We start from the raw sequence: 144,179 nt of genomic DNA, 5'->3' as shown, positions 1-144,179 counted from the left end.
ATGTGAAATTGTGCAAATTGATGCATCTATGCCGCCCAAACAGCGTCAAAGCTTTAATGCAGAGAGACGTAATTTAATCTGCTATATGGCAGTACTGATGGGAGAAGACCTTCCTGCTAAATTCATTATGCTAAACGTTGGAAAAGAGATCTCATTCGATGGTCTGAGTTTTTCAACCTGAGTTCATGTTTGGCACTGTGCACTGAAGGCCTTACAACAGTCAGCACTGACCATATGGTACAGGAAAGCTCCCAAAAAACCATTGCCTCAAAACACCCAGTGTATAAATTAGCCTAATATTTCAGTTGTCTTCCAACAGATACACTGTAGTACTCTGTATCTGGTATATTGGACTAATTCACCCAACAGTGAAACACGTCTACAGAATTGGCCAATGTTGGATGCTAGTTTTTAAGAGATGCTGCCACGCCACCTAGTGATCTTCCTCAATTGGATATGGCTCCAGAAACCATTTTTAAAGTCACCGTCCATTCTCTCTTCAATCGTATGGTAGTTCATTATGTGGTATGCTATCAGTCATATGAAGTAGAACCTATAAAAGATCCCCCAGCCCATATACACCGCTAGCCCCCCTCCCCCAAAATGGCATCCTTCTAATTAAACCGGTTAATTTATGTCTAGCATTTCTGTCTGATAGAAACGGAGCATAAAAATACAGACTGTTTATTCCACAGTGTGACAAGCTTGAATACTTGGGTCCTACAGTATAGTTGTCTGTTCCTCCTCCTCCTCTTCGTCCATCTCCTCCAGTCTTCAGGCAATTCTAGAGTACATTCTTCCTTATTACCTGACCTCCCAGTAGCCCCTCCTCTGTGTCCATAGCTCAGATTCCTCCACCGAGACGTCTAATCATCCGACAATGCTCCTCTCTCTTCCTCCTTACCTTCGCTCCTAATCAAGTGCTCGTTCAAGTTCACTTTAAAAGGCTCGCCTTTATCAGGGTTTTTTCTCTCTCCGTGCTTTCTTTGAACTCTGGAATTTCACGTAACTAATTGAAACAAAGTCAGTTTCAAAGGGTCTGACAGAAAGATGGATTGCTAATTGTATGTCATTCTGTTAATCTTAAGTCATAGCTGGGTTTTCTTGTTGTTACAGGTAGATGCACCGTAAATACATTGACATAAACATGTAATCTTGCTGTTAATTAAATACAGGACATTTTACTGCTAAAAGGACTTTACAACATATTCATACATAGTATGAAATGAATTCACCTGATACGTATCTATTAGAAAATGATGCTTATTGATTTAGTCACTTGTGCTCCAAATCTGATATAATAAAGAAAATAGGGCTCCTCTCCCACGATGTTGAGCTATTACGTATCTGTTTAAACAAAAAGGGGGCACTTTCATGATTGAAGAGATCAGCATCCCCTGAAACACAGGCTGCCAATCACCTCGCCCCTCTGACGGCTCCTGTAGCCACATGTTCTACAGAAGCTGTAAAGAAACCTTGGGAAATTAATGAGCTTCCACCGGTACCCCTCACAACAGAGGGATCTAGAAAGCAACATCATGTTCTTAGGGAAAACTTTCCTTTTCACTAGTTCCCAATCAAGCAGCAGCAGTGTTTTTTTTTTATATCCCCTGTAACTAACATAAGTTGTAAAATTGTGTCTCACTGTGGGGCTACATAAATGTTTACTTTTGATTTTTTGGGAGGGTTTTCTTGTATACATAGATAGCAATATTGAACTACAAAAATAGATATGAAAGTAAAATGGTGTAAAATGAGACAACAGTTGTGTGATCTCAGCCTAAATAGATCAAAACAGGTTTAGATGTAAATATTGTTCTTCAATAAAATTATATAACAAATAAATAATTAAATAATTAAAATAGTCTTCTAAACAAACATTAGAGTCTCTGTATATTAATCTCAGGTCTGTGTAAAACATAGCGCTCATGTTACTTGATCACCAGTGATTTGTACTTTTTACCTGCTTGTACATAATTAAGAGCCCTTAAGAATCAAAGAGACTGGAGGTTTGTGAAGAGGAATTACTAATTTTAACTTTATTTATGCAGATTCCTATGTTCATTTACATAAAACGCAATTCCACAGATGGTTTTATGGCAGTAATGGCTGTTGCAGACTGCAATATAACATCTGCTTAATCACAACAGAGACAGCCAAAGGCTGCAGTAAAAAAACAACAACATGACTTTAATGAGAGATGTCGAAGTGTTCAAAGAAAGGGCTTTTGAAGTGGACAGGTCAAACACTACAGCTAGAGCAAACTTTTTTTTTCTGATGTTTATCGCAATAATAATTTTTATCATGTTCTCTGTGACTTCATGAGTCCTTTGTTTCTTTTTTGTCATGTTGGCAAAAGATTTTAGGAGGAAAAAGAATAGTCAATCCGAGCTTGTGTTGTATTGTGTGCACACCAAAGGTTTTATAGAATAGTACATTTTGCCCACTTTTAATCCAACAAACTCTGTGCCTACACACACACATACACACACACACATACACAGGTGTAATTTTAAACACACACATTCACATGCACTCGCACACACTCAGAAAGCCAGTGTGGCTGCAAGGTCACTCCAAGTATTGATAAATCACCCAGCTGTGATTCCCTCCTGACAGCTCAAACTAACATCAAGCTGGATGGGGGAGAACAAAAGACCATCAAGCGGTCCTTTTCCTGACACTTTTATTCAATCACGGCCAGATTGCTTACGACAGCACCAGCAGCTGTTTCGTCTTCATCTCTCCCCATTTGATAAAGCGTGTCAAGTCATATTTCTGTAAGTACTTCACCTCACCCCATACTGTGCACATCCTCCGCTATTCGGCATATGCACATTCCACATGAGGGGATCGTCAAATGGGTCAGGGAGTCGTAATGACACCCCTCTGAAGGTCGCACCGCATTGGAGAGGGGGGAAAAGGAGGGGGGGGGGGCAGCGACAAAGCAACAAGCTGAAGGTCAAAGATAAGAACAGCCAGCCGCGGAGATATCTAAGATAGCCCCCACACCAGAAAATTAAACAATGAGTGGAAAAATGGCACCAAAGTTTTGATTGTGTGATTGTGTTGTTTAGAACATCGGGTAGGGGTTGGTGTTATTTCTGGAACGCTGAGGGCTCGTCATTCACCTTGCCCAGCCCTCGAGCCCCCTAGCCCCAGGGGACAAGGGTCACTGGCTGATAGGATGGAGAAATACCACAGATGTCTGTTGTTTGTTTATGATCGGACGTCACCCTCTGGAATGGGATTTCCATTTCAACTCAACCTTGTAACGTCTGCATTTAGATTCGATTCACAGCCGTTGTTTTTTCCAAAGAGAAAGAGGATGATCACAATTACAGGTGATGGGTTTTAGTGTGTCTGATGACGAAAATAGGGCTTTGGAAGGGTTTAAGTGGACGTGCCTACTAGACACTTTGGACTGGAAAGGTATAAAACACCAAAGAGTCTGAAAGACTGTACGAAGTCTGTAAAAAGGAAAATCAATTATTTGTCCAATAACTTCACATATTTCCTTGCTGGTGTTAACCTGGGAAATGGGATTGTACAGAACCTATATTTCAGGTTGCTGTCTTTTTGAAACCCAATTATTTATATAGTTTTCTCACCAGAGGGTGGTGCTGGAAGACAGACCCTAAATCTTTTTTAATGGCCCATATTGTCAGCTTTACAGGGGGGCATACGTTTTCTGAACCCAATGGAAACATGGTGAAGGGTTGGTCATTGTTTAAAACTCTCAATGTCACTTGTGGTGAGTCAGTGTGCATTCAACTGCAGATGACGGTGCATGATGGATATGAGACGTTAATGGAGGAAGGTTGTTTTGGATATGGAAATGGTTTTGAAGAGATGGAGGTTCACCACCTGGTTTCCAAATACACTCGTAAACAATGTAGAAGAACCTCCCATTGTTGGTGTAAAGCCTGCACCAAGTCTATCCTGAAAGATGCTCTCGTAACTTAGCATCAAACCACATGGTTGCTACCAAAGGTATAGACTTACATTTCACAGTAGGGTCATTTGTCACAAATGATTCCCAGATGAAGTATCTTGACAGACACATTTGAGAGATAACATTTCTCCATAGAATAACTGATAAGAAATATTAGTCATGTTGGCGTCCTAATTGGATGCGTGGTTGTTATCTCTGTCACAGTTTACCATAGCTAGTGTGAATTCAGCCGGTTCTGTGGAAAACGATTCAATGCCAACGGGGTGGAACATTGAAAGATTGGAAGCTTGTATGAAGATGAGGAGGACAGCTCACTCCACTCTGCTGTTGGCCAAGCTCCCAGTCGGCGAGCTCACAATCACTGCCTATTCAAGGTGGCACAGCTGCTGTGGACATATGCTACCCGGCACAGGAGGAGTACATCAAGCGGCCCACCTTGCACAGGTTAGCAGATGAATGACACTCGCCGCTTTGACGGGCCATCCTCATCTCCTCGGTTTTCGCTTGCTCGACAAATCAGTTTCCCTCAAACTTGTTTGCTTAACTGTGGCTGGAATGAAGACCGGAATGATCCTTAAATACATACAGACAGACATACATACATACAATAGGACATTTCTAGTTCGAAATATATGTACCATGGAACAATCGCAGCAATTTCCATATACAGTATCTTATCATATTCCAATGATTTCAGAAGGACAGCGATTCTTACATTGTTTAGCTGAGCCAACAAAGAATATTCCGTAGTCAATTTCTAGTTTCGAGCTAAGAAAAGAGTGCTTCTACAAAGGGCTGTCTTTCATCAAGGAGCTTAAACCCAAAGTATAAATGTAACCCTAAATGATATGCATATTGGACTGACCTCCACTGCCCCCTTCACAAAGCCAGAGAGGGGGTCCTTCTGCTTCTCATTTAGATGATGTCAGCACTTTGCCTTAAGTAGCCTCCTAAAGTGATCAAGTGAAGTTGTTACTAATGGACAAAAAATCTTCTTCATTTGACCGACACCCAATGTATGATCACATACAGTTAGTAGCAAGTGTGTATTGTGTAAAAAGCTCAATATAAATTTAAGAGGGTTGAATCTAGCACTGTTTACTACCGTGCGAAGCATACAGTACAGCAGCCAGCGTCAAAGTGGTGTGCTGGCAAACCTTAAAGCTTGCTTGATGTACAGTAATGAGTTGATGCTCAATCATTTAAATAAAGCAAATAAAACACAACTTTGTTATTTTTTCATGTCAATGATTTATTGGGGTTATGAGTACTATGTTTAAAGTATCCTGCTCCAAAAAGTATTTATTTGGAATCCTAGCAACACAACAGTAGACAACTTTCTAGTTACCATAGACATGCATTAAATCGATCACATGAATCCATGATCCTGATACTCCTATGAAAAAAACAACAATTAAACCATTTTGGAAGAACCAAAACATTATTAAGAATCATGGTGAGAACGACTCTGTTGCAAAGGATCATGGTCAATATGGTACATTAACCAAAACAGATGTGGTTAAATATGGCCTTCTATAAGATAAATAGATAGTCTGGAAAGTAAATGAGCTGGATGCCTAAGAGGAGATACTGTATCTTTCACATTGCTCTTATTCCGTAAATAAAGCTGTCAAATAAGCACTCCCACTGCAAAATCCTGCCCAAGACCCAACAATCTTACCAGACTCCCAGGTCCCAAAAGACGCTTGACTTTTTGGGGTCGTTCCTCAGTAGTGGAGACACATAACTCTGAGACTTTGGTACCAAACAAAGCAAAGTGGCATCCAAAACGTGATTGATGCAACTGGATCAAATGTGTGTAATTTCTCATGTTTGACCAAATGTTATTTTAGGACAAAGTTAAGCTGAATCCCGCTGTGGAACATGACACGCCATTATACCTCTCATCGCAGTTCTACAACTGTAAACTGTTAAATCTGTTGAAGTGCTCCGGGCCAGCCAGCAGAGTCCTGTGAAGGCTCTTACACAACAGGGCCATTTACAGAGGAGAGGCCCCAGAGCCTGCCTGGCGGTGTTCCCTAATGACTCCATCAGCTGCACTGATGGGAAAAATGTCTCCCAGAGATTTGCACTACATTTCCTCCTTACTAGTCCTTTCATGGTGGTCTAATGGCAGCACTTACTCAGCATACAGTATAATAAGCTGCGTAACGCGCAGAAGTAAAACAGGACAGGATAATTCACTGAACATAAGACATTCTTTTCTTTTCTTACAGAAGCTAAATTCGCTTGGATCCCTAGAGTTTCGAAAACACACAGTCACCAAAAATGAGAGAATTTCACTACTCAAAGCACAATATTACAGGAAATGGTTGTGTGAGATACAGTACAACACTGTAGGTATGTCTCTTTGAGAGAACCGGTCTGAAGTCACAAGAGTATTCATTAAGGACTGCGTATCCTTTATGAAACACAGCTGATGTTTGTTTTTTTTATGCTGTGGGCAACTATCTGGAAAAGATATAATGATCCACCAATTACAGAAGAAGTAATGAAAGCTGTTTGTTACTTTTCATTCATCTCCTCATTGTGCTGAGCATGTCAAATACTATGGGAAGAAAATCAACAATTTGCTCAATATAATTATAGATCTATTAATATTGTTTCAGTGCAATGACAAGCAAAGCTATTCACATAATATTCTACTGTCAAGGACAATACAGTTGACTTGTCAATGTGTTCATTAAGACCTGCATTAATACCAGCTCAATGATGTCTTGCATTTCACAGATGACTTTGAGCCTCTTCAGATAATAACACTTTTTTCATTAGCAGAAATGGTTTAGGCATTATTAATTCTAAATTGATTTTAGACGCTAGTCTACATTTGTAGCTTATCATTGAGCAGCAGGCTTGTTGGCTGTGAAAGCTTTTTGCCATAACAAAAAAGAACTCTCAAATGCATTGTTATAGGTTCCTGTTTCAAGTTAAAATACAGAGCACAATGAGGGTCTGACTGCTTCTGAATGACACACTGATGTGGCCAAAGGACAGAGAGTTCCCAGCCGGAGACATTAACACTTGCAGCTTGAGCTCATTTCTGAGACTTTTTCCGAGCCGAGCTTTTTTCTTTGAGTACAATTGCACACTGCAAACTGATACCACAGCGCAACACATGAGAACATGATGCAGCAGTGTGTTGGAATACTTCGGAGTAAGGGTTAGGGTTTTTTGTTACATAGAGGTTTCACCGCAACCTCATTCTAGCAACCATTCATCTCATAAAAGCGCAATGAACCAGTTGAACACATCTCTCCCAAATGTAGTTAAAAAAGGAATTATGCATGTGTGGTCTAGCTATAGACCCTACCTGCTTTCTATATGGTCTGGGCACTGGCCAAATTTATCTCGGAAAAAGATGACTTAGATCAACTTTAGAAGACAAAACCCCATAAACTGATTACGAACTACGTCCAGAATGACAAGTATTATCAACAAAAATTAATCAGGTGCATCTTTTCATGAACTCAATTAATAACGTGCAACAACGGGGCCTTTTTTTCACCGGGATGAAAATTAATTAGCAGAGGGAAGGTCACTCCGAGATGCTGACATCACTCATCAGGCCACTGTGGCAGTTCTAATTATTTGTCTTCCAGGCTTGGCTGATCAAAAATTATTGCCATACCTGAGCAACATTTAGAAAAAAAGCTTTGTTTAAAGCGGTTTTAATTAGATCTGCTATTTGATTAATGCCGTGTAAGCGTTCAGGATCGGCCTTCCTATCAGCGGTTCTGACAAGTTTGCGGGGTATTGTTGTGTGAAAGACATTTCATTGACGCTAACCGACTGTTTAGTATCTAATTCGTTCACTTTGCTTGCAATTAAAAAGCTATTTAGCACTAGGGCACTTGTTGATAATAATCAAGATGTTGTAAACTTTGACAAAGCGCCCCATATCAATACTTGAGTTAACTGGGATGTATTGAAGTGCGGCGCTAATGACATCAAAATTAACCTGATGCACTTGAATTACCCAAACCTGTACTTGAAGACTTCAGCACACAACAGTTGCTGTGGTGAAAAAAAAACTTTGGATATTGTCAATGATCGACTGGTTGAGGAAACAACACACATTCACACTTGGCTTATTAAAGCTGCCATAGGTGACATTATAAAACCAGTTAAAATATGAGAAACAGTGCCCCCAATTCCTGTCAGAACTTCTGTGCTTTTCTGAAGCTTGAGTTACACTGATAGTGGTTTTACAAAATAAGCCAAGGAGAAAGGACCGCCTAGCAAAGGTGTCTGGAACAGGATTGCTGGAACATAATTGGCTGGAAAGTAGACGACTGCTCCAAAATTTGAAATTGACATTCTACTGGCACTGAACTGCCTGTGTTGCTAAACAACTCTCAGAGGGCCTCATTAGTTTACACAGCATGTTTATAGGGGACAAAAGAATACCTGTTGTACCTTAAACTGTATGCAAAGAGTACTGTACTGTGTAAGTACTGGGAACAAGCTACAGTATCTTTTGAGCTACTGTAGCTTGTAGATTTACTGCCTTGTTGCCAAAAATAATTAATGCTAGAGGACAGAGGTCACCCTAACCCAACATGATTGTCTAACCTCTGCTCCAGATAACGTAGGCCTAGACAAGGATGTAGTCTGGTAGATGAACTACTGTTACTCTGAGTCACCCAAAAAGAAAATATTTCAGCAGGTGTTATATTAGCATCTGTAACACAGCCTAGATGTAGCCTGTACATATCAACAGTGGCCTTTACACAGCTTTTTACATGCTTCCCCCGTCACCTCCAGTAGCCCATCTCCAACCCCTACTGCATCAATTCACATTACCTGCAAATTAGCGAAGTTCTACTTTCAAGCTTGCAGTATATTTGATCCAAATAGAGTCTAAATGCCATTTCTGTTCCTATTAACCTACCGATCGGTGTGGCAGATATTTTCATGAGGTTGCCATGAAAGAAAGAAAAAACACAGGGTAATGGCTGGCTTGTGACAGCGCTATTCACAATGATTTATGATTCTGTGTTTAAGTTGATTACTCCACTGCTGACTCGGAATACTATTTCAATTAGTCCACTGAAGGTCACTCCGCCAAATCCCTCCATAATCTATTCCTATTAACACTAATGCATGGAGTATCCATATCTGTTCACCCTTGTTGATTCAAATCATCCCCACCTCTAACAGCAGACTTGTTTACCAGTTTACTGCTTTGGACGTAGCCTAGATGGTAATTTTTTCTCCTTGATGTTTCATTAATGTCTCCCGTTTTGACACATGCCTAGAAGGGATATCTCAATAGAGCCCAGCTGCATTTCTATGGTTTTTTATTGTTCCTAATTTGTGCAGATCAAGTGATATTTACGCTGAATGAAATTGATCCTGATACTCACCCCCCTGATAGGCAACATCAGAAACATGACCAGGTTGGAAATAGAAACAACCTGTTATGTACTTGTCATCCCATGAACCAAAATAGTCTTGGCGTGATCACATTATCAAAGGTCTAAATTAATTTGGTTCATTCTTTCTCATGCTTCCACTCACCAATATGGATCAGTAGAAACCTTACACTGGAATGAATATCATATCCACACCTTACACTGGCAGGAGATGGACATAGAAGTGTAGGCAAGCAGGATGTTTTTGTCCAATAACCATCACAAAGCAAAGCCTATCTCAGGTTTATAACAAATAAAAAAAGGTCAAAGCAAGAACTTGATGCCTTAACAGGCCAATAGGCCGGCAGAGGAGAGGCATCTTTTTAAAGAGAGGGGTAAAAGTGCTGACATTGTCACCAGAGGATGGGACTCTATCCCAGGGATGAGTGGAAACACTCTGCCACACTGACATCAATTTTCAAGATGATTTAACTCCATGCTTTGGTGTTGAAGAAGAGAAACTTCAGACCTCTGATTTACCTCAGGTGACAGGCGGGCAGCCCCCGAAACAATGTTTCCAAGGCTACTAGCGAATGACGAGTGGTCACGTCTGTACAGCCGGCCCCATTGGTTTGATTTATGTGACCAGGATCCAATAAAAATGGCAATCAAATCAACCCAGCCACTTTACAGGTAGAGGGCTGTCTGATTGAGTTGTCGAAGGCATGGCTGAGGCTCAGAATGATTATGCTGGGAAAACTGAGAGGGGTCCATCTCTCCGCATCCAGCAAGGACACCATACATCTCCTTCGTCCACTCAGTGCATCTCTCTCTCTTTCTGTCTCTGCTCCACTGTGAAATGTATCCAAAATAACTACTGCTTGCCTGCATCCCCCCCCCCCCATTTTGAAGGTTATTTGTCGTTTGAAGGACTCCCCCTGTCAGCCTATGATGAATACCATGTACACAGAACAGAGAGACGCCAGGTCCGGGGTTCGCTGGAAAACTCACTGATCTGTGAATAACCTAAAAAAAAAAAGAGGAGTCGAAGATTAGCAATGATGCTTTTAAGGATGATCCATCAAATTCAACTAGCCCAGTCAGTCAAATGAATCATCGTACTTGATTCTTTAACCTGGGGCGAAGTGAAAGTGACTGCCGCGCCGCTGCAAGGGTCGCCGGGATCATTTCGGGGATGTTTATTAAATCAGAGCTATCCATTTTCTTTCCATCTTTTATCTTGACCGTCCTTGGGGAGGGGAGACGAGCACACAGTAATGTTAAAGGTGGCTGTTTTGGGCGATGGGTTTTGCATTCCGTCACCAGAGCAATTGTGGCTTGGTAGAATTACACCAAGCCACTGACCAGCTGGCATGAAAACACAAATAGATACCTTGAAATGTGTCTTCTCTAATGGTCACTCGGACGTCTGATGGTTAAGCACCGAAACAAACAGAGCACATTTTCATGTGAACTAGGCTACTTGGCTGTGCTTTGAACTAATGACAGCACAGTCAGACCTGTTTACCCCCACATGAGGAAGCACACATACAGGAAGCAAATTGGATCAAAGTACAAGCAGCTGCTTAAGCACTTACTCGCTCCGATTAGCAGAGTGAAATCACCATCATTGTAGCATTAGAGTGACTTGTTTCAGTCACTGACAGGAAAACAGACAGGAAGAGTAGAGCGAAGCTGATAGTGTAGCAGCTCCATGTGTCATAAAGGAGGCTTGGCGCCCAGCCAGGCTTGAAGAGAACAATTGAACACCAGTGTAGAACCTTTTAGTAATGGAAACACAATCACGGTGTGGGAGTTGCAGAATGTACTGCACAACAGGTACAGACACATCCACTTGAGGATCAGCCAAGCATGGGGAATTGAGGAACAATTGTCAGAGCTATCCCATTGTGTTACAATTACAATGGTTTTGTCATTGCTAGTGGATCATTACATGGAAAAAATGTAGACAATTGAAATCCCTAAACCTTTAGCCTTTAATTTATATAATAGTATACAAAAAAAATGTTTTGCACATTGTTTTTAAATTCTAGTTTGCATTCCAATATACTGTACATGTAAGTTAACCTAAGATATTTTGGGGATATTATACTTCCTTGCATTTAATTTGTTGTTGTGCTAGCTGTGTTATGCTAGTTAGTTTAGTTTTGACTGGCAACATACTGATGTTGCTCGTCCACTAACGCATAGAATAATAACGCATAGTTAGCTCCTCTTGCTAGGCGGCCTATTCACCTGGTTGGCGTCGCCAGCTATCCCCTACTGCCCTGCAGGGCCAGTCACGTGACTGGCCCTGCAGGGCCAGTCACGTGACGTCCATTGAAATTGAATGGGAGGCGAATTTCAACTTGATTCCACTGACCGCTTCCCTTTCATTTTCAATAGATGTCACCTGACAGGCCCTGCAGGGGATAGCTGGCGACGCCCATGGTTATCTTCTCTATCTAGAGGTGCAACAATACACAAGAGTAGCTCACTCACAGCCATGTAAAAATATGTATCTATGAAAAGTTACCATAAATACAGGTCGCCTACCAAGAGAAGCAAACCCTATTCTATGCATTTATTAGGCTATTTGTGGATGAGCAACTTCAAAATGTTGCCTGTAAAAACTAAACTACCCTTACAAAAAAGTATATTAAAGTATACTATAAGTGTACTACAATATGGATAGTACACTTTTAGTTCACTTTTGATATACTTTTAAGAAGTATACTTAGAAAATAGTACACTTTTGATATACTTTTAAGAAGTATACTTAGAAAATAGTTCAATTTTGATATACTTTTAAGTCTGCTTTGAAAATAATTCACTTTTGATAAACTTATAAAAAGTATGCTTAGAAACAAAAAATGGTATACATTTCTTCTGGAGTAGGATGTACGTTTTATTTTATTATACAGCAAAAACAGTAAAAATAATTTTTAAGTACGTTACCAGTTAATTTTTTGGGGATCCATCTTGTATATTCTAATTATTCATGTCTAGGAAAATCTATTATGCATTTCACATTGAGGGCCCTATCTTGCACCCAGCGCAATTGACTTTGTCAACGACGCAAGTATCATTCCTAGTTTGCACTTGACGCAAAGCGGACTTTTCCCTCCACAGAAGCACGTCGGTAAATTAGGGAATGACTTTGCCCTACCGGGGGCGGTTCAGCGAAAAAAGGAGGCGTGTTCCGGCGCAAACGTTCCCTGGTGGTATTTTGCAGTTTCAGAAAAACAATTCCGCCACAGACCAGGAAAAACGTAGTCTAAAGTCAATGGCGCGTTATTCAAATGCTATTTTAAGGGCGCAAGCTTGGCCCGTGCGCACTGCTGGCGATGCCAGGGTCTTCTTCATTGTTTTGATTTATTGTATGGCTAGCTGTGTTACATTTTGTTCATGTCAATGATTAAAAAGATGTTAATGAGAAATCTCTATGTATGTGAACTTGATTTGGAACAACTGTGGCAATTTCCTCCCACGCCTGTTTAACCGAAGCTAATTTGGGTAGGTTTTTTTTCCCATGCCCATCAAAATCAGAATCAGAATTCAGTTTATTCGCCATGTAGCCTATGTTACACAAACACGGAATTTACTGTGGCAGAAAGGTGCAAACAATAAACATATTCGAGTCTTAAATTAAGTAAAAAAGTACAATAGTTAAAGTAATTCTAAGAACTAAACAATTAAAAAATATAACAATTAAAAAAATAAAATATAAATTATATAAAAATAAGAATAAGTATTTGAATGAGCAGCATGAGTGGGCAACTTAGTGCGATGAGAAAACTGCTCTGCCTTTCCCATAAAATGTCACATACGTGTCACGTTTTACGGCCCTGACGAGACGTCGGTCTCCTCGGCTGTGAACCGCTCCTGGCGTGCGCCTGGCAAATCCGCCGTTATAATAGCAATCCGCCATGGAACAAGCGTTGCTCTTAAAGGGAATGTGAGATGACACTCTGATGTCTGGTTTATTGCACGTTACGCCCAAACCACACCCATTAGTAATGTAGCTACTTCAGACCAACCCATTTTAGACTTGCGCCAGGCGCAAAGTCATTTATCCTGCGGGCAAAATAACAACCGCACCGGAGTCCCGCCCGCAAAGTTAAGGCCGAAATATGCTTCTGCGTCTCCGTTTACGGATGGGCGGGCGCACGGATACGCACGGATACGGACGGATAGAATTCGTTTATGGTTCTCCGTAGGCTGTGGGTGCGACGTTTTTTTGTAAGTCGTCGTCGAGTGTTTATTTACTTATAGCAATGGCGGTCAAAGGATTCTGTTCGTCCTGTTTATCACGGCTACCCCGCTCCCGCCCCTGACGCAAGCGGTTCTTAATACTGACCAATCACAGCCAAGGGGGTCTCCGTAGCTCTCCGTAGCTCTCCGTAGCTCTCCGAAATTCCGACGGACAGTAAAGGCCGATATATGCTTCTGCGTTTTTCGAAAAACGGACACATGGGAACACCCTCGTCTCCGTGGAACGCCCTCTACGAGCTCTCCGTCAGCCCTCGGACAGCCTTGGACACCTTGACGTGCACCTCCTGAATTTTTTCTAACTGTCCGTCATAATTTCGGAGAGCTACGGAGACCCCCTTGGCTGTGATTGGTCAGTATTAAGAACCGCTTGCGTCAGGGGTGGGGTTGCCGTGATAAACAGGACGAACAGAATCCTTTGACCGCCATTGCTGTAAGTTTTTAGAATTCATATTTCAGCTAAACAGTACATGTAAATCAGCATCTGAATTAAAATGTGACGAGAAATGGGCAGTGTAGTTGTTCAAAATGTGCGTATTTTATTGATGAAACGGCTAATTTGTAAATTTGCTCCGACATCTCGATAACCTAGGTAAATAAACACTCGACGACGACTTACAAAAAACCGTTGCGCCACCTACTCTTCTGGCGGTGAATTGTTTTCAGCACCCACAGCCTACGGAGAACCATAAACGAAGTCTATCCGTCCGTATCCGTGCGTATCCGTGCGCCCGCCCATCCGTAAACGGAGACGCAGAAGCATATTTCGGCCTTTAGAAAATTCAGGAGGTGCACATCAAGGTGTCCAAGGCTGTCCGAGGGCTGACGGAGAGCTCGTAGAGGGCGTTCCACGGAGACGAGGGCGTTCCCATGTGTCCGTTTTTCGAAAAACGCAGAAGCATATATCGGCCTTGCGCTTTGCGTTTTGATACTTGCGTGTCAGATCGTTAAAATAGGGCCCTGAATCTTTTTTGTTACTGAAGCTGTAACTATAACTGCCAAAACATTTTGAAGCCCTATACTCACTAATAATTATCAATTGGAGTATTAATGGAAAACCCGAAAAAAACTAGGCTACTTGAGAAAGAAGCAGACAGAAGGGTTGCATTATGCATTTGAAGGTTATACTGTAAAACTGACTGAAGAACGAAATAACGACGTGGCTGGTGAATTCCCATGATGCATGGCGGTAAATTGTGTAAACATTTGCTCATAAATTTGCCGTTTGTTCGAAATACAAATGTAACTTCATGAATTTCGTTTTTTTTGTGTGTCTGCTTAGAATGTAGTGTTTTGTTGCGTGGTAATTGTCATTGTTGTGCTGGTTTACCATTGTAACCATGAGTTAAATGACGTTTAATAAGAAGAGCTGGTTTATTACAATGTGAACGTGCACACAGTAATTAGCTTATTTCAGCTAATAATGTGCAGTGTTATTTGGTGAACATTGAAATATATAAGAATGTCTTAGTAAATGAATATATTAAGTAGACTTATTGACATTAATTGTAATTCTTCTTACATTAATTGAAAGTGCACTTGAAAGTATTCCAAAGTATACTTTGAAATACTTTAGGAAGTATACTTCATGAACTGAAAGTGCACTACACAAGTTACTTTAGAGTATTCAAAGGTATACTTTGAAGTACTTTAGGAAGTATACTTCATGAACTGAAATTGCACTACACAGGTTACTTTACAGTATTCAAAAGTAAACTTCGAATACACTATAAGTGTACTTTAAAGTGTACTAAATTACCTTTAACGTGGGCCAATTCAGTTTACTTAGTACAAAAATAGTATACAAATAAGTACACTGCTGGTATATAAATAAGTACACTGCTAGTATAAGGCTGTCAGTGGATCGGCACTTTACTGCAATTATGTGTAATCCAAAGGCAAGCAGCAGGCTAGTGATGGGTCGTTCACAAACGATTTGTTCTTTTTGAACGAATCTTTAAAGGGAACGAAATTAACTGAATCTTCCCCCAAAAAGATTTGTTCGTTTGAGTCTTTGACAAAGTTATGCTTTTGGCGAATTGAAGGAACTAAAAGAAAATAGGAAGCAATTTAGAAAGGTTTCCGCCAGTTCTTCAGGCTTGTTCAGTTCACTAATTCGTTCTGGAACGAGAAAAGAGAATCATCAGATGACGAGAACGAGAGAATCAGTGGATCTCGTTCGCGAATTAGTGAACGAATCAGTAAACAGATCTTTTCAGTGAACGGAATCAAAAGATTCGAGTCTCTGAAAGGAATCAACGTCCATCACTACAAGCTAGCTTTGAAAGCATAGAGCCCTCCCTAGCTTCAGAGGTGTCTCCAAAGCCACGCCTCTTCTATCACACATACACCAACATGTCCACAAACTACATGAGCTTAATACTTCATTACATTAACAACATATATAAAAAACTAATCAAACCATGTAATCACCTGTCCAAAAGATAAACCATTGCCTTGGTTTTCAGATCCTTTGATTCCCAACCAACATAGGCTATTAGTCAGTTGTGTTTAAAGATTAGGCTCTGTGTCTATTCCAGTTTTTTCCAATTGCTAACACACTAAAATGACATGCACAGCACAATTATTTAAACTGACATACAGAGAGCAAAACCACTTCTCAAGTCTCCAAAAGTCTAAACACATTTTCAGCTTTACACACATTTTGCAATTCAAAATGGCACTTTTTAAATGCACTGAACCCGGTTCTCTGCATAAGACACAACAATCTGACATAAAGTCACGTTTGCCATTCAAAATGACACTACATGAGCTAATTGGCCAATATATGTGCCACCTGGCCAAACACCTCAATGGTCAATTGTTACCACTTCAATCAGGAATTACGTAAGCACTATGAAAAGACCACCGATGAGCCCTTTTTTTTTACAACAACAATGGAAGACATGGCAGGAAGAGGGTAGTGATGGGTCGTTCGCGAACGATCCGGCTCTAAGAGCCGGCTCTTGAAGGTGAACGTCGGGAGCTGGCTCGCATATCTGAAGAGCCGACTCTATTTTTAATAGATTAATACAGCCTACAAAAACTAAATCATTATGAAATAATGAATTTTAATTGTATTTAAAATAATTGACTAATTCAAAGAACAACGAAATACTTAACTTACTTATGCTTAAAGGCGCACACGATCATCGTCTGTTCCTGTCAACCCTGCATGAGGGAGGGCCGAGCCAACTCCCACAGTCAGAGAGTAGTCAAAACTCGGAGGAGAGCCATGACAAATCAATGCATTTTTAAAGATATGTGGTTACGGTCGAGTATGATTTCATTTCATAATTTAATCGAATTGTTTTCACACCCATCATAGTCAAATTCATAGTTAAAACATGTATTTTTTAAAGAGCCGTTAGGGAGCCAAAAGAGCCGGCTCTTTTTAGTGAGCTGAGCCATACGAGCCGGCTCACGAAAAAGAGCCGGAATGCCCATCACTAGAAGAGGGAGGGTGAGACTGAGAGGGGGAGGAAGAATTAGAGGTAGGGGTAGAGCTGGTAGAGGAGTTCATGGCCAAAGAAGACAACAACTTTCAAATGAAATCAGAGAAACCTTAGTTGATCATGTCAGCAACCATGGGCTGACAATGCGAGAGGCTGAACAGAGAGTGCAGCCCAATTTGAGCCGTTTTACTTTCGCCTCTGTAATCCAGACATTTAGAGTACAGGTATGTAACCAACATTTCTTTCACACTATGTAGTACACCCCATGTCATAGTGTATCAGTTGGGTGACACCTGTTTACTTCATGAATGGCTGATGTCATACACTAACTGTACACATTTCCTGTACAATTTACTCTACTGTGGGGGAAATATCTTTAGGCTGCATTGTCCAAGCCCTATATTTCAGTTTTTTTTTCTTTTTTCTAAAGGACTGAGAGATGCAAACATGGTGGAGGAAGGGGCCAAATGTTCACCGGGGTACAGGATGCTGCCATTGTAAACTTGGTTGTGTAAAATAATGAAATCAGATTACAAGAAATTCAAAGCCACATCATCAAAGACAACACCATATTCAACAACATTCAACGAGTCAGTCTGTCCACATTGGCTCGCATTCTCAAGCGAAACCAAATCAGAATGAAACAACTTCATAAGGTGCGAGAGAAACTCTCAAAGAAACAAAGAGGTCAAGAGGCAATACACTACACGCAACATTGTTTCCCAGTGTACTAGATAACACCCTATTGACTGATTTTTGTTCTTTGTTTTCAGGGAGTACTGGAAATGGATGCTCATGCAATCCCACATGAGTTCATCTTTATAGATGAGGCTGGGTTCAACCTAGCAAAGACCAGAAGAAGGGGGAGAAATGTCATTGGCCACAGAGCCATTATAGACATTCCCTAATTATTTGTATTGCCTCTTTTTTCTATATATTTTTTCTGCAATTTTCTTTTTCATTTTACTGTTTTTTTGTGAGCTATTCTTGTTCAGTCCAAAATATATCTGCTGTGCATATGTTGCACTGACTTGTTTGGTAAAAAATAAAGAAATATTTTTTCAACAGCATGTGTCTATCTGTAAATATTTCTGTGCATGTGAACAATCTGAATAATTTTCTACAATTTGAACTATTTTAGTATTATGGCAAAGCATACTAAAGATGAGAGTGCTTTTCATTATGCCCAAAAGTGTGTAGTTGGTTAAACAAAAATCTGGTAATATGAATGAAGTGTGTGCCATTTCATGCAAAAGTTTGATTTTGATCATGCTATTTGTAATTTTAATTGCAGTGCTTCATTTTGCAGGATATATGAGGTATTTTTCAGTTTGGTTGTGTGGTTTTGAATTGTGTTAAGTATTTTTGATAAAACCAGCCTAGTTTCCAAAATTTTGTTTAGCAATTGGAAAAAACAGTTGTCTATCTTGTTCTGTAACAAAGAACAAGATAGACAAGCTTGTACACGCAGCAGAAGAGACACCAAAACCCTAAACCAGACCTCACACCTCTGAAGGTGCGAGGTCTATATAAGATATAAGATTATAATATATTATTATATATTATAAGTCTATAAGATATTAGCAGCAGATCCTTTTAGTCCTGTAAATTGCGAGGGGGGGGCGTCCATGGATTGGACTTCTTTGTCCAGAAAATCCCACAGGTGATTCATCAGACCAAGCCACCTTCTTCCATTGCTCTGTGGTCCCGTTCGGATGCTCAGGTGCCCATTGTAGGCTCTTTTGGCAGTGGACAGGGGTCAGCATGGGTACCCTGACTGGTCTGCAGCTACGCAGCCCCAAACACAACAAAGTGTGATGCATTGTGTGTTCTGACATATTTTCTATCAGAACCAGCATGAACTTTTTCAGTAATTTGAGCTACAGTAGTTTGTCTGTTGCATTGGACCACAAAAGTCAGCCAACATGGGCTCCCCATGTGCTTCAATGAGGCTTGGCCACCCATGACCCTGGCACCGGTTCACTGCTTTTCCTTCCTTGGACCACTTTTGGTAGGTATGACCATAGATATATATATAAAGGGTAGATGTCTCGTCCACGTTGCCGGACAACGGAGTCGAACGTCCGCACATGGCGGCCATCGTACTACAGTCAACTCGCTCACCCATAACATTGTGTTGATGCTACATGTACTTTTTAAATGACCATAACTTGCTCAATTTTCAACCGATTTTGAAATGGTTTGGTTTGTTATCAACGTCAGAGATGCCGTTATGCCACTGAATACATATGATTTTTTTTTTTAATATAGAATAGAAGTATGCAGTGGCATAACGACATCTCTGACGTTGATAACAAACCAAACCATTTCAAAATCGGTTGAAAATTGAGCAAGTTATGGTCATGGTAGACTCCACTGTAAGACATCTAGTTTTTATATATATCTATGGGTATGACCAATGCAGACACAGGAAACTCCCCACAAGAGCTGTAGTTTTGGAGATGCTCTGACCCAGTCATCTAGCCATCACAATTTGGTCCTGGTCAAAGTTGCTCAAATCCTTTCACTTTTTTCCTGCTTCTAACATATCCATCAACTTTGAGGACAACATTTTCACTTTCATTCATCTATCCCACCCACTGACAGGTTCCATGATAACAAGTCTTATTCACTTCACCTGTCAGTTGTCATCATGTTATGGCTGATCAGTGTTTTTAAGATTGTGTCAACAATTAGCTGAATTTAACCATGTCAGTTAGCCATAGAAAGACAACTATACACCCTTTAGTCAAGTAGGTAGCTAGCTAATATAGACATGAGTAACGTAACCTCATGTTGCCAAGAATCTGAACATTCATGCAAAGGAAACCATTTTAATTTAAATAGATGGCATTTTTCTCTATAAATAGAAATTCCTGATTGACTGGTTGATGATCTTCATTCGAATCGTGGTTTTGGAAAATTATTTAAATTGTTCAGGAATGATGAATGAGCCAATTGGAAGGAGGAGCAGTCCTGCTCGAATGTGCTCCTCCTTCCTCCAGACACCTCCTCCCGACACACCCCTTGCTTGTGACGTCTACTCCAGGGCAAACTTAGTGAAATCGACATAAATGGATCTTAGGTGGCATGAAAAAATGCCTGAAGCGTTACCAATGTGACAGCTACCTAAGACAAGAGCAGGAGCAGGAGCAGGGTTGAGCCCCTAGTTTCTAAGAATCCCAGTGATCTGAAATGACATAATCTAAAGTTTCAGCTGACCTCTAGAGGTTTGTTACAATGACCAGCCACGAGGAGACAGGGAAAGTTCAAAGATTTAGAAAGTCAGTTGAGCTAACACACAACCCACGAAACAGGAAATAACCATCCATTGATTTTGTGTGAGTTCAGAAAGATCAATTTTATTTTTCCTTTGTTTTCAGACTACAATGCACTACAGCTCCTAACAGCAGGATGTGTCCTCTACCACTACTACAGTCCAAATGCAGCTATTAATCAAGAGTTGGAGCAGAAACATAAAGCGTCCTCCCCCGCACACACACACTGCCAAAAGACGACTACTCCCACTTCCCCTGTCATCCACATTCACACTAAAAAACCGGCCTTACAAAGTTCCTCATAGACATGTAGGTGACTATGGACCAACAGGTATCGCTCCAAATTCTTTTACATTTAGTCATGTTTAGAATGTGTGTGTATGTTCAAAGACAGCATGACTGCGAGAAGATCCTGGTTGTATTTGACCTCTTCTCAGGCCAGGTATGTGTACTGTAATACTCCAGTCTGAATCCTGTGGCTATTTAAGTCCTGTTGCTAATGTGTGTTTTTTATGAACCAATATTTGCTTACATTTTATTCCATGCTTCCCTGCTTTATGGTGGCACTGTATAGAGAAGATAGGCAACGAGAATGAACCTTTACCCATCTTTCAATGCAGTTGAATAACACCAGAGGTGCCTTTATGACAATTGCTATCTGGTCCAACATCATTGAGTTGTTACTGCCATGCAATACAGCATGAATGTGGTGTGTTTATCAGGCCAGGCTGACACATTTACTAGTGTTTCTCTGGCACTGGTGGCTCCAGGAGTTAACTTGTAAAAGTGAAGTAACAAGCACATTTTCTCCATCTGCCTGTTTAAGATTCACAGAAAAGACCATCCACCCCAATCAATATTTGCTTGAGATTGAAGTTGCATTACACGTCCCTCCTTTACAGGCATGATTCAAAACATCAGCACAAAGTATTCCTAATTTTATTGCCTGCTGTAAATTAAAATGAATGATGCTGACATCCACAATTAACAATGAAAAATGCAGATTCTTATAATTACTTTAGCAGTAATATTGTTTTCAGCACAAGCTGAAGGTGCTCTGCCTCTGCTCTTCAACGTTCACTAAAACACAGAAAGACAGCTGCATTACATTTTATTTGCTATAGGAAACAAAAAAGTGGTCTAACAAAAATCCACTGCTCATTTGGGAATCTCTGGCCATGCATAATTAACCAAATTTGATTGGAATTAAGCATGACTTCTTTTGGTTGGGTTTTAATGAATGCAAATCTGCCATCTACATCCCTAAGATTAATTTCAGCCAATTAAAAAACAAAGCTTGTTGGAAAGTGTAAAAGTGTTCAAAGCGAGGGTAGCAGGCAGTGTTTTTCTTCCTCTCTCTGACTCTTTCTCTAACACACTCTTTCTCCCTCTATCTTTCTCTTTTTCTCCCTCTCTTTCTCTCTCCTCATCTCATCTTCATAACTTGTACTCAAGAGATTTCCCCTCCTTCAACTTTGATCATTAGCATGAAGTCATGGACTAGCACCATGAATTCAAATGTCACAGAAAGCACTGCTGTTTCTGTCTCTTCAGAATCAAAGTTAAAACCCCATCACTTGCAGTCCAAGGGGGTTTAGGTATATTAACCATGAATATCGGAAAGTCAAAAAACTTGTGTGGGCAAATTAAACAATAATAAATGTTAGCTGTGTTGACGTTTGAGGCACTACTTTTCCACATAATGCGTAAACTGACATCAGGCTTTATCTATGACAAATAACCTTTAATCCATCTGCGTTAAGCAGTCATGAAGGCTCCTGGTGTCATTTTCTAAGCGAAGGCACCACTGCTCGCAAGGCCACAGGAGACAAAAAGCTAATAAGCATTAACAAATGTCAATGTCAGTTGGTGTCTTAGTCATGGTTATGTGTTCTCTTTATGACAACCTCACTCATTTCCTTTCAGATTGACAAAATGTCGACATGTTCCTCAGATTATCAGATAATTCTTCTATTTTTTTTAATGAAATATTGAACTTTCCTGTTTTCTTTTGTAGCCTAAATTCGGAATCCTATCTGAAGTCATGTCTCTCAGTTTTGCAGCTCTGCAGTGACGTTGAGTAAATCCAGATTATTTGGAGAGTCGGATGTAAACGCTAATGAGGGCAGGCGGGCACCTGCAGGCTGATGCTAATGTTCTCCGATTGCCTCGCACATCGATTTGATCTTGCACATCAAAAGACAAACAGCAAGCCAGTCAGCACTTCCTGTCAATGTCATTCCTTGAAGTGATTCCTCCAACCGTGCATCTTTACAGGCCCAGGGAGGGAGGGGGGGGGGGGGGGGGGGGGTGAATCCAGTATTGGGCAATCGTATCTATTGGCATTTCTTTAGAGGAGGTTCACTGTGGGGAACTAAAGAAAACGGAATAAAATGAGTTTTCCCTTCTCACCTGCCAGAGCAGAGACCAGAGAATGCTAGACCCAAGCTGCTGACATCTTGCAGTCTTTAGATTCCGCTAATCTCTCTTTCTCTACCAAAAACTGTAGAAAGAATGGACAATGCCTCAAAACAAATCAAAATGTATTTGTATAGCCCTTTTTACAAGCAATGTCACAGAGGGCTTCACATACGCCCATAGAACTGCCCCTCAACCAACCTAAACCCTCAAGGAAGACAAGGAAATGTCTTCTATGCTTCCTCCCACTGTACAAAAATGAAGCCAAAATATCCCGGATATGAGTGCTGCCATCTTGCGCTGGTGATGTCATTTGGAGCCAGAGTCTGCACAGTAGTGATCAGGTGGTGGAGCCGCGGTATCATGGTCCCACCCATACACTCGCCAGACCCAATCACAAGCACACACTAACCCCTTTATATATTGTCAAATAACTATTTAAAAACAAACTGAAAAATCAAACATCAGCGTGATAAGAACTACCTAAAATGAACCATGTGCACTCGTTTGGCTCATCCGCTAACATGGAGAGGCCGGGACTTATGACCTGTACTGCAGCCAGCAACCATGGGGCGATCAAGATATTTTGGTTTCACTTTTGAGGAGCTGTCATGCCGCCCATTCTCCACCATTGGTCTCTACCAAGCTCCCACCCCTCGCTCCTTGGCTTGAGGCAAAGGCCCCGGTGGATATTGGTGGTATTGCATTTCCGATTAGGTACCCGGCTCGTCCGGTCGATTCTATTTGTGCACAGTGCCCGTGATGCAGTTGGTGATAAATATGTCAGTGAAACACACATATACAGATTCATGGAACTATTGATAATGAATAGTGTGCGTGTAGCAAAAGTAGGCTATGTTGTGAGCGTGCACGAGCCTCGGAGCTAGGAACATGGCGAGCCACTGTTCTGCGCAAGACCAGACGAGCCGGAACTGGAAAGATGGCGTGATCCGTTTCTGGCTCTCGCTCGCTTGCGTCACTGAGCACTTTCCATAGAAATGAACGTGGATAGATATCAATGACGAAACTGACAGAAACTAACCAGTCTTATCTAAGCCCTGAGCTAATCCCCCACCCCCCCATCCCTTTTAGTATATATTTTAATTTTAATTATATTGTATTTATTTTATTTTTTTGTCTCTTCTGTCTCTTCTGTCCTGTGTGTGCACGCACGAGTGTGAGTGCTGGTTTTTTGTTTTCCTTTTTGTGGGTGGGCTATAGAGACCTGAAGACAGGTGGGTGGTAGGTCCAGTATACGTGTTTAAAGTTCCTTTTGTTATCACTTATCTGTACAACACTTTGTTTATGCAAATGTCACTAACTTGGAAAAAACAATAAAGAGATTGGGAATAAAGAAAGAAAAAATAAATGAACGTGGACCCCATCTTTAAAGATCTCCATAGCTTGGTCTGGTTATATAGGTCTATGGTCTCTACCTGGCTGTTACCAAGCCTCCATTAGTGTTTTATTTTAAAATCTCATCTCCTGCAGAGCAGGGAATAAGTTGAGAGGGTGTTCAGAACAGCAGGAAGTTCAAAGCGCCACGAGAAATCCTTTATGTGTTCCCTTAATCATTCAAAAGCCTCCTAGTATGCCAGTCTCGTAGATACACATATGACGATGATCATTCGTATTTGGCCTCTGATGCTTTCTTTTTGAAAGAAGAAGTCATCAGAAGAATTGTAGAAAAAACATTAGGCCTATCTATTTAAAGAGCGTGGGGAATACCCTTTCTCTCTCTTCTGTCTCTCTGTTTGAGGCTAGGATAGCTTGATAGAACTCCGTAAACTCGAATGATGAGTTTGTCACGGCCAGGCAATGCCTCCAGTTATTTCTCGTGTTTCCCTTTCCCCGTTTGTCCCTGGGTGTGTGTGGTGTGTGAGTGGTGTCTTCCTCTGTACTGTTTGGCTACCTCCTGATTGCCGCTGATTGGCCTGGATCCTGCACACCTGCTTTCAATCACATCATCAACTCAACAGTATACTGTGGTTCTCCATCCACTCACCACCAGGGGCCAGTTGCATAAAAATAGACCTAGTCTTAGACTTAAATGTAACTTTAAGTTTGACTTGCCATAGACACTTCAATTTACCTGTTGCATAAAGCTTCACTATGTGACTAACGTAAGACTGACTTAGATAGCCGGTCGCACTTTGCATTATGGGAAAAATAAGATGCTTTGCAAAAAAGAAGACAAAACAGTGACACTTAACGGTGAAAGATCGATACATTTAAACCTGCAGAAAACCTTTATCTGTTGGAGAAATACAATACTGAAAAAGTTTTCTTATTTACTGTTTGTCAACCGTACACAACAAGGCCGTAATCATAATACATATTGGGACACACACACACCCCCCCAATATTCAAATCTGGTCAAAATGTCCCCCCCCCCCCAATATATTGATATAAAAATATAAATGTTCTACGCTACGACAGGCAACCACGCATACTGTCCGAAATTATCATAAAAAATAAAAATAAAACCGTCCCCCCCCGATGTTGACTCCATGGCTACGGCCTTGGTACACAATGTTATTGCCTTTGAATCTTGCTAGCATAACGTTAGCTTTTGGGCTAAGTGTTGGTTCTATGAGCTGAGCAGACTAGAAATATCAGAGTTGGCTGATGTTAAAAAACGTTAGATTTCTATTGCAAAACGCCTGAAAACATAAATTAATGTTTGTAAAAAAAAATCGTTGACAAGTGACCATGGTATAAGCGGGATAATTCCCGACGAGGTGTACAATATCACCTGATAATGGACGATGCAGAGGCATCGATGCGCACCTCAAAGGGCCTTATCCCGTTGATACTATGGTCACTTCCCCACGATTTTTTTCCCACAACCATTAATTTATGTTTTCACAAGTTTTGCAATAAAAATATAACATTTTTGAACGTAAGCCAACTCTGATATTTCTAGTCCGCTCAACTCATAAGACCAGAAACACTGGCCAGAAAGCTAACGTTCTGCTAGCAAGATTCAAAAGCAAGAACATTGCGTACAGTTGACAAACAGTAAATATAATTTGACAGTGTCTAACAATAAGACTAGCTAGCTAACCAGATATGTCATTGTCGCCAAATCAATGTCAAGATTTTCACGACCAAATTATCGGCCATGTGTACTGTCGGCCGCAACCTGAAGTAGCGAGTTGAATAGCGAATGGGATGTGAAATGATCGCTGGTAGTCTAGTCGATATGTTAGTAGCTAGCTTGTCAATACATTGTAAACGAAGGCTTGTAAACAGAACTGGTTGCTATGGTTGCTCATTTCAGACACAGGCTCATTGTGCTATGTATCCAGCGCAATCATTTAGAACTGTGAACAGACAGTTTAAGTGGAACTACTTACTAGGTGTACATTATTACATAATAATGGACACCCCTGCAGCCAATCAAATTGGGTATTCACCCAGACCATGGTATAATTGGAGTTATTTCCTCTTGTCGTTTACTGTGCCTGTACTTACCGTGGTTTCCTGTGCTTCCAGGTTCATTCATCTCTAGTCTGCCTGCCTATCAATACTCGAGTTTACACTCTGCTAACCACCATCCTGCTCATTTCACCTTTGCCATCCTCACTCCCGTGAACTCCTGCAATGAACCCCTTTTCATTACCGACTTCTTGTCTGTGTCTGCGTTTGGGTCCGCCCTTATGGATCAAAAGACTTTGCCAGGCAGGATTTGCTCATACAATTGAGCAGTGTTGGATCTTGGCATTTGAAAAGATTTTGAATGTTTGTATTTTGTTTATAGAATTTGTCTTATTCAATATCTTGATGGTGGTTGAATAAGATTCCATTAAGCACATTGGACAGCCCCCCTAATGATGGACTTACTTTTAACTCCCCATTCTCATGTACTATTTGTGTTTGTGTTGTGTGTGTGTCGGGGGGGGGGGGGGGGATGCTGCTAGTGTTTCTAATTGGCTTGTAGGTGGCATTTAACTCTGTAACTCTGTATCTGACAGCTCTCAACTCGGCAGAAAACTTACCTCTATGTATACCTGCGTCTCGTCCATTAATTGTATATAGTGGGACAATTTATCCCTTAATTTTCAGCGTGAGAAATGCAAGGTGTTCGAGGAACGAGGAAAGCACGAGGAAAAAATGAAAATGCGTGAAACTTATGCACGTCTGGAAGTCACTTTGTGTCCAAGTGTGCAACATCTACGTGCTGGTTTAAAATACATGCATCGTTAGAAAGTCACAGAAAGTCACAGTGCCTTTGCATGCAGTCTTACATTGTATGACCATTGTTATCGGGAAACCAGGCCCTACCTGGTTATTTGAAATCTGGATGCTTATTAGTTTAAATATGGGATGTAGCCTATTAATAATCCTTGAAGTCAGCTAGCTAGCTATAGTATAGCTATGCTTTTAATTAAAATTAATTTATTCAGCAAAATAATATTTGTATTATACTGGCATGTCATTTCTGACTACCCTTATCTGTCTGCTCCTGTCACAGTAAAATTGAGTTTGCATGCATTGGCCTGTAAAAAACTAACGTTAACAACTTGACTGGTTGTTACAAACAAACTACAATGTCTCAAGCTACTTTACTGGTGGGGGAGACTGGGGATGCTTGCAACAGGAGATTGTCCTTCAAGTCTTAATCGACTAATTCAACAATATTTGACGGTTGTCTTCTACGGTGGCATATTGATGCTAATACACGTTTAACTTACATTTAAACGTGCACAAGTCATTGAGAGGTACATAATGAGTGGAGCTAATAACGTAACAATAAGATAATTTCATTATTTCTTATAAATGTTTTTGTAATGGTCCATTAGCAAATAAGCCATTGTTGTTTGTCATATAGTAAACAAATTATCCAATCGATTTGCGGCCCCCGGGGGGGGGGGGTGGGGGGGGGGGTGCTGTTGATACATCTCGCCTAGGGTGCCGAACGTGCTAGAACCGGCACTGAGGTCAGGACAGTCAAGGCAGAGGACTTTGTCATTTCTAATACCAACTTATTAAGATTCCATGAAAAAGAAAAACCGTCTAGCGAGGACCTGATAAGTTACCCATTGCAGGGTACTGGACCATCAGAAAAGTGTTCTTAGAGGAAAGAGAGGAGCCTCAAAGATTATATACAAGGCCAGCTGACTCATACTATGAGTTACAGTAAGTCCCAAAGAGGTCAGGTAAATCTAAGAGAAAAACATTCCATTTTATTTAATGTTTGGAAGTTTGTCTTTCAACTAGACTCAGTACAATTCCACCAAAGTTGAGTGAGACCAATATGACTGGTGTTGACTGATTCACTCTCTCGAAAAGACGTCCCCAAGCCACAAGCCTTTGTAGGGGAACCAGTTTAAAGCGAACAAATGTAACACAATTGAGAAAATGTTTTTTGACAAACACAAAAGTTTCCAATCCAAAATCCAAAAAGGGTTGTGGCAAGACGTGGTGAAAGGCAAGTTAATAAATTCACTCATGAACCATAGCAGGGACAACCAACGCATCTGGGTGGATGATAAAGGCTGATTTCCTCGTTAACTTGATCCACTTCCAGCTTCATACGAAAAGCTCCTCAGAGTCCAAAGTTCTTTAAATTGTCGAGCTGCAAGTTACACCCGCTCAACAGAAGTGTGTGTAGGGCCCTTTAAAGAGTCAACAACTCATGGATGAAAACTCATCCAGGGTTGACAATATCGATTTACGACATCCCAGGCATTCTCAGGGTGTCCCTGTCACAGGCAGCGGTCGCCCACAAATGGGCATCCAGGATTTAGATGCACAGGGATTTAGCATTTATTAGGGAGAAGTCACATCCAAGGATGTGACTTTTCACTGTCTCTGGTCACTGAGCATCCTCTTCCATCTTCCGCTGTGCCTCCTCCAACAAGGCCACTTCCTGCTGTGCCTCCTCCAACAGACCCACCTTCCTTCTTTGCGTCTCACTCAAGACCATGAGCCTTTGAGATGGGTAGAAAATACTTTTCACCAGAAGCTATCCCTCCACATCCCAAACAGCCAGAAAACAATGTGCAGAAAATGGCATTAGAGATATAAAAAATTGCAATTATCCAGAAGAATGCAAGAAAACGAATCAGAGAAAATAAAACTACAAAAAAAAGCATAAAGACAAAAATCTACACAAAAAAGAAAGAATCTAACTATGAAGAAACCAAGAAGAAGAAGACATCAGCAATGTGCGCCCGGAAAGCAACAAATAATCCAGGGAAATCTAGCTGCAGTGTTGAAGTCCTGGGCACATAAAGATAAAGCACAGGTAGAGGTGGTTTTCACACATGCCACAAATGTGACTGAATAAATAAACATCCTTTAAAAAAATTATAATTGTGTCTTTCCGGGAGCCAGCAGACTAGTTGGGGGAAGAGGGGTGTTGTTTGCTCACCTATGAATCTTTGACGGAGGAGGGTTGCTTATTAACAATGCCATTTTTGGATGTCTGTGCACCCAAGGTGACAAAAATATAACAGTTGCATTTTTTTACAATAAATGTTTAATAAAGAATGAGTTGCACTGCAAACTGTTCCATTCTTCCTGCCTAATGCTGAATTATGGAGAAATTCAATGCCATTCAGTTCCAACATCTGACCTCCGATTCAAATAAATGATGTGAATGATATATCATATATAATCTTCTTTAAGTGGTATATAACAATTAACAGACCTAAGTTTAATATATAAAATGTGGTTGGTCACGTCCAAATCTTTGTCTCTGAGTAGAGAGAAATGCAAAAAGTATTGCATCGCCTCCAGTCTTGCTTTGCTTTTAACCTTGACTAACAGCCAATACCCTTACATATACCTGTGGCTGCATTACTGTATTAAACTACATCTACCTGTCTTTGCACTTGTGTATAGTGTTTGTATCATTTTAAACGGTGCTTGCTCTCAAATTAGTTGTTAAGTGTGGCTTCTGAAGACGACAATAAATGGACAGTTGAGAACAGTGGGAGAGAATTTAGCCAGAAGACTCAGCTTGGCCTGATATGCACAGCTTCATCAAACTCACTGGCTGTCATCATTCTTTTGAGCATTAAAAGAAATCAGTAACAAATGATGTACGTTGTGTATGCCATTACTGACCTTGGGGCAAGGTCTGTGCCAAGTCTGGGGGTTGCTCGTGCAAGCAAAGAAAAGAAAGAAAAGAAAACAGGACTCCAAACTGGGACTTTTCCGAGAGCGGGAGATGTTGTAACAGTACCCAGTGAGAGAGTTTTGTAGAGGCAAGCACCCTACTTATGTCATCTGGCTGCCATCGATAAAATAAGGATAGTTTTCTAAACGCACTGCCTTGTGGTTGTGGTATCTTCAATAAAAAGGTTATTGTATGGCCTACAATATAAGTCCACATTCAACATTTTTAAGATTAAATAATCGTTAATTTGGGATTTGTGACATAAACGTTGAATTTGCCTACTCAACATTCGTAGCTGTAGTTTTTATGCTATAAAGCTGTTTTGACATGAGTCTGATGCATTCTATGTATCACGCATTTGTTTAGTTTTTTTCTCCCTCGTACCCTGTATAAATGTATTAGCTTTGACGCCTTAGGCCCTCCATTTTGTTCAGTGAAGGCTCATTGCTAGACAGTTGGCCTTATGCTTACTTTATGCACCAGAGACCACACATTTGAGTTCACCAGAGCAGACCTGTGTGCCTTTTGAAGCATTTGGACCGCGTTATTATGAAAGTATAGTGTTCATACATTTGTAACTGCAATTGCAACTCAGCCATCAGTGTAAAATGTGCTATATGCAGAGTCCCCTGAATGCAATGAGAAAGAAAGCGAACGCATATATCCTTTTATTTCCACACATAATAATACAGCAGATGTTTATTATTGGGAGGGCAGACTCAGTGAAAGGCCATTCAGTTCGTTTGTTCCAGTTCATCTTCGCACAGGCAAAAAAAAAAAAAAATTGAAGGAATAAAAGTCTTTGAGAATCCACACAATCAGCAGCAGCTTTAAAAGCATTTTAATTAATCTTCTTCAAATTGTGTTTGACTAGGAGGCAGTGTGGGGACAGAGAGAGAGAGAGCGAGAGGGAGTGAAAGAGTAGGAGCTAGAGAGAGAGAGAGAGAGAGAGAGAGAGAGAGAGAGATAGAATGAGAGAGAGAGGGAGAGTGAGTGAGTGAGAGAGAAAGGGAGAGTGAGAGTAAGAAAAAGAAAGACCAAGAGAGAGAAAGATTGAGGGCCTATCTGCTGGGTGTTGGGCTACATTGTGGAGAGAGGAGATGTATCTGGTTGATGTGAGCCCAGGGGACAAGTGAGAAGACAATAAGGCCTCTCAGGAGGATTTTATGCTGCTGAACAGAATTTGAATATATAAAGGAGAACTCTGGGAGGGAAAAAAAATGAAAAAAAGGGGCACAACATGTCCTGTGTTCTTTTCATCCACCCTGAAAAAAATTACACAATGTTTGTGTGCATCTGGGTCTCTGGTCTGAATTGGTAACTGATTTTGTATGGTCTCAGGGAAGGCTGTGCTTGACTGGTTTGATTCAAGAACACATACTGTAGCCCAGCATTTCCACAGATACCCTTTTACAGATCCAACAACAATGGCTTAGCTGGAGATTTTCATGGCAATTTACAGAATACAATCCCACTTGCTTACATACAGCACAGCGCAACACAGCAAAACAGTTAGGCAAGACAATCCTACCTTTCCTACACACAGAACAGAACAAAACCTAAATTATTTAATTCCAATTCTTAATTTACATTTTGAATTTCTTCCCCCCACAAGTCATGTGTGTGTGAGTATGTCTTTGGAAAGATGTAATGCATCCACCATCCTAGCGTATTGTATTCAACTATTTGTGTTTTGACACCTGGCCATAGGAAGTGATGTAGTTCAGGGCATGGAGAAAGGACCTCCATGGTTTGCTTTTTGTTTTGAAAAACTGAAATACTAAGATGGCCACCTGTGTCCTAGGGTGCATCACTTCTTGTACTGCCATTTTGTTTTAATTTATATTCTGTGATTGTAATCCCCCCCTCTCAGAATAGGGTATATTTAAGATTATAAACATTGATTCATGATAATACTGTATGTGTGTATAAAACCAAGTCAAACCTATTAAAGACAGAACAAGCTTTCTGTGTTGGCCTTTTCTTCTCTTGGTCTGCTCAGCCATTTAATGGTAACTTGTTTGACAACTGACAACTGGGACAAACAACGCAACACAACACATGCAACGTGAGTATCCACCACAGGCTCTGTGTTTCTGTGTGACGACGCCCCAGCTCCATGGTTTTCCTGTTTGGTCTGGCCCTTATCTTCGTAACGTTCAGTCCTCCTCCCTGATCCTGAGTTTGGCTCTGCCCTGTGAAGCTTGGCACTCGTCCATATTCCTCCTCTTTCCCTCTCCATTTAGGACAGTACTCTTTGTCTTCCTATCCCAACAGAATGGAAGGTGGAGAGAGAGAGAGCTCACTTCAGAGATCTTTAGAGAAGAGAGACAAAGCAACATGTATTAGTTTCTGACATAGATGTACAGGTAAATTAAATGTTTGAAATCTAATATGTCTAACTATTAATTTCTCATCAGTACTGTACTTTGTTGTATTATAACAATATGCCCTGCATATAGTAATATAAATGCATAAAGTAATGTTATTTCCAATTCTCGTATTCTCAATAGTTTAATAATCAAGTTGCAAGTTCTTCATGTTTCAAGTTTATTTGCCATTTGCCACAAATACAGTTAGGAATCTATCAACTGGAGAAGGCAAAAAATTAACTACTCTTATGGGAATCAGAAGATTTCAAGAACAGTAAATCAAGGAAAAGATTCCTCAAAGGTTCCTCAAAGGTTCAAGTGCTATATCTAGGGGGTTTAGGGTTAGAAATGGTTTTAGAATTAGAAATACATGTGGGTTAGGAGTTAAGGATGGTTTTAGGGTTCATAGCTTGTGTTCCAGTTACTAATGTCACAGTCAAGTTGGAACAGGTATGACGGATGCTGTCCATATGCTGGTGCAGCAGTCAGAATGCTGGACTTGGTCCTGCCACCAGTCACACTCAGCTTGAATTTATCTGTATTCCTGTAGAGGTCACTGTTGAGTAATTTTGATGGGTTTTAGTGTATAGAAAGGACATCTACATGCCTGTGTTAGACATCACTGACTGTAAAATATAGAAACACAGTTTACATATTTCAGAGGATGACACGATGTAAGTGCATACAAGGGAGGAAGAGATATACAGAAAAAGAGGCAATCTGAGAGACAGTTTCAGCAGTTTAATAGTGAAGGTTGTGCAGCTACTGTTATTCTGTGAAGACGCACACAACACTTTTCAAGGGGAAAACTCCTTTGTTTGTTAATCTGTCTCAATGAGTAAACACATTGCTAAGTGCTAAGCTTGTTCGACTGTAGCAGTAAGAAGTTAACTCGGACCAAATAAACAATCTTATTTACATATGTCCAAAAACATCTTACATTTGTAAGATCAACTTTTCTCTGGCAGAGGCGCTGTTCAGTTAATCACAAAATCCCCATATTTGTGTATCTGGAAGATTATTGTAGCAAGCAATTACGAGTTGGTTTTATTACACAGTCCATAAATTAAGGATCCTAAATGAGTTGCCCCCATAGCTTTTATATGCTATGTGGGTCTGTGTAACCTGTTTATTGAACTCCAACAGCACAAATGAATTAACGGGTGCATTACAGTAATTGTAAAGTACAAGAGCCCAGATGGTCAAGTCTTAACCAAGCTCGAGTGAATGCGCGAGTTTGAGTCAATGCAGCATAGAAAATCATCCTTCAAGGACCTTTGAAGAATGACAAGAATAATGACTGTTGATGTTGTTGGCAGAACAGTAAGATGACAGTACTGTAATCCCCCCCCAGACCCACACATGGAGAGTTGTCTGGAAAGTGAAAGCAGATATTCTCAACTGGACGTGGTTCTGTTAATCCAAACCACATCTTGGCTTGGTTTGCACTGGAGATAATTAGCAAGGGACGGTAGAGAAGATCATCCACACAACCAAACTTCTCACCTCTCTGAAACAAGTTATCTGCTGCCACTGATACTAGCAACCAACCAGCTAGAAGCACCAGGAAGAAAAGTCTACTCTGTGAAAGCTGTGGACAGCAGCATGTAACGGACATTAAGGAACACTGTCTAAGGGTCGCTGGTTCAGTGATGGGCCTCTCACCAGCCTAGTGTCCTTGAGCAGTACACTTACACAGTCAGTGGCCTTGGTAAATCACCATCTACATAATGGATCCTAGGATATAGCTTTACTGCTTGTGTTGCTTTATATAAAGTTACTGGATGCAAGTTCGACTCAATAATGATGGAATTATAACCTTGTATGAGATGCAGATAGGATTCATGCCTTGTGCCTCTTCTTTGCATGTATTCTTTTATGTCTCTAACTGTCTATCTGTTTCTTACTCTCTGATTGCCTCCCATCATTTCATCTCCTTCCTTCTCCCCACTTTCTGTCTTTCTATTAATTTGATCATTTTTCTGTCTTTCTCTCTCATCATCCCTTTCTGTCTCTCTTGCTCGCGGCCTCTCTCTCTCTCTCTCTCTCTCTCTATCTCTCTCTCTCCTCTCTCTCCTCTTCTCTCTCTCTCTCTCTCTCTCTCTCTCTCTCTCTCTCTCCTCCTCTCTCTCTCTCTCTCTCTCTCTCTCTCCTTTGTCATTCTTACTCCCTCCTATTTTATCTGTCTCTATCTGTCTTCTCTTTCTTTCTCTCTCTCTCTCTCTCTCTCTCTCTCTCTCTCTCTCTCTCTCTCTCTCTCTCTCTCTCTCTCTCTCTCTCTCTCTCTCTCTCTCTCTCTCTCTCTCTCACTCTCTCTCTCTCTCTCTCTCTCTCTCTCTCTCTCTCTGTCTGTCTGTCTGTCTCTCTCTCTTTCTCTCTCTCTTTTTACCCCCCTCCCTTGTTTGCTTTCCTCCAAGTACTGATTTCCTAATTCCAAAGGACATGGCATCTCATTCCTTGTCACTTGTCTCCTTAATTCCTAAAGGTACAATTAGCATTTTGTTTGACGAAACGTTGAAAGGTTCATAGATTGATATTTCCAAAAATGCAGCAAGATGTTTTTTTCAAATGCAAATTCTGACATTTATTAACTTTTTTATTCTGGAAACTATGTTTATGGATTGTAAAACTCAGCATACATTTAATGGGAATAAAGTAAAAATGACAATGTTTAAACACAATCACCGTGGCGAGGCAGCTAGTGTGTAATTTAGTGTTGTGTGGCAGTGAAATGTTTTACTGGTGGTGATTTACCTCCAGTGCATGGCATGTCTAATGAGAGCAGCCCAACACTGCTACACAGCCTTGTTCCAGGAAACTACATTTACAACAGCGTTTTTTTCCTCCGGAGTGTTTTTCCCTTGTGAAATAATGTCAGCACTTTCCCACCTTCAAAGTCCTTTTGTTTCCAGATCTATTAACAATTCTAATTGTACAGGAACACTTGTTAAGTAAGGCTGGTAAATAAAGCAGGAAAGGCATTATTTCCTTTTAGTGCAGATTAAAGGTACAGCTATGCTGTGCTGAAACACATTAATGAGGTTTTAAATAAAAATGCTGGCAGGGAGTTTACAACGCTGACTGCTTTAACAGCAGCAAGGACTTGATTTTCCTTGATGTTAAAAGGAAACATTATTTCTCCCTAGTAATGAAAAATACATATTTTTACGCCCTCCTGTCTGTTAATTAAGGTGTTTGTGTTAAGGAATCTTCAAAAAGGGATACTATCGCTTTATATCTGATTAAAGTCAGTGATATGTAATAGGGAGGTTGTTTTCCCTGGGTCTTTCAGTTAATTGAATAGCTTTGGGTACAGCCAGGAAGGTTTTCCTAGTCACAATAGTGTGTCTGGCCAGGCTTTTTCGGGATGCCATATCTCAATGGTATATCGTTTTCCAAATGCAGTTCAATTTCCTCTACAAGACAGTTTCTGTTAACTGCTATTTTTAAGGCCAATAACAATGTCAAAGCTTTGGATGATTAAAGCAATTAAAGTTTCCCTTTGTTTGTCTGAGCGTCGTGAGATAGGCCTTCATGTTTGTACTGCATTTATTAAACATTTACTAAATGGAATTGAATCTGTCATCGATGAAGTTTTCCCAGGCAATTACCTTTTAGCCTGGCAAACACAGCCTCACCCAGCCACGCTACTCACTGGCTGGGACTGCGATTAGCCTGCTGATTTCATCAAACTGAACTAAAATCCCCCTGCAAAGAGAGAGAGAGAGAGAGAGAGAGAGAGAGAGAGAGAGAGAGAGAGAGAGAGAGAGAGAGAGAGAGAGAGAGAGAGAGAGAGAGAGAGAGAGAGAGAGAGAGAGAGAGAGAGAGAGAGAGAGAGAGAGAGAGAGAGAGAGAGAGGAAGTGGCTTACACATAATTTTACAGACAGAATTTCTCAATTAGCATACCACATTTTCTCCATTAGATAAAGCGCCTTTAGAGAGCAGGGCCGGTTTAATCTGTTTAATGTCCGTGTAAACTATAATCTTCCGATTCTAAAAAGAAATCCCTTAAGGACATCACTCGCATAGACTCTTAACAGTCACTTTTTAAAAGACAAAATCAAGTGTAGCTTTTAAAGAGGGATAGAAGTGGGATATGACGTGGCTATGGTCTTTCTTTTTCAGCAGGATGGATTTGCAAGGCATGGTTGATAACTTTTATTCATCAGAACTACTTTCTTTGTCGTTGCTGGTATCACTTTAGCAAGGGTATAGTAGCTTACGCATTTGCAGTACGCCTCCAAACACCCTACAAAACACACAACACAACAGCAATCTCCATAAAGTATACTCAAAACCTAACTAGGGGGCGCCCTGGTGCATGTCTCTCAGGGGGCCACTCTAAGACAGGTATCTTGTAGGCTACGCCATGCATGGATGGCCTCCCTCCATTTTCAACAGCTGTCAAATTCCACGAGGACAGGACAAGGATAGATACTCTCGACTGTCTCAACACGCTTCATCATCGCCAATCACAATGCCACGTTGGCACAGTAGAAGGTATAGATATACAAATCAGGTTGTCCCACTATCGAATGTCGCGGAATGAGGGTGGAGGGGGGGTGGGTGATTGTGAAAATGTTTACGCGCACATCATTGCCCTCCATCATACACTGCAGGCTGTGTGAATTAGAGTCTCTGAACGCAGCCTCGCACCCCCCCCCCCACACACACACACACACACGCACACACACACCACGCATCTCGTCGAGAGCGACTCCATTGATTACCCTTCCTCCTGCGCCCAGGAAATGCCTCATGCATCTCATGTACATTATAACAAATGTTCTCTTTGCATTACAATTGAATTGTGATTGTTATGTTCAATCAATGGGGAAAGGTCGCGGGATCGCTCCTGCCAGAGCTTTAATGGAGAAGTCGATGGGGATTCATTTTAATCACTGCGGCTGTGGCAGAATGAGCACAACACTGGGAGACTGTCAATGGGCCAGTAATTACTGCTGTTTATACAGGTTTCTGCTATAGCCATTTAGATATCCACAAATCTCCCTCTCTCTCTCTATTTGTTGATCTCTCTCACTTTATTTCCCTTTTCCCCACTGCCTCTTGCTCACGGTCTCTCTCTCAACCTCCTTTCTGTCTCTTTCACCGTGTTCTTTTCTTCCTCCCTTCTTCCTCTCCCTCTGTCTACAGACCTGTGGTGCCGTTTGGATCTGCACGATATCAATGAGAGAGAACTACCGTCAGACCTTCAGCTGAGACTGTCAATCTGTGAGGCCGGCCCTTTTGAAAACAAAATGAGCCTTCTTCTCTTCTCCCCTCTTCAAGAGTGATATTACTAGAGGTGTTATATTTTACATACCGTGGCTGCGTGTGTTTCTGAGTGAGTGTAGGGAGTACCATTACATTCTGTTGGCTCAGCTGAAAAGACTGGACTGTCTCCCAGTCTGTCCCTCTTGAAGCTGTTGTCTCGGGAGATGGGAAGTGTATTCTTGTAGGTGGGTTGCAGAAGATGTAAACACATTTCTGTGATAGTCCGGGACTGGGGCTGACGCCTGACTGAGCGGAACGTGGCTTGGATGCAACACTGTGACAGAACTGATGTAACATGGTCTGGGTTTCTATTTGAAATGCATTCAAATATTGATGTTGTGAATGTAAGACAATAATAATGATGCCAAGAATAGGAATGCTGCTTTCATTGCATGCATATAGTAAAATTACAGTATGAGGTAGAGTTCAGAGTTTGGCATGGCCCTAGTTGTCTCTACCTTACCCTAGCAGTCTTTGCCTGCAGATGAGATAGTATACAATTTATTAACAATGACCAATATGGCTAGTCTTGAGGCAAGGGCAGTTAGCTAAATGAGTTATTATCATCTTGAAAGAACTTAATCAAATTAAAATCTAATCAAATATTTTATTGTACTTTAAGTCAGTCTTTTTCTGTTTGGTCTGTCTGGTTCTCCTGTCAGACAGCACCATGCCAGAGCGTTAGCAGACAAACCCAGCCACTGTCACGCAACCCCCCCCGCCCCCCTCCACCCCACACTCTCCAACCCCCCATCCAACTTTCAACCCCTCCCGCCATGTTTGCGTTGGCCGGTGTCTCAGGAAAGATGGGGGTCAAGGCGTAACCTTGAGAGAAACAAATATTCATGATCAATAAGTGCTGTATTCCGAGCATCCAAATGATTCTTGTGTTTGAAGCCGCCTCTTTCTCTCTCTGTCTCTCTCTGTCTCTCTCTCTCTCTCTCTCTCTCTATGTCTCCCTCATTAGATCGAGTGAAAGAGTGGTTTGATGATTAATGGAGGCTGAAGAAAAGGACATTTTAAAAGACTACACAATATCACTGCTTTCAAATGTCATGTAATCATAGGTTAGGGGAGAGTGGTGGGCCAGGAGAGCTAAGTGATGTTGCCGATAATGAATTGCTTCTGAAATATAATGTATTGTCTATGTGCTTGCTTTGTTCCAGACTCAGTGCACCAACTCTGTACAATTAAAGTTATTTATCTCTCCCGTTTTTAAGTTCATCAATTATATTGTGATACACTTAATGTCCATAAGGGGATGATGTATGATTGCCCTAATTATTTCTTATTCACCATGCTTTCTAAAGCATATCAATTTTGTTAATACCATGTAATTAAAACACGTCAGTGCACTACAAGTTGCTGGCTGTATTAATGACTATGAAAATTATTTTAATTAAATAGCCAATTATAGAAAAATCCTAACCATGAGAATTGACATTTAAATGAATTTAATTTAAATTGCTTCTCAACATTGTTTTATCAAAGCTTTATGGGGTGAATAAATTATTACATCAAACAATATACTGCGTCATCGATCATACAGAAGTCTTGTCCCATATCTATACATTTTAAATACTTTGCTGATGCCATACATCACTGTTTGTGTGACTACATTTAGACAGTAGTCATTTGTCTCGCATACAGTAGCCTACATAGCCTACTGATTAAACACTTGTGAAACTCAGAAGTGTAATGACTTGAAAGTTAACAGGCAGAACTCAATGACGACTGTTGATCACAATGATCACAACAGTTGATCACAATGCTACTTTGCCCAACATTGTAGTGCTTTAAAATAAAGGGGGCACAAAAACCACAGTTGTACATTCCACTTTTTTGTGCGGAATGTACAACTGTGCACCTTCTTACAGTCTTATACAGTTCCCACACAACTTTCTAAGACTTAATCTTGTCAGTTACTGCAGGGACAGCTCATATATACTTGAGTAATTCCTGTACCTGTTTAGAAAGTATTTATTTAAAAAACACCAACACAGCTATTATTATGGTTTATTGTATGAACACTAGAAGTGCACAGTTGCAGTAGAATTAGTGCTGTATTCCCTAGTGTTTTGATAACCCATGTCAGACGCTTGAAGCCCACCCACTTTGTTAAGAGACCTTTGAATGTTAAACATCACACGTATCATGTGGTGCTTTTAAACGTCTTTTACCAGTTTTTCTTTCTCCCTTAAGCATTGTTAATGGCAGTCATATTTCAGATATCTCAGGCCCCACGATTTGCAGTTAACCCATGCAAACATGAAAAATAGTGGGCAAACTATTGTGACATTCATTGTATATAATGAAATCTTAATATGGTGCATATTTAAGTGAAAGGTTAGCAACATAAAGGGCAAATGGATTGGCTGGCTATGAATTTTAAGCAGCTATTGATTTTACACTACAAGCTACCACTTTCCCTGAATGATAATTCTAAAATGGCTCGCTCCTTATCCGAACAGATTTGACAACAGGAGTCAGCCAGGTGCTAAGACAATACATACTGTATAATAAGAAAAACTCATTGTGGATCATAGATTCACATGTTACAATAATTTTGCCATTATTTATTTAAGCACTCTCTTATACAAGGTCACAAGCAGATACAAAACATGTGTTTGGGTCCCAGGAGTTCGAAGAGAAGACTGTCTGGATAACAAGTGCACTATGTCATAGTAACAATTTGTAGCTTGCAGGATCACCCGTGATTTTAAGGTTGGTTGGACATGCAGTGGAGTGCAGACTTGTTGCTCGCAGGCCTACAGAATATAGGAGATAGGGAGGGAATCTGAGCAGCTGTCGATCGAGCTAAGTTATCTTCCGAACTGAAGAGTACCTCAATTTGTTTTCCAGTGAAGTATTTACCTTTTTATCTCTTTGTACCACTCGACTCAGTGATTGTGCAATGCTATTTCGTCTGGAGTTCAAAAGTACAATTAATATCAGTTGCATATTCCCCTCTACCCGTGTCACTGTAAATACAGTAGGCTAAATGTATTATGTTCCCCCATATATTCACCTAAATTTATTTCAATCAAGTCACATTTATCACATTAAGCTTTTGTTGTCAGACTGTGCAGTATTTGACACTTAGGTTTCACACTGTTCTTTCTAATAAACGCTCTCATCAAAGGTGTTTGAAATTTAAGGAAGTGAGTGCACAGGGATCAGTCAGTTTTATCAGTCAATTTCACACTTTAGTTGTCACAGAGCAGTCATCATAGATAAAGAAAGTAACACCTGCAGTCCCTGTGTGAAATTGGATAGCTGATGCATAACAATTGAGATAATTGGTTAAACAATTTGCAAATTACAAACTAGTCCAACACTCACACAAACTGACTCTATTTCTTCCTGTCTAGTTATATTTATCTGGAAGTTGGGTCGTGTAATAGTCGTGAAACTAAACGTGTGCTGTGCCTAATTCTAATAACTATCTAGTTTGAATAAACTTGATTTACCTCAGCATACATAGGCGATCCTACAACACACGCGCACGACTTCACCCACTCCCCAAACCAGTTTAAAAGAGTCGTTAATAATTTAATGCAATCCTGTAACTGTCATTTGATATGCAATAATACATTAATAGATTTGTAATAATTCTGTTGTGTGCCTGTCTGCTCTTCAAAGCCGTTCACTGTCCCCTAGCTCCGCCCTCTCTGTACCTTGTGACAACAACAACTCATCCACAGAGCGGAGCTGCACTTTTCAGCTCATTTTCCTCCTGTCATTCCTGCTTCTATCTTTGATCATTGTCCCGCCGCGCGAACCCAAATCTCACTCAACACGTCTTTTCAGCATCTCTTTCTACTCCCCAACTCGTCAGAGGAGATACACTCCCGTGGATTCTTTCGTTTGATTTTCTCGACAGCGGGACTTTTTTTTGCAGGACTGGGGTTTATACTTTGAACTTCGTCTACTCTTCCCTAGGTGACCATGGCCGTACCGGCTACTCTGATTCCGCCAACCCCGCTAGTCCCACCGCCTCAGATGTCAACTCCGTCAGCGACCACCTCCCCGCCGTCGACAACTTCATCCCCGTCTCCATCTATGGCCCCCTCCGGACAGAACCTGTTCCGATCAGAGCTGCTTGCCACCAGCAGCCCGGGCATCCCTACCCCGACCGGAACTCTGCCCAGCAAGCCCGTATATTCGACTCCGTCGCCTGTTGAAAACACCCCGCAGAACAACGAGTGTAAAATGGTAGAGTTACGGGGTGCTAAAGTGGCGTCTTTCACCGTGGACGGCAGCGAACTCATCTGTCTTCCCCAGGCATTCGACCTTTTTCTGAAGCACCTGGTAGGCGGGCTGCACACGGTCTACACCAAGCTGAAGCGGCTGGAGATCACGCCGGTTGTGTGCAATGTTGAGCAGGTTCGCATCCTCAGAGGGCTCGGCGCCATCCAGCCTGGAGTCAACCGCTGCAAACTCATCTCCAGAAAAGACTTCGAGACTCTCTACAACGACTGCACCAATGCAAGGTGAGTGGAGAGGGAGATATGTTGTAGGGTAAATTGTAGATATCATAATTACGCTCTGTATTTGCGTCAAGGCGCAAGGGGGACGAAGGGGGAGACATTTTTCCTTTTTGTAAGTCTTTCTTAGAAATATCACGAAGGTGTAATTAGGCATGTTTTGCATGATTGTTTAGTTTCAGTTTTGCAAATTTGACTAATGCACATGAAAACACACATGGAGATGTGAGTGGATGCGGGCAAAATAGGTCTATCACACACTGACATGGGAAGTGCGCGTCGCACAAAAAAAAGTTTTTTCAAGTTTATGCCATGTGGATAAGACAACGGTGAAGTGCTTGTGCCTCTGAACTTGCTCAATCGAAACGGACGGTGAACGGTGGTCAGCAAAAAGTACATGTGGCATGCTCTACCAAAACTCATCTCTACTTAATTGTTTAATGACTTTGACAAATAATTAGGCAATGGTTAGATAACCGTCCTTGCCATTGGGACAAAATCTATTTAATGTGGTGACTTTAAATTTAAAAACACTTATTGGGACATTTGATGAAATTAAATAACGATGTATTTTATTTCTGTGGAATTTCAAGCATATTTCAATACTATTTACTTTAAAACCTCTTAAAATATACTTTATACAAAAGTATATTATTTATACATACAACATAGACAATCTAACATAAACATTTAACTGCTTAACTGATTTTTTAAAGTGAGGAATTGTATTAGCATAATGTTCAAAAGTAAACAAATGAATATCAGAAACGTTCCAGTTATCTTCAAGTATAACCCTCATTACAAAGCACAGTATTTTCCAAATAAGGATGGATTTTTAATGCTAAAAGATTTAGTTGGGAATCTAAATGAGATTAAAAGCAATTTTAGTGTCCTTTAGCCATATGCTTTGATGTATTGCTCAGACTGATAGGACGAGTTCAGCCTGGTCAAATATGCCATCTAATCTGTCATTATGATTGATTCAATATTGATCTCCTTTCCTAAAATGAGCTGAAGATGCAAATAGGACTTACACCAGTGGGAACCGATCAAACAGATACATAATTCAGGTATAAGGTTACATTCCAAGTCATTTTTAAAATGTAGCTTACACAAACACATACACACACACATTGTGTTTTTAAGGTTTCTACAAACAAATTACCTAGCCATTTTTGGGGGGGACACATCCACTGCTAACATTTAAGCAGTATGATTCGAGATAATTGGCAGGTGTATATCCTAATATGTACAGTATAATATTAAAATAGTGTAGTATGAATTGAGTATTTCTGTTCATAACATGTAAGGTGTTGAATGAATATTTAAGGCATTAAATACACCAAATTGTTACACCAATTGTTTTCCCTATACACTGCTCACTGTTTGTATCCACCTTTCATCTGTTTGTAGCCGGTACTTGAATTACAATGCTTGGGTGCATCAATTGACTGTAGCAGCATTAACATGGGGGGAGATAAAAAAATCTAAGGATCTAGAGAAAGTAAAACCAAATACAGGCCCCTGTGGTGACTCCTATCCTTTCCTCTTGCGGTACTGCTCAGGTGACAGAGTATGTGTTTGAACTCTGTAGGTTGTCAATGGGGGGATGGCCGGTGCTGGGGTTAAAGGATAATGCAGTGCCTCGCGTCGCTTTAATGATGCTAAAGTGCTGGGCTATTACAGCCACACGGAGAGGACTGTAATTGTCTCTGAAAGCAGCCAGGTTTTCCTGGTGTCGGCCTGAAATCAATCACTCAGACCCGGCCTGCCTCCATAAGCCTTCCCTGCCTCCTCTGCTTCTACTCCTTTGCCTCCCTGCCACCCTATACTGTCTCTACTCCCCTGCATCCTTGTCACCCCAGCCTGCCTCTACACCTATACCCTCCCCATTTGGTGATTTACACCCTGGAACATTCCGGAATCATCTGTCTGCTTATATAGAGGGGTATAGTCATCTTTATACAAGGTGATATTTACTCAACTCCACTTTGCTGTGATGTTTACTAAGTAGGTTGTCAAATTCAGGTGTCTGAAAGTGATTACGAATCTCATTCATCAGATTCTTTTCAAAATTATCTTAACGCAGAGCTGAAAGGTTTATACAAAACTGTTGTTCCGTAGGCTGGCGTAAGTATTTCTACTTTATATTGTGGCTCTCTACAATGACTCCTGGTCTTTTATACACTGGCGTTGTGAAGACAATGAAGGCTATAATTCGGCTGTACAATAGTCCCAGTGTTTCAAAGGCTTCTGCCTACTTTTAGGCCCTATTCGGACATACCAAAAGCACTCTCATTTTACACTCAGTGTGAAAAGCAGTGCTCTGCCTGTCTGGATCCTGCTGGTCTAGTTGTCAAATTGTTGTTTATGAATATAAATTGTATGTGAAGTCAAATAGATGCCTGTTATAATGTTTAAATTGCCTAAAACAAACAACTGATCATTGGAACGAAACCTTAAGATTCCTTCTATGTTGTTATGTAATACTTTTGTCTGTATTATATACCATACACATTTCCTCATATCAAAAGGATCTCATAGGAATTCAACTTATATTAAAGTGGCCATCCTGGCTCTCTTCTCCACTCTCCCCCTCCTCCTACTCCTGCCCTCTCTTCCACTCTCATTGTCCCTTTGCTCCTCTCACGTCCTCTCACTGCTGTCCTGTTGGTGTTCACTCCACCTTTCTCTCCTCCCTCTTTATACTCCTGTTCTCCCTTTCTCTCCTGTTCTCAAGCCAGTTCCTAAGTCCCTCGTCTTTCTGCTCCCTCTGCACCTCTAAATCCCACCGCTGGCTAGTGTGCCCCGACCAGCCCATCCCCAGGCAGGACGGAGAGGGCTCTCGCAACCGTGTGACACTTGAACTCTCTGAGAGGTTATTATAACAAGGGAGGGAGGGTGGGGGGCGGTGCGCTGATATCGCATATCTCTCATTGGCGGGTTTAGTCAAAGCTGGGCTATCCGGTGTAGGGGCAAGAAATGCAGCAGTTAATTGACAATCATTGTCTACCCCTGAAGGTTAACCACACGCCCCAGACAACTCTGCGCCGCTGGGAACTGCTACTCTATTCACTTAACACGCCCTCTTTAAATAGATTTCTCCCTCCTTTCAGTCAAATGCTTCCTTCCATGAACTGTGAAGTGTGAGGGTGTCTATAGTGAAATGGCTTTGAGGTTAAAAGAACGTTTTGTTATTGGAGCAATACTGTATTTGCTCTGCGACATCACCTCCTCCCTTTTTTTTTTTTTTGCCATGTTTACGGCTAAACACACATATTTGCAAATTATGGTAATTGTTTTGTTTAGCTCTCAGTGTGAGCTGCCCCAAAAGGTGCCAGCTTGTCTCTCTCTCTTTTTCTCTTTTTCTTTCTTTTTCTCTCCCTCACTCCATTACTCTCTATCTCTCTCTTCCTCTTTCTCTCTCCTCTCTGCTCAGCTCTCTTCTAATATATTTGTTTTCAACAAGGCATGGCTGTGTTTACAGGTACTCAGGGGAGATTTCTGGATCCCATTCAAATCATTCCCAGTCAGAGTGGGTGCTAAGATACCCGTCACCCGGCAACCACATCCAAGAGGGAGCTAAGGCGATAATAACTTCAAAAACAGAATGACAGATGCCTGATTAGAGAGAAAGAGAGAAAAAGAAGAAAAGAGAGAGACAGAGAGAGAGAGAAAAAGACAGAAAAAAGAGAGAGAGACAAGTAGAAAGAGAAAGGAGAGAGAAAGAATAGAGGATGGCTTGTTAAGAACACAAATTTATTCAGATACTTTTCTGAAAGTCAAATCGACATTTACTGTATGTTTGTCTCTGTGTTTGTACGGGGGATTGGTGTTTTTTTCTGTTCTCTTCACTTAGTAGTCAGACAGAGAGCTGTGTGTAATTAGATTAGATACTATACATGTGCTCAAATCAACTGTGCAAATGGCAGATGGCAGCTAGGTGATCCGCAAACAAATAATCTCCCCCAAAAAATCACAATAGTTTTATTGACTTGAAATTCAGACAACTGGAACAAGTTCAAATAGTTGGAGTTTAACTGTATTTTCCTACGCCTCCAGAACAGTCTTTGAACATTCAGAAATAAATATTTATGATAAAAAATTATTATAAATAAAGTGTTTGTATATTTTCACCTGTCTAATTTTAAATGGAGGGATAGTTTCATGTAGTATTTGGCTAATGGCATTGTAGGATGCAGTGGTTATTTGCATGGCAAAGTGGTCTGGATTGTTAATTTGCCTTGTGGATAAACTGTCCAAACTCCACTTGGATTTGCATACTTTTACTGTGCAAACGTTAGAATAAGGATCCCACGTTCAGTATTTGACACACCGACATACGCTTCAAAACAGGCCTCCAAAAATCAAATTTTTGTAATGGGGCTGAGATTTTACTGACAACCAAATCAAAAATATAAAATTAAATTATAAACTGGATTAAACTAGATCTGTCAACAGTCATAGTACTCATCAAATTCACACCTGGGACTGATCCGTTAGTTGTAGAACGAACGCAGTGCATTATGGATCATTTTGATTCCTTAGATCTGATTGGTTGAGCCAGTGTCTTGCCTCTGTCCCGTCTGTGGGCTCCTTCGTATTACAGGCCGTTTAAAAAGCGTGGCGGAAGTGACTGGTGCCTGGGCCAGGATGTTAACCACTAGTGACAGAAGTTAGAGGCAGAGCAGATGAGATATCCTGATTGGAGAAGGAATCCAGGCCCCTCGTCTGGCTCTGTCTAATATGGTCACGTAGATAAATTGATTTTCCTCCGAAATTAATTAATTTTTCATATAGCCCAAAGCTGGAGTTTAAAAAGAGTGCGCACTTGCTGTTTTCCTATTTTCCCCCTCCTTTTTTAAAGAGTTATTGCCTAATCATATTAATACTTTTGCCCCAAGGATGAAAAGATAATTGTACAAATGCATTTGGAAATATGTATCACTGAGTATTTATGATTAAATTATGCAAATAACTTGGGTCCTATATCCTTGGTGAGCCCAGATTGTCTAATTAGGATTGATATGGCGAAGAGATGTTGGGGAATCTGAATACAAGCATGTCCAAAGAGCAGAAAATTGAAAATGACAAGGCTCGAATCCTTAAAAAGTGTGTAGTCGTTTTTTTCCCCCTTCTTCTTCTTCTCTGTCTAATTCGGCATAGCTGTAGCGAGAGTTAATTCTCCTCCGCTTCATTTCTCGTCTGAGTTGACAGGAAAAAAGAATCCATCAGGGAAGCAATCTCAGATGGGATTCCACAAATTTCCTCCACTTGTTTTTTTCCCCTCTCCCTCACCCTCTCTTCATTTTCATAGAGGCTGGCTATCAGGGATGGATCTTCCCCTGTGTAAACACAGCCATGTTATTCCTGCAGTAGCCATGTTTATGGAGTCAATATAAAGGACTACTCCTCAATAATTGGAGTATAATATGGAAGGAATGTCATAGGACAAAAAGGGCCTTTGTGAGGCTTTGGAATTCCATGAAGTACTGACGTTTAGATAAGTAGGTCTCCCTTATTTTGGTAGAACATGGGCATTTTGTTGTTTAGGTAAAACTTTTCTTGTTGAATTAGATGTGCTGTGGTTTAATTGCCCCCATCCTCCCACATGAGATGACAGGGTGGTGGGGGTCTTTTCATTAAGTTGAAGACTTGACAAGACCCTGCTGTTACCCTCTCATAACACCACTCAACAGCCAACTGTGTAACAGACTGACTGACCAAATGTCCTCCATATTGATAGCTAATAACATGCTAATCCACACTGCTAATCTGGTTGGTTTTACTCGCATCCGTTAATGCAAATTTGGTTTTCCGGTGTTATACCCTGGACAAAACCAACACAATAATGGTTTTAGATTTTAGTTGTCTGTTTTGCAACAGATTTCTGTCTCTCGGGGCCGAGTGGTATAGCAACAGGAGGAGAAACCAGAGAAGAAGTGACAGCAATGACTCCCTCTTCTTCTGTTGTTCGCTTCAGAGCTGGCTCCAGTGCCTCCAACAGTATCTATTAAATGTCTGATTGTTATCTAATCTTTACCTGGCTCTCAATGGAGAAACCCTGGAGCTAATGACACTTGAGACTAACGCCACATTTTATGGCTGTTCAAAGCATCTGCTCGCTCAATACCTTCTGACGAAACGCCCAGGAAAAGTGAAAGAAAGCGTGCCCAAAAGCTATTTTAGTGAAGAAGAAGAAACTGTGCTAACCGCAGAAACAGTTCAGTCCGTCAATTTGGCTGGATTGAATTATAACTAACTCCTTATCTAAATGTTGCTGCGGTTGGTTGGGATGATTTCCTATAGAGACAGCTGGCAGGGGACTTGTCTGCTGTATGTGTCTGGCTCTGGAACTAGAAAGACTCCCTGAGGTTAGATACAGATACACATCAATTAGATCATAACCGCAACGTACAGATAGAAAATTAGACAAATGGCAGAAACAAAAAGCATGTGGAGAGTTGGTACAATGCAAAAACAGCAGTCAAACTACAAGTCCTGCTAGCCATAAGCACTACCCTACATGCAATTAGACCCCCATCCCAAAATGTGTCAAACGCATTTTTTTTAATGATGGAACAGGAATTTAAGGTGATAACTTCCGCAATGAGGGACATATGCCATCCATAATGGAGAGCCACACCCAATAACACGTGGCTGCTTCCTGGCGACCCAGATCACCTGTAACACATCTGAACTGGGTATCCATAACACCGGTTCAACACATTTCTATCGAGCGCTGACATCTCTCTCTGACACCCGTTCCCCCCTCCCTGCAGTTTTAGCTCTGCGAAAGAATCTGTGTGAGCTCAGAGCAGAGACTCTGTTGGGTACAGGGTCCCTCAGCCCCCCCCCCCCCCCCCTGCCACTGCCAGACTCAAATGTCAGCGTTTCTCCCTGATGTTTCGGTGAAAGCGGCCGCGGCGCCCGCCTGTTACTAACCCCCGGCCGTTAGAGAGTGACAGTCAGGTCTACAGAGACAGGGAAGCAGGGACATGTATCGCTGCGTCAAGCCCACCATGCTAGCCAATCAGATAGCAGTCAGCTGAGTAGTTCACACCTGGCGGGGTGTATGGTAAATACCTGGGAACAATGATAGGAGATATTTGGATAGAATTGTGTTTCCGATTTGAGGGGACGCTGGAAACATTTGCAATTTTCTCATGTGTTCAGTGGTGGGGGTCAAGTAAAGAGTAAAGTGTACAGTAAAATAAAAATGAAGTGAACAAAAGGGTAGGGAAATAACAACATGTAATAGTGTTTGAGCATGGTTTAGAGGTTTAGATATAATATACTAATATCTACTGCTGCTTTCCTGTTAGATTCCACAGTAATGCAGACAAAAACTGGTTTAGGATAACAAACTGCTCTTGGCTAAAATGGTCTGTCCAGATACATTAACCCTGTGTGACTTTTACATTATGACTGTGGTGCAGTGTGTTTGTGTGTGTGCGGGGGGGTGTGTGTGTTTGTGTGTGTGGGGGTGTGCGGGTGTGTTTGTGTGTGTGTGTGTCTGGAGAGAGACACACACAGAGAGAGAGAATAAAATGAGAGACTCAAACAACTTCACATATGAATGGTCTTCTTTGAAAAGGACGATGAATTGAGTCAAGCTGACATAGCATGCCAATAAGCTTTGTCTCATTCCCAATGCAGTATTCATTTGTGCCACAGAGAGATTTATTGCATGATTGACAATTATGAGAGGGTGACCTAGTTCTTTGTAATGGAACAAAAAAATGTTTTTCATCAGATGCCATTGGAGTCTGTTTGCATTGTGTGAACTTCCCTGCTAAAGAATAAGGATGGTCTCCGTGCAGTCAAATGTTTTTTGCCCCCACAACTATTCAAACTCATGCATTATTCTAATGGCTTTATATATTTTGCATAGAATCATCATCCAACATGTCTGAAAGAAGACTTTACTTCCCCATTAGGCAATCAGAGCTATCCGAGTGGATAATGCAGTGGTGACATTCTTTATGAATGCCCTTCAGTTACAGAATATTTACGTGCTGAAGAATCATGTTTTTTATTTTTTTTCGCCACTTGATATCCTTTATCTGGATTTAAACTTCTGTCTATCTAAACCTCTCAGTCTCTCTGATCCAAACCATCAACCAGTACTGCTCTATATGATTTTCTGATCAAAGCAAACGACTAGGCGCCCATTTTGTGACATTGTTATTTCCAAAAAGCCTCTTTTAATAGCTACTAATATCTTGTGATTCCTGTATGGTTAATATAAAAGGTCTACTCGTTCTCTATTGCTGCCCCCCCTTTTCTCCGTGCCCAGTGAAGCCTAAATGACTATGAGAGTGAGTAGGAAGACGGCTTCTCTTGGGACTCGTGGTTGACTGGCCCCACAAATGATACAAGCCAGGGTTTAGTTGGGAGTTAATATCCTGCAAAATTGTCCTGCGCGGCCCGGAAGAATGTGGATGATTAAATGACACAAGCATATCAAAAACATTTCTCTCACACTAGTGGGTGTTAAGTGTCGCGCCGGTGCAGGCTGTCTCCCAAGGTTACCATTACAGACGAAAGAGTATTCTGGGGAAGTGGGCGTTATTGAGGTATGTGTGTGTGTGTGTGTGTGTGTGTGTGTGAGAGAGTGAGACATATTGCTCAGCGTCCTGTTTAAGGGGTAATAATATCCCAATAGGTTTTCAGTGTCTCACCCGAAGGCGGAGAAGACATATAGTAATGTTGTCTTAGAACACTCACCTGAGAGCTTGTAGAACAAGTTATATTGTGGTGGTTGCCGGCTATATTGTTTGGGTATCTATATTGCAGGGCTAGAGCACTATAGGTACATGTTTAAGGCTACATAATAGGAGTAGATTTTGTAGTAGAAGTCAGTGGTAGCTTTCTTGTTTCTCTCTTCTTTAAGGCCTAGCCACACGGTAATAACTAGAATAACCTCTTAAATGGCCATTTAAATGAGACGTTCATCTCCACAAACAGCACTCAATTAGTCAAAATGTCTTGAGACAACCAAATGTTTTAGGGGGATATGGCGCTTAGAGGCAGAGTGGTACAATTTTGTTCCAACTCATTTACGTGGAGAAGAGTGTAAGCCTGCACTACAGGTAGCATGTTGATCATATTTAGTTACATTTAGGCAGCATGTAAATAATTGTGTTTGCTGCTGCCTAGCTTCCCCCTGCAGTTCAATTGTTTGTATTTATTGTGTTCAACCAGCTTTATTGACAGAGGAAGTTATGTCGGCAGGTTGAGATCCAACACTCCTGAGACAATTCAACTTTGGAAATCTGTGATGTTAGCTGATCTGTTGTAGCTAATCTAGCTAACTGTTTTACCACAATTTTTTTTTCTATGGATACAATGCACCGTTTTAACTTTGTGAGATGAAAGGGAGGGTTATGAGGCCAAACCTCTTTCTCCTGGCCTTTGAAATGCTTCTGTAGGAATGTGAGACAATAAGAGAAATTCAGATCAAACAACAGTTTGTTCTGCGCTTGAACCCTGAGAAAGAGGAACACACTGTGAATCTCTCAGTTTTAATTGTGCTCAGAAGGACAATTTTTGCGAAAAAGAAAGACCTTTCACTGGTATCTCTGCGATAGTGGCTAGCTCTTCAAATAGGAATGTGTTTGAATGAAGTAGCATTTCATGTATAAATATATCAATTGTATAATTTTCTTTAGCACTTATGTCCTCTTTTAAATGTTGTAGGCTGTGAATATTCTGTGTGGCTATGAGGGACTATATATATGTGTGTGTGTGTTTCTGTGTATGTTTGTGTATTATATATTCTGTCCTTGACAACGAAACCTTTTATGCAGCTGTGTCACTTGCTATTCCGGCGGTGGCATGCCAGATAGGCTAATATTATTTCAATTGATGTTGTGCCCAAGAGGGGCTCTTAAAATGCATGATTAGACAAACCAAACCCCAATGAACTGGACAGAGTTTGTCTACAAGGGACGTAAGACAATCTTACAATGAGAAGGCTTTTGGGAAACCCAACCCAAGTAGAATTGTTATTGGACCAAACCACAATCCAATGCAATAGACCACTCATTATGACTTCTACTACCTGATATTACTCTAAAGTTGATAGTGAATGCCGTATATCAGTATGTATATATATATATACATACTGTATCAGGGTCAGTTCAGGGTCAAGAAAATAGAAGTTTCTAACAAATAGCTGCATCAAAATGACAAGCTTGTTCTTAAACAAAGTACTGAAGATAGAGAGGGCATGCCTATTTGGAGCTTGTCAACTCATCTCAACAAACTAAAGATGTAGAATGACAGTGACCATGGAACATTCCTAAATGATCTTTTTTCACTGAATGTAAATGTTTTGGAATTTCTGGAACTACAACAGTAGCAGCTAGATAAAGTGTGGTTTATCCAAGGTTCTTGCAAAGAGAATAGGGCTATTTATGCCTAAGGCCAGGGAGGCCATGGTTAAAGGAGGTCTAAGGTTACGAGGGGTCTAGGGTTTGGAAGTCTAGTTTTCAGGAAGGAGGCTGAGGGGTAGGAAGGCCTAAGTTTAGGGAAGTTTTAGGGAGGCCTAGGTACAGGTAAGTCTATGTTCAGGAGGTATAGGTCTAAAAAGGCCTAAGGTTTGGGAGGTGCAGGGTTAGGAAGGCCTAGGTTCATGGAGGCTGAGGTTTAGGGAGGTGTAGGGTTTAGGAGGTTCAGGGCTGCGGCCTGACCTGCCTGACTACTTCTGAGCATTGTTGTCTCAGCAGGAAGACATCAGTTGGTTCAACAGAGGGGTGAAGGAGGCCGTCTGGTCAGGATGAATGAAGAAAGGGGGGGGGGGGGAGGATGAGAAGGGGGAGGCAAGAGGCGAAAAAAGGACAAGCAACGCTGATAGAGGAGAAGCTAGATGAGGACAAGAGGGATGGAGGAGAAGGAAGAGGGGGAAGAGGAGGAGAAAAAGATTAGCCGAGCCGAGCCTCACCCGTGGGTCATTGTGTTCACAGGCCGCACCACTTCCACTGGCCCTAGTTGTGTTGCAGTGGAAAGGTCAAGACCAGAGACAGGGCTAAGCCTATTAGACACAGAGTCCTCCACCTTAGCCCCCTGGCCAACAGAACCCCCTCCCTCCTAACACAGGGGAAGATGAGTTCCAGACCACTGCTGTTGTTCAAAGACGACTGTCTTTAAACGACTGTCGATTAAAAAGAAGAAAAACCAAAGTCTCTCAGCTCCGATACGACCTGGCTCTCTCTTTGGCTCCGTAGAAACACTCATCGGAAACACCCCACACAGCCCCGAACAGACACCGTCTGACATTAATGATAACAAAAGTGACTGTTTCATTGAAAGCACTTCGTCTCCTAGTCATTTGTTTAAACTCGTGCTTATTGGTATTTCATTGTATTCCCCTGACCTTATCGCAGCATTGCACTAAGCACGCTACGCGTGTCAGTGCAATCCCGGCCTCCACGTCTATGTCTGCTGATAAATGCTTGTGTACTGTATTCATAAGCTCGTCTCGGTGCGGTGGCATAAGTCTCCCTTAGTCGCAGTGATGTCTTCTGTCAGCTGTGTCAGCTGAGCGGTCGGGGAACACAGGAAGATAGGGCTGATATGTGATGGAGAAGAGTCCACATTGGAGCAGAGGCAGTGATTAATAACCTGGTGTCTGGGTAACCATGATGTCATCCCCCCAGCCAGCCGTCTAATGAAAGCTCTTGAACATTTCGGGTACAGACGATGTGTTGACAGTGGATGATGCAAATGAGGCTAAATGGGAGAGGAAACCTGAAATGAATCAGCGCAATGTCTACGTGTGTGTATTTGTGTGTGTGTGTGTGTGTGTGTGTGTAGCGGTGTGTACGTGCTCGTGCGGCCGGCGAGCAGCCCTCCGTTTTACGGCCCAGCCTTCACAAAGCTCGGTGTGACACTCTCCCTCCTTTGTCTCAAAGTGCTAACTGTATTTAATTTCACATCTTATCGGGCCTCGGCTTTGTCTGTCTCCAAGTCTGGGCACAGTGGAGGCGACCCCTGGAGATAAACTCTGTCAGACCGCGGGGTGATTTATTAAATTCTGATTTCTGTGAAGGACTTTAATGTCGACGGGGGCGGGAGGAGGGGAGTGGATCTGTGGCAGGTGCCTCTGCCAGCTCCGGGCGCTGTTCTCCTTCCATTCCCCAGCCATGGGAAGCCGGGGAGAGCTGGAGAAAAGAGAGAAGTAAGGAATCTATGTTGGATTTCCTGTCTTTGTTGTGGCCCTGGCCTTGTTTTTTTCCCCTTGTTCCAGCTTGAACAGTAGTATCAAACCTTGGCTTGTTTAGATTGGAGATATTGAGGGGGAGCTGTGGGGGGGTTAACGAGGGTTCGGCCCAGTGGAGGACTATATCTTCATGCAAATGGACTTCCAGACACCTGATCAGGCCTCCAGCCCTCTATCCAAATCTATTAGGAAAATCCTACAACCTTATCACCGTAGCTTAACCCCCGCAGCCAATACAATAAACCTTTACTCACTGGATTCTGGATCAGTTGTAAAGACTAGACATGGATTGAACCTTTGTGATTGGTTCAAGGTGAAACTACCGTGGACACATTTTGGAACCCCAAAACTTCAGTCTCTTAAATTCTCTGTCCTCAAAGAGTCAACCACTGTATATTTTTCACACAAATGGAAGCCAGACATGTTCCATTTTTCTCCTCTCTTTGGCCTGCTTTTCAAAGATATGGCTTTTCTTTTTCCGCCAGCGTATTCTAGATTGATCTGCTATCGTAAGTCGATTTTAGAAGAAAGGATCCAATAATGAATGTAGCTAGCTGTGTCTTAAAACGTAGCTTGGCCCTTTACGTAAATGAAACGTGCCGTTCTGTTTCATTGGGGTGTTCATGCAGAGCTCTGCTTTGTGAGAATTCGTCTTGAAACAGAGAATGGGATCCATAAAAGTGAAATGGTACTTCGTCCACTTGTATCCATGAAGAACTTTGATGTTAAACTGATGTTAGGAGTTTATTTTTCACTCTGCTTCATCCTACAATGCTCGTTTTCCCCTATTGTGCTCTCTGAAGTCATGAGATGATCAAGAGGGGTGGATTTCAGATATGTATTTATTGCCTTATTGCCAATGTCGAAGGACTTAAATGGAGGTCTGTGGGACTTCGACTCCTAAACAACTGCCAAAAGCCGGTCTGCTGCTTATCTGGGAGAACTACTACCGAGAGGCAAGCGCACACACCACACACACGCACACACACACATACACGCACAGGCACCTGAACGTAGGACAGACAATAAGGCACAAAGACAGACCTTCATCTACCAGCCTTGACATGTAAATCTTCTCTATGTTTGAAAAGGCTCCTCTCCAACCTACACCTCCAGAAACTGCTAGCAGGTTTGATTGAACCGCGCTCTGCCCCTCCGGTGCCCATGTCTCCCTGCCTCCATTGTTCTCTGCTAGTCAGCATCTTTTGTCTTTGCCACTGATTTGTCTTTTGATTTGTGCGGGTGATTTATCTGCATGGAGTCGTTTTTCTCTTCAACCCCCCCCCCCCCCCCCCCCCCCACACCCCCCAGGATATGTGGAATGAGGCTTCGTGGTCTAACCTTGCCAGGGCCGAACAAAGCCTGTGAGCTGATCTCATGTATTTTGATGCCGTTTGTAGTGCAACACACAAGCAGACGCACACATGCACACACAGACGTTCACTTTCTCTCACTCTGTCTCAGTCACTCACTCTCTTTCACACACACACACACACACACACATAGATACACACATACACACAACTCCTGCCCACACAGACGCACACAGACACACAAACACTGTATAGTTTAATTTCCATCACACAGAATTGACCACTGACACAATCTCCATTACAAAAGCCTGACTTCCTCCGAAACAATAGCCCCTGCGACAACATTACACAGCAGAGCTACAGAGCTCCTGTATGCTTACATATTAGACTAACTAGTCTCACCCTCAGCTCAGAGAAAAAAAAAATCAGTTTATGATGTCCTGCAACGATTTAAGGCTTAAAAGTTTTTTATGGCACAAGCAACATGTTCAAATAGAGCTAAATTCTTCCGACTGCTCCGACAGCTCGACATGACAGTATCCTTAGATTCTAACCCCCCCCCAACAGAAGAACACCCTGAAAAAGTTCCATATCAAATATATTGACAGGTTTATCCTAGGATTTTAAAAGGGTTGTGTGAATTGCATCCAAGTCTTTGAAACCTGAATTGTTGTCAACTGTTATTCCTTGACTACATACTGGCCAAGGACCTTTAAAACGTATTTACTGGTCATCAGTATTGCTAGTTGCCGCACACCTCTTCCTCTAGTGTTTGTGTCTAGACTTCTAAGCACATTTAACTGGTCTCCTTACTCATACTTGCTACAGAAGCAGGGGGGACGGGAGCTATCATCAACCCTGTGTTTTCCTGGTGAGAAAAGCCGGGGGTTGGGGTTTGAGGGCTTGGAACTGACAACCCTGAGGGGATTGAGGCTGTTTGCCTTGTGAGTTTTTTTTCCGCGTGCCCTTGTGTGCAGCTGTTAATACCTCCTCCCTCGTTCCTCCCGCCAGCTGCCTGGGACTGAGCGAAAGGAGAGAGGGAGGAAGGTAGAGGAGGGAGTGAGGAAAGTAAACACAGCTACTCAACACCTGCCGCCCCGGTAGGGAGAAGAGGTGTACGGAGGGAAAGAAAGAGGAAGAGGATGAAGGGGGAGAGGCAGCAGTGGTACTTCAAATGGGTCTGCGAGAAAATGTGTGAGTGTGTGTGTGTGTGTGAAGGGGGTGAGGAAACAGGTGTGTGAAATACAGGTAGGTTATAGTGTTGTAGAATGGGATCTGCAGTGCTCTAAATGTCCCCTCATGGAAATGGATAGCATGTTCAAAACTCTAGTGAGGGAAACAGTTTTTCTTTCTAAAGAAAAGATCTTTTGTTTTCAGATGTTTTAGAGATTGGATAAAGATTGTACCGCGGTAAAGGCTGAGTTTTTATATGAGTTCTTTAGTTCAATGATTTAGCGATAGCTCTCGACTGAGCCTCCTTAAAAGGTTAGTAAATATGAAGAACTAATACTGTTCATGACTTGGCTGATAAGGCAGGACTAAGGGTTAGCAAGCCAATGTATATGATTCCTGCCAAAAATTAAGCTTTTTTTTTCACCAATCATTCTGTCAGCCGGTTTCCTTTATCAGAGTAAAGCAGCTTCTCCTGGGCTGTTTTGCAAGTAAATTGTCAATTTGCTGACATTATCTAACCAAGAAATATTCAGACTCATTAATGAAACGGTCCTTGTTAGATCTTGATAGGGCACTGGTACGTCTCCTTCCGTTAGCAGGACCAGCCATGGGCCTTGGCCACAGCCATGGTTCAGGAAGTTATGAAACTGGAACAAGCCCTATCATTTGCACGAGGAAGTTTCAGCCTGTTCCTTTGACTCTGTTGACAGCCCAGTTCCATAAAACGTCTTTAATAAAAAAATTACTGCGTTTGACTGCGCACGCTATTTACACTGGGACATTTCCTGGGGCTCTGGTCATATATTTCTGTGTACAGTTGCCTGACCCTGATAGCGTACTGTACTTTAGCCCCCCATATACAAGAACACATGTCAGTCCTGTTAGAGCTTATGCAGTTGCACCAATCATGAATTACCATAAACTAGGTAGATTAAGTACCTCTGATGTATGGAAGACACATCTATCACAGCCATATCTCCTGGAACTAACCATCTTTAAATGTGCAATGCTGTTGAACTGAGGCTACATCAGATGTAGAGTTGACAGGTTGTGAGGTTTGAACTTACCAAATCTGTGGGGTTTTTCCTCTGAAATTGATGCAATGTTAGCTCTGCATTTCACAAGCCTGTCACAATGATACAGGTTCCATTCGGTTTGGCAATGTTCAGTTTGGGTTTGTTTCCCAAGCAAGCCACAACACAGCTCCATCTTGATAGCGGGGCCCCAAAGTCTGCCCATTCAACGGAACACAAAGCGCCCAGGTTGAGTGTGTGTGTGTGTGGGGGGGTGTTACGTGTGGGTGTTACACTTGTGCAAGTGAGCATGTGCTGCACATCGACATACAGTGCGTTTGTGTAACACAACACAAGACAACAGAGAATGAGGCACACAAAAGGTTTGTTTGCGGTGCATCTGACAGCGATGACCCCCCCCCCCCCCTCCCTGGACGCCCTGGGCAACATCGAAGCATCAAGGACACCTGGGCGCGACTTTATTAAAGTATGAAATGAGAGGTCAGTGACGCGGCGGGTCCTCACATGACATCCCGCTGCTCGGCCTTTTCTCCCGGCCCACGTCTCGTGTGTGTGTGTGTGTGTGTGTGTGTGTGTGTGCGCGTGCGTGCGCGTGTGTGAAGGCTACTCCATGGAAGCCTGTTTCATTAATCCCCCTCAGGGCCCCCTTCACTGCTTTTTCTGCGTCTGATACAAATTTAATTCCTGATAGGTTCGCAGGACGGGGGACGCGTCTATCAAGGCTTTTAATTAATGTGGCGATTGTGTTCCCGCCTATCGCAGGGTTTATCTGAGACCCTGGGCCGCGGCGTGAACGGACGGATGAACACAGTTGTTGAAAGATGCCGTGTTTTCCTTTTTCTTTTTGGAACGTGAATTTTAATGTGACACGGTCGTTTCTCGGCGAAGTTGTAAAGACTGGAATCGGAGCTTGTAAAAAGGAAGTGCGTGCATGTTTTTATTTGTGGTGGGTGCTGTTGTCGTGTGTGTTTGTGCAAAGTGTGTGTATGTTTGTGTTCTCGTGCGAGTGTGTCTTCGTGTTTGTGTGTGTTTGTGTGTGAGTGTTTCTTTGTGTTTGTGGGTGTATTTATACACCTGTGTGTAGGTGCGTATGAGTGTGTGTGATGTGTGTTAATGACTGTGAGAGCGCTGTGTTTAGCTTCTGTCACACCTATTAAACATGTTTATTTTTCTTTATTAATGCTGCAGTATTTTTAAGGCAAACAATGTATTGAATAGGAGAAGGAAACCACCTGCAAAGCACCGTTATCACCAGATTCTCCTGGCTTCACTGTAAATCTAGAGTCTGACAATAGCCTGGCCAGAACACTGTTTGCGTTGGCCGGCTATTTCAAGTCTAATAGCTGCACAGTGTCATTGTCAGCCTCTTATCAAGGCGCGCAGCCTTTTCTGACATACTGGCACCTCACCGCTGTGTGTGTGTGTGCGCCTGTGATTGTGAGAGAGTGTTAGTGCGTGAGAGATCCAGGAATAGGAGAAAGGCAAGTACCTGTATCAGCCCCAGAGACACGAATGATCTCTGACCCCCCCTCCCCCCCAGTCTTAGTGTGTGTGTGTCCGCCCTCACCTTCTCTCGTGTGTGTTTCCTTCTCATTTGTATGCCGTCTCCAGCCGTGATGTTGTGGGCCAGTGCTGAGTTGTCCCCACAAAGCCTTTTAATTGTGAGGTTTAACATTTCGCAATTAAAAAAATGGCCCCTCGTAGCTCTGAGGAAAGGGGACGAGCGAGCCTTTGATGTGCTGTAATCAGCCGAGGTGTATTGTAGTTGAAGGAGCTCAAAGATGCCCAGATACATTTCGAATTTTAAATTGAGACACACTCTTCTCCTCCACCTTTGAAGATGACGATGATAGCGTTCTGCGGCGCCGAACGCCCTAAACCTCTCCTCTCCCCTCCTTCTGCATCGCAGATTGCTATCTATTCTGGCGAGACTAACGTGAAGAAACAGGATCGGAGGAGGTGCTCTTAGATCTGTCCATGACCAGGAACCGTCCTGTGATTCAGCAAAAACACCAGATCTTAGATTCACACCGTGGCTCACTTAGAAGAAAAACTCCTAATCAGACAAACAGCAGCACAGACAGTTAATGATTCATTCTGGAAATGTTTCCGCATGAAGCGTACACGCTCAAGTCACCCCGTTTGTACAAAATATAATTTGTTCTTGATAATGGTTGATCATTTTGCGGTCCCCCTTGTGTGCAGTTGTGCTTCTTTTTTTTCTCGACACAAAGCCTCATTAAAAGCGAAGAGAAAAGACAAATGTTGTGTTTGCTTAACTACATGTTCTCCGTCTGGTAAATATGGAAGAAGACTTGGACCTGTCTCAGTGCTAGAACCTCTGCAGCTCTTTCTAGAAAACCGCAAATCTCCCAGCAAGCAAATTAACGGGAGCAGGGATTCGGCAATAATGGATCTGCTCGGCTTTTGTTTCTCCTTGACAGATGGACAGTGTGTGCTCAAATTGAATTCGGCTTTAATTGCATTGTGGCGTTTATAATTTATCTGCTCCACAGATTTTGTTTACAGGTTTATGTTTTTTTTGCTGTTTGTGTGTGTGTGTTTGTGCATGTGTGTGTTTGTTTGTGTATGTGGGTGTGTACATTGATGTGTGCGTTTGTGTGTGTATGTGTGTGCATACTGTACATGCATGTGTGTGTGTGTGTGTGCCAGCCAGGCAGATCCTTTTCCATTCTCCACTACAGAAGGATAAAGGACACTGTAATTCTGGGAGAGCGTGGTGTTCATTACCGGGGCAGTTTGCCCTCCAGGGTGAGTGTGTTCAATAGGCCAGATTGTCTTTTTTTCCAATATACACTTAAACGGTATAAGATTGCAAATGGAAGCTACAAAGCACCTGTCTGCTTCGCTGCTCCAAGTTCAAATCATTTGGATGACTTGGATAGGTGAACACCATATAATCAAATATCTCTGCTTTTGACTCCAAACACATGCACGGAAGGACGTACGAGGACACCCGGTTGTACATGTGCACATACATGCACATGTACACTTCTCACACTACTTGTGTTTTTTTTATGAGAGTGAAAACAAACCTACTGGAGAAGATGTTCCGTGGTCTGCGTCTAGAATATTCGACATGTGTTGAAGTGCTGCTTGTGTGTCCAGCTATCCCTCACTGGCTTGTTGGCATCCTCTTAATGGAAATAGAAAAATACACTTGAAATGTGAAGAGTAAAAATGGTTATTGCCGCTCCAAAGACAATAAAAAACAATATTTCTATAATGTTGGTTGTGTTACACACTGTGTGTGCGACTGTCCGTACACACAGAAGTGCACTTCGAGGCTTTCGAAACGAAGTTCCTGGCTCACCATCCCATCCTGTCTGGGATGGTAATTGCATTTTGGTGTTTTGTATCATTAGACGTGTTAAACTTACATGCAATAAAGCTTCTCCTCTGTTTTCGTCTCCTCTCGTCACCTCTCTCCTCTTCTCTCATCCTGCCCTCTGCCACCCTCTAATTGATGCACCCCTGCCAATTCAGGCTCCAGTCCTGGGCCTGACCCCTATTAACTAGCTAACCCCTCTCTCTCCGGGAGCTGCCCTGAGCTCAGGAAGAATCCTCCGTCCCCAATCAACTCCTCTCTAGTCTCATGATAAACACATTTTCATACCCGACCAGGGAGAAAGCCTAAACTCTCTCTCTCTCTCTCTCTCTCTCTCTCTCTCTCTCTCTCTCTCTCTCTCTCTCTCTCTCTCTCTCTCTCTCTCTCTCTCTCTCTCTCTCTCTCTCTCTCTCTCTCTCTTCTCTCTCTCTCTCTCTCTCTCTCTTTCTCTCTCTCTCTCTCTCTCTCTCTCTCTCACTCTCTCTCTCTCTCTGTCTTTGCCTCTCAATTAAATTCTGTTCAATATGATTTATTGGCATAACCGTTCAGCTTAAACAATGTTACCAAAGCAGTTGTCAATGAACGGACAACACGTAGAGTTATGAACGCAGAACAGAGAACTTAATCAGTGATCGCAAATCAAACAGCAGCGCAATTAGTTAATTATGAGAAGGAACAGAGAACATGTGTGTATGCATGTGCGTGCCGTGCGTGTGTGAGTGAAGGCAAATCAAAATGTAAAGAGAAAGAATGCTTTTAGCAGGCTTGTCAATTCTACATGGTTAATTCACCGTCCCTTGAGTTGTGACACTGAAACCCATACTGAGACTTGCCATTGGTCCCTCACCCAGAAATATTACTAGTGTCTCACTATCTTCAAGCTCAGTAAAGTTTGCTGTCTCTCTCTCTCTCTCTCTCTCTCTCTCTCTCTCTCTCTCTATCTCATTAATGCACGCTATTTGGTGCTATCACATCCATACCATCATTCGTGGTGGGGTGTGGATGCGTTGCAGTGTATCGGGGCACAAATGAGTCTGTGTTTTAATGTTTCACCAGTTAAAGATACTTGACTGACTTCATCTCCATGTCCTGGCTCGTTCTTTGAGAGAGCATTTCGAGAATTGGTTTCTCGTTCCCAGGCTACAGTAATATCCATCCTGTTGAGATGTGGGAAGACAAGGCGTGTGTTTCGGCAGCTTTGAAGTATGTTTGTGTGTGTGTGTGTGTGTATGTGAACTCTAGGATATTTGTGGTTGGCTAAGCCGGGCATTCCAAACTCTGGGTTTCACTTGACCTGATGTTATGTCATCAGAAATGTTCTCTTGGGGGTCCAGACGTTACACTGATTAAAGGACAGCAGATAATGTGTGTGTATGTGTGTGTGTGTGTGTGCGTGCGTGCGTGTGTATTTGTGTATTTGTGTATCTGTGCAGGCCTGTGGAGAGCAGATAGCTTGGACCACCCTGTTTATATTTAGATAATATGGTAAATTGAAGTGGACATATTTGAAATAGTGGGAACTGGAAGGGACTAGATGAGAGCAGTGGCTCATGTACTTCTAGAGATGATATCAGTGTTGGCTAACAGAGTCACACTAGTCTCTTGATGAATAATACTCCTAAAAATGACTCAGGCCGCAATACAGAGTTCTTAATTTTTAAGTGTATCTGTATTTTAACTACAATCTCTGTCACTGATGTAGGCTACCTGTGATCATACAAATATGTTTTGCCTCTGACATTTTGAATTTCATGTTATTTATTTTAATTTTATTTTATATTTTTTGTACGTTTGAAAAAGGAAAATGTGTCGTTTTTTTCCATTCTGCGACAGGTTTAAGTTTTGGGGTTTTTCGACCCAGCTACCTTGAGTGGCTTTGGGGCTGTTTAGCCACTTTTCTCTGGGCAAATTGTTTTTGTGACCCATGGAATGTTCGAGGAAATGCTTCTTTCTCATTGGTGGTCCCCCGGGTGTGGAGGCCATGGCCTCTGTCATCGGCCTCAGTGCGCACACGAACACACACCCAGACACACACCCAGACACACACCCAGACACACACACCCTCAAACACAAAGACACGCACGCACGCTCACACACCCGTACTCGATGCACACATGCATCAGAAACACACACACACACACACACACAGGATCTAATGCTGGAGGAAAGCAATCCCCCTCAGGAGAGAGACCTCCAGGCCTTTTTTTAGCCCCAATACGTTCCCCCTGCTCCCAGACGTGACATCACAACAATCAGGGATCATTTTCAGTGGCATCATCATGAAACACACACCCACACGTGTGCACACACACACACACACACACACACACACAAGCACACACAAGCACACATACGCGCACAGACTGTTGTACACTCCCCCCGCACACTCGCTCTCTCTTTCTGTCACCTAAGCTATACAGATCAGTGTGTACTTAGTGAGGAGTTGTCATAGCCTCCAGCGTCCCTCCTTGTGGAAGGAGGCAGCGTTATGAAAGAGATCCATTACCCATGATGCACTCAGTCAATTATTTCCCACTCCAGCTTAAACAAAAACATACAGTGAATGAATCGGAGAAAAAAGCTTCACTACAAACCCTGCCGAAACGGCCTTCCTGGATCAATGAAGTGTTTATAGTGTGAGACCCAGTGCCACAGAAGAGACAGTTGGTTTTTTTCGGGGGCCCCTGGTGAGCCATCGTAGCAATGTTTCATTAAGTGCATCGGTTCCTATCCCTGTCCCTATCTCCTCCCCTCCTATGAACACATATTAATTAAGGCACACACAAGGAACATGGGCCTCTGAGCTTGCACTATGGTAATGAAGATGTGACCCCTGAAGCTGAAGGTGCACCAGGGGTCAGCGAATAAAGCAGCGAGCGTTTAATGCCAGACCTGGGGCCTCCGTGTGCAGAGACAGGGACTTAACTGGTCCGATTCAAATTAAGGGAGGATTTCGCTTAACTGGTTCATTTAGATGGGCATGAATGTAGCTTTGTCTGCGTGGGTCTCTCTCTCTCTCTCTCTCTCTCTCTCTCTCTCTCTCTCTCTCTCTCTCTCCTCTCTCTCTCTCTCCTCTCTCTCTCTCTCTCTCTCTCTCTCTCTCTCTCTCTCTCTCTCCATAAAAATAATGATGAGGGTCAAGTTGATAATATTCAATGTCAGCGGGGAAAGGCTGCTTTAATAGTTTGAAACACATCCGGCAAAAAGGCAGTGAAATCCATCAAGATGTCTTTTTTGTCTCTTTTTTTTCGTAACGCAAAATAAATTACAATTTTCTTTATTGCTAATATTTATAGACCTTTAATATAATGTACAAAAAAATTACAGATTTGGAAATGCCATTGATTTCCTTCCTGGTTATTTAATGTTTACAGAAACACATAATGATCTTATAGATCTACCTAGAATCCATCGTAATTATGGACATACCTACTGTTGTGCTTACACCCATCACACCTGTATAGATTTGCCGTAAGCACAGGGAAATACTGAGGAAGAGAGGCAGACGGCGAAAGAGGAGGAGACGAGGGGATGAGGTGAGGGAGAGAGGCGGCGATGTCGCTGAGGAGAGGGGTGGAAGGAGACAGAGGAGGAGAACGAGGGGATGAGCCGAGGGAGAGAGGCAGCGATGTCGCTGAGGAGACGGGTGGACGGAGACAGAGGAGGAGACGAGGGGATGAGGCGAGGGAGAGAGGCAGCGATGTCGCTGAGGAGACGGGTGGACGGAGACAGAGGAGGAGACGAGGGGATGAGGCGAGGGAGAGAGGCGGCGATGTCGCTGAGGAGACGGGTGGACGGAGAAGCGGCCGGAGGAGGAAGAGGAGGAGGAGACGAGGGCAGAAGAGGAGAGGGAGAGAGAGAGAGACAGCATGTTAATGAGTGTGCCCAGTGTCAGCGAGCCCAGCAGAGAGAGAAGTGCCATCTGGAGAATCAAAGAATCCTACCATCTGGCCAGCTCACCCAACTCCCTACCCTGACTGAATAAGAATCGACCACATAATAGAGCGCAATATCACTGCCTGGCCTTCAGGCTAAGATCAGGTAGTTCAGAACAGGAACTGAGTGGGCCAACATGAATACACAGTTTGGTATTTCGATTTTGGAGTGCATGATATTTTGTTTGTGTGTTCGGACAGAATCGAGTGGTGTGGGAAGGGTTTGATTTGGTTCAAAGCGTTAGCATTATTCAGACATAAATAATTGACATGACTCGTTCTGTTTGTTTCCAAGTTACCATTTTTAGTGTTGGGAGGTTTTGTTTGAGAGGCAATACTCCATGCTCTGCTTCAAGAGTGGAAATCTGTTTTGCAATAAATCAACTGAGACCATCTTCAAGCTTAAGAGTTCTTTGACACTCGACCAATCTACAGAGTGGGCCTTCACAGGGGTGATTTGAATTATGTATGGAGCGTAAGTACGTTTTTGGCAGGAAGAGCAAAAGGAGAAAGGACGAACATTCAAAACTAGTCAGCCATATTCAAAGATGCCATTTCCGTTTTGGATGAGATGCCATTGTTTACAGGAGGGTTTGGAGAGGTTCTGATGGAGAGGTGCCCTGATGTTCAGTCACTCTCTCTCTCTCTCTCTCTCTCTCTCTCTCTCTCTCTCTCTCTCTCTCTCTCTCTCTCTCTCTCTCTCTCTCTCTCTCTCTCTCTCTCTCTCTCTCTCTCACTCACTCCCCCCTCCTCTTAGTTGAGAGAAATCTCCTGACGCTGTAAAATGGGCAATGATGACATATGTGGATGCAGGCCTGTTCATATCTTTGTTCGGCCTTTAGGGAAATAAATATCTGAGAACATTCAGTGAAATGAAGCTCACTCAATAAATCACCGTGACACAATAAACACTTCTGGCACATGAGCAGCCCCCCTACCCACCCTCCCCCTGCGCCTCCAGCCCCCGCACACAACACACACACACAACACACACACACACACACACACACACACACACACACACACACACACACAAGTGCACACACACGTTCACACACACACACATGCAGACACACACACACACGTACAAGCAAGCATACACACACACACACCCTTCCCTCCCTCCCTCCCTCCCTCCCTCCCTCCCTCCCACACACATACACACACACCCTCCTCCCAGACACCACCTACCTCCTCTCCACTCTTCTCATGCTACCAAATGGTGCCTCCCTACAGACCAGTAAATCAAATCCCAGCACAAATACAGTGGGAATTTATTTGGAATGAGCTTTTGTTCTCTTTAACGCCCGATTGTTAGACCAAGCAGGTCACAAGATAAATCTGGAAGGGTTGTTTTGGGCCGCAGCTCAGCTCCTGTTGCTGTGTAGCTGAGCATAAATCGTGGAGAGAGCTCTAGTGAGTCCCTCAGATCAACTGTGGATAGCTGCCGTCACTTCACCAACAGGAGCACCGGGAGCAAAATAATACCAAGAGCCTTAACATTTGTTATTCCGTCTCCTTTCATCTCTCCGTCCGTGAGGCCGAGATATGGACACGTCCGACAGGTGATTGGGCAAAATTGTACCGAGTCATTCTGGCTCGTTAGTCGGACATTTTGACTTTACGTTAGCGGCTAGTGAAAGGGAGCCCTGGCTTGGGGCTGGGCCGTTTCTACTGGGCTGTAGCGGGCCCTAAGGCTGTCAACATCTCACAGGGTCCGACAGGACCAGAATGTGGAAAACTCATAAGTATTGTTCTGAGCTCCCATGGGGTCATGACCCTCCAGTTCTCATATGTCTCAGAGCGACGCTGAAATGGACATAAAGGGGCTTGAGTTTTCCCTTTCCCATTCCATAGAGAAACTTTTCTCCTCAACGGGCTGTATTTGGGCACCTGTAATGGAAGCAAGTCATGTAACCGAGTCAAATTAGTTTCTCAGTGTTTGCTATGGTAACACACATGGTAACAGCCCTTTAAACGATTATATTTTTAAACCGTCGGCCAGAATATCTTTTCCCTTTATCTGTGCCGGCAGTGGATATGATTGCTCACTGTTATAAATGGCGCATAGTTTGTGCTGGGAGAGAAAGGCATTGTTTACCTAAGGCCCCACGCGGTGAATCTGTCCAATGTAAGGTAATCTGTAGTAATAAGCTCTATTTGTTTTGTTTAGCTTTTAAGCTGAGGGAGGGAGAGAGAGAGAGAGAGAGAGAGAGAGAGAGAGAGAGAGAGAGAGAGAGAGAGAGAGAGAGAGAGAGAGAGAGAGAGAGAGAGAAAGAAAGAGGAAGGGAGAGAGATGGGGGGGGTGGGCGGTGGGGGGTGGGAGCAAAAATCTCATTTCAAATCCTACCCACCCTCTTATCTCTATTTGTTCAGTTGCTTTTAATGCCACATACTGAAAGAATTTCAATGGCTGTTTTGCCATGAAGTCATTTGTTATCCTTCGGCAGGCTTTCGTCTCCCTATTGTGTGACAGCCCCAGAGTGCACCAATCCTCCAGATGGAGCGTAGCTACGGGCACACGCGCGCACACACACACACACACACACAAGGATGTACACACACATGCAGACAAGTACATGCACGCACGTCCACACACACACACACACATTTCTCTGACAGACAGGTTCACACACACTCGCATAAATACATCCTAAATGTTTTGACACACAGATATCCTTGTCTGTGGGTATATAGGGAAATGATCATGTCACAACTTGCACAGTCTTTTCTCCTTCAACTTCCGCTGCTGTCGGAAATGTAGCCAGTCAGAGCTGCAGTGTTTACAAACAGACAATGGAAGCCTTTCACAACGATATTTAATTTTGTCTGTGGCCTTGTTGTCAGTTGCAATATGATTTGCCTACAGTAAGGTGCTACTTCAGCTGTCTTCTGGAACAGATGCTACAGTAGTTCTGCCTTACATGTGTGACCTACAGTCAAATTTGGCACACTTAATGACTTAATGTTGTTCTGTATTTGAGATGTGTTTTTACACGGTAAATATGCTTGTGTGTATAGTATATCAGTGGGGTGTTTTCTCATGTATTTCCTCTTTTCTTTTGCCTTTTCTTTCATACGCGACTCCATGTGCTGTTCTTGGTGGTTGGCGGATGCCCTCAAACTCAGGTTAGTACTCTCAAACTCCACGTAATCAAAGATAACAGAACGTAAAATCTGAAACGCTGGGTAGTCCTCCCAGACTCCACATAATTAAACACAACAGGACACATTAACTCAAATTCTTCATTGTTGTCAAATCTCCACATAATCAAACACCACACTTGCGACACACAGCATATACATAATCTCATACTCGGGGTAGTTTTTGCTATCTCCACCTTAATCAAACACAACAAAACATATTCTGAAACTCTGCTTGGTTCTCTCTTAACTCCACATAATTAAACACAACAGAACGTATGGACTTAAATTCTCCATCTTCTCATAATCAAACACAACAGAACACAGATAATCTCAAGCAAGGCCAACTGCTGGTCAAACGGTGAGGTTGGGTCCCATTTATTATCTTTCATTTCACCTAATCCATCTACCGCTTATAGCCCTGTGTCATCAAAATACGACACCCCATCGGTCGACTTTGTTCTATTTCCCTTCAGAGGGAAGTCTGCTTCTGAGAGGAGTCTCACACACATTGACAGTACAGTGTGTCTGTTTAGATCCTTTGGAGTTTCATACTGTACCGCAGTGTGGAGTGCTTCTGCAGATCAAGGATTAAACATGCAATGGCCGAAACACTTTGCAGCGACGCTAATGAAGCGATTGGCAAATAATTGTGGATGAAACAACGACAGCATTTGATGTAAAACCCAATGGACGCAGGTGAAAACGCCTTCCCATTCCAAGAACTGTAATAAAAGTAAAAGCGGGTTCCATAACAAGCTGATCGTAATAACCCTAACAGCCATCCCTAAATGATTTGATTGACTCACGCTAGACCTCTCTGCTCCATTCTAAACCTAATGGAGTCTGCCTATAATTTAACCGGGACTTGATTGACAGCTCCTTTCTCTATCTCAACAGTAACCCTTGATAATGTACATTAGAGTGGGATTAAAGCAAGGTGCTAACGCGTATTAAAAAATTAAGCCAAGCCAGTGGACTGGCAAAGCTCCCTCCCCATTCTTCTCTCTCTCTCTCTCTCTCTCCGTCCCTCCGTCCCTCCCTCTCTCTTTCTCTCTCTTTTCACTCTTTTTCTCGTGCTTTTCCCCCCCTCCACTTCCGCCCTCTTCACCTCCTTGGCCAGAATGACATTCAAATTCCAATGCAATTCGAGTAGTTGATAGGGACCTGTTAATACAGCCGCAACCATGCCCTTGTGGAAGACGTCTAATGACACTGAGCAGTGGGCCACAGCGCAAAGAGTGATAGCACATTATACTGCCTACGCAAGCTGCAGAGCCTTGACGAGGAGAAGCAAGGATACAAACATCAAATATAACAATGTAGCCTTCATAACTAGGTGCTTAATTTGTCAAAACTCCTCTCTTTGGCTGAGGGCATATTTTACTGCGCCGCAAGCCCTTGGCATATTTAAGAGGGCCACGCTAGTTTTTCCTGTTGCAGGATACCAGGCTTATTGTACTGCTTCTGGTGTTGTAAATAGCAGTAAATCTTCAACAGAACATTTATTTTTGTGTGACACCAAAGCCTCCCTGTTGGAATGATTGAATGCTACTTATTTGATTTCAGTTTCCCTCCATTTGGGGGATTTTGTGAAGAGTCTGGTTTGAAGACAATGAACTAACAGAAGATTGTTTTAACAGCTGTGTGTCTTTGATTACATGGTTCTTTGAAGTATCACTTTAAGTTAGCCTTTGAACTTGGATAGAGATCAGAACTGAATTGGGCTTCGTTTTGATGTAAGAGGAGGGGATTTTTTTTATTGTTGAAACGTTCATAAACGGATTCCAACCGTTTGGAGGACATGTTTAGTGTTGATTTTCAATTGAGCAGTAGAGAGAGCCGTGTGTTTGTGTGTGTGTGTGTGTGTGTGTGTGTGTTGAGCCGGGAGGAGGATGAAGGGATAGAGGAAGGGAGGGAGGAGGGAGGTTTCATGTTCTCATGCACCTTATGACCGAAAAGAAAAATAGCAGTTGCTATCTCCTCGCTAGAAGTGCTGTGTTCTGAGAAGTGCAGTTGGTGTGTTGTTATTCCAGAAGATTCTCAGCCTCTATAGCTCCTTGTTTGGCTCAGGGAAGCAATGTGCCATCCATATGGTTCATTAGCTCAACATGAGGAGACCACAATATAATTTTTTTCCCTTGTTAAACTGTGGTAGCCCCCAAGGCCTGAAGACTTTCAAACATCCTGTAACAGTTACACTTAATCTGCTCGCTGCTTTTGACAGCAGAAATAATTTACGTTTGAGTTACCTGTTGTTTTGGCCAAAATTCAAGTTCTTTTATAGGATTAAGTAATTGTACACTAATCTAAAGGATTTTCGGTTTCTAGTCTTTGGTAATGGCTTTAATCTGGTCGACTTTTTTAGAAAGGCAGCGAGGTACAGACTCACGGCAGGAAAGCAGATTAGTTCAATTCCATGTTTTTAAGGAAGAACTACACTAGCTTAGTTGGATTACTGTTGAATCAGTCACTTGAAATGTGTATAATGACACACGGATTCCTTTCCTTCTTAACATGAACTTGTAGCTTCTTGGACGGTGCTGTGCTTTACAAAGGTACTAGGGTGAATTCGGAGAAACAGTACCACATGAACAGTGAATGTCTTCAGTGAAAATTTAAATCCATCTAATTTCAAGTGATACATAATCTGTTCCAAAATGTACGCATATCAGCGTCCTATTTTTAAAATAACCGTCCCATAACAGTAGATTTTTCCTAATTAGTCTCGCCAGTGCGGTTTTAAAAGGTTCATACTGTATGAACATAACCTTGTACGTGTCATAAACTGGTCACACAGCTTGCAGGCTTCCACAACGGAGCAGTTCCAACCGTGGCATGTTCTCTGTGGGACGTCTAAATGAATCGTGCCCCAGATCCACCATTGTTGTCCAATCTCCCTGAACACTAGTAACAACACAGAAACAAAAAAAAAAAGTTATGGAACTTGGCCTATATCTGTCAAAGTCACTGAGAGACCAGGCATAATACTTGATTTATATTTGGCTCTGGAGATGTGCAATTTCTGTTGTAAATGTTCATTGAATCAAGGACAAAGAAATGGATGGCCCCTACATACTACATGACCCACATAGGGGATATATGGAAGTCCTGATCCACTTTAACAACACAAAGATGCAAATATGAACACATTCTTTAGTCCTTTATGCCACGTTTGAATCATATATGTGGGCTTTGTCTCTCCTTCCTTCCTGCCCTCTATGCCTCGTTCTTTGATATAAATAGGTAGAATTTCATGGGGGCAGGCACGAGGAAGTTAAAGGAATAAAAGGGAAAGAGGAAATTTAGATATTTTTACATGATGTCCTACATTTTGTCAGCTAAAATCAGGATATTGCCTGAGCGAGAAGAAGCCGTGTTCTTCAGTTGTCAAAAGGCAGTAAGTAATGATTAAAATAGCAGTGTGAAATGTAGGGAGATTAAAGTGATGCTAATGATAAGTGAGAGAAGAAAAGGGCAAGCTATATTTTAATTCCTGGGAGAATGGTTAATGACTTCTATTGCCTGAGATTAAACTAAACCTGTCTCATCAGCTTTTTCTGCTCGCTGAGGAGAAAAAAAAAAAGCCCCCTGCACTTTAATTTATTAAACTCTTTTAAGGAAGCACATTGATCTACATAGGTTAAACTTTCAAAATTTGGGCTAAAAAAGTCGCCCTATAAAGCTGTCATCTAGGGGCAATGGCAGTCGAGTTGCTCAAGGCACACTATAAAGAATTCATTATCTGCGAACTGCCACATTTAATCAGAAAATATCAATTATTTAAAGGGAAAGGTTTGCTCCTGTTTAGGGCATGAGGCTTCGCTGACAGTAAGGATTATCATGACAAGCTCACTCGAGTTGGATGGTGTCATCAAAGAACTGTGTGAACTTCATCATTTCCAACATTCCCTTCTAATACCTTTGGTTGTGTAAAATGGGAATTCACCCACAAGCATAGGTCCCCGTAATCACATCAGCGCTGCAATATACCCAACAAGTAAAGTATTTATCTCTTGTTTTCAGCTTGCTCGATAGACTAAGACTCGCGCCGTGAAATTTTAAGCATGACATTAACACAGAAGCCTCCGTGACCCCTGTAATGAAATGTATGGCTGTGTTGACATGGCATTACGGCGATTCAACACCGTTCATTAATCTTTGTTTCCCTGGAAGCCCCTTCTGGCATGTCCTTTGCCTAGGTACGGAGCAATGCCAGAAATTGTGAGGCTCAACACATATTTTCTGATGGCAATTAGCATGCATTCCAATCCACTGAGCCCCCTTCGCATAGCAGCCCAATCCTTACAGCCGCGTGAGTCTTTATCAGCACAGGGGTGATAGAAGTCATTGAACATTCTGCTGACAGCAGATTATTGTTGTTTTTATACAGATGTCAGGCTTGAGTTGGTGGTGTTTTCCACTGTAGCTGTGGGCCCACTGCTATGCCCAGGGGTTAGAGAACAAAAACTATTTTTATTCTCTCTATCTCTGTCTCGCTGCCTCTCTCTTTCTTTTTTCTCCTTCTCTTTCTGTCTATCTTCCTTCTCCTCTCTCACACGTCCTCACTCTCTCTCTCTCTCTCTCTTCTCTCTCTCTCTCTCTCTCTCTCTCTCTCTCTCTCTCTCTCTCTCTCTCTCTCTCTCTCTCTCTCTCTCTCTCTCTCTCTCTCTCTCTCTCTCTCTCCCTCTCTCTCTCTATCTCTCTCTCTCTCCCACTGTCTCACTCTCTCTCACTCTCTCTCTTTCTCTATCTCTCCCCTTTCTCCCTATCTATGTCTCTCAGCTCAGACCTGGAAATAGGTCTGATATTTAAAGCACTAGTAGGAGTAGATGTCATCTCAGGGATGACAACTCGTAGGACTCATCCGACACTAAAACCTGTGTACTGTGTTCTAAACAGAAACAGAGCACTTCTTTGCTTGTTCGCCCTAGACCTGCTTATAACATCTGTGCACTCAAATATCACCGGAATGTAACACCATGCGAATGCCTAAAGACACTTAAGAAATGGGGAAAACAGACAGGTAAAAGGAGATTCCGACGTCTGCTGACTTTTCTGTTAAAGAGCACTTCCCTGCTCGTTGATCTGGCTTCATGTCTGGGTGTAGTAGAGTGGACCAGACTGATCAATACCCACATTGGCCGCTGCTGCTGGCCAGCAGAATATGATACAGGAGCTTCACGTGAACGCTCACGCCTGTGTCACACGCCATCATCTTTCCCTTTCAATCAATGCTACTTTTTCCATGGCTTCAACACTTTGTGGAGGTGTGCACTGTTACAGGATGCACAAGGCCAGTGAGGATTCTGCATCCGCTGTCTTATGTGTGATGAAGATTCAATGACTGAAGCATCGCAACTGATCACAGCCACTTAAGAGCACATTCCATTGTTATTGCATTGGCACTTTAAATGTGAATATGCAACCGTTGAACTCTAGGGATACCCTAAGGGTCCGATGGTGTCAGTTGGACTTGAGTGAACAGGGATCCTTTATGTTTTACATGAGCTGAGTTTGAAACCACCTCTAGCTAGCTGACTAATTAGTCAACCCTAAGGATTTGGTTTGTTCATGGTACTTATGCCAGGGCTGTATCACTTACAATATGTGTGTGTTACACAGAGAGTACAGCAAGCAATGGATTCCACAACAAGTCGTTTTCCACTGCTAATTTTGAATTTAAATTCAGCTTACACCATACATACAGTATGCCTAGGTTTTACATCTGCCTCAAGTGGGAAATGTCTCATTTTGTTGACATATTTAGGATGAAATACCCCCCCACTCACTGCACGAAGTAATATCTCTGTTTCTGGGGACATATTACAATAATGCATTAAGAAATCACATTAATAATGCACATATTTTGTCACATATTTATAGCTATCCCCCAGACAGCACCATGTCACAGTTGTTGTTAGATCCCAATTGGTTTCAATTAAAATCTCGCTGAGGCAATAAAAATAGCCAATTAAATTGGAGCAGGCTCTTCAGAGGTAGAAATGGTCTGATTAGATTAACCTTGAACATGAGTTATGGTTAAAAATAAGTGTACATATATATGTACACTTATTTTTAACCATAACTCATGTTATGGTATACTCATACATATATATATATATATATATATATACAGTATATATATACATATATTTATATATAAATATAAATCTATATTTTCTCTTTACGGTAGACCCTATTTCTGTCCTTTATTGCTCACTTGGTAAAACTCTTCACAAATGGCAACATTTTCCAAAAGGACAACAGCATTTGAATGTGTTTATACAGAGCCACTATTTACTGTCATGTGAGGGTGCTCAAGGTTTTATCAATGTTTATTTCCAAAGTTGCTCAATTTACGACACGCACGCACACACACACACACGCACGCACACACACAGCAGGATCAGTAACAGCAGCTTTTCACACCATGCTTCTCCATCACACTCCTTTTTAATGGTACGGTGACACTGCTCCTCTCGGCGCCTCAGCCTGCCTGCAGCAATCCCACCCTACCTGGTAACTAGGAGTCAAGCATCCACATGCTAAAAATACGCCTGACGCTAATGTCACACTCCCCTGCCATTTCCAGCACCAGGCTCCCAAAGCTCTGCCCCGTGTGGGCAGAGCTTTGGGAAGGGAGGGGAGGGAGCGGTGAGCAGACATCTTTGTAATTCTTTTAATAACATGTGTAAACGGGCAAGGGGGCCTATCGGCCTGTGTCAGGGCCCGGGCTGGACCCCAGCAGCTGATACCACCGAGGGGGCTGCTGGGAAACGCCTGAATCATTGAGTGGGGGGGCCGCCAAGTGGATTTGTTTCACTCTTCATTAGGAATGTGTCGCGGTGTCTTCACTGGGCTGTTTGCAAATCTATTACGTGGTCTTCAGCTCCTCACTTGATTTCTTTCCGTTCTCTCCCCCCCCCCCCATCTCGCTGTGTGTCTCTCTCTCCCTCCCCACCCCTCTTTCCTGGTTGTCGTGGGCAGTGGGCAGTATTGCACCCCCCCCCCCCCCCCCCAGCCTACCCCCTCCTTTGCGCCCTTGGCAAATGAAAGGTCAAAGACGGTGCAGTGATTAATGAGCGGTAGACTCTGGGATCTCTCTGTCACTGCCCCCCCTCCCCTTCTCCCCCTCCTCCCCCGCCCTCTTTTCCAACCCCTCCTTTCTCTTATTATTTAATATGCTCATTTATTCCCCCAGACCAGCTTGGCTGAAGTGCTCATGAGGAGAAACAATGCATTAGCGTGCTAGCTTTCTTCACCGGGGTGCGTTGTCGGGGCAAGTGCACCGTAGCTGTGTGTGACGTCGTTGGGATGGGGTTAAAACGAGAAGAAGAGGGAGAGAAGAAGAGGTGGGGGGGAGAACGGAAAGGTCACGAAAGTATAGCCTCCTCCTCGTTCCCTACCCACACAAAACTCTGCTGTTAGACTTTTGGTGCGAAGTCTAAATGATTTTCACTTGTTCATCTTAGTGCACAAAACCTCCACTCCAGCGGCCCTGAGTTTGTAGTGTCAAATCAAATCCGTCCGTTTCTCCTTCTGGATGACACTCCACGGACTGTTTATTTGAAAAAGTAATGAAATTTTACCCTCCATTGCAGTGCAGATTAGCAGTTAGTAATTGACTGCAACAGAGAGAAGTCTGTCTCTCTGGTGTGTGTTTGAGTGTGTAAATGTGTGTGTGTGTGTGTTTTAGAGAGCAGGGAGGAGAGTGAGGGGGCCCCTTGTGTTTGAATGCAGATCCTCACAACACACAATGGCGCTGTTAGCGAGGGCTGAGTTTCTGCCTGTCACTTTCCCTCCACATGTTGCTTTTGCTTTCAGAGATAAGTGGGCCTAATGCTGAACAAATAGTGGAAATCAGAAGCCACTGAGAATCATTCTCTTCTCCTTTTCCCATGGCTCCCAAATAGACGAGCGATCTCACAGACAGAGCGAGGGGAAAGAGGGGGGAACAGAGGGAGAGAGAGGGAGGGATACAAAAAAAAAAAACACTCAACGAGCAAAACAATTGGTCACCACAAGCAGATCCCAATTGAAAAGTCTCCTGGACTGGGAGGGAGCTGGAGTTGTCAGATCAGGCCAGGGCAATGAAAAGATCCAAGCAGGCTAAATTGCATCAGGTGTGGGCTTCTCTGGCTGGTGATAGGCCCCCGCATTGTGCTGGCGAGACATTCGGCCATTTCCAAAATATAATGGGAGAAATGAATGCAAATGAGCGAGTGGACTGAAATGTATTTAAATGCAGATTGAATGGAGGGGGGAGGGGGGCTTTTCTCTGCGTAGTGCCTGATAACAAGTTGCTTTAGGAGAAGGGCTGCATTGTGTGGGATCACCCCCCCCCCCCCCACCACCAGCACCTCTCCCATCCCCACACCAGCAGTCGTCCTTTTCTTCTTTTCGCTCTCTTGTGTCTCATAAGGGTCCATTGTTCGCTGGGTAAACTCTCTCAAAACTATTTACATTGCTCATTTATTTGGATTTGAGATGTCTCTGCTCTCGTGTCATGCACACACACACACACACACACACACACACATACACACACACATCCTGGTGCCTTTGGCCATCCAGTGAAAGACTAATTGCGAAAGGACATGGGCTGAGACTGGAAAGAGAGAGAGATAAAGAGAGAGAGATAAAGAGAGAGAGAGTGAGAGAGAGAGAGAGAGAAAGAGGAGAGAGAGAGAGATGAGAGAGAGAGAGAGAGAGAGAGAGAGAGAGAGAGAGAGAGAGAGAGAGAGAGAGAGAGAGGAAAGAGAGTTGATCGAAAGAGAGACTGTAGAGAGGTGGGGCGGAGGGGATTCAATCATTAATGATAATGTTGCTGTTGTCCTGGCCTCATTAGAAACCACGTTAACAGCAAGCATGCAGCACCATGTGTTCCACAAACAGCCTCCCAGGCTGGACTCAGCACAGGGCTCATCCCTGGCCGCATCCTCGCCCCCGGGGACATCCATCTCCTCCAGCCTTTTCTCCACATCGCTCGAGAGATGCAAAGCCACCCCAGACACATATTTGCAGGCGTATCCCAGGGCCGCAATCATCGGGAAGGCCGACGTTTCTGTGGGAATGTGGGAATTAGGACATGGGAGCGGGAAAAAGGATGCTGTTGAGGTGTTAATTGAATTTCACAAGTATCCTTCACGGATGATTTGGACTTGTGTGTTGATGTGAATAGTACTGTGAGGACACTTCGAGCCCGCCTTACTGACCGGTTTTGTCCGTTGAGGATTATTTGAATCCTGTCTTAGAGAAGTGATCAAAGAATGAAATCTACCTTTCATATATATTAATAATTCACTGTGGTTATGTCGCATCAAGCCTGTATTTGCAAACTATTGTTTATGTGGAAATTGAAGAACGCAGTATTATAGCTGTGTGATTTTTGAAATATTTTCAGTTTCTTGTCTTTATAGGAGAGGCTGCAGTGAGGAATGCATTGTTTGTACCTTTAAATGTCATTTACATGCAATTAATTCAGATGAATTAGGACACTTTGACTTCTGCCTGTCCCTCACATTCACAACATGGCCAGACAACCTCCATTCCATGAGTTGATAATGAGAAAAAAATATTTATTTTTGGAGGTTCCTGTCAAAGAGGTAAAGAGGATTCACAGACATTCATAACAAAGCAAACACTGTATATATATATATTATATATGACTGTTTTTTAAATGTGCCTCATTGTCAGCATGTGTCAGCATGTTGTGAGGACAGAATGGGGACTGGTGCAAATGTTTGGCTATTTACGTATTTAAGTGTGTTGTATGAAATGAGAAACAAATACCTTCCAGCATGTTGCGTGGACAGGTGGTTGTTAGAAAAGGACTTCTTCGAACTGAAGTATAAGTGTGTTCTTCCTGGTATGTTGGAGTGTGGACTAATGGACACAGAGATCTCCTAGTGTCCAGAAGTTCTGTTGCAGTGATTAATAGGAGAGGTAATGTAGTGGGGAAATGAATAAACACTCCCCAGCTCCTGGCTTTGTGCTCAGCGACTTGATGACAAGGGCAGAGCAAGGTGAGAATTAACAGGCTCGCAGAAGAAGAGAAAGGAAAAGAGAGAGAGAGAGAGACAGAGAGAGGGAGAAGAAAAAAAAGGGAGGCCAGAATTGGGCGGAGGAGTGAAGCATGACAGACCTGGCCAGTGTGTGGGAGCAGGAGAGGGAGGAGGGCGGCGGGGAGGAGAGGAGAGAGAAGGGCGCCCTGACAGAAGTGGACGGCGAAGTTTCCTCCCGAAGAAGAATAATTAAAAAGCGCTCAAGGGAGGGCAGTTTTAATTTCACATGTAAGGGGCTAAAGATTTCATTTAAAGGCGCGGCGAGCAGAGAGGAGGTTAATAAGCTGAACAAAGCGCGGAATGTGAGAACATACAGTGCGGGGAAACGCGTTGGACTTTCACCTGACACGTTTTTAATTATGGAACCTCTGATATTCCTCTGCAGAAGAGGACCAAAAAAACAAAAAAAAAACTAGTAGATTACCTGATTAAGCATCATGGTAACCAATTACCCACCCATAGAGGGAACCCATAGTAATGCAAGACTATAGCGTCCCCTTTTAAACAGAAGTACCAGTGCAGTACATGCAGTCAAGCCTCTAACTCCCAAAGTAAAAGCACGCTTAGGGTCAAAAGCAGGCCTTGGACCTCGCCTACTGGCAACGCACCGCTGCGGCGTCGAGCTAAACGCCTCCTTCAGACAAAGCGAACTGGTGTGTGATTCTCGAACAGTAGCTCTTTAACGCTTCAAATCCCTCTCCATTAGAGGTATCTGAAGCTGATGGCTCCCAATTAGAATAATAGGAACAGCTTGTTCCCAGGGTGCCTTGCATGGCGCCTGCAGTTTCTCGGGATGTTTCCCGTGCCGAAATGATCAAAAGGAGTTTTTGAACAGGGCCCCGAGTCCCCATTGTGGTTAGTTTTGTTCGGTTATTGTGAAGTCCTATAGTTTTAATTGAGGATGATTGTAGCTTCCCTTTGGTTCTGTCCTGGTGGGGCTGTGGACAATAGGGATATGTCAGAGTGCCTTAAGGGAGCCCGAACGGCGCCAGTTGTGTATGCCGTAGCCGCTTGGCGGACGATGAAACACTCACGCGGTGTTTCTTCACCCGTCTTTTCGTCCTCCCGCTCTCTCTGTTCCAGTTTCTCCATCCCCTCCCTGTTTCTCCCTTGTCTTCTATCTCCATGAGTTCTTCTCTAACCCCCCCTCCCCTTTCCCCCCGCCCCACCTCCTACAGAGTCGTCCATTCCAGAACATGGGAATGACCGCGGCGCTGCTGTCTCAAAGTTGCCCACGCCCCTTCACCACGCGCGCGCGCACACACAGCGTTTGACACTTTCGTATTATATGTTTATCAGTCTCTAATGGAGCACTGACAAGTTCCCCTGCACACAGGGGACCGTGTGTTCCATTAATGGCCGGTAACGAAGCTCTCACAGGGGCCCGGCCCTATTGCTGCTGACAGGAGAGGGGCCCCTCCACCCTAGACCCCTGGGGAAAAGAGACTGCAGTCTCTCAGGCCCTCCCTCTAACTCTCTCTTTCTTTTTCATTCTCGTTTTTCTGATTTCTGATCGAAACTTTTTTTCGTTTCCCTTCTTTGTAACTTCCCTCCATTTCCCTTTACGACTGTATGTGACTCGACAAGTACTGCTGTTACTGTATGGGTCCCAACCAGGGTTGGGTATGTTTTTTTTTTTTTTGGATACAGTTGCCAAATCAATACTTTAATAAACGGTTCCGGTTCCTAAAACGGTGCCTGAACCGATACTGCCGCAAAATGATGGTGGATGACGCTTTTTTTTTTTATTGACAAAAAACAAAACACGATTGTCTGCCATGTTCTTCGGCTTTCCATGTTCCGACTTGTATTTTCTCACCGATCGTGTGCGGTGATGATGATTCTTACGTACGTTTCGGAGCACCAGTGTCACGGTTCACACGGCGTCTGAGCACCGGACTGCGTCACCGGAATATTAGACGCACCTGTTTTGTATTGACTTATTAGGATGGCTATATAAGCAGAGCTGTCTCTGACCTCGTTGTGAAGTCTTATTCATTGTTTCTTTCTTGAGGGCTGTGTGGCGTTTGCCCTTAGTTCTGTATCATGTTTATTTCTCAGTAAAGTTTCTCGTGCACTTGCGTCCCAAAACGCAGACTCTTTGCCTGTTTTGTCACAACCAGAGGGCCTATATTTCAATTGACAGCTCAGGCATATAAGTGGCACCGAAATGAGGCACCGAAATCTGTGTTCTCATTCGGTCCAGTACGTACCGGTCATATACTGTAGGTACCAGCGCCATATTAGCACCGAGTTTTGGTACCCAACCCTAATCTCAACAAGTACTGCTGTTACTGTATGTGATTCAACAAGTACTGTATGTGAGTTAACAAGTACTCAGATCCTGTATGATCTTGAAGATCTGACATAAGACACAGCACATTACATCGGGTAGAGAGTGTGTAAGAAAGTGTGTAGAAAGTGTGTAGACAGTATACATATAATGTATACTGAAGGTGTAGAGAGTGTGTTATAGAGTGTGTGTGTGGTGTGAGAGAAAATGGTGTGCCCTGAAAGTGTATAGACTGTGCAAACTGAATTGTGTGTTAACAGTGTGTAGAGAGAGTATGGTGTGTTGACAGTGTGTAGAAAAAGTATGGTTTGTTGACAGTGTGTTCAGTGTGTGTGGTGTGTTGGCAGTGTGTTCAGTGTGTGTGGTGTGTTGGCAGTGTGTTCAGTGTGTGTGGTGTGTTGGCAGTGTGTTCAGTGTATGTGGTGTGTTGGCAGTGTGTTCAGTGTGTGTGGTGTGTTGGCAGTGTGTTCAGTGTGTGTGGTGTGTTGGCAGTGTGTTCAGTGTGTGTGGTGTGTTGGCAGTGTGTTCAGTGTGTGTGGTGTGTTGGCAGTGTTTCAGTGTGTGTGGTGTGTTGGCAGTGTGTTCAGTGTGTGTGGTGTGTTTGGCAGTGTGTTCAGTGTATGTGGTGTGTTGGCAGTGTGTTCAGTGTATGGTGGTGTGTTGGCAGTGTGTTCAGTGTGTGTGGTGTGTTGGCAGTGTGTTCAGTGTGTGTGGTGTGTTGGCAGTGTGTTTCAGTGTGTGTGGTGTGTGGCAGTGTGTTCAGTGTGTGTGGTGTGTTGGCAGTGTGTTCAGTGTGTGTGGTGTTGTGGCAGTGTGTTCAGTGTGTGTGGTGTGTTGGCAGTGTGTTCAGTGTGTGTGGTTGTGTGGCAGTGTGTTCAGTGTATGTGGTGTGTTGGCAGTGTGTTCAGTGTATGTGGTGTGTTGGCAGTGTGTTCAGTGTGTGTGGTGTGTTGGCAGTGTGTTCAGTGTGTGTGGTGTGTTGGCAGTGTGTTTCAGTGTGTGTGGTGTGTTGGCAGTGTGTTCAGTGTATGTGGTGTTGGCAGTGTGTTCAGTGTGTGTGGTGTGTTGGCAGTGTGTTCAGTGTGTGTGGTGTGTTGGCAGTGTGTTCAGTGTGTGTGGTGTGTTGGCAGTGTGTTCAGTGTATGTGGTGTGTTGGCAGTGTGTTCAGTGTGTGTGGTGTGTTGGCAGTGTGTTCAGTGTGTGTGGTGTGTTGGCAGTGTGTTCAGTGTGTGTGGTGTGTTGGCAGTGTGTTCAGTGTGTGTGGTGTGTTGGCAGTGTGTTCAGTGTATGTGGTGTGTTGGCAGTGTGTTCAGTGTATGTGGTGTGTTGGCAGTGTGTTCAGTGTGTGTGGTGTGTTGGCAGTGTGTTCAGTGTGTGTGGTGTGTTGGCAGTGTGTTCAGTGTGTGTGTGGTGTGTTGGCAAGTGTGTTCAGTGTGTGTGGTGTGTTGGCAGTGTGTTCAGTGTGTGTGGTGTGTTGGCAGTGTGTTCAGTGTGTGTGGTGTGTTGGCAGTGTGTTCAGTGTGTGTGGTGTTGTTGGCAGTGTGTTCAGTGTATGTGGTGTGTTGGCAGTGTGTTCAGTGTGTGTGGTGTGTTGGCAGTGTGTTCAGTGTGTGTGGTGTGTTCAGTGTGTGTGGTTGTGTTGGGCAGTGTGTTCAGTGTGTGTGGTGTGTTGGCAGTGTGTTCAGTGTATGTGGTGTGTTGGCAGTGTGTTCAGTGTGTGTGGTGTGTTGGCAGTGTGTTCAGTGTGTGTGGTGTGTTGGCAGTGTGTTCAGTGTGTGTGGTGTGTTGACAATGTGTTCAGTGTGTGTGGTGTGTTGGCAGTGTGTTCAGTGTGTGTGGTGTGTTGGCAGTGTGTTCAGTGTGTGTGGTGTGTTGGCAGTGTGTTCAGTGTGTGTGGTGTGTTGGCAGTGTGTTCAGTTTATGTGGTGTGTTGGCAGTGTGTTCAGTGTGTGTGGTGTGTTGGCAGTGTGTTCAGTGTGTGTGGTGTGTTGGCAGTGTGTGTGGTGTGTGTGGTGTGTTGGCAGTGTGTGTGGTGTGTGTGGTTGTGTTGGCAGTGTGTGTGGTGTGCCTCCTCATAGTATCTCCAGCAGCTCCGGGCCACAGTACCTCTGTCTCGTTAATGTTTCATCCACGGGCCCTGTGCTGCTCCCCGACCACCACTGATAAAAGTCACCAGCGAGACCCGCAATTTCTGCATTTTAACCAGGTTGACAGAACTTTGGCGTGACACATAAATAACTTCCTGTAACCCCCCCATCCCCCTCCCTTCCTGACAGGATAGCCGGTTTCCCCAGTCCCCATGTTGAAACACGAGGATTCTGGGGTGCGTCACAGTCCAGGGGTAATTTTAAGCAGATGCGCCGAGCGTTTTGCTACTGGCGCTCTGATTCGTTTCCAGCGCGTTTGCGAGTGTGTAAACCAACCGCCGACACGGATGAAATATAGCCCAGGTTCATGCTGAGTGCAAAGGAGAGAAGACATTTTCCCAACAGCTGTAATACACTGTGTAGACTAATATCAGCTCCTTTTCTCTGATATTGCAGTGAGATATCGATCTGGTGAAATTGTCCACATATTGGAGCTGTCTGTTGTGATATTCATCATGCTGTCACCTCTTGCCAGCACCTAGCCCTTATTAGAACACAGGCTTGAAGGGGTTGAAGGATTTTAGTCTCCGAGATGTAGCAAACAATTCATCATAGGGGGAGAGAGAAAGAGGGAGAGAGGGGTGTAGGGGAGGGAGAGACGGGGATGGATGGGGGGGAGAGGGGGAGAGAAAGAGGGTGGGGAGAGAGGGAGTTAGATGGGGAGGATGAAGGAAGAGAGGACAGAGAGAGAAAGAGAGAGAGGGATAGAGGCAGAGAGATGGCAGGACCGAGAGAGAGAGAGAGAGAGAGAGAGAGAGAGAGAGAGAGAGAGAGAGAGAGAGAGAGAGAGAGAGAGAGAGAGAGAGAGAGAGAGGAGAGAGAGAGAGAAACTCTCAGGTGATCCCCCGCCGTGTAAGATTTATGTCTATCAGGCCGTACATTAGGAATTATATCATCAAGTGAGAGGGACCCCAAGCAGGCTGGCCGCTATCTGCTGAGCTGGCCTATTGCCTCTCCTGACAGTCTTTTTTTATTTTTTTTATCTCAACTCGCTTCTTATGAAGCATTTAAGTGGAATCTGGAGCTTTGAGGAACAGAGCGGTGCTTTAGCCAGAGTAGAGAGAGAGACTCACGTCTACGCAAAGAGCAGATAAGCCTCCGTCTGAGGTAATTGTCATTTTGGAGAGGACGACGACGCGTTCCACACCAGATGACGGTCGGTCTTTGTGAACAGTTCTAACCCCCCCCACACACACACACACACACACACTTGCACACACATTCCCCATCCACACCCACTTCTTTTACACTTCCTGTTACAGTAATGCCAGATATATTTCTGGAAGAATCACAGGGATGAATACAAAGGAAACAAAACAGGATTCCTCCACATCTGACCACGGAGAGACGCTTGATTCCTCTCTAACTGACGGCAAATTCTCATCTGAGATCGAGCTGAACCTTTCTCGCTCTCCCTGGGAAAGTGTGTGTGTGGTGTGTTTGCTATGCTCTGTTTAGCGCTGAAGTTATTGTTGTAAACATGCGTTTAAAGCACAGCTGGCCAAATTGACGAGGTTCTGAGCTGGAGTGAACTTGAGCAGGCGAGAGTGGGGCACGGTAAACAGCACGGATCGTGTCTAAATATGCAAACAGGCTCTCATAACAGCCTTTCCTCTGGGGATCAGACACTGTTCCTCCTTATGGGGGAAACTGTGAGAAACAGACCAGGCTTCTAACCTCTCCCACTGTGTACAGAGAGAGAGAAAGAGAGAATGAAAGAGAGACATTTAGTTAGATAGAGAGTAAGATGAGAGAAAAAGAGCGAATGAGAGGGGGTAAACATTTCTGATTATATAAACATCTCTCTTCCTCTCAAGATCATTTTTGGAGTCCTCTGAATATTTATGTTTCATTAATTATATATAAAAAGGAAAAAACCCAGTTAAAAACAGGGAATCAACAGAAGAGTATTTTTTGTTTAATGTTTCACACAGGATTGCGGACCACCAATGCAATTAATGTTAATCATTACGTGCATCCTGTTTAGTTTAAACATGACGTGTTTGTCTTTGAGTGGTTTCTGTTTCTCTCGTTCTCTCTCTTTCTCTTTCTTTCTCTCTCTTTCTCTCTCTTTCTCTCCCTTTTTCTCTCCACGTCAAACTCAAATACTGTAGAAACTACTTATTGGCTTGAAGAGTATTGTGAAGTGTTTTGCCGAAGCAAAAGTTCTAAATCTCTGTCATTCTCTCATTCTGTCTTTTTCTTTCTTTCTTCCTCTCCCTCTCTCTCTCCCTCTCTCTGTCTCACTATGGAGTCATTATTTATGAGGAGATAGAACACTAAGTATCATATGTAATGGATATTAACGGCTTATCAGGTATTGATTTTGAAGTCATCTCCCAAACAATGTTATTAATCGAAGCCATTGTTCTGGCTCAGTTTGTTTGTTGTAACCCCACTGGTCGAATTTTGAACTAATTAAAAAGACTTAACTACTGACTCTATCTGAAGTCACTCTCAACGACAATTTCGTGAAACAATGGAGGAGGATTAAAACGGAAAAAAAGCTTCTTGATTTCTGTTATCCTGAGGTTTTTGCTACGGGGGAACCAATTAACTACCCTTCAGGATGACTTTCACTTCTTAACATGGGTCTGTTCCTCTGCCAGGAATCGGGATTAACTCTCAATTAATCCCTCCAGCAGAACAACTCTGCCTTTGTCTGAAGGGGGGGGGCACATGAGCACACAACACGGAGGTTACCCCCACACTGCCTGTCTGTTTTTTTGGGGAGGGGGGGTGGGGGGGTTAAGGAACACACCTCTTCTCATTTTCTCTCTCTTTCAATCTCTCTCACTCACTCACTCTCTCTCTCTCTCTCTCTCTCTCTCTCTCTCTCTCTCTCTCTCTCTCTCTCTCTCTCTCTCTCTCTCTCTCGCTCTCTCTCTCTCTCTCTCTCTCTCTCAATAGAGATTGATAAGAAGATTGATACACATAGTCAAATCTCCCAGGCCTCCTCAAGCTGAAAACAAGGACCATTAGGAAGGGGAATGCTTGACAATGATTCAAGTTTTTGTTTTTTTCTTTCTTTTTTGGAGCTTTATTAGCCATGCATATTAACGAGTCAATTAATTTCCATTGGTCCTGGCGAGTGCTCTGTTTGTTTTCGTCTGACCTTTTTATCTGGGGCTGCATTCACGCTTCGCTACCTCTAAGCACTTACTCCATACTGTGTTTCCCAGAGCCTGCCATCCAAAAGGGGAGTTTTTATGCGTCCAGCAGTCAGCTTCCCCTCCTCCACTCCTCCTCCTCTCTCTCTCTCTCTCTCTCTCTCTCTCTCTCTCTCTCTCTCTCTCTCTCTCTCTCTCTCTCTCTCTCTCTCTCTCTCTCTCTCTGTCTCTCTGTCTCTCTCTCTGTCTCTCTCTCTCTCTCTCTCTCTCTCTCGCGCGTTCACACACACCGTCCGTCCTTTTTGCGTGTTCCCTCTGTCAGAATGCCTTTGTGGACGCACACCTTTCTAGACGGGAGAGATAAGAGGTGCTGTCACAGCGCGCTGAGCCCTGCTCTGACAACCTTCACTATAAAACCGCTACATTAGTGTCTCCAAAGCCTCACTTTTCTAATTCACGACGGTCCCAGAGAAACAGACGTGATAAACAAAGAGCCTGAAGTCGTCTCGCCTCCACACTACAGCCCATTCTGCATTGAAAGTTAGTGGAGAGGACAGGAGAAATAATTGAAAAGTGCAGCTGGACTGTGTACAATCTTGTAAGGGATGCCTAGAAAATGAGATTAATCAATGCAGAGACATTGTGGGGAAAGTTAGCAGTGAACGGCTTGACAGTTCTGCTCTTTCTCTCATTTCAGATGTTGGCAGGCTAGCAGGCTGCTCCTGGGGAAAATGCGCTCCTTTCATACTTGAGTAATTGATGAATTGTATGCAATATGCAAATGAGAATCCATAAATCTTATGAATGACAGCTTAATTTATGTGAGCCTTAATGAATGCAGGATTAGATTTTAATTAAATATCCTCAAAGGCACCCTGACTAGCTGAAGTTTTTTAAAGCCTTGTTTTTGAAGACTTGTTTCATATGCATCGCAGTTCGCGAAAAAAAGAGAGATCAGTCAACGCGGTTAGATGAAATTTCCTCAGAGTTTTGAAGATAAGACCTGTTCTGTTTTGTTAACCAAAGGGACTTGCAATTAATAAATAATGGGAGAAAAATCATATCTAAAAATCTCATTTAGGCTTTCCTGGAACTGCTCATTCTCATACATTTGATTAACTGCATTTACTTTTGGCACTATCTGATTTGTAACATTTGGTACAGTATCTTTTTAATTAAGGGAATCGTCCATTAGGCATGCAAAAGTCAACCAATTAGGCTTCGCTCATCAATTCCCATGATGTTGGAAGTCTGCTTACTCATTATCAGAAGCTGTCTGAATGATGCTAAACAATCTTGGGCTCTACAATTATAGGATGTAGCTACAATTATGAAATCCGCTTTTAGCATTAATGATGCATTGCAACAATCTGCGATTTATCGTGTTTCACATCTTTCTTTCTTTTTTTTTTGATTTCTCTTTTCACAGTTGAGAGGTTTAAAACCGCTCAATCAGATAAGCAAAGTTCTCCGTGGTTCACACAAGTACACACACACACGCACACACACACACACACACACACGCACACACACACACACTATATACATGCAGCTCTCTCTCACACTCTGTCTCTCTGTCTCACATATCTGAGGGACGCACATACGGCCACACAGAAGTCTTAGCAGGTACTGATAGACCCGCCCACCCTGGTCCTAATCAGGCATGACCACAGACAAGACAAAGACACCGGGAAGACAGGCAATTGGGCAGATTCTCTCTCTCTTCCTCTTGCTCTCTCTCTCTTCCTTTTGCTCTCTCCATCCCTCCCTCTCGCTCTGTGTCTCTCTATCCCACCCCCCTCCTCTCTCTCCGTGGGCAGGCCTGGGAAGGATCTAAGGACAGGCAGCTCTTTAGAAAGGGTTTAGTGGGATTGATGCTAACTCTCCCTCGCCTTTGATTTTCCCTGCGTTTCATCTGTGATATATTGTTCCCTAACAAAAGTTCACAGTTTACCAGCGGATGCAGCTGTTCCTGCTGCTAATAGATAAAAGAATGTTTTTAATATAGAAAGTGCTCCACACACATTCGTGCAGGCACGAGCACATACGCACACACGCAATAATGTAGCTATCTGGATCAGATAAGACAGATGTAGCTACCTGTGTGACAGGTGTGAGAGGAAGCTGATGAGGATAGGCCAACAAAGGATGGCTGGATGGATGGATGGATGGCTGGATGGATGGATGATTGAATACCATGTATCACTATTTAATTGAATCATTTTTTTAAATCATTACTTAAACATAAAAGAAAAGTTCCCTGTGTAAAACATGTAAGTAAGAGGTTAGTGTTTTGCTGAAACAGATGTGTATAGTAAAAAAAATTATATACAATATATATATATATAAATAATAAACTCTCATTTTTATCAAGGCGTCTTTTCATCTACCAACAACATCATCATATCTGCAGATAATATAAAAAAGGATGTTATTTAGACCAGAATCACACCTTTCAATGGTTTTTAACACAATCTCTTAGTAGAACAAATTCGTTTTTAAAAGACTTGATTAACGCCAGAAAACGTGAACAAATTTTCATATGGCCTATATGTTCTTTTTCTTTTGTAGTCATTATATATAGTTTGTATTATTCCTAAACGCTTGTGAGCGTCTGCTAGACGGCAGACTAAAGTGTAAAGTGCTGCTTTGTTCCATCAATAGCTGCTTGTTTTTCTGGCTGGTCACCACCTTTGCAAACCAATCAATGGGGCGTGCTCCGCTATCGCAGCCAGAGAAATGAAAAATAAACCCCTGATAATCCCAGAGTTAAAAGGTGACTCAGGGCGATAAAAGCTATTTTGTTAATTTATTTACTCTCTGCTCTGGAGAGATAAAGAAAAGGAACAATTAGGGAATTCTAGGTGAGAGATTTTAAAAGGGCAATGACATTGGGTTAATATTTTATAAGGTCTGATTGGCAGTGGCCTGGAGAGAGCTTTTGTTTACACAAGCCGCCAGACGGAATGATTCACTCGCTTGTTTTGGCTGACCGGGCGGAAATGGAATAAATATCTTCGTCCTTACCTTTTAGAAACGTCAAACAAAGACGGAGATAAAAGGTTAATGGCTCACCACGAGGCTGAGTGAAATAATGTTGTGATCTTTAAACAGGAAAACTTTCAGCAGGCCGATAACCCACGTGTAGAGGACGAGAGGAAAAGAACCGGAGCGCATGAGATGAAGTTGTCTGCGCAAACCTGTCAGGGACAGTGAGATTGCTCGGCCCGGACACTGTTTGTGTCGAAAATTGGTTTATGCCAGATTCGAATCGCTCTGTTAACGTCACTCGTCGTAATAGGATCCCTTTTATTGCTTTTGTCGACAGAAAGGCCTGATAATGTGTGTCAGTATTTTGCCATAACATCTGAAGCCACACTGCTATCTGATGTAATGGTACAGTATAATACCTCCTGTTATTCCATATCACCTTGCGCTGGTTTCCTGTAAAAGGGTGCGAGAACACGAATTTAATTACTTTGCTTTTATTGCATTGTTACATTGAAACTGGACCGGCTCTGAGTGTATTGTTGGGCCCAGTGTAATCTGATTGCCAGCGTGGTGTAGTGTGTTGGATAGTATCAGGTTGCAGTGTGGTCTCCAACGGGTCAGCACACAGAACCAGCCAGCAGAGGAAGTCTGGTTCAGGGAAAGTTCAACTCTATTTTATTTTCACCACGGTAGAACAAAAAAGGAATCCCTAGATGTGTAACATATTGGCACCCCCCCCCCCCACCACCACCACCCCCAACCAACCCCCCCCCCACTCTGAGAGCTGGTCTTATTTTGTTTCCTAAATTGAAGCCAGAGATATCACGAGGCCCGTATTATCTACAGGGAAGGACAAAGGGTGTGGGGGGTAGAATGTTTAACCTCCAATAGCAGCGCTCCAATAGCAGGATATGAGCACACGCAGACAGGGGCTGTAGGAGCCTGCCGCATGTTGAATCATGCCACATCTTTTGAACTGAACAGAAACGAGGGGAGGGGAGAGGAGAAGTGGAGCCAAGACAAGAAAAAGAGAAGCCCAGTATTCCCAACCAGACCCCAAAATCCCAAATCATAAATTCAGGTTTTGCCGTCTCGTCCTGTTCTGATGGCCTAGTTCGGGGGGCAGTTTCTGTGCCAGGGCTATTTAGAGGAGAAGCATCTGCCGGGTGATAAATAGCCTGGCTCTTTTGTTTGGGGCCAGGTTGACTTCCTCCTCTCTGGGCCCAGAGCTGTGCCCTGGTTGGGCCTAGCCATGTTGACTGAGCAGCGTACAGTACTCACCGGCTACTGTACAAGTTGTGTGCGAAAAGTCCAAATCGGACACACACACACACCCCCCCTCCCCTCCGGTTCTCAATGCTTAAATAGGACAACAAATTCAAAGTTTTGTTCATGATATCTGACTCCAGATGTAAATTGGCATGCCGTTATCTCTGTCCACGACTCCAAAACCAACAAGGACCAATTTGGGGGGGTTTGTTTGTTTAGTTCTTGATTGGGCCACTGACCTCGGTAACATCTGGATCCTTTTCAGCTGGTCAGCTACTTCATCATAGAGGCAGTGTGACCTCAGGCGTGGCGAATGACAGCACAAATTTGCTAGCATACAGTTCTGTTTATCTTTCATCTTGCCGGTGAATAAATCCAAAACTGGCATGTTGAATGGCAACACTGGCCGTTTTTGTGTGTGCAAGTTTACAGTGTGTCTTCCATAGACAGTGTCCATACAGTGTTACAGTTAGGTCCATAAATATTTGGACATTGACACAATTTTCATCATTTTGGCTCTGTATACCACCACAATGGATTTGAAATGAAACAATCAAGATGTGCTTTAAGTGCAGACTTTCAGCTTTAATTTCAGGGTATTTACATCCAAATCAGGTGAACGGTGTAGGAATTACAATACATTTTATATGTGGCCCCCCCCCTTTTTAAGGGACCAAAAGTAATTGGACAATTGGCTGCTCAGCTGTTCCATGGCCAGGTGTATGTTATTCCCTCATGGGAGTTCGTTATTTCATTGACAAGGAGCAGATAAAAGGTCTAGAGTTCATTTCAAGTATGGTATTTGTGTTTGGAATCTGTTGCTGTCAACTCTCAATATGAAGTCCAAAGAGCTGTCACCATCAGTTAAGCAAGCCATCGTTAGGCTGAAAAATCAAAACAAACCTATCAGAGAGATAGCAAAAACATTAGGTGTGGCTCAATCAACTGTTTGGTACATTCTTAAAAAGAAAGAACGCACTTTTGAGCTCAGCAACACCAAAAGACCCGGAAGACCACGGAAAACAACTGTGGTGGATGACAGAAGAATTATTTCCCTGGTGAAGAAAAACCCCTTCACAACAGTTGGCCAGATCAAGAACACTCTCCAGGAGGTAGGCGTATCTGTGTCAAAGTCAAAAATTAAGAGAAGACTTTACCAGAGTAAATACAGAGGGTTCACCACAAGATGTAAACCATTGGTGAGTCTCAAAAACAGGAAGACCAGATTAGAGTTTGCCAAAAAACATCTAAAAGAGCCTGTACAGTTCTGGAACAACATCCTATGGACAGATGAGACCAAGATCAACTTGTACAAGAATGATGGGAAGAGAAGAGTATGGAGAAGGGAAGGAACTGCTCATGATCCAAAGCATACCACCTCATCAGTGAAGCATGGTGGAGGTAATGTTATGGCGTGGGCATGTATGGCTGCCAATGGAACTGGTTCCCTTGTATTTATCGATGATGTGACTGCTGACAAAAGCAGTAGGATGAATTCTGAAGTGTTTCTGGCAATATTATGTGCTCAGATTCAGCCAAATGCTTCAGAACTCATAGGACGGCGCTTCACAGTGCAGATGGACAATGACCCGAAGCATACTGCGAAAGCAACCAAAGAGTTTTTTAAGGCAAAGAAGTGGAATGTTCTGCAATGGCCAAGTCAATCACCTGACCTAAATCCAATTGAGCATGCATTTCACTTGCTAAAGACAAAACTGAAGGGAAAATGCCCCAAGAACAAGCAGGAACTGCAGACAGTTGCAGTAGAGGCCTGGCAGAGCATCACCAGGGACGAAACCCAGCGTCTGGTGATGTCTATGGGTTCCAGACTTCAGGCTGTCATTGACTGCAAAGGATTTGCAACCAAGTATTAAAAGTGACAATTAGATTTATGATTATGTTAGTTTGTCCAATTATTTTTGGTCCCTTAAAAAGGGGGGGGGCACATATAAAATGTGTTGTAATTCCTACACCGTTCACCTGATTTGGATGTAAATACCCTGAAATTAAAGCTGAAAGTCTGCACTTAAAGCAGATTTTGATTGTTTCATTTCAAATCCATTGTGGTGGTATACAGAGCCAAAATGATGAAAATTGTGTCAATGTCCAAATATTTATGGACCTAACTGTATGTAGTCCACCCCATTCAGCTGCAATGATCTCGTCTATACAGCCCGACAGTTAGTCCAACTGACTCTCTAAACATTGGCACCAGTAAATGTGCCTGAGTTCCCTCACTCACTGATCCTCCGGGCGATCGAAAGTCGATGTGACATTTTCGTCCATTTGAGTTTTTCTGCTTTTAGTAATGTGACGGGAGAAAAAAAAGCCTTTTTACCCATCACATGCCCTCTATCGAGGTCTTTCATAAATAATTCAAGCGGAGTACAAGTGAAAGTGATGACAGCAAAACTGTCTGCGATCTCTGCCTCTCATAAGATCAAAGAGGTGCTTCTATAGAAATAGGAATTACATTTCCAGTCGTCCCTGGGTCGAGCGGGTACTCATTTGTTCCCTCTCTCTTTCTCTAGCTGTTTCTCTCTCCTGCCTCTCTGTCCCTCTCTCTCTCTCTCTCTCTCTCTCTGTCCTCCTCTCTCTGTCTCTCTTGAGTTCATAATGGCACAGCCATACAAAGCAGCACATTGAGCAGGATAGTTCTGCATCCAGCCCTGCTGTACTGTAGACTGAGGGAGAGTGTTGGCCAGCTCATACTGTACACCCTCTCTCTCTCTCTCTCTCTCTCTCTCTCTCTCTCTCTCTCTCTCTCTCTCTCTCTTTCTCCCTCTCTCCCTCTTTCTCTCTCTGTCTCCCTCTCTCCCTCTCTCTCTCTCTCTCTCTCTCTCTCTCTCTCTCTCTCTCTCTCTCTCTCTCTCTCTCTCTCTCTCTCTCTCTCACACCTTAACCTCACCTTCGCCTTAACCAGATGGCATAATCAAATCCAGTTCAAATAATCTGTATTTTAAAAGATGTTTGGTTCTGTATTTTCCATTTGGTCTCTGAAGATGAAGAGCTGATTGACATCACATTGTTCTGGGCTGCCGAGTCATCTATGAGCTTCTGTGTCTGGAACATCCCAGCTAGTGTCGTTTCATGGTCCTCCATCTTCATCTGACACACCTGGACTCCTGCCTGATGAGGAACACACATGCTAACACGTCTCAGCTCTTCATCACGAAACGAGTTTTTGTAATACAGGCCCTCAGGCTTTTCCCTAGATCCATAACTAAGCCAGCTCAAATAGATATCGATCGTAATACAAACGGGTGGTAGAGTCAGATGTGAATGAGTATGACGTGTTAGAGCTCATGGGGGTGTGTGTGTGTGTGTGTGGGGGGGCTCACACTCTTAGCTCCCCCATCCTTGTCCCTGTTACCCCCCTCCCCCCTCCCTTGCGATCTGGCACTCTCATTCATCACAGCTAGATCCCTGGCCCTCGTTTACAGTAATAAAAGTCCCCCATCAGAAAACGTCCAACAAGTCTGAATCACCCTTGTCACACCACCTTCCAGCTAAGACACGCATTAAATCAAGCAAGCAGAACATTTCCTAAGGCAGCCATTGCCTTTTAATTTCCTGAAGAACCTTAAAATATCATTCATTACCAGAACTACACATATTTGGTTTTTTTAAGTCTCATAAATCAATAGTGGCCTGACTGCAATAATTATAACAAGTTAACATGTAATTTCGGGCCAAGGGCCGCGCGCACTGGATTTTAGCATATGCAAACGAGGCAATTCAAATAGTGCCTGGATATTAATACAGAGGAGCAGGTAACGAGCTACGGGGCATGAATTATGCATCTAAAAAGTGGTTGATCTTCAATAAAGGAAATGAATTCACCGTGTAATCTAATTAGTTATGGAAGTCTATTATGTTGAGCTGCAGAAAGCAACTGTCCTTGAAAAGGAATTTATTTACTTACAGCCAATGTTAGCTGTTTCGTCGACGGAACTGCATTCTGGAAAGGTCTAAAGTGTTCACCCCTCCCCTCACTCCCGCCCCCCCCCCCCCCCCTTCACCTCCTCCCCCACTCTCTGTGTTTTTTCCCACCCACCTACCCTCTATTCATCCGTCTCTCCCTCTGTCCGTTCCTCCTCTCCAGCTCCAGACCGGGAAGGCCCCCTAAGAGGACCCAGAGTGTGACCTCACCAGAGAACCCACACATCATGCCCCACTCTGTCCCTGGACTCATGTCCCCGGGGATGATACCCCCCACAGGTACGGTAGTCTGTCTCTGTCTCTCTCTCTGTGTCTCTGTCTGTTTGTCTGTCTCTCGCTTTCTTTCTTTCTCTGTTTCTCCCTCTCTCTCTCTCTCTCTCTCTCTGTCTCTCTCTCTCCCCCCTCTCTCTCCTCTCTTGTCATTACCTCCCTGTCTTGTCTCCGTCTCTCCCTTTATCTAGCTATCTATCTAGCTATCTATCTCTCTGTCTCTTTATCGCACACACACACACCCTCTCCCTCTTTCACGCTCACCCTCCTCCTCCCTTCCCCAGTGGCATCCCAGCGTCCCGTGGTTTGTCCTCTAAATGGCAACCAGACCAAACTGACACATGCACCCAACCACCACGCCAGACACCAGACGCTGGCGTCCTCCAATCCTTCACCGAAAAAAAGAAAAAAATGAAACACATCCTGCTATTCTCCTCCGGAGCTGCACGGAGGGAGAATAAATTAGAGTGGAATTATTTTCTCAGATTATTTTGGTCGATTTTTGCCTTGAGAGCATTCTAATTAGTGCGATTAAATCCACTCCACTGGTGTATGTACATAGGCACTGGTGATGCTAAAGCAAGCTTATCGCCACAAGAATCAACAACAACCGTTTGTTGCCCTAACGCAGCCCAGGGGCAAGTCTTATTGCAGCTAATGCTTTTGTTCTATTTGTGGCTGATTTCATTGTGACTGCTTTGATGTCGCTGGCTGCAAATGCTCTCATTTGCATATTATGCTTTCTGCCTGTCTTTAATGATATTGTACCGTTGTTAGGTTCTCTTAAGTCTTCGTTTTAACTACCGCACATGTTATGTTTAACCAACCAGAAACTACCATCCAGTCGAAACAGAAAAAAGGAAATACAGTACTTTTCATTGCCACCGTTTTCTACAATCTACAGGTTTGCTTGAAAGATTGGCCACGCTCCAGCGCATGTATCACAAACATATTTTCCTATCTCTCAAAAAAAAACAGCACAAGTGGGTTTCTGAGAGCAAGAGAGAGAGGGAGAGAGGGAGAGAGAGAGAACGCAAGAGAGCAGAGGTGTCGGTGAAGTGTTTGAAATTCAATAGCAAACACAGATTGGGCCATCCTTAACAATGGAGGCTGCTGGACTGCCGTGGCTTTGAACTGTGGGACTGTGGGTGAGGTCACACACTATCGCTGTCTTATTGGGAACGAAGAACTGAAAGGGCAGCAGGAACACAGGCAGGGACCGAGATGAGAAAAGCCCAGTTTTATTTAGTGGAACATAAAGCAACAGAAAAGCCTTTTGATATCATCCCCTTTAAGCCCGGAGGGAGTCCATGATCTTGACATTTAGTCTGGGTATTCAGGGGAGGGAGATAACGTAATTGAGGTTTTTTGGTGTCTCTCATAACTTGGGTCTATTGCCGCCTTTGTGTGACGGAAGACTTTTCCACTAAGTGCCGGTTAACGATAAGCCTTGCTTTGTCGCTACTGTGACACAATAAACACATTTGCTGAACAATGAACAAACCCGTCCCAAGTTTGACTGGCGACACAGATATGATAATGGCAAATAGCCACAGACAAGTAGATAACTAACAGTGGTTAATTAACGTCAGTCTTCGTGTTGAAACACATTCATTGATTGGTCTCAAAATGCAATGTCCCTGAAATGATCTTAAAGAGGCACATCGAATGTTGTCTGTCTGTCCCCAGTATACTACCTTACAAGAATTAGAGCTGCATCTGTTCTACTGTAAGCACGCTGGCTAAATAGTTGGAAATTCAGTGAAGTCAAGGAAAAAAAAACGACACCAAACGTTTACTTCACGCCGCCAAAGAGGAGAAGGTGTTCACAGCAGCATGTCTTCTCTCTCTCTTGACGGTGGATTTGCAAATGAAAATCCTGCTGGCGTTTCTGCTGGCTGGCCAGACCCCCCCATCTGTCTCAGGCAGGTGACGCCCATTTAACCAAAATTAGGCAGAAAATTCTCTGCATGGTTCCATGCACCAAGATCCAGCGAATCGCTCAATAACACAATCTCCCTGCTTGCCTGGGGAGACGAGAAACTGCCATAACTAATGCAAGGAAGCATCACTCTTAATTTATATTCATTCTATTTCGGGAAGCTTTTGTTTGTTTTAATTCCCCACAGCTAACTTAGAACAGGGTCACAGAGATTATTCAACCAGTAAAGGGTGTTTGAGAGCGTCCCAGAGTACTTCACGTCTATTGTTCCTCAGTATGCAACAGTAAAAACATGCACGTACGACACATTGTTTCCATGCTTCTTCTGCCCTTGACTCTAGTTTGACTCCGAGAAGGACATCTTATCACAGTTAGGACTTACCTCTAATGAAATCATCTATCTGGGTGCCACAACACATGAAACACGCATGTAGGTGACGGGGCGTCAGGTGGCTGAGCGGTGAGGGAAGCGGGCTAGTAATCTGAAGGTTGCCAGTTCGATTCCTGGTCATGCCAAATGACGTTGTGTCCTTGGGCAAGGCACTTCACCCTACTTGCCTCGGGGGAATGTCCCTGTACTTACTGTAAGTCGCTCTGGATAAGAGCGTCTGCTAAATGACTGAATGTAATGTAAATGTAGGTAGGTAGGTGTGTGTGTGTGACCCCCCCCCCAGAAAAGGGTTGCTCTGGAGTGTGTCCAGATGCTGATGCATTCCAGGGAGATTGCCCCCCCACACACACACACACACCACCACCACCCCCCACTTCTCTAAAATCAGATTAAATGCTGCGGAGTGACACATGGTGAGATGACATACCCTCAGCCCTCCCCGGCTCTGGACGCTGCTTAAACAGCAGCATCTGGATAACTTAGTTAGGACCAGGGTCTGGGTCCGCCGTGCACTCTGCTCAGTAACACAACCCTGCGGCGTTCCCCCTCACGCAGACGGATGTCACCTGGATGTTACCAAGAGAGTACATACTGGAACACACTGCGAAAGACCATGAGAACCATGTGATCATGAAATGGTGTCGGACTGTGTTTGTGTGAGTGTTTGCCTGTGTGTGTGTGTGTGTGTGTGTGTGCGTGTGGATATAGCAGTACAATATCTATCCCTTATAAAACACTAGGCAATTTAGTGTAATTTCCCTAGCGCTTTCTCCTTCCCCCCATCTCTCTCTCTCTCTCTCTCTCTCTCTCTCTCTCTCTCTCTCTCTCTCTCTCTCTCTCTCTCTCTCTCTCTCTCTCTCTCTCTCTCTCTCTGACACACACAACCAACACACACGCTCGCTCTCCAGTCCCCACGCTTGACATAAGGTTAGCGCACGTTGTAATTGATGCTAAATTTGTCATGATGCGAATAGCACAGTTCAAGAGCGCCGATGCACCTAGGAGTGGCTCCGGTTCCTCAACCCCAGTTTGTCACTGCCGGGCCGACACCAGCCCATGCATAAAATTAGCTGGCGCTACGTGCTGACGTCTCTCTCCCGGCCTGGTTCCGGTATTTTCCGTACTGGTCGTAGTACATTTACAACCGTAACACAACAGAAAAGCCCCAGGTAACTTTATCTCTGCAAAAGAGAGAGAGAGAAAGAGAGAGAGCTGCAAGGTAAATCTTCGGTGTGCCGATATGAAGTGAATCTGATTCGAGTTGAACGACGCCAGTCAGTTGCGGAGAGCACGCTCATTTGGGCGCGGCGCAAGGAATGTTCTGACATTGGCGCAGGTATGGGGCAGCTCGCATGTTAATTAATGATGAAGATCCTGACAATATGCGGAGGCATGACAGCGTTAAGCCAGCCTGCCGCTGCTTCCTTTGCATATTAATAGATCCTTCATTATTATTTCATATGACAGCTGCTCCGAGGGCTACCGTCAGACCTCCTCTCTGCTATTTGCTGTTCCCCGGTCCCCCACCCCCCCACCCCCATTTGACCCAGCCTTGACTATTCTCTGTTTGGTTGGGCTAAACGCTCCCATCTCTCTCTCCGTCGATCTGCGAGGGGTGTACCTTAACCCCCCCCCCCCCCCCCCCCCCCAGACACACACTCACACTTGAACCTGGGATGTGCTGCGTGTTCGTTTGAAGACTCTCTGCAAGTTTATTCGTCTGTCTGTCAGTCGGACAGTTTGTCTATCTGTCTGTCTGGTCCCTGTGAGCCGACCTGTCTGTGTCTTGTCTGTTAGTCGGTCCGTCTGGCTGCCCGTGTGTCCGCCTAGCTGCCTGCGTGAGCAGAGAGACAGACACCACTGCGTGCCTACAGAGGTGACATTGGAGGACAGGACTGAAGCAGGATTGTTTTGTTTGCATAGTAATGAATGCAGATGAGCATTGAGTGGGGTCAGGATCTTGTGGGTGTTGAGTCGTCCAGGAGCTTAATAAATATTCTGGCCTGTGTGCCAGCTTCCTGCCGCGGCCCTGCGAGACCGACTATAGAGGGGCGCGGCGTGTTAAGAGGCGGCGACATGTGCGATCCAGAGAAATGAAAGAATTACCAGTGGTATGGCCTTCATTTCATGCCGTCTGTGTCTTAAGTCAGAGATGGGTGTGGAGGCCCGTCTCATTCATGTTTGAGTTGTGAATGAACAGATTGTCTCGGGTCACCGTGTGTCTGTGTATACAGTTCCTGTTCCTTTTTTCTTCCCGTATATTCGACTTTTTTTTCTTCCTCGCCTATATGTGACCGAACAAGCACAACGAGCAGTAAAGTGTATTCACACCCATGTCCACACAAAACGCCTCTCGGTAGCCACCTGACTTTGAGCCATGCAGAGCAGCAACCGCCCCGCCTCTTCTGATGTGATTTCAATATTTACTCTGCATTCTGTTCTGCATACGTCTCATTTGGGACGACGGTTGACTCTCCCGCTCCATTATACGCAAAACGAGAACTGACCTTCAGGACGGGCAGAGGCCACATTCATTATGTGGGCGAAGTATCACCTTCTCGTGAGCACCACTCCCCCACCCCCCCTCACACACACACATGCCCCCCCATGCATATGCAATAGCAGACTGGGGCCTCGCTGCAAACGAGAGAGTCCTCTCGGACATGTTGTATAGCGTGCATCAATATGGTCTTGATGTATTTCGGGATGCAAACAAGGCTTTAAATGATATGCACCTCCATGTCATTAAGGCTCAGAGTGGCTCACACCATCTGCCTTTCAGCTGGGGTTAGTGCGTGTGTGTGTGTGTGTGCGTGTGCGTGTGCGTACTGTTAAGTGTATTCGAGCCACGTGTTCGGTCTCCTTGTGTCTCCCTTCAGATGCGGAGCTAATCGTCTTTCCGGCCATGTCTCTGTCGTGTAACAGAGCGGTGATGATACACACCTGCGATGCCGCTGCACTCTGAGACAAGCGCGACATTAAACAGAGTATCACTCATGGTCAGTAATGGGCTGTACTGAATGTTTACCATCGTAATCAATGGTACCATTGTACCATTGCTCGCCGGGCCCAGGAGACAAATACAGCCTGGCTCATCGGCTGAAAACATATTACTTTGAGTGCGCTTTAATTAGTTCAGTCAGTACAGTGACAATAAGGGAACAATTCTGCAAGGGCTCATTTTCTGATAAATCAATGGTAAATAATGCACATCTTTGCACTCACACGATCAATACATCTAGTTATCTCAGAGCTAACAACTGCTAATGGAGAAGCAAGATCTGTTCACGAAGGCCCAGTCGTCGTCCACATGAGGTCACCTCTCTGGCAGGATTAGACTGTCGAACGGTGGAGGATTTGAAGCAGCATCTACTGTCTCAGGTCCTGGATGACCTCACTGGTGGAGGAAACACGCATGCTTCCCCCTCAGGAACCTGCTTTGTTTAAGCTTGATGGAATCCAACGGCTAACATCAGAACACAACGTCCGTGTTTGTGAGGGGAACAAAAATAACTAGAGGTCAATAACAAAAACACATTGACTCATTGTGGTATTGCAAAGAAATTCCACCATACACCAGTTATGTTTGAGACATATGACACCTTCTCAGGGGTGAACTGTATGTCCCATAACTCAAAAGTGCTAAAAGGAACATTGAATCCTTTGTTAGTTCCTTTATGATGACACCCCCCCCCCCCCATGCCCCAACACACACACACACACACAAAACTGTTTAGCTGCTTGCGTAGCCTCGTAATCCTGAAAGGCTGAAGAGCTGTGCCACTACGAGAGGCGCTGTGTATCCATAGAGATTTTGAATAGTAATGTTGATCATTATTCAGTCTATGTGGCAGGTTACATTTGTTGAATAGCCAACATCGGATTGTCTCGGTGAAGTAGGCGATGAAGTGAAGTGCCATGCCGCTTTCTAGTTTTTCAAACTTACACACCTTACACGCCTTTACTACGTCGTCGGGAAAAAAAATAGCAATGTCCGCTGTTGTCGTCCCCTCCCCCCGGTCTGACAGCAAACAACACCCTACCACCTTAACTAACACATTTTCTGCGGGAAACCCATATACATATATATATACATATAAAATTAGATAAAACATGTTAAATTAAAAGGGTTTGTCCAAAATCCATGAAAAAAACTTGATTTCATTAAAGTTTGGTAATGTTAATTTAAATCTAAAGCAAACAGAATTACAACAATTGGAACAGAAGTTCCAACAACCTGAAAGAACAGTCTTAAGTCGTAGTCTTTTCCAGGTGAAGCACGTCTATACGTAACACTAGTTGTGTTCTGTGTTCACCCCTCCCCCCAATACAAAACAAAACAAAAACACATCATCTTCAAAACTCCTCTCCTTCAGTCTAAACCGAAATGTCGTCATTGGTTCAGATTTTTATTAGTGTTGGGGCTGTTCGTTCTCTCCAGGCCTGACCGCCGCTGCGGCCGCTGCTGCCAATGCCGCCATCGCTGAGGCCATGAAGGTGAAGAAGATCAAGCTGGAGGTGATGAGCAGTTACCACGGCAACGCCAACCAGCATGGGGTCGATGGTGAGAATGGAGACCTGAGCTCCAGCGTCGGTGAGGGAGCCCTTCGCACACGCTCATGTAAATACACACACACACACGTGCGCATGAGTACTGCTCACACAATCGCATACACACGCAAAACACAACAAGGACACAGAGGATGTGTGCAAAGAGACAGTGTGTGCAACAAAGAGAAACACATACATACACCCCCACACACAATGTCTGGAAGATTACGTGCATAGTTGATACACTGTCATTTTGTCGAGAGAATCACCTTATTCAATCCACACAGCTGGTTTTGAACCAAAGATTTTGACAGGCTAACTAGCTAGCAGTTCACCTACACAAGTACGGCCAGGCAAAGCACAAGGTAAGGGTACACGTTCTCTGGCGCAGATTAAAAAACCTCCTCCCTTCATCATCAAAAGGCAAAGAGTATCGTACTTACTTCCAGAAATAAAAAGTGAAATCCTGATCACGGTTTCCCAAAGCTCACAGCTGTTAACTCAGCCTTTTTAATTTAATTGCATTGGTTTTCCACTATGTGCCATTTCAATTAATTATTAGCCCTGAAATACAGAGAGGATTTGGGGTAATATCACACAGAGCCACTTAGCGTATTGTGGAGAACGATAATATATTGTTGAATCATGAGCCTATTACGAATTATAAAAGCAATGTAATCCCCCCAAAGCTTTGATTGCTAAATTGTGGTTTTGATTCACATACAATACTAAGTGGCTTGACTATGAACATGGTTCAGACAGAATAACCTACTTGACACTGTATAGTAGGCTAGGACGGGTTTCTAACCACAATGGTCATAGTGGAGAGCATGAAACCTTGAGGTCATCCCATCCAAAGAACAGAGAGAGCGAAAGAGGGAGAGAGAGAGAGAGAGAGAGAGAGAGAGAGAGAGAGAGAGAGAGAGAGAGAGAGAGAGAGAGAGAGAATGAAAAAAGAAAAGAAACATGTCTACGAGGTCACAGAAATAAAGATAAATGTGAATACGAACGGCAAGGCTATATGGCAATGGAGCTAATAAGAAACTGTTTTATCTTTTTACAATTTAAATTGTAACCTTGAGCCCAGGCACACACAGCCAGTCAGTCAGCCAGCCAGCCAGCCACACAGCCAGGCTCCCTGAAGAATCATAATTCTGGATGGTCTGTGTTGCAGCGCAGCATTAGCTCCCTGAGTGAAATATATGGCGGAGACGCCTCTCTTCCCCATCCACAATCAATTGGATTCTTTTCCTTTAATATTTACTCGCCGCGATGAGATGCTCGTCTGCATGGTGATGAACAGTCTGCCAGTGGCGTTTGAAGGTGACCTGTCACTGCCTATGGACAAATCTCTCGCTCGCAGAAATGTAGAAAATAAATCATTAGGGGCAGAGGCAGGCAGAAGACAGGGGACCTCGCTCTCTGTCTCCTCTCTCTTTCTTTCTCTCTCTCCTTCCCTCTCCATCTCTCTTTCTCCCTCCGCGCATTTAAATCAGCCCAGATTTATGATTTGAATTAATGCTTCGTTTGGTCAAAGGAATGGTCTCGGAGACAAATGATGTTTGGTACTGAAGCCATCCTAATATTGATTACCGGGTGTCGCAGCAATCTCTTGTTTATATCAAGCACTCTCCTGTGACAGGGTGGCCAGCAGAGTCATCCTGATAATATGCTGGAGATATATGGCCTGCTGTCCTCTCCTCTCCTGTCCCCTCAGCCGGGCCCACAGAACACAACAGGGAGCTGCCTTCCCCGTTTAACGCGCACTATCAGGCCACTCTTCTCCACTCGTCTCTCTCTGGTCATTTAGGGCAGAATGCAACATTAGTGGGGAATTAAAAAATGTCTTCTTCTTGTTTGTCATCTTTGGCTCTTTTTTTCTCTCATAATCCTTCCCTGGTTAGTGTTTTCAGACGAGACGGAATACACCAATTTATTGCTATCACAATTGTGATTCAAATATATATTTTTTTACTTTACCTGAAACAGAATGCGGTCTCCTTCCTCCAGTTCCGTGGTGTGACAGGAGTTCCAGTGATACAGTCTTTCCTAGTGTGTCATACTCTCCGCCTGTGGAATGCAGGCCTGTTAAGCGGTTGACAGATATAGCCATGACTGTGCAGCTGGAGAACTGTGTCGGGCCACAGCCTGGTTAGGGCCAGACTCACTGCTGCTGGTGACAATGCAGGGAAGCTCATGGGCATGGGATGACTATGCACTGTAAAAAAAGTGTTGAAAGAGAAGAAGAAAAGGAAGAAGGATTTAACATCTAATAACTGAGGGGAGTCAGGTGGTTGAGCGGTGGCAAGGCACTTCACCCTACTTGCCTCAGGGGGAATGTCCCTGTACTTACTGTAAGTCGCTCTGGATAAGAGTGTCTGCTAAATGACTATATGTAATAACTATATAATACAGAATAATTACATTAATACATGGGGGTAGTTATACTAGTCTGAAAGTGCTGACCAGGGAATAATGCACATTGAAATTGTAAGACCAAAAAGAAGAAGAATTGATAATCACAATAACTCAGGTTCTGAGGTGTGTAATTGTACTAGTTATACTAACGTTTGATACAACAAAACAGTGTAGTACGTTCAAGACCAAGTGAATAGAGAAAATGGCCCGAAAAACCCATGTGAAAACTCAGCTGTGTTGAGTAACCTACCACACAGGTGCTCACCCCCCCCCCCCTCCTCTCCTGTGAAGTAGAGCTAGCATTGTGGGCTGCTTGGGGCATATCGTGCCAGAGGCAGGCAGTGAAGGACACTCTGTTCGTGGAGTTGGATTGCTCTCTGTTGTGTTTGTGTTGATGTAATGTAACTGGCTAATGTTTCTCTCTCTCTCTCCCCCCCCCATGCCCCCCGCCCGCATGAAATATTCATCAATTAGCACTTCCTGTTTGCATCAGTGTTATTAATTATCAAGGAAAAACAGCCAGTTAAAACCGCCAGCCAAAATAAGCAGACATCCTGTCAGAGACCAAGAGAGAGAAGGATAGAGGTGAGGAGAGAGAGAGAGAGAGAGAGAGAGAGAGAGAGAGAGAGAGAGAGAGAGAGAGAAGAGAATGAGAGAATGAGAGACAGAGCAAAAGGGGAAGATGGAAACAAACAGAGGAAACATTTTTAGAATGAAGGCCTCACCCTTAGTTACTCTCTCTCTCTCTCCCCCCCCTTCTATCTTTCTCTCTCTTTGATTTTCCATGACCCTCTCTTCAAGAGCGGGGGGAGAGCGAGAGAGCCCTCTCTTTATACAATGCGGATTGTTCCTGTGCCTCTCAGGAAATGCCACAATTACAGATCACAGAGTGAGCATAGCACGTGTGGCACAAGGCCTTGAGGGGGATAACCAGCCAGTCATTCCCTCCCTGAGCACTGACCCCAGACACAACCTTCATTACTGGGAGAGAAAATATTGTCCGCTGCCCACTAACAAACACCTGCCAATTTCAAGAGAAGGAATTGCTTTTTTTTGCGGAAGGGAGGGGAGGGAAAAAAAGAAGTGTTTTAGACCTTGAGCAAGGAGGAGGGGTGTGTGTGTGTTTGTGTGTGGGGTGAGTGTATAAGACCCATCTCCAGAACCCTCTGTCTTTTTCTATGTGCTTCTCTTTTGTCTCTGTGTGTGTTTTGTTATCTATCTATCTCTCTCTGTCACCTTCTTTTCCCTTTTTTTCTCCCTCTGACAACCGCCCCCCCCATCTCTCTTTCCCCTCCTCTGACCCGCCCCCCCCCCCCCCCCCCCACCTTCCCATCCTCCCTCGCTGGCCACCACCCATCAGACCCCCTCACCACGGCAACACTAATGGACCTTAAATCCTGTCTGTAATTAGATATGGGAATTCCTGCCGTCTTCAGACAGATGATGCCATGATGCGGCCGCGACAGGAAAACCTTCTATGCACTTACCTATCCCCCATCCTGGTAAACATGGACTCTCTGACAAACTCAAAAATACAACCAACTGCCCTTCCCAGGAAGCTCCGGCTAATTTGTGTACAGCCACACTGCTAACTTTTAGAAACTTCAGCCCCTTGTATTAGCCTCTCCCAGCCCCAGTTGAGTGAGGGGAGCCTGTGTAGCAGGGTGGCCTGAGAGGGGTTACTTTGGACCTGCAACGTCTAGGATACCGGCTGATTGACAAACATTCATGGATGCCTCCTCCCTGGGGGGTCTATGTGGTGTTGTCTGCGTTGATGTGCGTGGGATTGAGTGTGTGCGGAAAAGAGAGAGAATTAAAGACAGAGAGAGAGAGAAAACAGAGAGAGAAAAGAGAGTGTGTGTTTGTTTGGGTGAGGGAGAGAAAGAGAGAGAGTTAGAGAGAAGGGAAGAGGGGGCCTCGGCCCCTGAGAGAGACGTGCGAGGAGACCACAGCTGTACGCTCCCAGCAGCTAATTGGTCCTTATCTGGCTGTCCCATTCATCTTCATTTTTTACCAATTACAGAGCATTATCTGTGTTCTCAGTTGGGTATGGGACTTAATCCTTTTTGGTTAAGCTGCTGGTACAGCTTGCACATTTCAAATGGAGGGTGTGTGTGTGTGGGGGGGGAGGGGGGGTGGTGGAGCAAAAGTCACAGGCGAAAACAAACTCTAGAAACTTCCCATCATCCCTCACTGGTGGGAAGGAATCAATAAACGATGACATCACATGGAGGAGAGAAAGAGAAAAAACCCGAAGAAAGATCTGGAAGGAAATCAATTATCGGCGTTATAATTCAGGTCCTTGTTTGCAAACGGAGCGGGCTGCATTGATTAAGCCATCCGTGTTCCTCTCGCCATTATCGACTTGTTAAAACCATATTTTCTCCCCATCAGTGGTTTTGCGTTTTTCGCGGTCGCACAGATAACAAACCTTTAGCCCTCTTTAATTATTCACGGTGTATTCATTTTAAAGGGGTGCGGTGAAACTTGTTGTCGTTTCAGTTTGCCTGGGCTTCCAGCAGTAGGAAGAGCAAGGCTACACTGCTCAAACAGAAGGTAAAAGCTCCATACAAGCCGTCCGTGACTGAGAGAGTTAGCCTGTCACAGAGTGAGATCAATGCACAGGATATGGCTCTGTAGGTGGTGCTGGCTGGTCACGTTGCAGGGCCTGTGTAACGAGCTTAGAGCATCTGTCTGGAGAACATGTGAACGTTATGTCGTGTTTACAGCTCTGCAGGATAGCTCTTTGTTCTGCCGTACCTCCAACAGTACATGCTCTGCCGCTGCTAGGCTGCTGTGATTAGGTGTTAATCATGCCATGCCCTTAGAAGGGAGGCATAAACATGCTACAGCCTCTGCACACTGTGTGTTTAGGAGTCGTGGTGTGTTGAATGACTGTAACTGTTGCACAGTGTGATGTCTGCAATACTGTACATGGCTGGTCACTGAGGAAACCAGGACCTGATGATCGATGATAGAGATGCAGGTACACCCACGCACTCGCACCTACACACACACAAACACAAACGCTTGCATACACTTATAGGCATATGGACACAGGCACATAAGAAGACACACATGCACAGATGACACACACACGGACACTCGCCAACACACAGACACAGAAATGCACACACACACACGCACACACATACACGCACAAGGACACATAGACACACATGTACACAGTGCCTCTTGCTCTTTGATAGGGATCTCTTTGGTCACACTCTCTGTGCCAGCTGTCCTAGCAGCTCCACTGCTGCGTTTTAATTAGTCTGTGTATGTCACGGCTAATAATAAAGCTCTCTGGATCGCAGCTCCATCCAGCCCAGACCATACAGAGCTTAGCCTAGCCTAGTAGGCTAGCGCAGACTATAGCCCGGGTACTCAGCTTGCGCTGGTGGCCTAGCGTGCTTGTCTAAATGTGGGCCAGACGTAAGGGGGGAAGGGGGGGAAGGGAGGGGGGTCTTCTTCCTGCTGCTCTAGCTGGAAGATGCCCTCAAGCAAGAGTTAATATCACAAAGTTAATATCACTACCATCCACTACTCCATGTCTCCTCAACCAGGGTAATTCATAGCACATCCAGAACTGATGGCTGCATGTGCCAAATGAGTGTCAGCGTCGTGCGTCTGTCGGCCATCTTTGTCAGGCTGTGTCTGGCATTGTTTTGGAGGATAGCTGGGATTGGAATCAAGTTAATCAGATCCTGTATGAGAGGACAGAGGGACCGCAAGGGCAGTAAGTGAGATAGACAGATGAGGCTGGAAAAACAGAACTGTTATGCATAGTCTGTCTGTCTGTCTGTCTGTGTAACCTAAACTTGATTGTTTGTGTTCCTCCCTCACCCCCACTCCGCTCTCCATCACTCCCTTTCTCTTTCACCCCCTCTCTCCCATACTCTCTCTTCCCCTCTCTCACCCTCTCTCTCCCTCTCTCTTCCTCTCTCCCTTCCTTTCCCATACTCTCTTCCCCTGTCTCTCTCACCCCCTCTCTCTCTCTCTCTCTCTCCCTCTCTCTCCTTCTCTCCCCTCCCTTGCTCTCCCTCCCCCCAGGGAGTAAGTCTTCACCATCTCTATTAGTGTGCAGTGCTCAGGGGACCCAGGTGACAGACGAAGTGCAAAGAGTCACAAGCGTTTTAATAGACGTTTCAAAGATAAACTTGATAATCATTTCTTGTTTTTTAATGAAGTCAAACGCAATGTCCTGTTTTTTAATTCCGGCTGCGTTGGCTGTTAAACATCAGCGTTAAAATCTGAATATGCATGATTGGTAAAAAAAAAAACGTGCCCTCACAAATGCAGACAACGGCAGAAATAGATTACAATAACAAGGGGGGAATTGATTCAACATTATTTCCGTAATGATCCGTATCAAGTTTTGTCATCTTTGAGTGGCAGCAGTGTTTTGGCATTATTAGTAGAGCAGAGAGAGGGGAGGGGCAGGGTTGAGAAAGAAAAAGAAAGAGAGAGAGAGAGAAAACGAGTAAAGGGGGGGGGGCACGTACACTAAACAAACCACATGTCATGCAAATATTTGTTTGACTGTCTCATGCGATTACTTCTCAATAGCCGCGGCTGAGCTATATAAAAAGAAAAAAACACCCACTGACCAGTTGAGTTGTCAGACCTCATCAGCGTTAGGCCTCGTTCTCCATTAATTGCAGAGATTAATTTGGAGCGCCGTGATGCAGCGGGTGATGCATGTGTTTGGCTGTCCCCTCCCCACCGCTGTCTGTCAGCTTGGATTTAGCCCGAGAAGGGACTGACCTTTGGAAGTGAGGAGATCAAGGCAATTTGAAAAGACAATGTCACTTGGTGTAAATGTGATATGTGTAATAAATGACATTCAACCTTTTGGGCGATGATGAGTTTTCGCAGGTTGGGCTCAATGTGAAATGCACGCAGGCACGGTGATGGCGATACAGGCAACACAACAACACACACAATTGGGGAAAGTCATTGTTGTTGTTAGGCCTCGTTATCTGTGCTCGAGGCCTACTGTGAGAGAGGATGCTTTATAATGAGATGAATATAGTCAAACTAAATGCGAATATAATAGAAATAACTATTTATGACATCAGGTATTGTAGATTCTTATTTCATAAACAGTTTATTTGGTGGGAAGTATCAATACGCTAAAATAATTATTTTATTTTTGTTCCTCCTCTTTTATCCTGGTTGGGAATCTAGCCTGTTTTGCAGCATTCATTCCGAGCAGACTTCTTCACAATCTCACATTCTTCCCTTTGGGACCAACATAAAGAGAGACGAAGTTCAAACAATGTTAACAGAATTTGACTATCCCCGAGTGTCCTTCAGAACTCGGAATAACCAGACAAAGGACGGTATTTTCATTGAATACGCTATTAAGAATGTTGCCAACAGACTATGAAAAGAAATGAAGTGTATGTTCTCCTGTGTTTCTCGTCCTTCAACATTTAAACCAATTGATATGAGACATTGATTAATAGTTCTCAGTGTGTTTGCCATTGTACGGTAAATTACTAGCTTTGTTAGCATTAGCATCGATCTATGCCGTGATAGCAATTCCCTCTCACGTAGGACTAGCTGGGCATGGAGAGAGAGAGGAACAGACAGGACGCAGTGATGCTAATTTAGTAATTACAACAGATGATCCCAGGACAAAATGCAAAACGATCTCCCCTTCGGAAGACCCTGTGACGGTAGAGTGGTCATGATTGATAACGCTAGTCAATATATTTCATTTCAGGGGCCTGAGTCAAATGACAACTGGTTGCCATTGACTGAAAGCAATCTTTTTAAAAGGGGGAGCTTTTGCTAAGTATCAGATGAAAATGATTCGTCTGTCTGCCTGGGTGTCACTGGCTGCAGGAGCTTTATTGATTGTCCCTGAATATATTGCACCCTCAGTAGTAGCAGCTGCTAGCTGTGTCTCTTCTTTTCTTCTCTCTTCTCTTCCCCCCGCCCACTGCACTGGCTGACTTTATTATTATTGATATGTGTGTGTGGTGTGTTTTATGTGTATGTTTGCTTGTTGTGCGTGACTGTTGGGCCTTTTTCCACGTGTGGGGGCATGTCTATGTACAGTGGACAGGATATGTTAATGTGCGCGTGGGCTTGTGTGTGGGCTTGTGTGTGTGTAGACTGCAGACTATCGTGATTGAGAGTGATCAGGGACAAATGTAAAGTGAATCCGGTTCCGACCCAGATTAGAGATGTAATATGTCCTGAAGGCTTGGCTCTCCGGACCATCCCTACCCTCTGCCATGTGGATGATCACGTTAACCACACACACACACACACACGCACCCACACACACCCGCACACACAGATGCCTTCACTGCTTTATATGTTGCCAGACACATACACATATGCTGGCTTGACTTACTAGAGGTCATTTTCCATAATGTGGTTGGCCATATGGAGGCATATGGTTGAATTACAAGCTTATTTGTTTACAAATCTTGGAGTTAAAGACAAAAAAAGATTTGAACATAATGTTCTGTGTGAAATATTAACAGAGAAGCAACACATATCTTTACCACCATTACAAGCAGAGATCAGAAGATCAGCTCTAATTCTAAGTCATTATACAGTATAGAACTCCTGTTAAGATGTTTCTAACTTATATATACAGCTGCTAATTCCATTACTTCTTGCACACACTTAATTTCAGAATGATTCTTCATCCTCTGAATTCATTCCAGACAGGGAGCAGATATGGCCCTCTATTTCCATCTCACAGTCTGTTGCAGCGGAGCCGTGGATTGGAATCAGCTGGTGCAGGCGGCTGTCTGAGATTTGATGTACTTACAGGACAAACAAGGCTGTCTGTTTCCTTTTAATGCCTTCCACATGTTCCACTGTGGTGCAGCGTGGTGCTAGAGCACCTCCATTATCTTACCCCATCAGCCCAAACACGTTTCTTCTCCTTCCTTCTCTCCAGCATGACATGACGCATGCTAAGACGTCCTCTCTGCCGACCTTATGGGGAGGAGAGAACACGCACCTCTTCATCAAGGTGTAATGAACAGTCACGCACACTCTCTGTTGGTTGGTCCAAATTTGCTCCTAATGTAGCCATTCCGCTGTGGCTTTGAAATGATCTACCATATTGTTTGCATCTGTGTTGGGTGAAGTATGTGGTGCACCGGTGTGTGTGTGTGTGTCTGATTGTCTGTGTGCTGTATGTGTTTGCTGTGTGTATGTGTCATTACTTACACATGTTCTGAAGATATGCAGGACTGTGCATAATGGTGTCAGGGTGCGTTTGCACATGTTTGTGTGTTTAGATCTCCCTGTTAGTGGAGGCAGGTTTGCTGCTTTATGTGTCTGTTTGTGTGTGTGTGTGTGTGTGTATGTGTATGTGTGTGTGTGTGTGTGTGTACTTGTGTGTTTGAGCTCATAGTGGAGATGTCAGGTATTTAACAAAGCCAAGATGTTGTCTTTTATTATCAACAGTAATGGTGTAAACACCCAAAGGGCTTTTTTGTTTCACTCAATGACACTGAGGGGCCGTGGGTGGCTACATCAAAGAATAACCCCTCACCCCCCCTTTAATGAGGAACAGGGCTCACTAGCCTTGACTAGGCCTGCCATCTCTGTGTGAGTGTGTGTGTGTGTGTGTGTGTGTGTTTGTGTAGGGAAAAAAACACTAGTCTTTAGCACCATATTGCCAGACATTATGTTTGTATGACTCAAAATGCCCTCTAAACCAGTCAGCTTTCTTTTACTTTTGGCCCGAGTTTTTATGAGGCTCCGGTCCTCTTTAAGCAGCGTTGTGGAGCTCTGAGGAGATTAGTACCTACAGTAAAGATGGATGGTACATGAGTGCTGGGGGGAGACTACTAAAAGTCCCACAGTCTGAGAGACTGTAGTTCATGAGCCCTTCATTTCCTATGGGGATTTGGGTTGCAAATCTTTAATGTGACCACAACAAAGCTTTTCTTCAAGGCCATATGTGTGGACTCGCAGTCTCACCTTTATCTCAGAAATACACTGAAGCGACATGGGGCAATTTTTACAAGGGCAATTAGAAGAATAGCTTAGATGTTTTTTGTTGCCGAAAGCAGCCTATCGCAGTACAGTAAGTCACTGAAGCTTCTGCCCTAACGTTAAAGGCTTAGCTATGGCATTGGTGGTTGGGAGAATGGAGAATGTGCATCTCTCTACCGTGAGGAAAGCCAAAGGGTTAGCGTCGAACAAATCAATCAAAGCACTGACCAGAGAATGTGTTTGTTTGACGTTTACCACTGCATTGTTCCAACGCCTGGAGCCTCCAAAACAAAGACGGATAGGCTTGAAACAAGGCATTTCATTAGCGGAGAATGCCCTGATTTGGCTGCCTCTGCGACAGTGGCGACAACCAATTATAGGCCTACATTGCTCCGTCGTCGTCAACTCCCATTTCGGCGAAGCGGGAGCGCCACATCCTCTTCTCCCGGCTGCTGCTGTCTCCTACAGTACATCTCTCCTCCTCCATTTAAGGAAAGGTAAATAGCCCAGACAGACAGCTTCATTAGCCAGCGTCTGAGGAGCCCAGGGCCGATTGTCGCTTAAATAGTGCGCTTTTACCGCGAGCCCAGCCGCCGACCCCAGATCAATTACAGCTGACATTACTGTTTGTCGGGCGGCTTTTTTCCTGGACAGAGGGAGTAAAAAACGAGATCAGGCCAGAGCTTTGGCTGGAAATGTAATCTTCCCCCTCTCTTTCGCTCTTTCGCTCCACAAACAATAAATCATTCAGCTGAGGAGATAATAAAGTGCCAAGTAGAAGCTGGTTTAATTTTTGTCAGGGGAAATCTACCCAGGGCCAGGCTAGAAGAGTCGGTGCTTGTCGCGAGCTGAATAGGTCTGCGCGCACTTCTCTTTTGAAGGCTGGGATTTACACTCCTTTCTCTCTCCCTATCTATCTATCTATCTCTCTCTCTCTCTCTCTCTCTCTCTCTCTCTCTCTCTCAAACACACAAACACACTGTAGTTTCAGCTGTGATTCTCATCCTCCCTTCCAGACCCAGAGGAAGGCGAGTGTGAAGGGCCGTTAGATGGATGGAGAGGCTGGCTGGATCAGACCTGCTGTTACAACAGTCAGGATTAACGACAGCACAGATTGCTGCGGGTTAATGACTCAATCATTTTAGTCATCCAAAAAGGTTGCAATTACTGCCCTCGTTTTAATCATTTTAAGCCATTCATCAAGTGATTTCCCAGGAATTTCTCTGAAAAAATGGAGTATTTGATCTGTAGCCTACACTGTGTGTGTTTTTACAGTCGCGCGTCTGACGCGACCCCTTTTTTTAATCATGTTGTTACCAAAGGCTGTTTTAATTCATTCAATTCATCCTCTGATTCGGATCTTTGCTTATTCAGGCGTGAACTTATCCCGAGCTCTGAGCAACATAATAGCTTAGCTGTTTGTATCCATATTAAGTGATTTGTAGTTTTAATGATGGTAAATAGGAGTTCACCTTTGGAAGTCCCTGAGGCTTACTCCAGGTAAATTACTCTGACTGCATTGTTTATGCCCTTCTGTTGGCAAAGAGCTCGTGGGAATTCAACCCGCATCAGATTTGAACTTCTGAATAGAGAAAAAACTGGAGCTGACAAACAGGCTTATAGAAGTGTATTTACTGATCTGAAGGCTTATGGAAATGATAATATGAACGAATGAATGGGTTAGAGATACTTTTTCTTTATGTTACTTTTGGCAACACATTACCCTAAGGTTATATTTACATTATCGACCATGCAACTGCATAACAAAACCAAAAGAACAATATTACAGTGATATATAGGCTAAGGGGTAAGTGAATGTTACATTGACATTCATCGTGTTATCAACACAGCTGTCAACTGCCCCTGTACAACATCCACTTACCTGCTAACACTTAATATCATATAATTACATTAATATCATATAATTACATAGCCTTTCCATAGGCCTACCTGCAATATTGCTAAGTACAGTGTAGTCAATGTAACCTGTAAAGTGTTGCCTATACTTTTTCGACATGTTTGTACTCTGTGTAATAATACGGCCCACAACATTGTTGTGGAGTTCTGTAAGTGACATACAGAAAGGATTCATTTTTTAGAACTTTCCTTCGAGCCACAAACTCTAACATGATAGTATCACTGATGTAGTATGGGTCACATTCCCATACCCACTCGCCCTAATCCATCATTGTGGTACCTGAGGGAAAGAAATTCACAAAATCCCCTTTTTTCCCATACGACTTTTATTCAAGACGTATTCAAATAGGACACAAAACACTCAACCATGTAGCGACAACACCTGCCACTCTGAATGGTAGCGACCCCTCTCCGCCCCCTTGCCTTTCAGTCCGCGATAATGGGGCTTGGCATAGCCTTGTTAGCCTACGGAACATACTACTGCAGCGATCTGAATGGGGGAACTTCAGAGGAGTGACATGGGATGAGGAGAGAGGGATGTGAAAGGGAGCCGGGCGGACCCAGCGACGGGGGAGAGGACCCCCAGGGAGAGCGGCGCCTCCGGAGCCCACCAGGCGACACCGTGGCGGTGAATGACGGCGACATCGTTTACTCTCTCTGGTTGAAGCTGGAGAGCTATTTTGAATGACAAAAGCAAAGTCACCTCTCCTCTCTCAAGTAGCCTATGGTTTGTGGGTTTTGTTTAAGACCCAGTCAGTGGGCGTGGAGTTATATGAATGCTTGTTTGCCCGTGGGTGCGTATAGGCATGTATAGGTGGAGATTCGTTTGGAGCCCTCAAAGCCAGAACAACCCTTTCCTCTCAGGCTCCCGAGGGCTTTTCAAAGGAAGGTGGGTACAGAGACAGGCCTTCTCCATGTTGTCCTGCTGTAAGTACCCCTGCAATCAGGCCCCTCTGTGGAGTTTTTTAATTGAGTTCAGCCCGCTGAGTGGTAATTGATTCAGACTGAGCTGCAGAAGAGGCGCTCAGGCAAGGTGCAAGCCCGGCTTCCGCCTTCTTTAATCTCTGCGGCTGTTTCATGTTTGGGAAATGCTGGCCACTGAGAACCTGCGAGCTATTCTTTCTTATGGAAATCAAGATGTGTTTTTGTTGTTTTTGTTGGGGGGGGTTTTGGAAGGAGGGCGAATAAATGACAGGAAAGAAGGAGCGCTTCTTACGCCTTTCATTTGAAACCTGTGTCCTTCTCTTTGGAGGCTACGCCATGCAGATATCCTCACCCCCATCGGCTACTAAGGGTTTTTTTCGGTCACAAAAACCCAAAGACAGACTTGTTTGGAAGATCAGCTTTTTGTAGTGCAGTTCTTTTTTGTCTCCCCCTCCCTCCCTCTCTCTTTCTTTTTCCCTCTTTCACTCTGCTCTTGAGCCACTCTGCCAAGAGAAAAAGACACACAAAAAAAGAACGAGAGAGAGCGAAAAAAAGAGGGAAAGAAAAATCAACAGAGGGTCTCAATCAGATTCAACACTGTGAGGTTCCCCTTAAAGCTCTTCCGCGAAAAAAAAAGACAGCATCAACTGTGGTGGAGGAATCCGACCAAACTGTTCCCAGTCACTTTTGATCTCCCTCCTGAGTTCAAAGTCTCTGGAGTGGGGGGGGGGCTGTGTGGGGCTGTGGTTCTGAGCTACAGACACCTAGCTTTGACCTTCTGTACGTGTTCTCATATTCTTTTGAAAGTTGGTCTGTTTTTATTATTATTATTATTGCAGTGTTTGGGAGCCAAGTGTTACAGTACACTAGGTCCCAATAGCACTTTCTCACTAGACTTTCTCTACGGACCCCTAATGTTTATCTATTTGAACAATTAGAGAACTATTGCCAAGCAGATATTGAATAATTTGAAACATTTGTAAGAGTATCTGATGTTGGTAATAGCTTAATTTGTGTGCATGCAGAATTGAACCAAAAGATGTTAGTCCTTTGTTGTAGTTGAGTTGAAAGTGAGGCAAGCTGGCTCTGTAGTTTACAATATAGACACTGTAATGAGGCTGAAGTCTTTGCCATGATGCAGTCTAGGGATAGCTGTTTGTCATTAGTGCATTTTAACTAGTCATTTGGGTAATGGCTTCTAAGAATGCCTTGTCTCTTAAAGAGATGCTTCTTATGTGACTATGTACAGTAAGTAGGGACCCCATTTACATAATGTACCCCCTTTATTCATCGTAGAATAATTAATGCATATTTGCAGCTGTTCAAACTTTTTAGGCTTTGAAACACTGTTGGTATAGTTAGTGTGCCCATTTCAATATAATTGTTGAAAATGTATCTATAATTAATGTGTTGTTAAACATTCACATATCTTCTGTTAACACAGTGCATGAGAACCACTTGAATACATTTTTCTTAAACATACTTGTGAGTTGTAAATTATGCTCATATCTAAATGCAAACATTTAGTACATTACTTATTTTTGATTTCTGCTTCTCTTCTTGGTACAAATCCATAGCATTCCCATTAAAAGTATTACAACGTGCTTTTTTTTAACCAATCGGCTTGCTCCCTTCTTGTTTCCATAGGCTTGGAACTCCCCTTTATGATGATGCCCCACCCACTGATCCCAGTCAGCCTGCCCCCAGCCTCGGTCACCATGGCAATGAGCCAGATGAATCACCTCAGCACCATTGCCAACATGGCTGCTGCCGCCCAGGGCCAGAGTCTCCCCTCCAGAATGGTCACCTCCGTCATAAAGGTAACACCCATGACCCGAGGCTCCGCCCCCTAGAGTGGAACAGTCCAAATCAAACAGAAGGCCAGTCGTGTGGCTAATGCTAAATCCAGGAGCCTACTTAGCGCTTTGAGTGCAAGAAAGGCACATTACAAACCAAATGTATTATTATTATTGGGTGTGCTCAAGCCTTCGGCGAGAGCACAACCTTTGTTCTCTCACATATATATTATTATTTTTTTTTTTATTTTTTTTTGCCCCCCTAAAACTCAGTCAATATTTGGCCTACATAGACAACGTAGGTGTCAAAAGTTTCGTCTTGGTAGCGATTGAGTTGCTTCTATTGGAATTTACGTTCCGTTGCATGGTTTAGGCTCAAGTTACGTTTTTGTGGCGAAAAGTGAAGCTAACGGTGGCTAATTTGCTAGCCACAGTCACTGACGTTACTAACGTCACTACGTCACTAACGTCACGAAAACACGCGTGACTACCTTTGGCAGAACATTCGTTTCGCATCTGTTAACTTGGGGGATAGCTAGGCTAACTATAGCTTTACTGCAAGGCAGCTGCAGAAACGCCACAAGCACAGAGGCCAGGGTGATAACTATTTACTCATTTTACTTTGTGATATGACACACAATTGTGATGTGTAATGTACAGTATAAGCTGATATTATTAAGGAAGTACATCTACTTTCGGAAACAGTAGTCTACTATTTCACTGAAGTATTAGCATCATGACGTTAGCCTGTGTTGCCCGGGCAACACATACTACAGTGGTCTATGATGTAGCGTTATCTGTTTTCAATCGTTAAAATAAACATTCCTCACATATACATTTTCTTTGTAGGATTTATTCTGACATTAGTAAACGATTTGTTGGTGAAATGACCATTACCTGTGGTTTCAAACCAGTGTAGCTCACTGCAACGCTGTAGCTTACGCGAGACACACTAAAAAAACATCTACACTACAGTACTCAGCTGTTTAGGAAGTCAAACGGCGACAGAACGTGTTCGGCACTCCCCTTACTTAAATCAAAAGTCTAACTACTAACCTGAACTTCATTGCCACAGCCTAAACGTTGTCAATCTGTTCATGAAAATAATTAATTTCAGCTTAAACCGTACAACGGAACGTTAAATCCAATTCAACCAACGCAATCGCTACCAAGACGAACACAGCAGTGGTCTAGTACTGTACCGTAGTAGTACAATTTACCGGGGCAGCTTCTCCACACAGGGCTATATCGCATTTTGCGTTGTTACTGACAATGATCGCTACCAGTGAGCTTTTTATGAATGAGCGATTTTCCACTAAATAAATGTCAAGCTTATTTACGTTTTGGGGGGCATATTTTCAGTTAGCAGATGGTACTGTTTGAATCGCGATTCCATCTTCTACTGCCGGGTAACGTCGTAGAATAATCTTCAAAGGGGGTTCTTTATTAATGAATGAATGCAATGAGTAGGCTAAATGCCTGAAAATATCATGAGAAGGGAAAAACTTAAAATGACGTTTAAATCATAGAGATTAGGTCAATTTTTACACCCGTCTGCCAAATGTATTCGTTTTGATTCAACGATGAGGCTGCCTCTTGCAGGGGAAATGAGAAGACATCTATTTCATTCTACACTTCACTCGTATTTTGAGTTGTAAATGAGCAGCAAAAAAAAAGATGCTTTTAAATCTATGTAATATTTATACATAATAAGTAGGCCCTATGCATTTTTATATAAAATATACAGGAATATCAGTTGTAAAAATGGCATTAAAATCCTTGTACAACCGACGCAAGCAAGCACACCCTACAATTTCCCCAGAAATTGTACCCTCTCTAGTTATTATTATTATTACTACCAAGCTAAATCAGCATCCATGTGAGGGAATGAGCGGTTGCAAAGCTGATTTTAACGGTAAACGTGTGTGGGTTTTTGTCTGTGCTGGGGTTCCAGGAGCGCATGCCGGATAGCCCGTCCCCGGCTCCCTCTCTGGAGGACGGGCGGAGGCCGGGCAGCCACCCCTCCTCCCACCGCAGCAGCAGCGTGTCCAGCTCCCCCGCCCGCACAGAGAGCTCCTCGGACAGGATACGTACGTCCCCCTATTACCTCCCCATGCAGCGAATCAGACTGGCGAACTGCGCGTTCAGTTCCTCAAGTAAACAAACCCACCAAACTGACTAAAACCAACACCGGTTCTGCTCCTCGGAACCGATTAGATTGTGTAGAATGTGTGTTCTCATGATCGAGTTCTTACTTTCAGATGCCGGATAGAAGCTAGGTTTTGTGGTTCAGTCCGCGTCACCTGTTCCTCTCTGTACGCCCCCCAACCCCACCTCCCTTCCCCCAGCGATGCACCAGAACGGACTGTCCATGAACCAGGCCCTGTTGGGCCTCTCCCCCAGCATCTTGCCTGGGCCCAAGGAGGGGGACCTAGCCCACGACATGAGCCACGAAGCCAAGAGGATGCACATCGACAAAGGTCAGACACTGCCCCTGATGAAGCGCCCTACAGTAACATGTAGATCTCGTACAGTATGTAACAGTACATCTGCTCTCTACTGTATATACATGAGTAATGTCATAAGCTCTTATACCCAAAGTCTAGATATTTGTGCAGTATACTGTACATCTGTTCGGTTATATACAGTAGATCTTCTGCTTACGCTCAAACATACACTGTTGGGGTGATATGCCGACATAAACAGCATGAGGCACCCAAATCAATAATTATGATAATTATTCCGGTAATTATTATAAGATAATGTCCAGAAGTTTGGGCAATTCTTGTCTGAGATGTGTGCCGTACCTCGTACTCCGATCCACTCAACCAGTAAGTCTCATAGGAGCAAGAGAAAAAAAAGAAAACGTTCAAAACAGAGAAGCAAATGAAAATCGAGCTACCAAGTGCTGTGGATTAAATACAAAATTAAGCAAATAATAGATTTTAGTATTCCCCAATGGAATAGACTGGAGCTGAGGTGGGCCGTGGTGGGCTAGGGTGAGGGGAGGTGGGGGGTGCGTGCGTTCGTGCAGGAGGGGGTGATAATGATATTAAAACCACTGTGGAAATCATTGCTGTGTGTGCTCCCTACTGGTTATCCTAAAGTAGAGATCAGTGCTAGACCTTCACTGGCAGAGTGTGAAGCAGTGAATAGTAATAATTAGCACGATCATGATCTGAATTCAACGGGTCAAAGTGAGTGTGTGGGTGTGTGGATAGGGTGGAAGAGGAAGGAAGAGATGGGGGGGGAAGGGGGTGCAGGAAGATACGCTAAACCATTAGGAAACTTCTCTCAAGCCATTAATGCCAGGTGACTATCTTAACAGGAGTTGGTCGATAGCCTACGCTTACATACTAAGATTGTCAAAGCCAAAAAGCATCTGTTTCTTTGAATTTCAAGTGTGGGTAAGAGAGAGAGAGAGAGAGGCCTTGTGAGATGATTCCAACAATCCACATATTTAGTCTCTGTGTCATACACGTCCAAACGCGAGCGCGCACGCACGCACACTGCATTATTATTGAGATTGTCAATTCCTAATATGTCACCGGTCTTGATTAGAATGCAAGGCTCTCCAGCGTGTGCACCAGAGGTCTCAGGCTGTGGAAAACATTTTTATAAAATAAGCCATTAATGCAGAGGAGTGCAACTAAATTAGTTACCAATTTGCTGAGCATGAATTAATGAAGAGAGCTTCTCCCGGCTCCCACAGTTGTAATTTTCATAATAACCCCAGACCTTTATTTGGCAGGTTGTTTAGTTTTTTCGTTTGAAGGTTTTCATTAGTCTAATGAGGACTGTGCAAGGGCGAGCAGTCAGCACAATTTACATGAGGAAGCTATCATAATAAATGAGGCAATTTGAATAACACGCACAGGTTTATGCTGCGAGATAAGAGAGATTGTAGCAGCCAGATTCAGAGGTAACCAATACATTAGAACCAACTAATAACCAAAGTAATCCCAATAAAAGCCTTAAGTGAAGGGAATAAAATTAATGATAGATATATTGAACTGTAATGATATGATACATGATGCATTGGATTAATAAAATAAATGTGTTCTATTGTTAAAGAGGTTGGGAGAGAGCGCCTCACCATTCACAACTGCCTTTGTTTATGGGGAGCTTTTTAATTAGGCTTGTTCATCTCATCAGTTTGTTTAGACAAATGAGATAACATTCCACTGGTTTAATGATATCTCTCTCCACTTGTTTGATCTTTATGGTCCTGGCAGAGCATTACATTAATCCAGTGTATTGCTGCCGTACTGTCTGGTCTAGCAGGTCCACACATGGTTCTGTCCCTTAAACACACCAGTCCATGCACACACACACACACACACACTCTAATGCTACACACCACCTCCACATCACTCCCATCCTCATCTCTTATCTCCGCCGCATCCACTTTGTTGGTAAACGACAAAGTGTGTTTGTTGTCGTTTTGAAAAGAGGATTTCTTAAGTTGAGTCACCCAATGCGCCACCACCAGATGGCAGCTTTTGGGGACGTCTTTTGAACGTAGTTCTTTTTACTCCAGCTCGTAGTAGATGAAGATTAGATGGTTGGGGGGGGGGGGGGGGGGTAAAGCAAAGCAAAAAGCCAACGATTATCTTACATGTGATCATTGAAATACTTCAAACATAAAGTCTGTGGCGATAACGTCCAACAAGCCTCTGTCTCGCAAAAGAGCAGGTAGTTGACAAACAACGGAAGTTTGAAAGACAGTGAACCTTTGGCTTCAAAATTCAATATAGACATCAAACATGAAGTTTTTCTCTGGGACAAGTATTCTAATCTCTAAACGCAACCCATACTCTATTAATTCATACAGACTATAGAAATTTGCTCTCCAAACCATGTGGCAGATACAGTTCGCTAGCATGGTGTATTTCCATTCCATGTCAAACCTATTCAGAAGGATAACAAAACCATCTGCAGTCTTTTATCTCCAGTAAAGCAGTTATGTTGAGGTGGTAGAAGCCTTGCGTGTAAACTGATTCTGTAAACCATATTTTAAAAGGGGATGATTCGACTGCAATGTGATATACTGGCGCTTGGCTGGTAAATGTTATGTATCTTTGTTGACACAATGTGAGCCGCGCTGGTAATGTTCCGCATGGCAGAAATGGATCATCCCGGTGTCGCGTTACCTCGAGGTGAGCCGAGTGGCCTGGTTTCAGAGGAAGCAGAGAAACAAATAGTGCTTTTGTCTGTTTGTGCAAACGTAGCTCAAATCTGAATGGCCACATCTAGTTCCTGGGGCTTAGTGTGAGTGTCATTTCAGCAACATTACAAAGTTACAGGTCACAGTGATCGTACAGTACAGCCATGGTCCCAGTAGGCCTGCGGTAATATTACAGTCTCTGAGGTAAAAACGTAGAATGAGGATCCAAGTAGACCTACAGTATAGCAATGGTCCCACTAGTTCAATAAGGATAGTCCCAGTGATAGGTCTACAGTACAGGCACGGTCCCAGAAACCCTGCAGCAAAAAGAGGATTGTCTAGGTGTGGCTCTGGGCCGGCAGCCTGCATGTGTCTGGCTGTTTGGAGAGAGAAGCCTGTACTCTGTAGAGAGCTGAAACAAGCCACTGTCCTCAGGCTGTTAAGGAAAGGCAGGTTGTGATAAGCCTTGTTTCAGTGTTTTAGACAACCTGCGTGTCCCAGTGTCAAATTGATGTGAGGTAACTAGATTTCCGTGCAGAGTGCCTCTCCTGCTGATGTCAAGCTGCAAGTATGAATTGCAACCTCCCTTATGGTGCATTGTAGGCTGTGTCAACAGTACACTGACATTGAGGGGCTATCTCGGCTTGCTATCATTAAAAGGTAGATGTCTTCCTTGTGTAAGCTCCTTCCCTTCATCTCTCTGTTTCCCTTTAATCCATAGTGTTCTCCTCGGTCCTCCCTGTGTCCTTGGCGTTGCGAGCTTCAAACACAGTGCTGACTACCTGACTTTGCAGGAGTCGGGAGGCGAGATCATTAGCCATCAGCGGCCCTGAAATGTGACTTGGCAGACAATAATGCTTTATGATCAAACAACTTGTCAGTGCGTCCTGTCGAAATGAAAGAGCGCAGAAAAAAAATAATATATATATATATAAAAAATAATTCAATAGAGGATCAATCAAATTTGCTTGGACCTCTGGGGTTGGATTGGGTGGGTAGGAGTGGGGGGGGGTATGGGGGGGGGGGTTGCTGATGGTGCAGAGAGGGGTGATTCCTCCAGGACATGGAGAGTTCATTTGGATATTTGTTCTCCTCTCTCATGAATGTTCCATTGCGTGATACCTTCTCTCCACTAATCATATTTCCCCGCGAAAGAATGGGGGATGCTTTTAAGGAGGAGGGGGGGGAGACGTTGAAAAGAGAGAGGTTCTTTTTAATCTTTGAAATGCCTCAAAAGTGACAGAATGCTTTCTGCTGCCAAGTCGTGAGCCTCGGATGGGGGGAGATAAATATGCTGTGGTCAGCTAAGTGTACCTAGTGAGCAGAGAGAGGCAAATTTAATAATGCATTATCATTCAGAGGAGAAGGTGAAATCTGCCTGTCCATCAGAGTGCCTGGGCCTGTTTCATGTTACCCTTCTCTGCAAACCAACGAGTGTTGCACCAATCCTGGCCTGGCCTGTACTGTCGATATCAGCATTCCTCTATGCTTCTTCTCCCGACTGTCAAAAACACATCCACCATCAAAGCAGGTATCTATTGGAGAAGACTGGAGCTAAGTTCGGATCACAGTCGGTATTCTTGATAAAACTGGAGTTTTTAGGATAATAACCAAAAGTGCAACCTTTCCTTTCTTCTTTTTTTTGACAATAGAGGGCTTATTTTACATATCTGAGCAGCTGGTATTATGCATATTAAGGCAGCAGATTCTCCTCCGAATGCCCTTGGACAGAAACATAAAACAATTATGAAGATTAGGTACAATGCTGGAAATTTGCGATTCAAAACAATTACACATCTCATCCGGCCACTGCTGCAGTCAGATATGGTTGACCCTGATTATGTATCTGTATTTTTAGAGGCATTCTGTTTTGGTTGTTTGTATAATTTAATGTTTACATGTAAACAGTAATTAAGGGATGCTCTCCTACATGCCAGGCTGTGCCAGTGCCAAGGTAAACACGGGCGTACCAGTGCTCTACAGTCCATCATGTTTACAGACTGGCCACGAAGAAGGCTATTTGTGTGCCGTTCCCTGGGCAAGCCCCATAAAACACATCCAATTGGTGGCCAGTGTTGAACACAGGCCCTCTTATCATGCTGCAGTCTGCTCGCTGACTTGAGGACATTGCGAGTCGAACCTTTAAATTTTCACTCTACTGTAATTACGCTGCTATACTTGAGCTTTTATATCCTTTCACTGGGAAAGTAAATCATTCCTAATAAAGACAGAGAAAGAGAATAGAGGGAGACGACTGGAAGACTAATTCTCTCTCTCTCTCTCTCTCTCTCTCTCTCTCTCTCTCTCTCTCTCTCTCTCTCTCTCTCTCTCTCTCTCTCTCTCTCTCTCTCTCTCTCTCTCTCTCTCTCTCTCTCTCTCTCTCTGAGCGGGTGTTTAAAAGCCATTCTCTAAGTATTCCAGTCACCTTGACTTTGCCACCGCAGCCTAGCGGAGAGTGTTGCTTATCCTGCCTAACCCCGGCCTGTCAATTAGGTGTTTAAAAATTAATCTCTTTAACTGGAAATACCATGCCGGCTTTCTTCCGTCTGCAAATGAAGTGTTATTAATTCACACAGCGCAAAGCCAATGTTATGAATAATGTTATCAAAACAGATTTCCACACGTTTAACACGTCGCTCCCAGTTTAAAAACCCCTTAAGCATTCTCAGAACTGCAAAACCAGGACCCCGTTCATGGATTTGCATCCATTTCCAAGCCGCGGTGCTAGTTAGGCCCAGACAGAGCTATTCTAAGCAGGGCCTTTGAAAGTTTAGCTATGCCCCTTTTTGTGTATTCTACTTGATTAAGAACTAGCCCAGCTCAGTAGGCCTGCTGTATGTCCAGACTGGATTAGCGCTAGCGTGGGTCTGTCTGGCATCGCTTGTTGATAGTTAGGCCTAATCTGAGGCTTCCTTCTCTGTCGTTTCTCCCCCTGGAGGTTAGCATTGCCGGGCAATGACACTCTGGTAACGTAGTCCCCTCATAGTCGGAAGTATCTCTGATCCTGCTGCACGCTATCTGGAGAAGCCTTATTAAAGAGTCGCGATTATGTGGGATTTTATTTCTGTCTGTTTGCTTTTTTCATTATCATTGTGTCATTGGTGCGTGGGCATGCTCGCATGTGTATTGGTTTTGATGCACAGTTGCAGCACGAGAGTTGTATTGTTATCATGTTGAAGCAGGACAAAGTAAGCCTCAGTTAAGAAGTTGTGTTAATAACTGTCAAACAAAAGCGGGACTAAACAATGAGTTAGAAATAAACGGTTGGATGATTAGCCAGTCAGGGAGATTAAGAGGGTACACAGTAGTAACGATCGACTTTGAAAGTTGAACGATTCAGGCAAAACACAAGATCAATAATCAAGGCCAATTTAATATCTGGGATTCGTCTCAGAGGTCAACGGACAGATCTGGTCAATGGTACTCAATAGGCAAAGACACCACAGGCGCTCTCAAACACGTACTCATGCCGTCCTCTGGTAAATCGCCTTTAGTTTTGTCTGACTGGTCTATGTCCTCAATATCGGACTGATATTTCTTGGGTCAGTGGTTTAAGATAATGTGAAGTCACAGGACACCTAGATGAGTTATACAAGGTCAAGTTGTACAGTGTGTGTGGATGTGTGTGTGTGTGTGTGTTAAGGTTGCTTTTCCCAGTTTAAACCTCTCCATATCCCTGAAGCGCAGGTAGGCTCAGATAGAGAGGTTGAGCCCTTTTAAGGCCGCAGGTTAAGTATTGTAATCTGTAATCCTGTGCTGACCACCGGTACAGATACAGATACCAGCTTTCTGTAGCACTCCATCGAGTCTCTGCTCGTGCTGTCCCCTTTAAGAGCCCCTCTGAAGGTGGGCGCTGGCAGAAACAAAAGTCCTGTAGGCTTTTATGCAGTCATCACAGTCAGCCAAGACCCTAATCCTCAGAGGTCCCATAATGACATAGCCCCTGCATTTATTACACACAAGAGAAAGAGAGGGAACGAGGAATACCGGGAGAGGAGAAGAGAGGGAGAGAGAGAGAGGGGAAAGGGAGAGAGAGAGAGGGGGGGGGGGAGGGAAAGGGAGAGAGTGAAAATGCTGACTTTGAACAAATGAACACCCTGACCTTTATGCAATAAATATGACATGGGCCGCATAAAAAGACAAGATATCTTCCTCCTGAATGGGAGTCAACACTGATCCTGTTCTCTCTCTTTATGTTTCTTTCTTTCTCTCTCTCTCTCTCTCTCTCTCTCTCTCTCTCTCTCTCTCTCTCTCTCTCTCTCTCTCTCTCTCTCTCTCTCTCTCTCTCTCTCTCTCTCTCTCTCTCTCTCTCTCTCTCTCTCTCTCTCTCTCTCTCAGTTGACTGAATGAATGTGACATGAAAACAAATGTGAAATCTATTCTGTGGATTTCTTGTACCGAATTGTTCCTCCATTTGTGCAGCACGTGAAGAAAAGCAAAGGAAACATTCAGTATTGGGTTATTTAATCACTAATGAATGACTGCAGATAATTGTAGAGTAATGCATAATCAAAGTAGCATCGTAACATATCTGGGTGTAAATTGTGTGTTTGTATTTTCCCTGAAAAGAGATCTTTCAATACAAGTCTTGTTCATAAAAAGACAAATTGTCAGTATCCATAGTTGCAACTGCAGCGGCCCTATTCTCCATGGATGCGTTGTGTCACCTTTAGACTGTCAACTTCTAAGGATTTATGCTTATTTCTTCCTGCTTGCCTGTCAAGTTTGTGTTGCCCTCAGCCCTCTGCCTCGAGAATCCGTTTCAATTTATTAAGGCAAACCAAAGGACTCATTACCTCAGAGAGACATAGGGAGAAAGAGAGGAGTGACATCTCGAATTGGTTATTAATGGCGAGGCATAGCCGTAGGGCAGTTGAGACTTAATGGTATCCTACCAGAAAATATGGAGGTGTCACTTTCCAAAAAGTCATGCTTAAATGTCAGCGTTTTTAAGGTCCCTGTCGCTAATTTTAAGCCACTGCCCTGCACAGTAATGTTTTGGAGAGCGTTTTTTAAGAAGCACGGCTGACTGGACAACCTGATTATCTTGGTCACCTCCCTCCCTCCCTCTCACTCTTTTTCTCTATTTCTCTCTTTCTCGCTCTCTCGCTCTCTCTCTCTTCCTCCCCTTCCTTTTTTTGCAAATGGGTTTGTGCAGCAACCGATTTCATCTCTAAGTGAAGGCAACATTAGGGAAGTGAGGGAGCCGGAGAGCGAAATAGGGAAAGCAGGCGGTTTGATTTTCATGCTGTGATAAGAGAGCGAGAGCCAAATGTTACCTGTTAGCGGGGCCCGACCAGGCCTCCACTCTTGACTTTGTCCCCCCAGCAGGACGGAGCAAACACTCATTTTCCTCTCTCCGTGATGAAAAGGAAATTAGTTTAAATGTGATGAGGGCACATTAGCGTGTGTGTACGTGCCTGTGTGTTTGTGTCTTCGTACCACACCCTTGCAGAGTTTTGGTGCGTGTGTGCGTGCATTACAAATGGTGACAGTGTTTTTGTGTGTTCGAGGCATGGGGTGCAGTGTTCCTGTTGGAGGCAGGCTATAGAGTACATAAAGACAACCATCCCATATGTCCAACATATGCAGGTGTTAGTCATCCTAAAGGAATCTAACCTGTATGGAGCAGTCGGCACATTTACCCAGTATATTCTCCCTACTGTCTAGATTCTGTGTCTCTCTCTTTATCTCTCTGTCTGTCTGTGTGTCTATCTGTCTGTCTCTTTGTCTGTGTTTCTGTTTATCTATCTATAGATCTATAGATCTGTTTTTATAAGAACCAAACTACCTATCGGTGGAAGTTGTTTTCAAACATACAAACGCTTCGGGCAAGCTAAAAGACACCCGCTTGCTTCCTCTTTCTCTCTGCGCCTTTTACCAAACATATTACCTTTGGCGAGCAGTCCTGGAGGGGAAGGGAAGGTCAGAGGACTGTCCTTTGAAAGAGTGGGCGCATGGACGCGCCAGGCTGAGTGTTGCGTTCTATTAGCCGGGTCTGAGAGGTCAGAGCCACTCCAGCTGAAGGAGGAGGCTGCTTCCTCTCCGCAGCGCGGCGGGCTCCGAGTGGAGCGGCCGCGTGCTCCTTGTCGGCTCTCGCTGACACCCCCGGGGTTTTAGCATGCAGGAACCCCTGCGGGGAGGACAACATGGGTCCGCAAGGACACAGGCTTCACCTGTCAGGGTGGACCACTCAAGCTATCGCTGTTTGTTTCTCTCTTTTTCTCTCTCGCTCGGTTCTCCTCGCCCCTCCTCTTTCTTGTGGTCTCTGTCGATGTCTCTCTCTCTCCTCTTACCCACTTTATTTTGCTCGTCACCTCCTGTCTTGGTTCTTTTGCCGTCTGTCTGTTACTGTGTACCTGCTATTTCTTCGAATGTCTCTTTCAAAGGCTGCTTTTCAAATCAGTTGCTCTCTCTCTACCTCTCTCGGTTTATCTGTCGCTTTCTCTTGTCTTTGTCTCCTCCTTCTATCTTTCTGTCTGTGAGGACTCAGCTGAACGGCCCTCTGGGAGCCCGATTCAAGCACAGGAAGCAGAAACATATGGCACATTTTCAACTCCCAAGGTCAATTACAGCTATTTATCTAGAGATTGCAGTTAAATTTCCCAAGGTTTCCTCTAGATTTACTACAGATCGCCACGCACGTCTGTCACGTTTTAAATCAGGGCACTTTTTCCCCCTCTGCTCCTCTCCATTTCCTTTCCTGCTCTCCATCAAATATTTCAAAGGCCTTTGAGTGGATTTCAGACGTGTTTTATCTCCGGTTATCATGTACCCCATCTTTTTTCTTTTTTTTTTTTTCTCGGCATGGCCGGGTCCAAGTGCCGCTCGCAACACAAATCTAATAACATGTAAATTGGAGATAAGCCCAGATCCCTCCAAGTGATTTTTTATTTTTTTTTACATTCATAGTTTGTCAAGGCAATTCCTGGGCCCCTGTTTTAGCAGCACAACACACGAGGAGTGAGAAAATTAACTGGAAAGGTGATTCATCACTGCTAGAACACTGTCAAGGACTCCCTCTGCTGCTATTGAAAGCAGAGAGAGAGAGAGAGGGGGGGGTGGAGGATGGGGAAGAGGAGGAGAGGAAGAAAGAGGGGGGTGTTTAAATGATGGCATTTCATTCGGAATGCTTTGTATTTACAGCGGCCCATTTTTTATTTGCGGCCCCTATTATCCGCCAAAACAGTTGTTCGTGAAATGTTGTCGGTGACAGGGGATGACCTGCGTGACGGTTGTTTCCTTCGTGGAGAGTGCATTTCATATTGGGGAGGCCTGCAGCGCACGTCGCCCGCGCCGCCGCGAGAGAGGGGCTGTCACAGCTGCTCCTGGCAGGCTGGCTGAGGGGGAGAAATATCACCTGGAAACCAGGCCCCTCCATTCCGCGGGCGCCATCACTCCAGCGTCTGTCGCTGTAATTAAGTAGAAGTCAATGATTCTGGAGCTATGGTGAGAAATAAACATGCAAACGCACGCCAGCTCCTTAGCCACGAGGATGGAGAGCGGGGGAGAGAGGGAGGGAGGGAGGGAGGGGGTGAGAGAGAGGGGGGAGAGGGTGGGAGTTGGAGGGAGGCGCAGGCTAGGCCTTAAAATCCACATCCGGAAATGATGTACTCATAATTGTATGGTTCGTTTTCATTAAATAAATAGCGATTATATTGATCCAATCAGCATTTTATTTGGCTTCCGCGCGCTCCCCCCCCCCCCCCCCCCAACCAAAAGCGCCTGTATTTATGCACTGCTCCTGGTGGAAATGTTATCTGACAAGCCCTGCCGAAGTGAGCCTGTCGAACAAAACACGCTGTTTGCTTTCTCCCTCGGCGTGACAGGTTGCTTCCCCCTGCAACAAAGCCGTCAAAAATTCTGTGTGATCCACCGATATGTTGGAGGGAAAGCCCGCTGAGCGCGTAGCACGAGTTTGTTAAAGCAATGATTTATGATTAATGCCAACCCTAAATAAGAGGACAAAGTGCCTACAGTACAAATCAATTACAAATCTACAACATCATACCTCTCCCGGTGGCCGGCTAACGTCGGTAATATTTATGCTGATTTTATTGGAGGGAATGTGCGTAGTGGTCGTGGGGCAGCACTGTGAGATGTAATACAGCGCATATATTATTGAGCCAGTCAAAAGCTCAATAGCTTTTGCTTTATGTATTTTGAAGTACTTTCTATCTTTGATTATGCATTTTAAGCCTCCGTAACATGACGTAGGCCTACTATTAGCATCAGAAAGAGAATGGGATTTAACACAATTTTTTTGCCTTCATTCGTTTCAATGATCCTAAGCACCAAAACTAAACAAATTACCTCCAGAAATTGCTTTTTTTTTTAAGTAGGCAGTTCATTTTTTTTTTTTTATCCATTAGGCAACCATCCATTGTAATTAATCAACAAGGGGTGAACTCTGAAAAGGAGGAGAAAAGGGTGTTGGGCATCTCCACGGACCACCAGCATGTGTTTTCACTGCTTCTCCTCTTCTCCAAAAACCTGCAAATTACTAACCTAAACCATAGCTCTCTCTCTCTCACACACACACACACACACACACACACTCCTCTCTGTGCTGGCGGAGCTTGAGTTTCCAGGGCATTTGCAGATGCTTGAAATAATCTCCAATGTTTTTGCTCAATCTGCTCCGAGGACGGGTTGAAATAAATACTTTAAACTAATTAATGTAAGACCAGCTGTTACCTCCACTTTGGCTGGCATCAGTGAATATTGATGGGGGGTGGGAGGGGGTAGTCTGTGCTGTTCGGATCCTCTTCTGTGTCGGTGCAGTGCAGCAGTCAGACTGCCACATAAACACCCATTAATTCTGGAGAGGGGAGAATGTGGTGTGTGTGTGTGTGTGTGTGAGTGAGTGTGTGCGATGGGGGGCGGTCACACCGATCACAGCCGGGGTGTCCCTCTGCTAATAAAACTTTATTCGTCCAAACAGGGTGAACAGGAAAAACTGATGTCTGCAAGTCACTGTAGTGGCAGTTTGGGGGTTAGTGGGCTCTCTCTGTGGAAGCACAAGTAGCAGGTCTGGGTTGCAGTCTAGTGGATGGCAGGAGAATCCCCACGCATTATAAACAGGCCTCAGATCAGGAGAGGCACATCCTGTAGACAGGCTTGCAGATAACATCACACTTCTGTCCTCTCTCCCTTTCTCTCTTCCTTCCCTCTCTCTATTTTTGCCTCTCTCTCTCCCTCTCTCTCTCTTACTCTCTATCTCGCGCTCTCTCCCCCCTCCTTTACTCCCCCCCCCCTCCCTCCATCTCCGAGAGGTGTAGCGTATCAGAGATGGCTGGAGAGCAGATGGCCAGGGCCCTGCCCCTCCACTGGTGATGAATGGGAGATGATGTCATGTCGGTTTGACAGGCCGGCGTGCGTGCGTAACACACAAAAAAGACCCTCCAAGTCCTGGCCTCAGACTCGGCCCCGTCTGATCTAGGAGTCTACCTGTCGTGCCTTAAATGGGAAAAAGCTGGACTTCTGCGGGAGATGATATTGTTGAAAGCCCTCGCCCGGGCCCTTAGAGGAACAGAGGGCTGTATCCTCCAAGGACCTGAACAGGGTTTTAGGAATGACAGGACAGGCGGCCCAGCACCCTGGTTGGCTGCACTCTCAGACATCAACGCAGATATGGTTGCAGCCCTTGGCTAGCTGTAGTTGAAACCTTTGTTAGAAAGACGATACTCACTGCATAGACAATCCCAACTCCAAACGTGTTTCACAGTCTTACTTCACAAACTTAAGACAGACAAACAAACAAACAGAAACCTTTCTGAAATGCTTTGTTGACAGGTGTTGTTGTGTGTCTTGTTCTAGAAGACAACGCCATGTGCACCCCGACGGCAAGAGACAGCTATGAGAGGCTGTCATTGGCTAGCCAGGGTCTCCCTCCTGGCTTCCCCTCCCCCTTCCTGTTTCCTGACGGCCTGTCATCAATAGAGACCCTGCTCACCAACATCCAGGTAGGTTTGACCAGGAGTAACGCTCTTTATTATCATCCAGGTTGGTTTGACCCATAGAGAGACTATTTATTATATGTCCAGGTACAAAAACTTTACCAGTAGGGACACTTTTTACCAATATTTAGGTAGGTTTTACCAGTAGTGTTTTTTACCAATTGGTACACTGTAGACCAGCTAAAATACTGGTATATTAGACACATTTACATTCTCCAAAAGGCTATAATGCAAGCATATTAAACATTAGCCAAGATACGATATATATATTAGCTAGTCCAATAGGTGTGGTGCTTACTAACACAGAAGTAGGTCGGCATCGTACGTGCTCAGGCAATGGGCCAATAGGAAGCATCGAGACTTCAGCGGCTTCCGTGTCTCTGACAGTCGGGTGGCGAGCGGCGTTTAGGCTTTAATACAAACAAGTGAAGTCATCAAGATGGATCTGTTCCCTGTGTGCGTAATGATGTGTGTAGAGCACTGCCCTTCTCATTGCACTGCTGCTATGGACATCAGAGTGCCTGCTTATCCTTTAGGTCTGACTGGTAATTAGAACAGCACACGTATACCCTGCAGTGCCCTGACACTCCAGTAAGTCATCTTTGATAATGATCTCGGCATTTAATATTTATATACAAATCAACAAAATGAAACCAAGCAGAAAATTGAGATAAAGCAACTTAGTATAAATTGGGGTCACGAAAAGCAACAATTAGTAAGATATAACCCAGTGCATTTGGTGTAATTGCATGTGGAGAATAGGGAATAATTGTTGCGGTGACGGCTATTGCGACCTGAGAGTGGAGGTCTCTTAGTGTTGGTCTGTTGGAGCTGTGTTGTTCAGTGCTAGCATCACTCACGATGACACCTTTGAAAGTAAAAACACAAACAACTCCTCGACTTTTAGGAGGAGAGGAGTGTAGAGGAGAGGAAAGTCGAGAAGAGGAGGAAAGGGAGAGGAAGGAGAGGACAGGAGAGGCGAGAACTTCAGATTTGTGCGTCCGAGTGAGGATTAAATCTCTCGCGAAACTTGTATGTCACAACCATGGCCAAGAGGGGTCAGACAAATCTCAGAGCTACCCTCGAGATATACAGTATCAAATGCTGAGCTGTCTATATAGACTGGGAGATATAGTCAGTGTTCTTCTTAGTGGGTGAGCTTGACATGGGAGCAGATGTAGTAATAGACCCAGAGACATGGCAATGAATAAATGAGGCAGCTCACAGTGATCAGGTGACCTGAAGCAGGCACCCGCTAGAGTTCGGTCTTGCTCAGTAGTCATGCACTGTTTGCGATGGTTCTGTGTATGGCTTGGTTCTCTGGTGTAGTACGGTTCTGGGTAATGTGCGGTTCTCTCGTAGTTACTGTCAGGTACCGTCTTTGTATGCTCCCGTTCTGTGTAGAACTGCTTCTTTGTGTGGTTCTGCGTGCGGTACTGTGTGAGGTGTACATTTCTGTGACATACTTTCCAGTGTGGCCTGCTGTCATTTCAGTTGGAAATAGCTCCCCCAATCTTTCTTCCTCCCTCATGATCTGTGTGTGTGCGCCTGTGTGTGTGCGCGCATGTGTGTCTGTGCACGTGTGTTTGCACAGGGCCTGCTAAAAGTGGCGATTGACAACGCGCGGGCCCAGGAGAAGCAGGTGCAGCTGGAGAAGACAGAGCTGAAGATGGAGCTGTTCAGAGAGAGAGAGCTCAGGGAGGCCCTGGAGAAACAGCTCGCCGTGGAGCAGAAGAACAGAGGTACGCCGGGATGAGGGCCCCGTGTTTGTGTGTGTGCCTGTGTGTTGTGTGCGGGTGTGTGGGTGGGTGGGAGGGAGGGAGGGTGTGTGGATGGGTGAGGGAGGGAGGGAGGGAGGGAGGGAGGGGGAGGGGGGGGATGAATTGGAGTTGTGAAAGGGTCTGTCCCTGGGTGTGTGATGTGATGTTGTGCTGGGAATGTGTGTGTGGTGATGGCAGGGTGTGTGTCCCTGTGTGTGTGTGTGTGTGTGTGTGTGTGTGTGTGTGTGTGTGTGTGTGTGTGTGTGTGTGTGTGTGTGTGTGTGTGGTCTTGTTAAACTACCCTTGTGGGAACCAAATGTCCTCACAAGTTTAGTGAAACATGAAAAACATGACCTTGCAGGGCCCTTGAGCTGGACCCCATAACTTCAAATGCTTTTTTTCAGGGGGTTTTAGAGTTAGGGTTAGAATAAGTGTCAGGGTTAGAATTACATTAAGGGTACATGTTAAGGTTAGGTTTAGGAGGTAGTGGATAGAGATAGAGATAACAACATTTGGCAATGGTCGGGTCACCCTAAGATAGCGAAACAAACTTGTGTGTGTTTGAGTGTGTGTTGGGAATTTGGGGGTACCGGGTCTGTTACTGGGTGTTGCTGGGTATGTGTCACAATTGTGTCAAGTTCTGCACTTGTAACGACAATACAGAAGAGGAGATGATCATATATTTGTAATCAAAGCAACAACATTGAAATGCAATTATGCGATTGTGTGCTCGCATCAACTCTCATTAAAACCCTTTCATACACACACACACACACAGACACACACACACACCACTCACAGACACACACGGGCAGACACACACATCTAAATTATGAACATAGTCATACATAAGAGAGAAACTGTGCTTCCGAAGATCCACTTAGTGTTGTACTCCTGCTCAGAGTCGGATCAGATAATTATAAGTACATATTAGATTATAGAAATGAATGATTTATCACCACTGTAAACAAAAGTGACACAAATATAACTTAACTGAACACCCTCATGTTCTATGCATATCAGTTTAACCAGCTTAATCCAACAATGTTCACTTTAATGAGAAAAAAATATTCACAAAATATCCCTCAAGACCTTTTCAGCAGTTTGCTACTGAAGATTGTGCACAATATGTGGAGGGGAAGAGAAAAAAAGTTACGAAAACGAAATATTTATTTGCTTGGACAGACTGACAAGATTCAACCTGTATTCTAGCCTCCTCTTTTGTCTCAATCTCCCCCTCTCCGTACAACCTCTGTGCCACCTCTCAACTAATTAATGTCTGTGTGGTTACTCCTGCGTGTGTAAAAGAGAAGCAGCCCAACAGCTATTCACCCAGTGTAACAAACACACGCATTGGGATTGCATTGAAACATGTTGTACAAAACCAAAACTGGATAGTGCAGAACACGTCATAGATCTCCCACACAGACCACTTCTTCTCGTGGCCCTAGTAGGAGGTTCCGTCATGATAATCCAGTATGAGCAGGACTCTTGAAAGGTTTAGCATGCGAGTGCGTTCTGTTGCACTGACAATGTCATGGCCTTAGGGTAAAATCATGTAACTTGGTGATTGTGTTTGTGACTGCTATACATGAGACGGTCTTGTTGGGCTTGGGTCTGGGTGATCGGTCATAGCATATGGTATATCAAGTCCTCCTCCTCATATATTAGGTGTATGTTTTGTGCCCCAATGACAATGTGTGTATTTACACCTTTTAATGTATCCCTAGAGATTTCTTGATGGTTATGACCTGAGAGTTGAAGTCCATTTTCATTTTAGAAACAGTTTCTGGACTAAAAGCCATTGTGTCCAACACAGCCATCATCCAGAAACGCCTGAAGAAGGAGAAGAAGACTAAGAGGAAACTGCAGGAGGCTCTGGAGTACGAGACCAAGAGGAGAGAGCAGGCGGAGCAGAGCCTCAAACAGCCATCCCCCTCCGACAGCATACGCTCCCTCAATGGTCGGTTCCCCCCCCCTCCCCCACGAACGACCACAAACTAACCCTAACCCCGACCCACCACCACCTCTCCCGACCCCCGCCACGCTGCAGCTAGTTCCCCTCTTCACCCCCTCCCCCCTTCATCTCTCCTCCCATCTCACCCACCCCTCAACCCTGCTCTCACCCCCATCCTTCAAGCTTTTGACACCCACACACACACACACACATATATATATATATATATATATATATATATATATATATATATATATATATATATATATATATGTAAAGTTTCAATGTAGTTTAAATGTAATGTATAAATGTATATGGTTTAAATGGAACTTCTCTTATTTATTCTGCTATTAATTGTCCAAAGCCACATCCATTTAGCCTCTCCAATGACTACAGTGAGTCCAACTGTATTTGTGAAGTGGTAACAGCCCTGCAAGGGACTTGTTTGAATATGTTGTAAGCCATGTCTCGTCATTTCTCGCCATGTCTCCAAATACAATCTCTCGCCCCTGTCCTCACCTGTATGAGCACAGACACAAAGGCTATGAAGTCTAGATGCTGGAATTTATAAGGAGACTGCTTGTCTTTGGTGTCAGTGGCTAACGGTGTGAAATGTGGGTTCGGGTTAGAGTTAGAGTTAGAACAGGCGTTGGAAACGTAGTCATCTGTTCACAGATTTGGTGTCATTACAGTAGCTGCTGCTTCGATGTAAGAGATACAGTGAAACGTCTTAGTGATCATAGTTCTCCTCTCTCTCTTCTCTCCTCCTCTCCTTTCCTATCTTCTCTCTCCTCTTCTCCTTTCCTCTTGCCCCTCCTCTCCCCTCCTTTCCTCCCTTCCTCTCCTCATTTCCTTCTCTCCACTCAGACTCTCTGACCCCAGAGATGGAGACTGACCGCAGCAGTGGAAGAACAGATGCTGAGAGGACAATACAAGGTATAGCACTCTAAGGAGACAATAAATCTCTCTCTCTCTCTCTTTACCTCTCCCTGCTACAGTATATGAACATTAGTGTGTATCTTCCTGCTGTTCAGGCATACAGCTCACCATCTGGGCCAAGGCTCTGGGTCAAGATTATTGGCTTTCACCACACACAAAATGAGTCTTTTATTAGAGTTAGGAGAGTAATACGGCATCGGAATAGGCGTCCTTTTAACGAATATTAAGGCGAGGAGGAGATTCGTGTGTGTGTGCATTTGGGCGCACTGCGTGCTCATAAGTGTGTTTTCTTGTTTGTTTACCTCTTAAAAAACCTGTAAACGAGTCGTAAAATCACCAACATGGGTTGACGGATTCCCCCACTCCGCTGCCGTAAAAAGAACAAGAAATCAATTAATTTTATGAATTAACTGTGTGCATTTTTAATGCCTTGTTTGTTTTTGTTTGGGGGGGGTGGGGGTGGAGAGAGGGGTTGGAGTAACCACTGTGGAATCTCAGCTGGTTGTGTGTTTACCCAGAAACAAGATGTTTTGTGCCGATAGAGACGTGGAATAACTTCACTATGTTGAACAAGACCTTAATGTCATAACTCGAGACTTTTCATCACTCAGCGCCATCACTTGAGAGCTTCCTGACCGATAAAAAAGGATTTCTCGTTTTACCTTGCAGTGGAAAAATTGGGGACGTTCATGGTAATAATCAACATCATGTTAGTCACTCAGCTCCATTAGCCTTCTTGAAAATTATGGTTTTGTTCGAAAGAAAAGATGAAAGAACCAATTGAGCATATTGTACCCCCTGCAAAAGGACTATTGTCACTTAATTAAATGCCATTCATTCACCAGAGATATGAATAGGTGGGGTCATCACCAAACAGATTCTTCTTAAAAGGAGCACATTTATAGACTCCTTTTTCATACCAAATTAGTATTTAGCAGGTCTCGTTTTGAATATTTTACAACAATATGAAAAGATTGACTCTGGCCCTTCTCGAGTTACGTCTAATTCAGTCTCTTAAACTTTTCACACGTCTTTAATAGAAGTATCTCATTAGAAGACATGGTCATTTCTGTGCAGACTAAAACAGTATTTATACAGCACCGTATTCTATATTAGTACAGTTTAAACGGACATTCTATATATCATCTGACTGTATATACAATAGATATGCAAATTATGCAGAGGACATTGCAGACTAGATCATTTTAGATCATCTGTGATCATTTTAGATCAACATTCGCTTATGTTTAAGCGAGTGTAATGTTCTGTAGTTGTACATAGTTTGTCGTTCTGGAAGGTCTTCCACTTTTCACTGCCCTGCAGAGTGTTGAATTACAGAATGGATTGTGTGTTTCTGTTCAATTAGAATAGCGTTTGTCTGCCACCCATGTCTACTCTGTTCTACTCCGCTACCAAGGCTGTATAATTAAGCTCAAATGGCAAAAAAAATGAGGTTGATAAATTACACAGGCAAACTGGAAAAAAACAACCCTATCACCCGCATGAAAGCCAAGAAAAATTTGAGTTGTTCTGAGCTCACAACTCAGAGAGAGGAATAGAGAGAGATGTAGCGAGAGAGAGAGAGAGAGAGAGAGAGAGAGAGAGAGAGAGAGAGAGAGAGAGAGAGAGAGAGAGAGAGAGAAATTAATGAGAGCATAATTTTAGAGAACTAATTATTTCTATTTGTCTTTTGTCACACTTCTCTAATCCTGCGATATTAACACAGTCTGTGTTTATTAATTGCTTTTGCTGTGTTTTGAATCGTGTCCAAGAGGGAGTATGGCTGTTTTCACCAGCCAACCTCGCTACTGGAACCACACCCACCTTTAATGCCTGGCAACGGTGCACACGTGAATATCTTCCCCCCAGTCTCTGCTCCTTTGGTTCCCGCCCGCTTCCCACTCCATGTGCAAGTTTACATGATCCTTTGCACTGAGATAAAGTTCTTTGTTGCAACATTAAACATCAAAACAGTTAAAGTGAAATTAAAATTAAATGAATGAATGTCACTGAAGCAAAAAGACCGTAATTAATGGTTCCCTTAATTGTCTTCATAAAATATTTGCATGGGCATAATTTGCATAATTTACATGTATTAATTAATCTTTCAAAGGAATTTTATGCTGAGAGAAGCCAAAAAATCCCTTTGTTTTATTTAGCATCTAATGAAATATTTATCCTCTTTAATGAACTTTTCATCTTGATTTGAATATGAAAATACTAAGTTTTAACATATTTTAATGAGACGTTCTTTCATAAAACAATGTGTGTCAAGACGTCACACATTTTATCTCACGCAAAAATTTAAATGAGGTGTTTCAGCATTTGCAGTGATATTGCATACAGATGGCCTTGCTGGATAATTAGAATAAGAACAATTTCTGAGTTTCTTCCTATTGATTCAACACATTCCCCAAGTCCTGTGGTCCCCCCATTCTCCAATGTCCCTTGTCTCCAATGTCTAATGTCCCTTTATTTTAAAAGAAACTCACAGCTTACAAATACCTTTATTAATTAGCCTATTTAAAACATGTAGACAGTCTGGCGGGCAGACAGACAGACAGACAGGCAGGTACACGAGCAGACAGGCAGGTAGACAGACAGACAGGTGCACAGTCAGACAGACACACACAGACAGGCAAGCAGGTAGACATACAGACCAATTCTGTAGGTGTTGATGTTGGTGGCATCTCATCCGTCTAGCCGTGTCAAACAGGGGGATGTTTATCTCTGCACACTGGGCTCTCTCTCTACATCTATTTGTTCCTCCCAGCAGAAACCCCCCACTCCCCGTATTTATTTTTATTTTTAGCGTCGCTTTCACGCCGTAATGACTTTTACACAGAACTCGGTTGGTGTTGCTTGAATAGAGGCGGCCAAAGTGCAGCGCCTCAGAGACCTGCGGCGGAGCGGGGTAATTAGCCTGTGTGTTTGTGTGTGTGTGTGTTCCCCCCCCCCTCACACAGCAAGCCTTTGTTCATTTTTCCAACCCTGCACTCCCTCACACAATGCTACATTGACAGCAGTCCGGGAAATGTGGTTCATGTAGGGTCACTATGATTGATATGGCAGCGTCCGCATCGAACATCTGATCAGGATATGAGGTAGCGCTTCCACAGCGTCTGTGTTTTCAGACGCTGGATTTTTTTGGGAAAACGAGGAAAAGGTGCGAGATCGTTATGATGGATGTAGGCCCATCCATGGGGTGTGTGTCTCACCGCCCTCTCCTCCTCGGTGATATCTCTCTGCCTTGACACTGTGTCATGTTTGACTGCCAGCAACACATTGCTTTCCCAAGAGCTGTCACTGCCTAAAGTCTTTCCGGTGTGCTTTTCTTTTTAAAATTGAATTATTTAGGTACACTGCAATGGAGAGATGAGGAAGGCAGCTTAGAGGCAGTAATGTAGCATTCGCCGGCAAAGGAAATGTAAAGGTAATAAACGTCAGCCGCACTCGTGGGCTGTGCCTAACAGATGCTTTTACCGGCTCCGAAGTCGGAACAGCCCTGCTCGCTCAGGCGTGCTCTCAGACAAGAGGCTTCTTTGAAAATGGACAAAGCTCGTTAGGTTGCAGGTGTCTGGAGATAGCATCGGGAGAGAGCGCCTGCCTTTTTCAATAAACACTGTTTCCTCGCAGGAAGTGTCACTTAGAAAGCGCTTTACATCGTGAGTGCAATGCTGTGTTCAAACAAGCACGTCGGGCGAGATGTCTTAAACACATCTGACACGCAATTGTTAGACCCAGAACACCGGATATCATGTCTCCTCTGACAATGTCCCTTTTGTAAGGTATCAAATATGAAAACATTTGAATAATCGTGCCTTTTAAGCCCTGATTGTTACACAGAACAAAACAAGGGTAAAAGCCCTTTGTAAAATGATCTTTTTCTATGTGTTCAGTTGTATGCAGGGAGCCATGCTTGTGGGTTATAACAACCAGTCAAGGTAACATTAACTATCAGGCTTGTCTCAGCAGAATGTTGTTGGCTAATCCCTCCATCCCTCCCTCTCTCTCACTCCCTCGCTCTCCTTCTCCCTCTCTGTTGTATTATCTCTTTCAGATGGGAGGCTGTTCTTGAAAACCACGGTGATGTACTGATAAGACCATGAGGAGGAGCTGAAGGAAAAGAGAGAGAGAAAAAAAAACATGAGATTCTCAAGAGTCCTTAACCAGGCCGATTTAGTAGTGGAATGAAGTCAAGCTGCTTGTAGGAGTTCAATGGAAGTGCTGTATTCAGCCAAAAGCTGGAGGTTGTGTCTGAATGTAGAATTAGAAATCTTTTTCTCACAGAGGCCAACATTACATAGTTGATAAACCAGGTTTTGGTGCAGTTTGTTGGCTACATTGAAGGATAAAAACAATTGAGCACAGTAAAATGTACCAATGGTATAAAGTTGGTAAAAACTCCAAATTCACAGCACTGAAGATTTTTATACTGGGTTTCGACCAGCCGGAAAGCTTTGAAAAAGATAAGACTCTGTGGTCTGTTTTGTATTTCAAGTAATATTCCAAGATTATAAAATATGACACTTGGAGAGTCTTGAGACAAGAAAGAAAATGTGAATTTGTCCGTATGTTGATCAAAAGAGACGACTGATTTTAATGTTTTCTAAATTAGATAAAAAATACAATCAAGTTTCCTTTCTACCACTGTTGTATATAGAATATCCGAGGATACTGATAGGATTACTGATATGACTGATAACGTATGTGTATATAACGTTCAGAGGTGGTATTGTGTATGCAGTAGAGCAAACAATATTAGGCAAACAATACCAACATTTATATACATTTATAGTTTTGTTTTGTTTTATTTCTGAGCCATCATTCTTTCAAATAGCTGCCATTTTGGTGAGAAAGCATGCAGGCATGTAAATGTTTGTCCTGGAATCCTGATATTTATAAATCCTATATTGTGCTAAACAAAAACTAGGGTTGTTTCACTCAAATTACTTTGAAACATCTCAAAATAATCCATGTCAAACTCTTTGTAACTTGGTTAACATGGCATTGGATTTACTATCTGTTCACGTTTTTTCTTCTTCATAAAGAACTCTCAAAACTGTGTCTATTTATTTGTAACATAGTTTTGGTCATCTCAAAATATCCCGTAAAAATGAAATGGTCACACTTTTCGAGGCATTTCATGCTGATTAGTTCATTATTTGAGGATCATATACCAGCTTGAGTAACATAAGCAATCAGTCACTGTCTCAGTTGTAGTATATTCTTCTTTCTAAACTAAATATAAGTGTATCCATGACACGGTGGCCTCTTTGACGTCCATGGACATCCATGTATTTGTTTTAACAATTAAATGTGTGTCATGCCATCGTGATGGAAAGCGTTTCTCAACATTAGGAGATGCTTGGGCTTCTGGGGTTCCTGTTCTCCTGTGTGTGTAAGTATATTCCCAAAACAAGAGGTGTCGTGTCCAATTTTTGTAAAAGGAATGGGTTTATATAGTTACCTCAACCATGAATGGAAAGGAGTGTCCCCATGTTCATAATGTGTTTTTCTAAGTTTGTTGCCTTGGAGTGTCTAGGGTCTGTTGTCGACATGTCACTGATAACTTATATAGCTTCTTCAACCACCCCTTCATTGTACTTCAATTTCAAATAAACTTAAACTGTTGATGATAAACAATGTGAGTTTCCTGTGTGACAAGGATAACGGTTCAAAATGTTGGTTTATTTAAAAGACACCTTAGATGAAACTAGTTCCAATACAAAACAGTATTAGACAGGATCAATAAGTTGATGTTTGACATGTATGCAATGACTAGTACACCTCAGCAATAATAAATGCACATTCAGTACAGAGCATTTGATTAGGTTACAAACAACCTTGTAGGTGTATGGGGAAACCTAGCAGCTTTAATGTTGTTACTACATGTGTTGCTGTGTAGATACATATTAATCTATGTACCCAGAGATTCTCTGTCTCTCAATGTTTTACTTCTGGAGGGAGAGACCACGGATGATCTGGTCCAGAAGTGAGGGGGGCCGGCTGAAGTTGAAGCCCCCCCCTTTTTGGAAGTGTAGAAGACTTTGCATGAAGCATGCGTTCCTAGTCATGCCCTCAGCAACATGATTGTTTAAGACAGTGGGGGAGAGAGAGTGTGGCACCTTGTTTATACTTAGTTCAGCACCCTTTCCCATCAGAATACATTTTCAGCGTCAGCGAAAATGTATTCAAAGTTAACATTTTACTGAAGATTGTTCCTTTTACAGTGACACTGTCAACAATTTGTGTCTCTGTTTCCAATCAAACATATAACCTTTCAATTCCAAGCATCCATATGTTGGTGTTTATGTCATTTTGTTGTTGAACAGACTACATAAAGGCATAGCTTACCTTAGACTGTAGCAAGATTAATAAGCACATTGTTCTTAATTCTGTATTGAAGTGAAGGACAATGTGTATTCATTCAAAGAATGTCATTATGTCAGTATCAAGTGTCAGTGTCAAGTATCTTGTACAGTTTCACACACATACATGATACAATTATATCAATAACATTTGAGTCAATTAATAATTATAGATACAGGCATTCATTAATTAATTTGTTTACACTACACACATGTACCTGATCCATTGGGATCATATCACTGATTGGTAACGGGTAGGCCAGCACTTAAAACATGTATGAAGAAAACATTAAATCGACATTGAGAGACAAATTTCTCTTGTAAGCAATTCTGAGTGAAATGTGTTGACACAGCACAGCTCTGCTCGGTCCCATTTTGCATGCTTTTTAAAGCATGTCCGTAACACAGCCACATAGATGAATAATTGACTGATCGCTGCATAATTCAACAGCACATTGTAGAAATCCAAGGTCTGAAACATTTCAAGCTTTTCTTCTCTTTATTAAAAATGAGGTTAAAGTTTCAATCAACCTTGAGGCAGCAACACGACACACAAATGGGCAATCAATCGCTCGCTGAAACTTCTGTGCCTGCCTTCTTTGTCAGAATAATGAACTTCTGTTGTCACTGGAAACTTGAGCTGAAGTTCCTGGACAAAGCACCGATCACACACCCCACTACGACCTCTCGAATGGCTTGTTCCTTCCCAAACCAACACATCTTATCCAACATGCTCTTTGTAGACGTTGAAGTGGTTTTGGTTCAAGATTCCCTCCACTAACTCCATTTTTGCTGAGTGAGTAAGATATTTGGCTAGTTCACAGCTATTATTTAGATGTTGTGTTATTTGTCGTTGTGACGCCTTGTTCTGCACCAGTACCTGTGCCAAGGTCGCCTCCAGCAACATGTTTCATACCACTGCACATTTTGTAATAAATTCAATTCAGTACAAATATGACCATAAGGCAGAGACTTTAAATATCAAACGAGCATAAGCTGCGTTGTGTTATATTACTCTGTAGTATGTCGAGCATATTCATTATGGCATTGGAAACATTCAGAGCATGGATATACAGTACACTACAGCAGTGTATTTGCTTGACTTGCCATGGAGACGTGTTCACACAGACATCACCCAGAGAGTATTATTCCGCCTGATTTCTCATAAGTTAACATTGCTGCATTCAATGTTGCTGTGCGCTTGTCTGGTTTACAATGTGTGTAAGATATCATTAGGGGGAAGTGCGACTCCCGGGCCACCATTCTTCACCTTCGAAACCTGAAAACAAAAAACATTTATAGGATGAAAACAAGGTTGAGAGTGATAGTTAACACAAGGTTGGCAACTGTGGCAACTCTTGTGACAATTATGATTGCTCAGACACCTGCTGAATTCAGACTGTGACAGTGTATTTGTGCTGCGTTTTCAGTGCTGACACTGTAGGATTTCAAAGCTGATTACCAACCTTCATCCTGAACTGAAACTACATATTCTTTACAGGAAGAGAATGGAGTTTACTTTCTTCCAGTGCAGCTTTATCAATCTGGAGATAGCACTAATGCTGTCTAATCAGATAGACCATTATGTATTAGTGAAACTACAAAAAGCAGAATAGTCTGACAAGGGCCAGGCCACATTACCTAAATGAACATTTTGCAAGCGTGAACATGGAGGACCTCAGAGGCAGGAAGAATGCTACAGAAGTGCACCCTGCGCTTAGACATTCTAGCAGTAATTATTAATTTATGATTGTCTCTGGTCTTAATGAAAATGAAAGCCAGGAAAGAGAACAGGGAGGGATAATGTGGCGTGAAATTGAGTTTCATTTGT

At 43.5% G+C, this 144,179-nt stretch overlaps 1 protein-coding gene across 13 annotated transcripts; it reads left to right on the top strand.

The window, feature by feature from the left end:
• Positions 1-41,220: 41,220 nt before the first annotated feature.
• dachd (dachshund d) lies at positions 41,221-141,614 on the top strand. 13 transcript variants are annotated; one of them, XM_062457529.1, is made up of 11 exons: positions 41,221-42,022; positions 94,173-94,288; positions 101,054-101,176; positions 116,047-116,220; positions 118,142-118,351; positions 118,544-118,675; positions 131,158-131,327; positions 132,916-133,063; positions 134,901-135,044; positions 135,906-135,974; positions 140,038-141,614. In XM_062457529.1, the coding sequence occupies exons 1-11, from the start codon at positions 41,478-41,480 to the stop codon at positions 140,073-140,075; spliced, it is 1,869 nt and encodes a 622-aa protein (XP_062313513.1). In that variant the 5' UTR covers positions 41,221-41,477; the 3' UTR covers positions 140,076-141,614. The 13 variants fall into 13 exon arrangements, with proteins under 13 accessions (XP_062313513.1, XP_062313516.1, XP_062313507.1 ...); XM_062457532.1 differs by having other exon boundaries at positions 101,054-101,233; positions 116,047-116,219; positions 118,150-118,285; positions 131,182-131,327; XM_062457523.1 differs by having other exon boundaries at positions 101,054-101,233; positions 116,047-116,219; positions 118,150-118,351.
• Positions 141,615-144,179: the final 2,565 nt, after the last annotated feature.

This window comes from Osmerus eperlanus, chromosome 3 (assembly GCF_963692335.1).
Source record: "Osmerus eperlanus chromosome 3, fOsmEpe2.1, whole genome shotgun sequence".
NCBI lineage: Eukaryota > Metazoa > Chordata > Actinopteri > Osmeriformes > Osmeridae > Osmerus > Osmerus eperlanus.
This window is presented reverse-complemented; position numbering and strand designations above follow the sequence as displayed.

Bases quoted from the DNA above. Each gene is read 5' to 3' on its own strand.
- dachd (XM_062457522.1), top strand. From the start codon at position 41,478: ATGGCCGTACCGGCTACTCTGATTCCGCCAACCCCGCTAGTCCCACCG. The intron at 94,289-101,053 runs GTACGGTAGTCT...CGTTCTCTCCAG, and splicing joins GGGGATGATACCCCCCACAG to GCCTGACCGCCGCTGCGGCC. The intron at 131,328-132,915 runs GTAGGTTTGACC...GTGTTTGCACAG, and splicing joins CCCTGCTCACCAACATCCAG to GGCCTGCTAAAAGTGGCGAT.